Source organism: Anarhichas minor, unplaced genomic scaffold (assembly GCF_050575085.1).
Source record: "Anarhichas minor isolate MPS153535 unplaced genomic scaffold, ASM5057508v1 ptg000154l, whole genome shotgun sequence".
In the NCBI taxonomy this organism is placed as follows: domain Eukaryota; kingdom Metazoa; phylum Chordata; class Actinopteri; order Perciformes; family Anarhichadidae; genus Anarhichas; species Anarhichas minor.
In genome coordinates this window covers 408,799-552,977 of record NW_027466600.1, presented here as the reverse complement: position 1 = coordinate 552,977, position 144,179 = coordinate 408,799, and the positions used below count along the sequence as shown (strand labels likewise).

General features: G+C 43.3%; 6 protein-coding genes, 2 long non-coding RNA genes and 1 pseudogene across 9 annotated transcripts; 3 read left to right on the top strand and 6 right to left on the bottom strand.

Moving 5' to 3' along the window:
* Positions 1 to 49,807: 49,807 nt before the first annotated feature.
* On the top strand, positions 49,808 to 54,273 carry LOC142943712 (uncharacterized). Its single transcript, XM_076085380.1, has 4 exons — positions 49,808 to 52,661; positions 53,609 to 53,613; positions 53,721 to 53,814; positions 53,976 to 54,273. The coding sequence occupies exons 1-4, from the start codon at positions 52,616 to 52,618 to the stop codon at positions 54,113 to 54,115; spliced, it is 285 nt and encodes a 94-aa protein (XP_075941495.1). The 5' UTR covers positions 49,808 to 52,615; the 3' UTR covers positions 54,116 to 54,273.
* A 664-nt stretch (positions 54,274 to 54,937) lies between these two features.
* On the top strand, positions 54,938 to 56,660 carry LOC142943716 (uncharacterized). The gene is made up of 2 exons (XR_012952131.1): positions 54,938 to 55,155; positions 56,353 to 56,660. It is a non-coding gene; the product is annotated as an uncharacterized LOC142943716 (long non-coding RNA).
* Positions 56,453 to 88,744, bottom strand: eml4 (EMAP like 4). Its single transcript, XM_076085381.1, has 24 exons — positions 88,423 to 88,744; positions 83,249 to 83,428; positions 82,859 to 82,979; positions 80,510 to 80,707; positions 78,939 to 79,079; positions 76,716 to 76,741; positions 75,783 to 75,818; positions 74,050 to 74,173; positions 71,635 to 71,784; positions 71,280 to 71,349; positions 71,091 to 71,201; positions 69,014 to 69,109; positions 68,569 to 68,703; positions 67,434 to 67,569; positions 66,354 to 66,502; positions 65,852 to 65,977; positions 65,577 to 65,708; positions 64,930 to 64,997; positions 62,452 to 62,540; positions 62,238 to 62,335; positions 61,488 to 61,575; positions 61,089 to 61,187; positions 59,708 to 59,838; positions 56,453 to 59,426 (listed from the first exon to the last, which is right to left on the bottom strand). The coding sequence occupies exons 1-24, from the start codon at positions 88,445 to 88,447 to the stop codon at positions 58,968 to 58,970; spliced, it is 2,988 nt and encodes a 995-aa protein (XP_075941496.1). The 5' UTR covers positions 88,448 to 88,744; the 3' UTR covers positions 56,453 to 58,967.
* Positions 88,745 to 91,150: 2,406 nt separating this feature from the next.
* tspan14 (tetraspanin 14) lies at positions 91,151 to 104,912 on the bottom strand. 2 transcript variants are annotated; one of them, XM_076085383.1, is made up of 9 exons: positions 104,818 to 104,912; positions 104,139 to 104,219; positions 98,706 to 98,756; positions 98,406 to 98,552; positions 96,982 to 97,152; positions 95,327 to 95,452; positions 95,191 to 95,241; positions 94,436 to 94,549; positions 91,151 to 92,324 (listed from the first exon to the last, which is right to left on the bottom strand). In XM_076085383.1, the coding sequence occupies exons 2-9, from the start codon at positions 104,217 to 104,219 to the stop codon at positions 92,259 to 92,261; spliced, it is 807 nt and encodes a 268-aa protein (XP_075941498.1). In that variant the 5' UTR covers positions 104,818 to 104,912; the 3' UTR covers positions 91,151 to 92,258. The 2 variants fall into 2 exon arrangements, with proteins under 2 accessions (XP_075941498.1, XP_075941497.1); XM_076085382.1 differs by having other exon boundaries at positions 104,732 to 104,898.
* A 3,497-nt stretch (positions 104,913 to 108,409) lies between these two features.
* LOC142943715 (cytochrome c oxidase subunit 7A2-like, mitochondrial) lies at positions 108,410 to 110,784 on the bottom strand (annotated as a pseudogene).
* Positions 110,785 to 115,237: 4,453 nt separating this feature from the next.
* LOC142943705 (voltage-gated potassium channel regulatory subunit KCNG3-like) lies at positions 115,238 to 119,658 on the bottom strand. The gene is made up of 2 exons (XM_076085368.1): positions 118,778 to 119,658; positions 115,238 to 116,238 (listed from the first exon to the last, which is right to left on the bottom strand). The coding sequence occupies exons 1-2, from the start codon at positions 119,331 to 119,333 to the stop codon at positions 115,532 to 115,534; spliced, it is 1,263 nt and encodes a 420-aa protein (XP_075941483.1). The 5' UTR covers positions 119,334 to 119,658; the 3' UTR covers positions 115,238 to 115,531.
* Positions 119,659 to 124,458: 4,800 nt separating this feature from the next.
* LOC142943704 (uncharacterized) lies at positions 124,459 to 127,236 on the bottom strand. Its single transcript, XM_076085367.1, has 5 exons — positions 127,047 to 127,236; positions 126,164 to 126,320; positions 125,718 to 126,070; positions 125,402 to 125,630; positions 124,459 to 125,328 (listed from the first exon to the last, which is right to left on the bottom strand). Exons 1-5 carry the CDS (start codon positions 127,203 to 127,205, stop codon positions 125,207 to 125,209), a joined length of 1,020 nt encoding a protein of 339 aa, XP_075941482.1. The 5' UTR covers positions 127,206 to 127,236; the 3' UTR covers positions 124,459 to 125,206.
* Positions 127,237 to 127,238: 2 nt separating this feature from the next.
* prkn (parkin RBR E3 ubiquitin protein ligase) lies at positions 127,239 to 132,401 on the top strand. The gene is made up of 11 exons (XM_076085366.1): positions 127,239 to 127,383; positions 128,081 to 128,244; positions 128,364 to 128,637; positions 129,516 to 129,631; positions 130,138 to 130,221; positions 130,340 to 130,455; positions 130,697 to 130,833; positions 130,926 to 130,987; positions 131,106 to 131,336; positions 131,487 to 131,604; positions 132,034 to 132,401. Exons 1-11 carry the CDS (start codon positions 127,377 to 127,379, stop codon positions 132,135 to 132,137), a joined length of 1,413 nt encoding a protein of 470 aa, XP_075941481.1. The 5' UTR covers positions 127,239 to 127,376; the 3' UTR covers positions 132,138 to 132,401.
* A 5,217-nt stretch (positions 132,402 to 137,618) lies between these two features.
* Positions 137,619 to 140,113, bottom strand: LOC142943709 (uncharacterized). Its single transcript, XR_012952130.1, has 2 exons — positions 138,759 to 140,113; positions 137,619 to 138,661 (listed from the first exon to the last, which is right to left on the bottom strand). It is a non-coding gene; the product is annotated as an uncharacterized LOC142943709 (long non-coding RNA).
* Positions 140,114 to 144,179: the final 4,066 nt, after the last annotated feature.

Below are 144,179 nucleotides of genomic sequence, written 5' to 3'. Positions count from 1 at the left end.
CTTTGGCCTAAACAACCGTGTCCAAAAGACCAAAGAGACAGCTATCAAACAGCTGCAGAGAGCGCTTAAGTTGGCCCAAGAGAAGTTTCCGTGGGCGGAAATTTTCATTCCACAGATCAACTTCTCCCCCAATCTTCCAACGAGAGAGAAAATGCGTCTCACACACCTGAACGCGTACATCTCTGACCTGGGTGAGTATATTCCGTCTCTACCAAGCACTGACTTTAAAACAGGACCAGATAACCTGCACTGGACTTATGACACAGCTCAGCGCATGCTGGACCACTGGTGCACTTACTTAAACTAATTGTCCCCATAAACCTGCCTCCACAGGAGGGGGATAAGACTGTTATTAATTTAACAAAAAACTTTAAGTTAACTGCACCACAATTTGCTCTGCTTAACAAAGGCTTGAACTTTATCCCCACAAAGGGCACAAACAAAGACATTAAGGAACAAAGCCGTTATGATACTCAGCAATACCATAGGAAGCTGAAACTGGCAGCTTATTATGAACATGCAAAAGACTCTGAACCGCTGCCTTTCATTCAGAAATCAGTCTGGACTCCCCCCCAGGGACAAACACCCAGTGAAATCACGGCTCTCATCAAGGCGGATCTTCAATATTTGGATGCTGAGTTTAGGGTCCATCGTGTACCACCAAACCTGAGTACTGAAGAGGTTAGAGCACTGACAGAACTGAACAGTAACAAACACATCATCATCAAGCCAGCTGATAAAGGCAGTGCTATGGTCATTATGGACAGAGAACAGTATGTATGGGAGGGTTATCGACAACTCAACGACCCCAAATACTACACTAAATTGACCAAACCTATTTATCCAGAAACGATTCCAATCATGAACAAAATTATCCAAACTCTCTATGAGAAAAGGTTTATTAAGGCAAAACAAAAATATTATTTAATGGGCAACTCGGAACCCAGAGCCAGATTATTTTACATGCTGCCCAAAATCCACAAGGATCCAACTAAGTGGAGCAAACCACATGAAATCCCTCCAGGTAGACCCATTGTGTCTGACTGCAGCAGTGAAACATATTACACTGCAGAATACCTGGACTTCTTCCTCAATCCTCTCTCGACCACACACCCCAGTTACATTAAGGACACGTACCACTTTATCAACATAGTAAAAAAACTGCACATTCCTGACAACTCCATTCTTTTTACAATTGACATAGACAGTCTATATACAAATATTGACTTCAAAGAAGGCATGCAAGCCATAAAAAATGCATTTCGGAAACACCCAAACAAAAAAAGACCAGAAAAAGAATTATTACAGTTATTAGAGATTAATTTGACCAAAAATGACTTCACATTTAATGGAGAATTTTTCCTGCAAATTAAAGGTACAGCTATGGGGAAGAAATTTGCTCCCGCATATGCAAACATCTTTATGGCTGAATGGGAGGAGTCAGCCCTAAAAACATGTCCTAAAAAACCTCTGTACTACTACAGGTTTTTAGATGACATCTGGGGGGTGTGGCCTCATACGAGAGAGGACTTTGACACATTTTTGAACACGCTGAATAATCACAGTGAATCAATCAAGCTAAAATCAACCAGCAGTTTGACCTCTGTCGATTTCTTGGACACCACCACTTTTAAGAACGACAGGTTCAAGGAGACCCACACACTAGCGATCAAAGTGTTCTTTAAAGAGACAGACACCCACGCTCTGCTCTATAAAACTAGCTTCCACCCAAAGCACACCTATGCAGGCTTGATTAAGTCACAATTGTTGAGGTTTCACAGAATTTGCACTGAAGAGGAAGATTTTAATTCGGCAGTCAGAGTGCTGTTTCGAGCTTTGTCCACCAGAGGGTACTCTAGGACCTTCCTTAGAAAATGCAGAAGGTCATTTCAGCAAACTAGACCACCAGTAGTAACTTGTAACCTTCCATTTGTGACGACATTTTCCCCGTCAACTGTTGAACTAATTAGACAAAGTAAGAGGAACTTTCAAAAACACATTACAGGAACATCAACATTACAAAACTATAGCATTATTGCTGCATTCAGGAAAAACAAGAATTTACAGGATCTCCTGGTAAAAGCGAAAATTAAACCCCTCTTTGACCCTAAAACCAGAGTACAGGGCCAGTATTTTAAACACCAAAACTGGTTCACTAATCGGTACACAAAAGAGGTCTTTCAGACAATGACCCGTGGCAGTCTAAAGTCCAAAAATTGTATATATCTGATTTCTTGTAAAAAGTGTGGTTTACAGTATGTGGGTGAAACGGGGAACACCATTTCTACTCGATTCACTCAACACAAATACAACATACTGAAGAGGAAAAAGATGGAGACACCTTTTGTGAAACACTTCCTATTACATGGATGGAAATCTGTTTTAACGACTGTCATTGAGTGTAACCCCAGGTGGAACATTTCCCAGAGGAAAAGGGCTGAAAGGATCTGGATTGCCAGACTGGATACAAGACATCCTAAAGGCTTGAATGAGAGGTAGGTGCTTCAGGATGTGAGGTAGTGATGGACAGTGCACAGATCACCTTGCTGGCTTCCAGCATAGTGATCACAATCCCCTAACACCTAACCAGCCCGTGCCTCCTGCCTCATATCTCTGTTGCTCTGCTCCTCTCATGTAGCCTGCCCTGCTTTCTTGCCCTAATCTCAACCACTCCCTCTCCTCGCCTAAACCTAACTATTCGACCCCCTGCCTAAACCTAACCATTCGACCCCCCGCCTAAGCCTAACCATTCGGCCAACGCCTAAACCTAACCATTCGACCCCCCCGCCTAAACCTAACCATTCGGCCCTCCCGCCTAAGCCTAACCATTCGGCTCCCGCCTGGACCTGACCGTTCGTATATGTACACATGTGTGTATATATATATGTATATGTATGTGTATATATATGTGTGTAGGTATGTATGTGTATGCAGGTGGGTGTATGGGCATATTTACGTGTGTGTGTGTGTGTTTATGGCGGCTCATGTAGCATGTCTGACTGGGCCTGATCGGGCACTCAGTACTACATAGAGTGGAACACACTGGAACGTCCAGATGCATGTACATGCAGGTTTGGTTTTGGAGCAGTCCATGTGGCATCACTTCCCAGACCGCAGGAGGTGGGCGGTGACAAATGGATGGAGGACGGCACGGCTTCAGGTCGAAGATGTTTCTGCGGACAAATGGATGTGGGAGTACATTTGAAACAATTCGTAAAACATGACTCATCAGATCTCAATGGACAATCAGTTAGGCATCAAACATGCCACGGTTTAATGTCTAAAGTGTATGCGCATATGTGTATGATAATAGTTGTGTGCACTTGAAACAGGGCATATAACATGACTCATCAGATCTCACTGGACAATCAGTTAGGCATCAAACATGCCACGGGGTAATGTCTAAAGTGTATGCGCATATGTGTATGAGAATAATTGGGTGCACTTGAAACAATTCATATAACATGACTCATCAGATCTCACTGGACAATCAGTTAGGCATCAAACATGCCACGGTGTAATGTCTAAAGTGTATACATATGTGTATGATAATAGCTGTGTGCATTTGAAAAAGTGCATACAACATGACTCATCAGATCTCACTGGACAATCAGTTAGGCATCAAACATGCCACGGTTTAATGTCTAAAGTGTATGCATATGTGTATGATAATAGCTGTGTGCATTTGAAACAAGTGCATATAACATGACTCATCAGATCTCACTGGACAATCAGTTAGGCATCAAACATGCCACGGTGTAATGTCTAAAGTGTATACATATGTGTATGATAATAGCTGTGTGCATTTGAAACAAGTGCATATAACATGACTCATCAGATCTCACTGGACAATCAGTTAGGCATCAAACATGCCACGGTTCAATGCATAAAGTGTATACATATGTGTATGATAATAGTTGTGTACATTTGAAACAGTGCAGAGAACATGACTCATCAGATCTCACTGGACAATCAGTTAGGCATCAAACATGCCACGGTGTAATGTCTAAAGTGTATGCATATGTGTATGATAATAGCTGTGTGCATTTGAAAAAGTGCATATAACATGACTCATCAGATCTCACTGGACAATCAGTTAGGCATCAAACATGCCACGGTTCAATGTCTAAAGTGTATGCGCATATGTGTATGAGAATAATTGGGTGCACTTGAAACAATTCATATAACATGACTCATCAGATCTCACTGGACAATCAGTTAGGCATCAAACATGCCACGGTTTAATGCATAAAGTGTATACATATGTGTATGAGAATAGCTGTGTGCATTTGAAACAAGTGCATATAACATGACTCATCAGATCTCACGGGACAATCAGTTAGGCATCAAACATGCCACGGTTTAATGCATAAAGTGTATACATATGTGTATGATAATAGTTGTGTACATTTGAAACAGTGCAGAGAACATGACTCATCAGATCTCACTGGACAATCAGTTAGGCATCAAATATGTCATGGCTGCTTAGTCAGATGGCCTACTGATTGGTCCTTGGAACAAAATGGCTGAGCCCAGGGGCGCCAGACCATAGGAACTTCGCATCACAGCCCATCCTCCCTTTTCCACAACATGGCCGATGCTACAACAGCGTCCGACATCGTTCCGTAACTATACAGTTATTCTACAAAGAACAAGTAGCCTGAAGAAGGTTCTTCTTAGAACCGAAACGTCGCGATTAATTTACTTGTTCAAAATATGGTTCACCTGAACAGAAAATAAAAGGTAAAACAACTCTTGTAAACTTTTTTCTGAGCCACATGCTAACGAGGCTAAGCTAAGCTAACCTAGCCTCACCATGTTCCACCACGGCCGTGACCGCGGCGAGGAGTGGACGGTTGTCAACTACGGGAGAGGCCGCAGACAGCGGAGCCAGCGCCCGAGGTCACCCACCAGACCTGCGTCCCCTCGCCGACGTCGGGACCCTTCATACAACCACCACAGGTACCCAGCAGACGGCCGCAGCCGCGGGGATCCATCAGACGTCGGTCACCGCGAGGATCCATCAGATGTCCGCCGCCGCCGCGGGTATCCATCAGACGTTCGTCACCGCGAGGATCCATCAGACGTCGTCCGCCGCCGCGGGGATCCATCAGACGTCCGCCGCCGCGGATATACAGCGGATGTCCGCCGCAGGTATCCAGCGGACATCCGCCGGAGGGATCCATCAGACGTCCGCCGCAGACATCCATCGGACGTCCGCCATCACGGGCATCCATCGGACGTCCACCACCGCAGGGATCCATCAGATGTCCCCCGCAGGTGTCCACCAGACGTCCGCCGGAGGGATCCATCAGACGGCCGCCGCAGGACGTATGCCTCCGTCACGAGGACCGGACTCGGACCCGACGGGGACCGCCCTTCTCGGCGCCGTAACTATAATGGCAGAGAAGCAAACTATAAGACACAATTCGTGGACCGCAGGACCGTCCAGAGACCGGCGGAGTACCGGTCCAACATGCCACGTAATAAACGTAAGATCGACCACACACACAACACAGGTCAGCAACAGCTACAACACAATGAAAGCCATCAGAATAGACCCAGATCCGATGATCCAGACTTTGGGCTTAAATGCCGCATTCTACACAGAGTGATTAAAACAGCGCATCACCTCACAAATGTGAGTGCAGACCAGCCGCCCCGCACAATTAACAGAGTGATTAATCAGCTATCCACGCTAATTAAACCCGCGGTACCGAATGCCGACACCCAGAGGCTAATTGAAGGAAATGCTAAAAACTGGGCCCACACCACACTGATTATACTTCAGGACCATTATGAAAACGTCATAAAGAGTGAGATAGATAAACTTTATAAACTCTCACCTCACGATTGGAGCGGCCCCTTTGAAGTAGCCTCAGCCTGGGCGAAGAGAAACCTCGGTAGCAGATTAGCACCCGACACACTGGCCGAGGCTAGAGGCGTTGTTGGGGAGACACTTCTCATCCTGCATGCGGGGGACAGTCCTTCACCGACGACCAGAACTGCAGCGGTCCAAAATGGCACCGTGCTGCACCCAGAGCTACAGGCTCCACCTAACGGAGCTACAAATGCGTCGGTGGCTGACGTCACACGCTCAGTCACAGCGGAGGTACATGGGGCACCAACCAACACGGTTCCTCTGACGCCCGTTACACCACCACACAGAGTGGTCCCATCCGTCCAGGAAACACAGGCCCTTAGTAGACCTGCAGACAGCCTAACACTAGGGACTGACATGGTTCTGGACACTACTCCGATGCCCCTGTCAGACATTTGGCCCCTCTCACAACATAGTGAGAACACACAAAACATAGTTCCACCTACACCGACTCCTCAACAGCTCCATCCACAATCACAAAGACCACTAAGACTGTTTACCAGGAGGACAGCTAGTCCACGAGAGGCCCCCCCGGCCCCCCTGCTTCTTCTTCGGGCCCCCCCACACCACAATGGATGTGTGGCTTCCATAACGAGCTCCATCATGGAGCTCTCACAGCAGGAGCTGGATCCACTAGTGGATGAGGAAGACGGAGAGCCGCACCCTCCTGTTCCAGACAGCGTGCAGTCCACCAGACCGACGACCGGCAGTCTTCTAACAGCGGTGCAGACTCGACTGGATTCGACTCCAAGAGGGACGGTCATCACACCACAGTCACTGATGTTACACCGACCTACGAAACATCTCACCACTTCGAGAAAGTTGCAAGATTGGAGCCTCACGGTTGGCAAAAAATGGCTAATCATGGGTGACTCAAATACCAACAGATTCCCACCACACAACAATCCAGATCTACAAATTGACGCCTTCCCAGGTGCCACCTTCAGAAACGCAGAAGAGCTACTGGACAAAGCCAGATCCACAGCCACGGTGGAAAAAATCATCCTGGCCTTTGGCCTAAACAACCGTGTCCAAAAGACCAAAGAGACAGCTATCAAACAGCTGCAGAGAGCGCTTAAGTTGGCCCAAGAGAAGTTTCCGTGGGCGGAAATTTTCATTCCACAGATCAACTTCTCCCCCAATCTTCCAACGAGAGAGAAAATGCGTCTCACACACCTGAACGCGTACATCTCTGACCTGGGTGAGTATATTCCGTCTCTACCAAGCACTGACTTTAAAACAGGACCAGATAACCTGCACTGGACTTATGACACAGCTCAGCGCATGCTGGACCACTGGTGCACTTACTTAAACTAATTGTCCCCATAAACCTGCCTCCACAGGAGGGGGATAAGACTGTTATTAATTTAACAAAAAACTTTAAGTTAACTGCACCACAATTTGCTCTGCTTAACAAAGGCTTGAACTTTATCCCCACAAAGGGCACAAACAAAGACATTAAGGAACAAAGCCGTTATGATACTCAGCAATACCATAGGAAGCTGAAACTGGCAGCTTATTATGAACATGCAAAAGACTCTGAACCGCTGCCTTTCATTCAGAAATCAGTCTGGACTCCCCCCCAGGGACAAACACCCAGTGAAATCACGGCTCTCATCAAGGCGGATCTTCAATATTTGGATGCTGAGTTTAGGGTCCATCGTGTACCACCAAACCTGAGTACTGAAGAGGTTAGAGCACTGACAGAACTGAACAGTAACAAACACATCATCATCAAGCCAGCTGATAAAGGCAGTGCTATGGTCATTATGGACAGAGAACAGTATGTATGGGAGGGTTATCGACAACTCAACGACCCCAAATACTACACTAAATTGACCAAACCTATTTATCCAGAAACGATTCCAATCATGAACAAAATTATCCAAACTCTCTATGAGAAAAGGTTTATTAAGGCAAAACAAAAATATTATTTAATGGGCAACTCGGAACCCAGAGCCAGATTATTTTACATGCTGCCCAAAATCCACAAGGATCCAACTAAGTGGAGCAAACCACATGAAATCCCTCCAGGTAGACCCATTGTGTCTGACTGCAGCAGTGAAACATATTACACTGCAGAATACCTGGACTTCTTCCTCAATCCTCTCTCGACCACACACCCCAGTTACATTAAGGACACGTACCACTTTATCAACATAGTAAAAAAACTGCACATTCCTGACAACTCCATTCTTTTTACAATTGACATAGACAGTCTATATACAAATATTGACTTCAAAGAAGGCATGCAAGCCATAAAAAATGCATTTCGGAAACACCCAAACAAAAAAAGACCAGAAAAAGAATTATTACAGTTATTAGAGATTAATTTGACCAAAAATGACTTCACATTTAATGGAGAATTTTTCCTGCAAATTAAAGGTACAGCTATGGGGAAGAAATTTGCTCCCGCATATGCAAACATCTTTATGGCTGAATGGGAGGAGTCAGCCCTAAAAACATGTCCTAAAAAACCTCTGTACTACTACAGGTTTTTAGATGACATCTGGGGGGTGTGGCCTCATACGAGAGAGGACTTTGACACATTTTTGAACACGCTGAATAATCACAGTGAATCAATCAAGCTAAAATCAACCAGCAGTTTGACCTCTGTCGATTTCTTGGACACCACCACTTTTAAGAACGACAGGTTCAAGGAGACCCACACACTAGCGATCAAAGTGTTCTTTAAAGAGACAGACACCCACGCTCTGCTCTATAAAACTAGCTTCCACCCAAAGCACACCTATGCAGGCTTGATTAAGTCACAATTGTTGAGGTTTCACAGAATTTGCACTGAAGAGGAAGATTTTAATTCGGCAGTCAGAGTGCTGTTTCGAGCTTTGTCCACCAGAGGGTACTCTAGGACCTTCCTTAGAAAATGCAGAAGGTCATTTCAGCAAACTAGACCACCAGTAGTAACTTGTAACCTTCCATTTGTGACGACATTTTCCCCGTCAACTGTTGAACTAATTAGACAAAGTAAGAGGAACTTTCAAAAACACATTACAGGAACATCAACATTACAAAACTATAGCATTATTGCTGCATTCAGGAAAAACAAGAATTTACAGGATCTCCTGGTAAAAGCGAAAATTAAACCCCTCTTTGACCCTAAAACCAGAGTACAGGGCCAGTATTTTAAACACCAAAACTGGTTCACTAATCGGTACACAAAAGAGGTCTTTCAGACAATGACCCGTGGCAGTCTAAAGTCCAAAAATTGTATATATCTGATTTCTTGTAAAAAGTGTGGTTTACAGTATGTGGGTGAAACGGGGAACACCATTTCTACTCGATTCACTCAACACAAATACAACATACTGAAGAGGAAAAAGATGGAGACACCTTTTGTGAAACACTTCCTATTACATGGATGGAAATCTGTTTTAACGACTGTCATTGAGTGTAACCCCAGGTGGAACATTTCCCAGAGGAAAAGGGCTGAAAGGATCTGGATTGCCAGACTGGATACAAGACATCCTAAAGGCTTGAATGAGAGGTAGGTGCTTCAGGATGTGAGGTAGTGATGGACAGTGCACAGATCACCTTGCTGGCTTCCAGCATAGTGATCACAATCCCCTAACACCTAACCAGCCCGTGCCTCCTGCCTCATATCTCTGTTGCTCTGCTCCTCTCATGTAGCCTGCCCTGCTTTCTTGCCCTAATCTCAACCACTCCCTCTCCTCGCCTAAACCTAACTATTCGACCCCCTGCCTAAACCTAACCATTCGACCCCCCGCCTAAGCCTAACCATTCGGCCAACGCCTAAACCTAACCATTCGACCCCCCCGCCTAAACCTAACCATTCGGCCCTCCCGCCTAAGCCTAACCATTCGGCTCCCGCCTGGACCTGACCGTTCGTATATGTACACATGTGTGTATATATATATGTATATGTATGTGTATATATATGTGTGTAGGTATGTATGTGTATGCAGGTGGGTGTATGGGCATATTTACGTGTGTGTGTGTGTGTTTATGGCGGCTCATGTAGCATGTCTGACTGGGCCTGATCGGGCACTCAGTACTACATAGAGTGGAACACACTGGAACGTCCAGATGCATGTACATGCAGGTTTGGTTTTGGAGCAGTCCATGTGGCATCACTTCCCAGACCGCAGGAGGTGGGCGGTGACAAATGGATGGAGGACGGCACGGCTTCAGGTCGAAGATGTTTCTGCGGACAAATGGATGTGGGAGTACATTTGAAACAATTCGTAAAACATGACTCATCAGATCTCAATGGACAATCAGTTAGGCATCAAACATGCCACGGTTTAATGTCTAAAGTGTATGCGCATATGTGTATGATAATAGTTGTGTGCACTTGAAACAGGGCATATAACATGACTCATCAGATCTCACTGGACAATCAGTTAGGCATCAAACATGCCACGGGGTAATGTCTAAAGTGTATGCGCATATGTGTATGAGAATAATTGGGTGCACTTGAAACAATTCATATAACATGACTCATCAGATCTCACTGGACAATCAGTTAGGCATCAAACATGCCACGGTGTAATGTCTAAAGTGTATACATATGTGTATGATAATAGCTGTGTGCATTTGAAAAAGTGCATACAACATGACTCATCAGATCTCACTGGACAATCAGTTAGGCATCAAACATGCCACGGTTTAATGTCTAAAGTGTATGCATATGTGTATGATAATAGCTGTGTGCATTTGAAACAAGTGCATATAACATGACTCATCAGATCTCACTGGACAATCAGTTAGGCATCAAACATGCCACGGTGTAATGTCTAAAGTGTATACATATGTGTATGATAATAGCTGTGTGCATTTGAAACAAGTGCATATAACATGACTCATCAGATCTCACTGGACAATCAGTTAGGCATCAAACATGCCACGGTTCAATGCATAAAGTGTATACATATGTGTATGATAATAGTTGTGTACATTTGAAACAGTGCAGAGAACATGACTCATCAGATCTCACTGGACAATCAGTTAGGCATCAAACATGCCACGGTGTAATGTCTAAAGTGTATGCATATGTGTATGATAATAGCTGTGTGCATTTGAAAAAGTGCATATAACATGACTCATCAGATCTCACTGGACAATCAGTTAGGCATCAAACATGCCACGGTTCAATGTCTAAAGTGTATGCGCATATGTGTATGAGAATAATTGGGTGCACTTGAAACAATTCATATAACATGACTCATCAGATCTCACTGGACAATCAGTTAGGCATCAAACATGCCACGGTTTAATGCATAAAGTGTATACATATGTGTATGAGAATAGCTGTGTGCATTTGAAACAAGTGCATATAACATGACTCATCAGATCTCACGGGACAATCAGTTAGGCATCAAACATGCCACGGTTTAATGCATAAAGTGTATACATATGTGTATGATAATAGTTGTGTACATTTGAAACAGTGCAGAGAACATGACTCATCAGATCTCACTGGACAATCAGTTAGGCATCAAATATGTCATGGCTGCTTAGTCAGATGGCCTACTGATTGGTCCTTGGAACAAAATGGCTGAGCCCAGGGGCGCCAGACCATAGGAACTTCGCATCACAGCCCATCCTCCCTTTTCCACAACATGGCCGATGCTACAACAGCGTCCGACATCGTTCCGTAACTATACAGTTATTCTACAAAGAACAAGTAGCCTGAAGAAGGTTCTTCTTAGAACCGAAACGTCGCGATTAATTTACTTGTTCAAAATATGGTTCACCTGAACAGAAAATAAAAGGTAAAACAACTCTTGTAAACTTTTTTCTGAGCCACATGCTAACGAGGCTAAGCTAAGCTAACCTAGCCTCACCATGTTCCACCACGGCCGTGACCGCGGCGAGGAGTGGACGGTTGTCAACTACGGGAGAGGCCGCAGACAGCGGAGCCAGCGCCCGAGGTCACCCACCAGACCTGCGTCCCCTCGCCGACGTCGGGACCCTTCATACAACCACCACAGGTACCCAGCAGACGGCCGCAGCCGCGGGGATCCATCAGACGTCGGTCACCGCGAGGATCCATCAGATGTCCGCCGCCGCCGCGGGTATCCATCAGACGTTCGTCACCGCGAGGATCCATCAGACGTCGTCCGCCGCCGCGGGGATCCATCAGACGTCCGCCGCCGCGGATATACAGCGGATGTCCGCCGCAGGTATCCAGCGGACATCCGCCGGAGGGATCCATCAGACGTCCGCCGCAGACATCCATCGGACGTCCGCCATCACGGGCATCCATCGGACGTCCACCACCGCAGGGATCCATCAGATGTCCCCCGCAGGTGTCCACCAGACGTCCGCCGGAGGGATCCATCAGACGGCCGCCGCAGGACGTATGCCTCCGTCACGAGGACCGGACTCGGACCCGACGGGGACCGCCCTTCTCGGCGCCGTAACTATAATGGCAGAGAAGCAAACTATAAGACACAATTCGTGGACCGCAGGACCGTCCAGAGACCGGCGGAGTACCGGTCCAACATGCCACGTAATAAACGTAAGATCGACCACACACACAACACAGGTCAGCAACAGCTACAACACAATGAAAGCCATCAGAATAGACCCAGATCCGATGATCCAGACTTTGGGCTTAAATGCCGCATTCTACACAGAGTGATTAAAACAGCGCATCACCTCACAAATGTGAGTGCAGACCAGCCGCCCCGCACAATTAACAGAGTGATTAATCAGCTATCCACGCTAATTAAACCCGCGGTACCGAATGCCGACACCCAGAGGCTAATTGAAGGAAATGCTAAAAACTGGGCCCACACCACACTGATTATACTTCAGGACCATTATGAAAACGTCATAAAGAGTGAGATAGATAAACTTTATAAACTCTCACCTCACGATTGGAGCGGCCCCTTTGAAGTAGCCTCAGCCTGGGCGAAGAGAAACCTCGGTAGCAGATTAGCACCCGACACACTGGCCGAGGCTAGAGGCGTTGTTGGGGAGACACTTCTCATCCTGCATGCGGGGGACAGTCCTTCACCGACGACCAGAACTGCAGCGGTCCAAAATGGCACCGTGCTGCACCCAGAGCTACAGGCTCCACCTAACGGAGCTACAAATGCGTCGGTGGCTGACGTCACACGCTCAGTCACAGCGGAGGTACATGGGGCACCAACCAACACGGTTCCTCTGACGCCCGTTACACCACCACACAGAGTGGTCCCATCCGTCCAGGAAACACAGGCCCTTAGTAGACCTGCAGACAGCCTAACACTAGGGACTGACATGGTTCTGGACACTACTCCGATGCCCCTGTCAGACATTTGGCCCCTCTCACAACATAGTGAGAACACACAAAACATAGTTCCACCTACACCGACTCCTCAACAGCTCCATCCACAATCACAAAGACCACTAAGACTGTTTACCAGGAGGACAGCTAGTCCACGAGAGGCCCCCCCGGCCCCCCTGCTTCTTCTTCGGGCCCCCCCACACCACAATGGATGTGTGGCTTCCATAACGAGCTCCATCATGGAGCTCTCACAGCAGGAGCTGGATCCACTAGTGGATGAGGAAGACGGAGAGCCGCACCCTCCTGTTCCAGACAGCGTGCAGTCCACCAGACCGACGACCGGCAGTCTTCTAACAGCGGTGCAGACTCGACTGGATTCGACTCCAAGAGGGACGGTCATCACACCACAGTCACTGATGTTACACCGACCTACGAAACATCTCACCACTTCGAGAAAGTTGCAAGATTGGAGCCTCACGGTTGGCAAAAAATGGCTAATCATGGGTGACTCAAATACCAACAGATTCCCACCACACAACAATCCAGATCTACAAATTGACGCCTTCCCAGGTGCCACCTTCAGAAACGCAGAAGAGCTACTGGACAAAGCCAGATCCACAGCCACGGTGGAAAAAATCATCCTGGCCTTTGGCCTAAACAACCGTGTCCAAAAGACCAAAGAGACAGCTATCAAACAGCTGCAGAGAGCGCTTAAGTTGGCCCAAGAGAAGTTTCCGTGGGCGGAAATTTTCATTCCACAGATCAACTTCTCCCCCAATCTTCCAACGAGAGAGAAAATGCGTCTCACACACCTGAACGCGTACATCTCTGACCTGGGTGAGTATATTCCGTCTCTACCAAGCACTGACTTTAAAACAGGACCAGATAACCTGCACTGGACTTATGACACAGCTCAGCGCATGCTGGACCACTGGTGCACTTACTTAAACTAATTGTCCCCATAAACCTGCCTCCACAGGAGGGGGATAAGACTGTTATTAATTTAACAAAAAACTTTAAGTTAACTGCACCACAATTTGCTCTGCTTAACAAAGGCTTGAACTTTATCCCCACAAAGGGCACAAACAAAGACATTAAGGAACAAAGCCGTTATGATACTCAGCAATACCATAGGAAGCTGAAACTGGCAGCTTATTATGAACATGCAAAAGACTCTGAACCGCTGCCTTTCATTCAGAAATCAGTCTGGACTCCCCCCCAGGGACAAACACCCAGTGAAATCACGGCTCTCATCAAGGCGGATCTTCAATATTTGGATGCTGAGTTTAGGGTCCATCGTGTACCACCAAACCTGAGTACTGAAGAGGTTAGAGCACTGACAGAACTGAACAGTAACAAACACATCATCATCAAGCCAGCTGATAAAGGCAGTGCTATGGTCATTATGGACAGAGAACAGTATGTATGGGAGGGTTATCGACAACTCAACGACCCCAAATACTACACTAAATTGACCAAACCTATTTATCCAGAAACGATTCCAATCATGAACAAAATTATCCAAACTCTCTATGAGAAAAGGTTTATTAAGGCAAAACAAAAATATTATTTAATGGGCAACTCGGAACCCAGAGCCAGATTATTTTACATGCTGCCCAAAATCCACAAGGATCCAACTAAGTGGAGCAAACCACATGAAATCCCTCCAGGTAGACCCATTGTGTCTGACTGCAGCAGTGAAACATATTACACTGCAGAATACCTGGACTTCTTCCTCAATCCTCTCTCGACCACACACCCCAGTTACATTAAGGACACGTACCACTTTATCAACATAGTAAAAAAACTGCACATTCCTGACAACTCCATTCTTTTTACAATTGACATAGACAGTCTATATACAAATATTGACTTCAAAGAAGGCATGCAAGCCATAAAAAATGCATTTCGGAAACACCCAAACAAAAAAAGACCAGAAAAAGAATTATTACAGTTATTAGAGATTAATTTGACCAAAAATGACTTCACATTTAATGGAGAATTTTTCCTGCAAATTAAAGGTACAGCTATGGGGAAGAAATTTGCTCCCGCATATGCAAACATCTTTATGGCTGAATGGGAGGAGTCAGCCCTAAAAACATGTCCTAAAAAACCTCTGTACTACTACAGGTTTTTAGATGACATCTGGGGGGTGTGGCCTCATACGAGAGAGGACTTTGACACATTTTTGAACACGCTGAATAATCACAGTGAATCAATCAAGCTAAAATCAACCAGCAGTTTGACCTCTGTCGATTTCTTGGACACCACCACTTTTAAGAACGACAGGTTCAAGGAGACCCACACACTAGCGATCAAAGTGTTCTTTAAAGAGACAGACACCCACGCTCTGCTCTATAAAACTAGCTTCCACCCAAAGCACACCTATGCAGGCTTGATTAAGTCACAATTGTTGAGGTTTCACAGAATTTGCACTGAAGAGGAAGATTTTAATTCGGCAGTCAGAGTGCTGTTTCGAGCTTTGTCCACCAGAGGGTACTCTAGGACCTTCCTTAGAAAATGCAGAAGGTCATTTCAGCAAACTAGACCACCAGTAGTAACTTGTAACCTTCCATTTGTGACGACATTTTCCCCGTCAACTGTTGAACTAATTAGACAAAGTAAGAGGAACTTTCAAAAACACATTACAGGAACATCAACATTACAAAACTATAGCATTATTGCTGCATTCAGGAAAAACAAGAATTTACAGGATCTCCTGGTAAAAGCGAAAATTAAACCCCTCTTTGACCCTAAAACCAGAGTACAGGGCCAGTATTTTAAACACCAAAACTGGTTCACTAATCGGTACACAAAAGAGGTCTTTCAGACAATGACCCGTGGCAGTCTAAAGTCCAAAAATTGTATATATCTGATTTCTTGTAAAAAGTGTGGTTTACAGTATGTGGGTGAAACGGGGAACACCATTTCTACTCGATTCACTCAACACAAATACAACATACTGAAGAGGAAAAAGATGGAGACACCTTTTGTGAAACACTTCCTATTACATGGATGGAAATCTGTTTTAACGACTGTCATTGAGTGTAACCCCAGGTGGAACATTTCCCAGAGGAAAAGGGCTGAAAGGATCTGGATTGCCAGACTGGATACAAGACATCCTAAAGGCTTGAATGAGAGGTAGGTGCTTCAGGATGTGAGGTAGTGATGGACAGTGCACAGATCACCTTGCTGGCTTCCAGCATAGTGATCACAATCCCCTAACACCTAACCAGCCCGTGCCTCCTGCCTCATATCTCTGTTGCTCTGCTCCTCTCATGTAGCCTGCCCTGCTTTCTTGCCCTAATCTCAACCACTCCCTCTCCTCGCCTAAACCTAACTATTCGACCCCCTGCCTAAACCTAACCATTCGACCCCCCGCCTAAGCCTAACCATTCGGCCAACGCCTAAACCTAACCATTCGACCCCCCCGCCTAAACCTAACCATTCGGCCCTCCCGCCTAAGCCTAACCATTCGGCTCCCGCCTGGACCTGACCGTTCGTATATGTACACATGTGTGTATATATATATGTATATGTATGTGTATATATATGTGTGTAGGTATGTATGTGTATGCAGGTGGGTGTATGGGCATATTTACGTGTGTGTGTGTGTGTTTATGGCGGCTCATGTAGCATGTCTGACTGGGCCTGATCGGGCACTCAGTACTACATAGAGTGGAACACACTGGAACGTCCAGATGCATGTACATGCAGGTTTGGTTTTGGAGCAGTCCATGTGGCATCACTTCCCAGACCGCAGGAGGTGGGCGGTGACAAATGGATGGAGGACGGCACGGCTTCAGGTCGAAGATGTTTCTGCGGACAAATGGATGTGGGAGTACATTTGAAACAATTCGTAAAACATGACTCATCAGATCTCAATGGACAATCAGTTAGGCATCAAACATGCCACGGTTTAATGTCTAAAGTGTATGCGCATATGTGTATGATAATAGTTGTGTGCACTTGAAACAGGGCATATAACATGACTCATCAGATCTCACTGGACAATCAGTTAGGCATCAAACATGCCACGGGGTAATGTCTAAAGTGTATGCGCATATGTGTATGAGAATAATTGGGTGCACTTGAAACAATTCATATAACATGACTCATCAGATCTCACTGGACAATCAGTTAGGCATCAAACATGCCACGGTGTAATGTCTAAAGTGTATACATATGTGTATGATAATAGCTGTGTGCATTTGAAAAAGTGCATACAACATGACTCATCAGATCTCACTGGACAATCAGTTAGGCATCAAACATGCCACGGTTTAATGTCTAAAGTGTATGCATATGTGTATGATAATAGCTGTGTGCATTTGAAACAAGTGCATATAACATGACTCATCAGATCTCACTGGACAATCAGTTAGGCATCAAACATGCCACGGTGTAATGTCTAAAGTGTATACATATGTGTATGATAATAGCTGTGTGCATTTGAAACAAGTGCATATAACATGACTCATCAGATCTCACTGGACAATCAGTTAGGCATCAAACATGCCACGGTTCAATGCATAAAGTGTATACATATGTGTATGATAATAGTTGTGTACATTTGAAACAGTGCAGAGAACATGACTCATCAGATCTCACTGGACAATCAGTTAGGCATCAAACATGCCACGGTGTAATGTCTAAAGTGTATGCATATGTGTATGATAATAGCTGTGTGCATTTGAAAAAGTGCATATAACATGACTCATCAGATCTCACTGGACAATCAGTTAGGCATCAAACATGCCACGGTTCAATGTCTAAAGTGTATGCGCATATGTGTATGAGAATAATTGGGTGCACTTGAAACAATTCATATAACATGACTCATCAGATCTCACTGGACAATCAGTTAGGCATCAAACATGCCACGGTTTAATGCATAAAGTGTATACATATGTGTATGAGAATAGCTGTGTGCATTTGAAACAAGTGCATATAACATGACTCATCAGATCTCACGGGACAATCAGTTAGGCATCAAACATGCCACGGTTTAATGCATAAAGTGTATACATATGTGTATGATAATAGTTGTGTACATTTGAAACAGTGCAGAGAACATGACTCATCAGATCTCACTGGACAATCAGTTAGGCATCAAATATGTCATGGCTGCTTAGTCAGATGGCCTACTGATTGGTCCTTGGAACAAAATGGCTGAGCCCAGGGGCGCCAGACCATAGGAACTTCGCATCACAGCCCATCCTCCCTTTTCCACAACATGGCCGATGCTACAACAGCGTCCGACATCGTTCCGTAACTATACAGTTATTCTACAAAGAACAAGTAGCCTGAAGAAGGTTCTTCTTAGAACCGAAACGTCGCGATTAATTTACTTGTTCAAAATATGGTTCACCTGAACAGAAAATAAAAGGTAAAACAACTCTTGTAAACTTTTTTCTGAGCCACATGCTAACGAGGCTAAGCTAAGCTAACCTAGCCTCACCATGTTCCACCACGGCCGTGACCGCGGCGAGGAGTGGACGGTTGTCAACTACGGGAGAGGCCGCAGACAGCGGAGCCAGCGCCCGAGGTCACCCACCAGACCTGCGTCCCCTCGCCGACGTCGGGACCCTTCATACAACCACCACAGGTACCCAGCAGACGGCCGCAGCCGCGGGGATCCATCAGACGTCGGTCACCGCGAGGATCCATCAGATGTCCGCCGCCGCCGCGGGTATCCATCAGACGTTCGTCACCGCGAGGATCCATCAGACGTCGTCCGCCGCCGCGGGGATCCATCAGACGTCCGCCGCCGCGGATATACAGCGGATGTCCGCCGCAGGTATCCAGCGGACATCCGCCGGAGGGATCCATCAGACGTCCGCCGCAGACATCCATCGGACGTCCGCCATCACGGGCATCCATCGGACGTCCACCACCGCAGGGATCCATCAGATGTCCCCCGCAGGTGTCCACCAGACGTCCGCCGGAGGGATCCATCAGACGGCCGCCGCAGGACGTATGCCTCCGTCACGAGGACCGGACTCGGACCCGACGGGGACCGCCCTTCTCGGCGCCGTAACTATAATGGCAGAGAAGCAAACTATAAGACACAATTCGTGGACCGCAGGACCGTCCAGAGACCGGCGGAGTACCGGTCCAACATGCCACGTAATAAACGTAAGATCGACCACACACACAACACAGGTCAGCAACAGCTACAACACAATGAAAGCCATCAGAATAGACCCAGATCCGATGATCCAGACTTTGGGCTTAAATGCCGCATTCTACACAGAGTGATTAAAACAGCGCATCACCTCACAAATGTGAGTGCAGACCAGCCGCCCCGCACAATTAACAGAGTGATTAATCAGCTATCCACGCTAATTAAACCCGCGGTACCGAATGCCGACACCCAGAGGCTAATTGAAGGAAATGCTAAAAACTGGGCCCACACCACACTGATTATACTTCAGGACCATTATGAAAACGTCATAAAGAGTGAGATAGATAAACTTTATAAACTCTCACCTCACGATTGGAGCGGCCCCTTTGAAGTAGCCTCAGCCTGGGCGAAGAGAAACCTCGGTAGCAGATTAGCACCCGACACACTGGCCGAGGCTAGAGGCGTTGTTGGGGAGACACTTCTCATCCTGCATGCGGGGGACAGTCCTTCACCGACGACCAGAACTGCAGCGGTCCAAAATGGCACCGTGCTGCACCCAGAGCTACAGGCTCCACCTAACGGAGCTACAAATGCGTCGGTGGCTGACGTCACACGCTCAGTCACAGCGGAGGTACATGGGGCACCAACCAACACGGTTCCTCTGACGCCCGTTACACCACCACACAGAGTGGTCCCATCCGTCCAGGAAACACAGGCCCTTAGTAGACCTGCAGACAGCCTAACACTAGGGACTGACATGGTTCTGGACACTACTCCGATGCCCCTGTCAGACATTTGGCCCCTCTCACAACATAGTGAGAACACACAAAACATAGTTCCACCTACACCGACTCCTCAACAGCTCCATCCACAATCACAAAGACCACTAAGACTGTTTACCAGGAGGACAGCTAGTCCACGAGAGGCCCCCCCGGCCCCCCTGCTTCTTCTTCGGGCCCCCCCACACCACAATGGATGTGTGGCTTCCATAACGAGCTCCATCATGGAGCTCTCACAGCAGGAGCTGGATCCACTAGTGGATGAGGAAGACGGAGAGCCGCACCCTCCTGTTCCAGACAGCGTGCAGTCCACCAGACCGACGACCGGCAGTCTTCTAACAGCGGTGCAGACTCGACTGGATTCGACTCCAAGAGGGACGGTCATCACACCACAGTCACTGATGTTACACCGACCTACGAAACATCTCACCACTTCGAGAAAGTTGCAAGATTGGAGCCTCACGGTTGGCAAAAAATGGCTAATCATGGGTGACTCAAATACCAACAGATTCCCACCACACAACAATCCAGATCTACAAATTGACGCCTTCCCAGGTGCCACCTTCAGAAACGCAGAAGAGCTACTGGACAAAGCCAGATCCACAGCCACGGTGGAAAAAATCATCCTGGCCTTTGGCCTAAACAACCGTGTCCAAAAGACCAAAGAGACAGCTATCAAACAGCTGCAGAGAGCGCTTAAGTTGGCCCAAGAGAAGTTTCCGTGGGCGGAAATTTTCATTCCACAGATCAACTTCTCCCCCAATCTTCCAACGAGAGAGAAAATGCGTCTCACACACCTGAACGCGTACATCTCTGACCTGGGTGAGTATATTCCGTCTCTACCAAGCACTGACTTTAAAACAGGACCAGATAACCTGCACTGGACTTATGACACAGCTCAGCGCATGCTGGACCACTGGTGCACTTACTTAAACTAATTGTCCCCATAAACCTGCCTCCACAGGAGGGGGATAAGACTGTTATTAATTTAACAAAAAACTTTAAGTTAACTGCACCACAATTTGCTCTGCTTAACAAAGGCTTGAACTTTATCCCCACAAAGGGCACAAACAAAGACATTAAGGAACAAAGCCGTTATGATACTCAGCAATACCATAGGAAGCTGAAACTGGCAGCTTATTATGAACATGCAAAAGACTCTGAACCGCTGCCTTTCATTCAGAAATCAGTCTGGACTCCCCCCCAGGGACAAACACCCAGTGAAATGACGGCTCTCATCAAGGCGGATCTTCAATATTTGGATGCTGAGTTTAGGGTCCATCGTGTACCACCAAACCTGAGTACTGAAGAGGTTAGAGCACTGACAGAACTGAACAGTAACAAACACATCATCATCAAGCCAGCTGATAAAGGCAGTGCTATGGTCATTATGGACAGAGAACAGTATGTATGGGAGGGTTATCGACAACTCAACGACCCCAAATACTACACTAAATTGACCAAACCTATTTATCCAGAAACGATTCCAATCATGAACAAAATTATCCAAACTCTCTATGAGAAAAGGTTTATTAAGGCAAAACAAAAATATTATTTAATGGGCAACTCGGAACCCAGAGCCAGATTATTTTACATGCTGCCCAAAATCCACAAGGATCCAACTAAGTGGAGCAAACCACATGAAATCCCTCCAGGTAGACCCATTGTGTCTGACTGCAGCAGTGAAACATATTACACTGCAGAATACCTGGACTTCTTCCTCAATCCTCTCTCGACCACACACCCCAGTTACATTAAGGACACGTACCACTTTATCAACATAGTAAAAAAACTGCACATTCCTGACAACTCCATTCTTTTTACAATTGACATAGACAGTCTATATACAAATATTGACTTCAAAGAAGGCATGCAAGCCATAAAAAATGCATTTCGGAAACACCCAAACAAAAAAAGACCAGAAAAAGAATTATTACAGTTATTAGAGATTAATTTGACCAAAAATGACTTCACATTTAATGGAGAATTTTTCCTGCAAATTAAAGGTACAGCTATGGGGAAGAAATTTGCTCCCGCATATGCAAACATCTTTATGGCTGAATGGGAGGAGTCAGCCCTAAAAACATGTCCTAAAAAACCTCTGTACTACTACAGGTTTTTAGATGACATCTGGGGGGTGTGGCCTCATACGAGAGAGGACTTTGACACATTTTTGAACACGCTGAATAATCACAGTGAATCAATCAAGCTAAAATCAACCAGCAGTTTGACCTCTGTCGATTTCTTGGACACCACCACTTTTAAGAACGACAGGTTCAAGGAGACCCACACACTAGCGATCAAAGTGTTCTTTAAAGAGACAGACACCCACGCTCTGCTCTATAAAACTAGCTTCCACCCAAAGCACACCTATGCAGGCTTGATTAAGTCACAATTGTTGAGGTTTCACAGAATTTGCACTGAAGAGGAAGATTTTAATTCGGCAGTCAGAGTGCTGTTTCGAGCTTTGTCCACCAGAGGGTACTCTAGGACCTTCCTTAGAAAATGCAGAAGGTCATTTCAGCAAACTAGACCACCAGTAGTAACTTGTAACCTTCCATTTGTGACGACATTTTCCCCGTCAACTGTTGAACTAATTAGACAAAGTAAGAGGAACTTTCAAAAACACATTACAGGAACATCAACATTACAAAACTATAGCATTATTGCTGCATTCAGGAAAAACAAGAATTTACAGGATCTCCTGGTAAAAGCGAAAATTAAACCCCTCTTTGACCCTAAAACCAGAGTACAGGGCCAGTATTTTAAACACCAAAACTGGTTCACTAATCGGTACACAAAAGAGGTCTTTCAGACAATGACCCGTGGCAGTCTAAAGTCCAAAAATTGTATATATCTGATTTCTTGTAAAAAGTGTGGTTTACAGTATGTGGGTGAAACGGGGAACACCATTTCTACTCGATTCACTCAACACAAATACAACATACTGAAGAGGAAAAAGATGGAGACACCTTTTGTGAAACACTTCCTATTACATGGATGGAAATCTGTTTTAACGACTGTCATTGAGTGTAACCCCAGGTGGAACATTTCCCAGAGGAAAAGGGCTGAAAGGATCTGGATTGCCAGACTGGATACAAGACATCCTAAAGGCTTGAATGAGAGGTAGGTGCTTCAGGATGTGAGGTAGTGATGGACAGTGCACAGATCACCTTGCTGGCTTCCAGCATAGTGATCACAATCCCCTAACACCTAACCAGCCCGTGCCTCCTGCCTCATATCTCTGTTGCTCTGCTCCTCTCATGTAGCCTGCCCTGCTTTCTTGCCCTAATCTCAACCACTCCCTCTCCTCGCCTAAACCTAACTATTCGACCCCCTGCCTAAACCTAACCATTCGACCCCCCGCCTAAGCCTAACCATTCGGCCAACGCCTAAACCTAACCATTCGACCCCCCCGCCTAAACCTAACCATTCGGCCCTCCCGCCTAAGCCTAACCATTCGGCTCCCGCCTGGACCTGACCGTTCGTATATGTACACATGTGTGTATATATATATGTATATGTATGTGTATATATATGTGTGTAGGTATGTATGTGTATGCAGGTGGGTGTATGGGCATATTTACGTGTGTGTGTGTGTGTTTATGGCGGCTCATGTAGCATGTCTGACTGGGCCTGATCGGGCACTCAGTACTACATAGAGTGGAACACACTGGAACGTCCAGATGCATGTACATGCAGGTTTGGTTTTGGAGCAGTCCATGTGGCATCACTTCCCAGACCGCAGGAGGTGGGCGGTGACAAATGGATGGAGGACGGCACGGCTTCAGGTCGAAGATGTTTCTGCGGACAAATGGATGTGGGAGTACATTTGAAACAATTCGTAAAACATGACTCATCAGATCTCAATGGACAATCAGTTAGGCATCAAACATGCCACGGTTTAATGTCTAAAGTGTATGCGCATATGTGTATGATAATAGTTGTGTGCACTTGAAACAGGGCATATAACATGACTCATCAGATCTCACTGGACAATCAGTTAGGCATCAAACATGCCACGGGGTAATGTCTAAAGTGTATGCGCATATGTGTATGAGAATAATTGGGTGCACTTGAAACAATTCATATAACATGACTCATCAGATCTCACTGGACAATCAGTTAGGCATCAAACATGCCACGGTGTAATGTCTAAAGTGTATACATATGTGTATGATAATAGCTGTGTGCATTTGAAAAAGTGCATACAACATGACTCATCAGATCTCACTGGACAATCAGTTAGGCATCAAACATGCCACGGTTTAATGTCTAAAGTGTATGCATATGTGTATGATAATAGCTGTGTGCATTTGAAACAAGTGCATATAACATGACTCATCAGATCTCACTGGACAATCAGTTAGGCATCAAACATGCCACGGTGTAATGTCTAAAGTGTATACATATGTGTATGATAATAGCTGTGTGCATTTGAAACAAGTGCATATAACATGACTCATCAGATCTCACTGGACAATCAGTTAGGCATCAAACATGCCACGGTTCAATGCATAAAGTGTATACATATGTGTATGATAATAGTTGTGTACATTTGAAACAGTGCAGAGAACATGACTCATCAGATCTCACTGGACAATCAGTTAGGCATCAAACATGCCACGGTGTAATGTCTAAAGTGTATGCATATGTGTATGATAATAGCTGTGTGCATTTGAAAAAGTGCATATAACATGACTCATCAGATCTCACTGGACAATCAGTTAGGCATCAAACATGCCACGGTTCAATGTCTAAAGTGTATGCGCATATGTGTATGAGAATAATTGGGTGCACTTGAAACAATTCATATAACATGACTCATCAGATCTCACTGGACAATCAGTTAGGCATCAAACATGCCACGGTTTAATGCATAAAGTGTATACATATGTGTATGAGAATAGCTGTGTGCATTTGAAACAAGTGCATATAACATGACTCATCAGATCTCACGGGACAATCAGTTAGGCATCAAACATGCCACGGTTTAATGCATAAAGTGTATACATATGTGTATGATAATAGTTGTGTACATTTGAAACAGTGCAGAGAACATGACTCATCAGATCTCACTGGACAATCAGTTAGGCATCAAATATGTCATGGCTGCTTAGTCAGATGGCCTACTGATTGGTCCTTGGAACAAAATGGCTGAGCCCAGGGGCGCCAGACCATAGGAACTTCGCATCACAGCCCATCCTCCCTTTTCCACAACATGGCCGATGCTACAACAGCGTCCGACATCGTTCCGTAACTATACAGTTATTCTACAAAGAACAAGTAGCCTGAAGAAGGTTCTTCTTAGAACCGAAACGTCGCGATTAATTTACTTGTTCAAAATATGGTTCACCTGAACAGAAAATAAAAGGTAAAACAACTCTTGTAAACTTTTTTCTGAGCCACATGCTAACGAGGCTAAGCTAAGCTAACCTAGCCTCACCATGTTCCACCACGGCCGTGACCGCGGCGAGGAGTGGACGGTTGTCAACTACGGGAGAGGCCGCAGACAGCGGAGCCAGCGCCCGAGGTCACCCACCAGACCTGCGTCCCCTCGCCGACGTCGGGACCCTTCATACAACCACCACAGGTACCCAGCAGACGGCCGCAGCCGCGGGGATCCATCAGACGTCGGTCACCGCGAGGATCCATCAGATGTCCGCCGCCGCCGCGGGTATCCATCAGACGTTCGTCACCGCGAGGATCCATCAGACGTCGTCCGCCGCCGCGGGGATCCATCAGACGTCCGCCGCCGCGGATATACAGCGGATGTCCGCCGCAGGTATCCAGCGGACATCCGCCGGAGGGATCCATCAGACGTCCGCCGCAGACATCCATCGGACGTCCGCCATCACGGGCATCCATCGGACGTCCACCACCGCAGGGATCCATCAGATGTCCCCCGCAGGTGTCCACCAGACGTCCGCCGGAGGGATCCATCAGACGGCCGCCGCAGGACGTATGCCTCCGTCACGAGGACCGGACTCGGACCCGACGGGGACCGCCCTTCTCGGCGCCGTAACTATAATGGCAGAGAAGCAAACTATAAGACACAATTCGTGGACCGCAGGACCGTCCAGAGACCGGCGGAGTACCGGTCCAACATGCCACGTAATAAACGTAAGATCGACCACACACACAACACAGGTCAGCAACAGCTACAACACAATGAAAGCCATCAGAATAGACCCAGATCCGATGATCCAGACTTTGGGCTTAAATGCCGCATTCTACACAGAGTGATTAAAACAGCGCATCACCTCACAAATGTGAGTGCAGACCAGCCGCCCCGCACAATTAACAGAGTGATTAATCAGCTATCCACGCTAATTAAACCCGCGGTACCGAATGCCGACACCCAGAGGCTAATTGAAGGAAATGCTAAAAACTGGGCCCACACCACACTGATTATACTTCAGGACCATTATGAAAACGTCATAAAGAGTGAGATAGATAAACTTTATAAACTCTCACCTCACGATTGGAGCGGCCCCTTTGAAGTAGCCTCAGCCTGGGCGAAGAGAAACCTCGGTAGCAGATTAGCACCCGACACACTGGCCGAGGCTAGAGGCGTTGTTGGGGAGACACTTCTCATCCTGCATGCGGGGGACAGTCCTTCACCGACGACCAGAACTGCAGCGGTCCAAAATGGCACCGTGCTGCACCCAGAGCTACAGGCTCCACCTAACGGAGCTACAAATGCGTCGGTGGCTGACGTCACACGCTCAGTCACAGCGGAGGTACATGGGGCACCAACCAACACGGTTCCTCTGACGCCCGTTACACCACCACACAGAGTGGTCCCATCCGTCCAGGAAACACAGGCCCTTAGTAGACCTGCAGACAGCCTAACACTAGGGACTGACATGGTTCTGGACACTACTCCGATGCCCCTGTCAGACATTTGGCCCCTCTCACAACATAGTGAGAACACACAAAACATAGTTCCACCTACACCGACTCCTCAACAGCTCCATCCACAATCACAAAGACCACTAAGACTGTTTACCAGGAGGACAGCTAGTCCACGAGAGGCCCCCCCGGCCCCCCTGCTTCTTCTTCGGGCCCCCCCACACCACAATGGATGTGTGGCTTCCATAACGAGCTCCATCATGGAGCTCTCACAGCAGGAGCTGGATCCACTAGTGGATGAGGAAGACGGAGAGCCGCACCCTCCTGTTCCAGACAGCGTGCAGTCCACCAGACCGACGACCGGCAGTCTTCTAACAGCGGTGCAGACTCGACTGGATTCGACTCCAAGAGGGACGGTCATCACACCACAGTCACTGATGTTACACCGACCTACGAAACATCTCACCACTTCGAGAAAGTTGCAAGATTGGAGCCTCACGGTTGGCAAAAAATGGCTAATCATGGGTGACTCAAATACCAACAGATTCCCACCACACAACAATCCAGATCTACAAATTGACGCCTTCCCAGGTGCCACCTTCAGAAACGCAGAAGAGCTACTGGACAAAGCCAGATCCACAGCCACGGTGGAAAAAATCATCCTGGCCTTTGGCCTAAACAACCGTGTCCAAAAGACCAAAGAGACAGCTATCAAACAGCTGCAGAGAGCGCTTAAGTTGGCCCAAGAGAAGTTTCCGTGGGCGGAAATTTTCATTCCACAGATCAACTTCTCCCCCAATCTTCCAACGAGAGAGAAAATGCGTCTCACACACCTGAACGCGTACATCTCTGACCTGGGTGAGTATATTCCGTCTCTACCAAGCACTGACTTTAAAACAGGACCAGATAACCTGCACTGGACTTATGACACAGCTCAGCGCATGCTGGACCACTGGTGCACTTACTTAAACTAATTGTCCCCATAAACCTGCCTCCACAGGAGGGGGATAAGACTGTTATTAATTTAACAAAAAACTTTAAGTTAACTGCACCACAATTTGCTCTGCTTAACAAAGGCTTGAACTTTATCCCCACAAAGGGCACAAACAAAGACATTAAGGAACAAAGCCGTTATGATACTCAGCAATACCATAGGAAGCTGAAACTGGCAGCTTATTATGAACATGCAAAAGACTCTGAACCGCTGCCTTTCATTCAGAAATCAGTCTGGACTCCCCCCCAGGGACAAACACCCAGTGAAATCACGGCTCTCATCAAGGCGGATCTTCAATATTTGGATGCTGACTTTAGGGTCCATCGTGTACCACCAAACCTGAGTACTGAAGAGGTTAGAGCACTGACAGAACTGAACAGTAACAAACACATCATCATCAAGCCAGCTGATAAAGGCAGTGCTATGGTCATTATGGACAGAGAACAGTATGTATGGGAGGGTTATCGACAACTCAACGACCCCAAATACTACACTAAATTGACCAAACCTATTTATCCAGAAACGATTCCAATCATGAACAAAATTATCCAAACTCTCTATGAGAAAAGGTTTATTAAGGCAAAACAAAAATATTATTTAATGGGCAACTCGGAACCCAGAGCCAGATTATTTTACATGCTGCCCAAAATCCACAAGGATCCAACTAAGTGGAGCAAACCACATGAAATCCCTCCAGGTAGACCCATTGTGTCTGACTGCAGCAGTGAAACATATTACACTGCAGAATACCTGGACTTCTTCCTCAATCCTCTCTCGACCACACACCCCAGTTACATTAAGGACACGTACCACTTTATCAACATAGTAAAAAAACTGCACATTCCTGACAACTCCATTCTTTTTACAATTGACATAGACAGTCTATATACAAATATTGACTTCAAAGAAGGCATGCAAGCCATAAAAAATGCATTTCGGAAACACCCAAACAAAAAAAGACCAGAAAAAGAATTATTACAGTTATTAGAGATTAATTTGACCAAAAATGACTTCACATTTAATGGAGAATTTTTCCTGCAAATTAAAGGTACAGCTATGGGGAAGAAATTTGCTCCCGCATATGCAAACATCTTTATGGCTGAATGGGAGGAGTCAGCCCTAAAAACATGTCCTAAAAAACCTCTGTACTACTACAGGTTTTTAGATGACATCTGGGGGGTGTGGCCTCATACGAGAGAGGACTTTGACACATTTTTGAACACGCTGAATAATCACAGTGAATCAATCAAGCTAAAATCAACCAGCAGTTTGACCTCTGTCGATTTCTTGGACACCACCACTTTTAAGAACGACAGGTTCAAGGAGACCCACACACTAGCGATCAAAGTGTTCTTTAAAGAGACAGACACCCACGCTCTGCTCTATAAAACTAGCTTCCACCCAAAGCACACCTATGCAGGCTTGATTAAGTCACAATTGTTGAGGTTTCACAGAATTTGCACTGAAGAGGAAGATTTTAATTCGGCAGTCAGAGTGCTGTTTCGAGCTTTGTCCACCAGAGGGTACTCTAGGACCTTCCTTAGAAAATGCAGAAGGTCATTTCAGCAAACTAGACCACCAGTAGTAACTTGTAACCTTCCATTTGTGACGACATTTTCCCCGTCAACTGTTGAACTAATTAGACAAAGTAAGAGGAACTTTCAAAAACACATTACAGGAACATCAACATTACAAAACTATAGCATTATTGCTGCATTCAGGAAAAACAAGAATTTACAGGATCTCCTGGTAAAAGCGAAAATTAAACCCCTCTTTGACCCTAAAACCAGAGTACAGGGCCAGTATTTTAAACACCAAAACTGGTTCACTAATCGGTACACAAAAGAGGTCTTTCAGACAATGACCCGTGGCAGTCTAAAGTCCAAAAATTGTATATATCTGATTTCTTGTAAAAAGTGTGGTTTACAGTATGTGGGTGAAACGGGGAACACCATTTCTACTCGATTCACTCAACACAAATACAACATACTGAAGAGGAAAAAGATGGAGACACCTTTTGTGAAACACTTCCTATTACATGGATGGAAATCTGTTTTAACGACTGTCATTGAGTGTAACCCCAGGTGGAACATTTCCCAGAGGAAAAGGGCTGAAAGGATCTGGATTGCCAGACTGGATACAAGACATCCTAAAGGCTTGAATGAGAGGTAGGTGCTTCAGGATGTGAGGTAGTGATGGACAGTGCACAGATCACCTTGCTGGCTTCCAGCATAGTGATCACAATCCCCTAACACCTAACCCTAACCCTAACCCTAACCCTAACCAACCGCAATCAATCACTTAGTGGGGGTAGAGCCCACTTGCAAGGCTCTAGGACCTACCCAAGTAGGTTTAACTAACCACAACCAGTCATACATGTGTCGTAAAGCTCAGGCTGTGTGAATAGCTTAGGGTTAGGTCCTAGGAAGCAGCTAGAGACGCCAAACTTACTACAAAGGTGCTAGGGCATGCTAGCAATACACACACCAAGTTTCAGGAGGCTAGCACCAAGCAGCCAAGAGCTGTACACCATCTAAGCCTCTTCACCATATATGGTGAAGGGGATGTATTACCCCTTCCCAAGGTCCTAGAACCTCAAACTTGGTACCCATCGAACCGCAATCAACCACTTAGTGGGGGTAGAGCCCACTTACAAGGCTCTAGGACCTTCCTATCAAAATTTATCCCAGAAGAGCCAGGCTCCAGGACCTCTAAGGCCCCCAGCCCAAAGCAATGGGAGTCTATGACAGCTATACTAAAGGAACAAGCTAGAGCCACACAAACTTGACACACACGTGCTCTGGCTTAATACCAACACACACAGCAAGTTTCAGGAGGCTAGCACCAAGTAGCCAAGAGCTATATACGATCATCACCAAAATAATCCAATGGGGCTCTATGGCAGCCATACCAAAGGAGGCAGCTACAGATGCCACACTTAATACAAAGGTGCTCTGGTGTGCTAGGAATGCACACGCCACGTTTCAGGAGGCTAGCACCAAGTAGCCAACAGCTATATACGATCATCACGCCAAAAGTCTGGTATCCTTGCTATTACCTAACCCTAACCCTAACCCTAACCCTAACCCTAACCCTAACCCTAACCCTAACCCAAACCCTAACCCTAACCCTAACCCTAACCCTAACCCTAACCCTAACCCTAACCCTAACCCTAAACTTAACCTCCTTGTAAGAGCCCTAAACTCAACCTTACAGTTTAGGCCTCTTCACTATCAGTGTTAAATACTTACCTGTTAAATACTTACCTGTTAAATACTTACCTGCTATTATGGTCAAGGGTTTCCACCTCCTGTCTGTACAAATGTGACATATATTTGTGTATTTTACAAATGTTGAGTTCCAAAGGTATGCCAGAACATTATATTGGTTAAATGCACTGAAGCTTATTACCTGTTCCAAAGTTATGCCAGAACATTATATTGGTTAAATGCACTGAAGCTTATTACCTGTTCCAAAGTTATGCCAGAACATTATATTGGTTAAATGCACTGAAGCTTATTACCTGTTCCTAAGTTATGCCAGAACATTATATTGGTTAAATGCACTGAAGCTTATTACCTGTTCCAAAGTTATGCCAGAACATTATATTGGTTAAATGCACTGAAGCTTATTACCTTTTCCACACACACACACAAATTGCAAACATGGTTTATGTGTGCATATATATATATATTCATTTTTTACATGTTTAATGGTTGCATGTTATGTTACAAAGGAAAAAGGATGTAAATAACTGCTGACCGTAAAGTTAGGTCTAATTTTACGTCTTCACGTAAAGTGACGTTTGACCTCTGACCTGTTGTAAAGCCAACCTTGGCTTCCGGTCCCTCCTTTTTCAAGCGGGTTCGCTGAGTAAGTTGACTCGCGGCATCACGCTCTTCACAATCAATTAGTTTTATACAATTTATCAGCCTGAAGAAGATTTAATATAAATCGAAACGTTGCTGTATCATTTTTTATTTTTTCATTCATTTTATTTGCTTCACTGTTTGGCCAAAATAAATAGTCCAAAGTGCTTCTGTAACTTTTTCCTGGCCTACAAAACACACACGGGGCTAGCTTAGCATGAGCTACCACGGACGACTGAACAGAGAGGAATGGACCACGGTGACCTACAAGAGGGGCCGCCATGGAAGGTATCGCAGCCCGGAGCGAGACATCTATCCCACTGCCACGTACAGAGGGAGGGACAGATCCCAGCACTACCGCGGAGCTCCCGCTAATGATGGAGGTAGGAGAGCGGACATTAGCGCACGGAGGGGACGCGCTCCTGAACTTCGCCAGGACGCCCCCAGTTCGCCCCACCGCCGCAGGTCGCCTTCCCGTCACCGACGCAGAACCTACGCTTCCGTGACCAGGACGGGCCTGCCCGTCCACGACCGGGTCTCTCCCCGACGCAACCAGCCTCGTCAGGACCGACTAGAGCCATCGCTGCATCGGCGCGAAAGACGCTTGCCCGACACGGTGAACAGACACAGGGACAGCTACAGCGCATCGCGGAAACGCAGGGATGAGCCCTACTACAGACCGGACCCTCCACGCGGAGGTTACATGGTTCGCAGAGGGGATTCTCCGAGCCGCTTTCGTGAGGACTACGGAAGACGCAACTCGCCACTTCGCGTCAATTATGGAGAGGAGAGCCGACGACGCGCGGAGCCGCAACAGGTGCCCAGACGCAGAGACGCGCCCAGGCGCAGAGACGCGCACATACGACAGATCAACACTGAAGATAGGAGGAGGGAGAACCACCCACAAGTCAAGACTCGTAATCAACCTGAAGTGAGAGATCGAGATGAGAATAAACCAAGGTCAGATGATCCAGACTTTGCCCTCAAATGCCACATCTTACACAGAACAATCAAGGCATTTCACCACTTCTCTAATGTGAGTACTGAAAAAACTCCAGTGTCAATTGACAAAATGACGAAACAGTTAACCATTTTGATTAAACCTGCAGTACCTAACACACAGACATCACAACTGATTGAGGGCAACGCCAAAAACTGGGCACACACGACACTCGTCATTCTCCGTAACCACTATGAACAGGTTATTGAAAAAGAAATAGGTGAACTGCACATATTAGAGTCACCTGAGTGGCATGCCCCGTTCGAAATAGCGTCTAACTGGGCTAAGAGACATTTCGGCCGCAGATTGACGCCTGAAACACTGACCGAGACTGAAGAGATCATCACGGCGGAACTGACACGACTGCAGGAGCAGACTGACACACACATGCACACACCGGAGATTTCAGCCCCCCGAGTCGGCGCGAAGAGAGACCTCCCACCACAAGGTCGGGGCTCTGGCGCAGCTACAGCTTCGGGTCTGACCACAGCCTTGCTGCACGCTGCTGCCACGGACATGTCCCCCCGTGCACTTCAGACGCCAGCACACACTCCGGTCCCCACAACACTGGAGGATGGGTGGACTTCTCACAGTCGGCCTCTCTCCGCAGCGAGGTCAGAGCCATCTCTGCGCGTGGTTGAGGACACACCAGAGGAGGACCTCTTCACAGCCACTCCTCTACAGCACCTTCCACTACCTCAGAGGATCCGCAGGATGTTTCCCTTCACTTTGGGTGACGCATCACAGCCCACCCAGTCTCCATCTTCCAGCACACACACACCCACACAGGGGAATGGCTGCGTCTCACACGACACAAGCTCCATTGATGAACTCTCGCCGACTCACAGCACCATCCTCCCAGAGGAGGAGACCAGGGTGAGTGAGGCTGGTCCTCCCAGCGGGGGTCCCATCGCCCCGACACTCAGATCTACTGAAACGTTGCACACAGCAGTGCAGACCCTGCTTACCCCGGCAGCCGGCACGGGAGTACTCCTCACACCCCACACAGCGGGCCCCTTTCGCCCTTCAAGACACATGACGTCGTCCAGAAAGCTAAAAGAATGGCATCTTAACATCCACAAAAAACATGTCATCATGGGAGACTCAAATGTGTCTACTCTGCCACCACACACCATAACTGACCTTCAGATCGATTCGTTTCCAGGGGCCAACTTCAGGAACGCTGAGGGCATTCTGCAAAACACTACAACACACGTCACGGTGGAGAAGATCATCATGTCCTTCGGAATCTGCAATCGGGACCAAAAGACTAAAGAGACGTCCATCAAGCAACTGCAGAGCATGCTGAGAGTGGCTAAAACTACCTTTCCCCAGGCTCGGATCATCATCCCACAAATTAACTTTTCCAACAGCCTGACAGAGAAGGAGAAACATAACTTAACACAGCTCAACACATACATTGCACTACTGGGTGAGTACATTCCTATGTTACCCAGCACACAATTCAAAACTGAAGCAGACAATGTTCATTGGACAAATGAGACCGGAAAAATCATATTTGACCACTGGTGCGCACATTTAAATTAAGTATCCCCATAAGCCTGCCGCTACAGGAGGGGAACAAATCGGTTATCAATTTAACCAAGAATGTAAAATTGACCACTGAACAGATATCTCTGCTTTCCCGGGGACTCAATTTTATTCCCACTCAGGGCACTAATAGGGATCTGATCCCACAAACCAAGTATGATGTACAACAATATCACAGAACACTCAGATTAGCGGCCTACTACGAGCATAAGCCTCCTACTAAAAGACTTCCGTTTATTCACAAGTCAACATGGACTCCTCCAAAAACTGTAATTCCACCAGAAATTGATAATATCATCAGAGCGGACGACAGATATTTTGACACCAAATTTAAAGTTCACCAAATTCCTCCTAATCTTAGCAATTCTGAAATTCTGGCCCTCAAACAATTAAAAGACAATAAACAGATTGTCATCAAACCGGCAGATAAAGGGAGTGCCATAGTAATTTTGGATAGAGAACAATATTTGTGGGAAGGCTACAGACAACTGAAGGATGAGAAATATTATATTCAATTAGATAAACCTATCTATCTGGACACCATCCCCTTAGTTAATAAAATCATCCAATCTTTACACGACAAAAGATTTATTAACACTAAACAGAAGCACTACCTGATAGGGGACTCCACACCCAGAGCCAGAATCTTTTATATGCTCCCTAAGATCCACAAAGATCCCAGTAAATGGAGCTTACCTCATCAAATTCCACCAGGCCGTCCTATTGTCTCAGACTGCAGCAGCGAGACCTACCACACGGCGGAGTATTTGGACCACTTTTTAAATCCTCTTTCAATCACACATCCCAGCTATATTAAAGACACTTATCATTTCGTGAACATAGTAAAGAAACTGAAGATTCCTGAAGAAGCCATCCTCTTTACCTTAGATATTGAGAGCTTATACACCAACATAGACATTGAAGAGGGATTACAGGCTATAAAAAACGCCTTCCAAAAACAGCGTAACATAAAGAGGCCTGATAAAGAGCTACTGGAATTACTGAAGATTAATCTGACCAGAAATGATTTCCAATTCAACGAGGAATGGTTCTTACAAATTAAAGGAACAGCCATGGGCAAAAAATTCGCACCAGCTTATGCCAATATCTTCATGGCTGAATGGGAGACTACAGCACTGCAGGCATGTGAAAAAAAGCCGCTCCATTATTATAGATACCTCGATGATATCTGGGGGGTGTGGACCCATAACCAACTAGAATTTGAGAGCTTCCTAAATACCCTCAATACCCACAGGGACTCGATTAAAATTAAATCAACGAGCAGTCTGAAGTCGGTGGATTTTCTGGACACGACAATTTTTAAAGGAAACAATTTCCAAAAAAATCAATGTTTAGATATCAAAGTGTTCTTTAAAGAAACAGACACACATGCTCTCCTCCACAAGACCAGTTTCCATCCCAAACATACGTACGCGGGACTAATCAAATCACAATTACTTAGATTTCACAGAATCTGCACAGGACAGAATGATTTCAAGGAAGCGGTCACAATTCTATTTCGAGCATTGTCCACTAGGGGGTACTCTAGGACCTTCTGTAGAAAGGGCCTCAAATCATTTCTGGAGGTTAAACCTACAGCACTTACTTCAAGCCTTCCACTCATCACCACCTACTCTCCGTCCACCAAGAAATTATCCAACCAACTCAGAATCAACTTCAATACGTGCATCAAAGGGTCTCCCACCCTAAGTAATCACAGTATCATACCAGCGTTCAGAAGGAATAAAAACTTACAGGATCACTTAGTAAAGGCTAAAATACAACCACTTTTAAAACCAAGGCCCACAGTACAAAAAGATTACTTTAGACATAGACAGTGGCTCTGTAATAACAGCACAGGGGAAATATTTAAAATCCTAACCAGAGGAGACCCTTTCACCAAAAACTGTGTTTACAATATTTCATGCACAAAGTGTAAATTACAATATGTGGGTGAAACTGGCAATATGCTTTCCACACGCTTTGCACAACACAAGTACAACATTACCAAGAGAAAGAAGACTGATACACCACTAGTTAGACACTTTCTCTTACATGGACTGGAAGCACTCACAACAACAGTCGTCGAGACTAACGCCTGCTGGACCACGGCACAGAGGAAGAAGGCCGAGATGAGATGGATCGCTAAACTCGGGACCAAGGACCCACAGGGTTTGAACGAACATTGAGGGATTCGGAGCATGGCTCTGTGATGGACAGTGCACCGGGGGCTGGACTGTATTTACAGCACTCTCCCATAACCCGAACCCAAACCTGACCAGCCAGTGCCTCCTTTGCTTTGTTCCTTTTCCCTTTGATGTTTGTATATTTCCCTCATTCCTGATCCTGCGCCTAACTCTAACCTTATCTTCTCTCAACCCGGACCTCACCTTCAACCTGACCTAAACCTAATTTGGACCTACTTTAACCTTAACCCTGACCTCACCTTTAAACCTAATTTGGACCTACTTTAACCTTAACCCTGACCTCACCTTCAACCTGACCTAAACCTAATTTGGACCTACTTTAACCTTAACCCTGACCTCACCGTCAGCCTGACCTAAACCTAATTTGGACCCACTTTAACCTTAACTCTGACCTCACCTCAACCCGGACCCAGACCTAAACACAACCACTTACTTACCTGAAGCCCAACCCAAAGGTTTTTTCCTAAACTTAACCTCCTTGTAAGAGCCCTAAACTCAACCTTACAGTTTAGGCCTCTTCACTATCAGTGTTAAATACTTACCTGTTAAATACTTACCTGTTAAATACTTACCTGCTATTATGGTCAAGGGTTTCCACCTCCTGTCTGTACAAATGTGACATATATTTGTGTATTTTACAAATGTTGAGTTCCAAAGGTATGCCAGAACATTATATTGGTTAAATGCACTGAAGCTTATTACCTGTTCCAAAGTTATGCCAGAACATTATATTGGTTAAATGCACTGAAGCTTATTACCTGTTCCAAAGTTATGCCAGAACATTATATTGGTTAAATGCACTGAAGCTTATTACCTGTTCCTAAGTTATGCCAGAACATTATATTGGTTAAATGCACTGAAGCTTATTACCTGTTCCAAAGTTATGCCAGAACATTATATTGGTTAAATGCACTGAAGCTTATTACCTTTTCCACACACACACACAAATTGCAAACATGGTTTATGTGTGCATATATATATATATTCATTTTTTACATGTTTAATGGTTGCATGTTATGTTACAAAGGAAAAAGGATGTAAATAACTGCTGACCGTAAAGTTAGGTCTAATTTTACGTCTTCACGTAAAGTGACGTTTGACCTCTGACCTGTTGTAAAGCCAACCTTGGCTTCCGGTCCCTCCTTTTTCAAGCGGGTTCGCTGAGTAAGTTGACTCGCGGCATCACGCTCTTCACAATCAATTAGTTTTATACAATTTATCAGCCTGAAGAAGATTTAATATAAATCGAAACGTTGCTGTATCATTTTTTATTTTTTCATTCATTTTATTTGCTTCACTGTTTGGCCAAAATAAATAGTCCAAAGTGCTTCTGTAACTTTTTCCTGGCCTACAAAACACACACGGGGCTAGCTTAGCATGAGCTACCACGGACGACTGAACAGAGAGGAATGGACCACGGTGACCTACAAGAGGGGCCGCCATGGAAGGTATCGCAGCCCGGAGCGAGACATCTATCCCACTGCCACGTACAGAGGGAGGGACAGATCCCAGCACTACCGCGGAGCTCCCGCTAATGATGGAGGTAGGAGAGCGGACATTAGCGCACGGAGGGGACGCGCTCCTGAACTTCGCCAGGACGCCCCCAGTTCGCCCCACCGCCGCAGGTCGCCTTCCCGTCACCGACGCAGAACCTACGCTTCCGTGACCAGGACGGGCCTGCCCGTCCACGACCGGGTCTCTCCCCGACGCAACCAGCCTCGTCAGGACCGACTAGAGCCATCGCTGCATCGGCGCGAAAGACGCTTGCCCGACACGGTGAACAGACACAGGGACAGCTACAGCGCATCGCGGAAACGCAGGGATGAGCCCTACTACAGACCGGACCCTCCACGCGGAGGTTACATGGTTCGCAGAGGGGATTCTCCGAGCCGCTTTCGTGAGGACTACGGAAGACGCAACTCGCCACTTCGCGTCAATTATGGAGAGGAGAGCCGACGACGCGCGGAGCCGCAACAGGTGCCCAGACGCAGAGACGCGCCCAGGCGCAGAGACGCGCACATACGACAGATCAACACTGAAGATAGGAGGAGGGAGAACCACCCACAAGTCAAGACTCGTAATCAACCTGAAGTGAGAGATCGAGATGAGAATAAACCAAGGTCAGATGATCCAGACTTTGCCCTCAAATGCCACATCTTACACAGAACAATCAAGGCATTTCACCACTTCTCTAATGTGAGTACTGAAAAAACTCCAGTGTCAATTGACAAAATGACGAAACAGTTAACCATTTTGATTAAACCTGCAGTACCTAACACACAGACATCACAACTGATTGAGGGCAACGCCAAAAACTGGGCACACACGACACTCGTCATTCTCCGTAACCACTATGAACAGGTTATTGAAAAAGAAATAGGTGAACTGCACATATTAGAGTCACCTGAGTGGCATGCCCCGTTCGAAATAGCGTCTAACTGGGCTAAGAGACATTTCGGCCGCAGATTGACGCCTGAAACACTGACCGAGACTGAAGAGATCATCACGGCGGAACTGACACGACTGCAGGAGCAGACTGACACACACATGCACACACCGGAGATTTCAGCCCCCCGAGTCGGCGCGAAGAGAGACCTCCCACCACAAGGTCGGGGCTCTGGCGCAGCTACAGCTTCGGGTCTGACCACAGCCTTGCTGCACGCTGCTGCCACGGACATGTCCCCCCGTGCACTTCAGACGCCAGCACACACTCCGGTCCCCACAACACTGGAGGATGGGTGGACTTCTCACAGTCGGCCTCTCTCCGCAGCGAGGTCAGAGCCATCTCTGCGCGTGGTTGAGGACACACCAGAGGAGGACCTCTTCACAGCCACTCCTCTACAGCACCTTCCACTACCTCAGAGGATCCGCAGGATGTTTCCCTTCACTTTGGGTGACGCATCACAGCCCACCCAGTCTCCATCTTCCAGCACACACACACCCACACAGGGGAATGGCTGCGTCTCACACGACACAAGCTCCATTGATGAACTCTCGCCGACTCACAGCACCATCCTCCCAGAGGAGGAGACCAGGGTGAGTGAGGCTGGTCCTCCCAGCGGGGGTCCCATCGCCCCGACACTCAGATCTACTGAAACGTTGCACACAGCAGTGCAGACCCTGCTTACCCCGGCAGCCGGCACGGGAGTACTCCTCACACCCCACACAGCGGGCCCCTTTCGCCCTTCAAGACACATGACGTCGTCCAGAAAGCTAAAAGAATGGCATCTTAACATCCACAAAAAACATGTCATCATGGGAGACTCAAATGTGTCTACTCTGCCACCACACACCATAACTGACCTTCAGATCGATTCGTTTCCAGGGGCCAACTTCAGGAACGCTGAGGGCATTCTGCAAAACACTACAACACACGTCACGGTGGAGAAGATCATCATGTCCTTCGGAATCTGCAATCGGGACCAAAAGACTAAAGAGACGTCCATCAAGCAACTGCAGAGCATGCTGAGAGTGGCTAAAACTACCTTTCCCCAGGCTCGGATCATCATCCCACAAATTAACTTTTCCAACAGCCTGACAGAGAAGGAGAAACATAACTTAACACAGCTCAACACATACATTGCACTACTGGGTGAGTACATTCCTATGTTACCCAGCACACAATTCAAAACTGAAGCAGACAATGTTCATTGGACAAATGAGACCGGAAAAATCATATTTGACCACTGGTGCGCACATTTAAATTAAGTATCCCCATAAGCCTGCCGCTACAGGAGGGGAACAAATCGGTTATCAATTTAACCAAGAATGTAAAATTGACCACTGAACAGATATCTCTGCTTTCCCGGGGACTCAATTTTATTCCCACTCAGGGCACTAATAGGGATCTGATCCCACAAACCAAGTATGATGTACAACAATATCACAGAACACTCAGATTAGCGGCCTACTACGAGCATAAGCCTCCTACTAAAAGACTTCCGTTTATTCACAAGTCAACATGGACTCCTCCAAAAACTGTAATTCCACCAGAAATTGATAATATCATCAGAGCGGACGACAGATATTTTGACACCAAATTTAAAGTTCACCAAATTCCTCCTAATCTTAGCAATTCTGAAATTCTGGCCCTCAAACAATTAAAAGACAATAAACAGATTGTCATCAAACCGGCAGATAAAGGGAGTGCCATAGTAATTTTGGATAGAGAACAATATTTGTGGGAAGGCTACAGACAACTGAAGGATGAGAAATATTATATTCAATTAGATAAACCTATCTATCTGGACACCATCCCCTTAGTTAATAAAATCATCCAATCTTTACACGACAAAAGATTTATTAACACTAAACAGAAGCACTACCTGATAGGGGACTCCACACCCAGAGCCAGAATCTTTTATATGCTCCCTAAGATCCACAAAGATCCCAGTAAATGGAGCTTACCTCATCAAATTCCACCAGGCCGTCCTATTGTCTCAGACTGCAGCAGCGAGACCTACCACACGGCGGAGTATTTGGACCACTTTTTAAATCCTCTTTCAATCACACATCCCAGCTATATTAAAGACACTTATCATTTCGTGAACATAGTAAAGAAACTGAAGATTCCTGAAGAAGCCATCCTCTTTACCTTAGATATTGAGAGCTTATACACCAACATAGACATTGAAGAGGGATTACAGGCTATAAAAAACGCCTTCCAAAAACAGCGTAACATAAAGAGGCCTGATAAAGAGCTACTGGAATTACTGAAGATTAATCTGACCAGAAATGATTTCCAATTCAACGAGGAATGGTTCTTACAAATTAAAGGAACAGCCATGGGCAAAGAATTCGCACCAGCTTATGCCAATATCTTCATGGCTGAATGGGAGACTACAGCACTGCTGGCATGTGAAAAAAAGCCGCTCCATTATTATAGATACCTCGATGATATCTGGGGGGTGTGGACCCATAACCAACTAGAATTTGAGAGCTTCCTAAATACCCTCAATACCCACAGGGACTCGATTAAAATTAAATCAACGAGCAGTCTGAAGTCGGTGGATTTTCTGGACACGACAATTTTTAAAGGAAACAATTTCCAAAAAAATCAATGTTTAGATATCAAAGTGTTCTTTAAAGAAACAGACACACATGCTCTCCTCCACAAGACCAGTTTCCATCCCAAACATACGTACGCGGGACTAATCAAATCACAATTACTTAGATTTCACAGAATCTGCACAGGACAGAATGATTTCAAGGAAGCGGTCACAATTCTATTTCGAGCATTGTCCACTAGGGGGTACTCTAGGACCTTCTGTAGAAAGGGCCTCAAATCATTTCTGGAGGTTAAACCTACAGCACTTACTTCAAGCCTTCCACTCATCACCACCTACTCTCCGTCCACCAAGAAATTATCCAACCAACTCAGAATCAACTTCAATACGTGCATCAAAGGGTCTCCCACCCTAAGTAATCACAGTATCATACCAGCGTTCAGAAGGAATAAAAACTTACAGGATCACTTAGTAAAGGCTAAAATACAACCACTTTTAAAACCAAGGCCCACAGTACAAAAAGATTACTTTAGACATAGACAGTGGCTCTGTAATAACAGCACAGGGGAAATATTTAAAATCCTAACCAGAGGAGACCCTTTCACCAAAAACTGTGTTTACAATATTTCATGCACAAAGTGTAAATTACAATATGTGGGTGAAACTGGCAATATGCTTTCCACACGCTTTGCACAACACAAGTACAACATTACCAAGAGAAAGAAGACTGATACACCACTAGTTAGACACTTTCTCTTACATGGACTGGAAGCACTCACAACAACAGTCGTCGAGACTAACGCCTGCTGGACCACGGCACAGAGGAAGAAGGCCGAGATGAGATGGATCGCTAAACTCGGGACCAAGGACCCACAGGGTTTGAACGAACATTGAGGGATTCGGAGCATGGCTCTGTGATGGACAGTGCACCGGGGGCTGGACTGTATTTACAGCACTCTCCCATAACCCGAACCCAAACCTGACCAGCCAGTGCCTCCTTTGCTTTGTTCCTTTTCCCTTTGATGTTTGTATATTTCCCTCATTCCTGATCCTGCGCCTAACTCTAACCTTATCTTCTCTCAACCCGGACCTCACCTTCAACCTGACCTAAACCTAATTTGGACCTACTTTAACCTTAACCCTGACCTCACCTTTAAACCTAATTTGGACCTACTTTAACCTTAACCCTGACCTCACCTTCAACCTGACCTAAACCTAATTTGGACCTACTTTAACCTTAACCCTGACCTCACCGTCAGCCTGACCTAAACCTAATTTGGACCCACTTTAACCTTAACTCTGACCTCACCTCAACCCGGACCCAGACCTAAACACAACCACTTACTTACCTGAAGCCCAACCCAAAGGTTTTTTCCTAAACTTAACCTCCTTGTAAGAGCCCTAAACTCAACCTTACAGTTTAGGCCTCTTCACTATCAGTGTTAAATACTTACCTGTTAAATACTTACCTGTTAAATACTTACCTGCTATTATGGTCAAGGGTTTCCACCTCCTGTCTGTACAAATGTGACATATATTTGTGTATTTTACAAATGTTGAGTTCCAAAGGTATGCCAGAACATTATATTGGTTAAATGCACTGAAGCTTATTACCTGTTCCAAAGTTATGCCAGAACATTATATTGGTTAAATGCACTGAAGCTTATTACCTGTTCCAAAGTTATGCCAGAACATTATATTGGTTAAATGCACTGAAGCTTATTACCTGTTCCTAAGTTATGCCAGAACATTATATTGGTTAAATGCACTGAAGCTTATTACCTGTTCCAAAGTTATGCCAGAACATTATATTGGTTAAATGCACTGAAGCTTATTACCTTTTCCACACACACACACAAATTGCAAACATGGTTTATGTGTGCATATATATATATATTCATTTTTTACATGTTTAATGGTTGCATGTTATGTTACAAAGGAAAAAGGATGTAAATAACTGCTGACCGTAAAGTTAGGTCTAATTTTACGTCTTCACGTAAAGTGACGTTTGACCTCTGACCTGTTGTAAAGCCAACCTTGGCTTCCGGTCCCTCCTTTTTCAAGCGGGTTCGCTGAGTAAGTTGACTCGCGGCATCACGCTCTTCACAATCAATTAGTTTTATACAATTTATCAGCCTGAAGAAGATTTAATATAAATCGAAACGTTGCTGTATCATTTTTTATTTTTTCATTCATTTTATTTGCTTCACTGTTTGGCCAAAATAAATAGTCCAAAGTGCTTCTGTAACTTTTTCCTGGCCTACAAAACACACACGGGGCTAGCTTAGCATGAGCTACCACGGACGACTGAACAGAGAGGAATGGACCACGGTGACCTACAAGAGGGGCCGCCATGGAAGGTATCGCAGCCCGGAGCGAGACATCTATCCCACTGCCACGTACAGAGGGAGGGACAGATCCCAGCACTACCGCGGAGCTCCCGCTAATGATGGAGGTAGGAGAGCGGACATTAGCGCACGGAGGGGACGCGCTCCTGAACTTCGCCAGGACGCCCCCAGTTCGCCCCACCGCCGCAGGTCGCCTTCCCGTCACCGACGCAGAACCTACGCTTCCGTGACCAGGACGGGCCTGCCCGTCCACGACCGGGTCTCTCCCCGACGCAACCAGCCTCGTCAGGACCGACTAGAGCCATCGCTGCATCGGCGCGAAAGACGCTTGCCCGACACGGTGAACAGACACAGGGACAGCTACAGCGCATCGCGGAAACGCAGGGATGAGCCCTACTACAGACCGGACCCTCCACGCGGAGGTTACATGGTTCGCAGAGGGGATTCTCCGAGCCGCTTTCGTGAGGACTACGGAAGACGCAACTCGCCACTTCGCGTCAATTATGGAGAGGAGAGCCGACGACGCGCGGAGCCGCAACAGGTGCCCAGACGCAGAGACGCGCCCAGGCGCAGAGACGCGCACATACGACAGATCAACACTGAAGATAGGAGGAGGGAGAACCACCCACAAGTCAAGACTCGTAATCAACCTGAAGTGAGAGATCGAGATGAGAATAAACCAAGGTCAGATGATCCAGACTTTGCCCTCAAATGCCACATCTTACACAGAACAATCAAGGCATTTCACCACTTCTCTAATGTGAGTACTGAAAAAACTCCAGTGTCAATTGACAAAATGACGAAACAGTTAACCATTTTGATTAAACCTGCAGTACCTAACACACAGACATCACAACTGATTGAGGGCAACGCCAAAAACTGGGCACACACGACACTCGTCATTCTCCGTAACCACTATGAACAGGTTATTGAAAAAGAAATAGGTGAACTGCACATATTAGAGTCACCTGAGTGGCATGCCCCGTTCGAAATAGCGTCTAACTGGGCTAAGAGACATTTCGGCCGCAGATTGACGCCTGAAACACTGACCGAGACTGAAGAGATCATCACGGCGGAACTGACACGACTGCAGGAGCAGACTGACACACACATGCACACACCGGAGATTTCAGCCCCCCGAGTCGGCGCGAAGAGAGACCTCCCACCACAAGGTCGGGGCTCTGGCGCAGCTACAGCTTCGGGTCTGACCACAGCCTTGCTGCACGCTGCTGCCACGGACATGTCCCCCCGTGCACTTCAGACGCCAGCACACACTCCGGTCCCCACAACACTGGAGGATGGGTGGACTTCTCACAGTCGGCCTCTCTCCGCAGCGAGGTCAGAGCCATCTCTGCGCGTGGTTGAGGACACACCAGAGGAGGACCTCTTCACAGCCACTCCTCTACAGCACCTTCCACTACCTCAGAGGATCCGCAGGATGTTTCCCTTCACTTTGGGTGACGCATCACAGCCCACCCAGTCTCCATCTTCCAGCACACACACACCCACACAGGGGAATGGCTGCGTCTCACACGACACAAGCTCCATTGATGAACTCTCGCCGACTCACAGCACCATCCTCCCAGAGGAGGAGACCAGGGTGAGTGAGGCTGGTCCTCCCAGCGGGGGTCCCATCGCCCCGACACTCAGATCTACTGAAACGTTGCACACAGCAGTGCAGACCCTGCTTACCCCGGCAGCCGGCACGGGAGTACTCCTCACACCCCACACAGCGGGCCCCTTTCGCCCTTCAAGACACATGACGTCGTCCAGAAAGCTAAAAGAATGGCATCTTAACATCCACAAAAAACATGTCATCATGGGAGACTCAAATGTGTCTACTCTGCCACCACACACCATAACTGACCTTCAGATCGATTCGTTTCCAGGGGCCAACTTCAGGAACGCTGAGGGCATTCTGCAAAACACTACAACACACGTCACGGTGGAGAAGATCATCATGTCCTTCGGAATCTGCAATCGGGACCAAAAGACTAAAGAGACGTCCATCAAGCAACTGCAGAGCATGCTGAGAGTGGCTAAAACTACCTTTCCCCAGGCTCGGATCATCATCCCACAAATTAACTTTTCCAACAGCCTGACAGAGAAGGAGAAACATAACTTAACACAGCTCAACACATACATTGCACTACTGGGTGAGTACATTCCTATGTTACCCAGCACACAATTCAAAACTGAAGCAGACAATGTTCATTGGACAAATGAGACCGGAAAAATCATATTTGACCACTGGTGCGCACATTTAAATTAAGTATCCCCATAAGCCTGCCGCTACAGGAGGGGAACAAATCGGTTATCAATTTAACCAAGAATGTAAAATTGACCACTGAACAGATATCTCTGCTTTCCCGGGGACTCAATTTTATTCCCACTCAGGGCACTAATAGGGATCTGATCCCACAAACCAAGTATGATGTACAACAATATCACAGAACACTCAGATTAGCGGCCTACTACGAGCATAAGCCTCCTACTAAAAGACTTCCGTTTATTCACAAGTCAACATGGACTCCTCCAAAAACTGTAATTCCACCAGAAATTGATAATATCATCAGAGCGGACGACAGATATTTTGACACCAAATTTAAAGTTCACCAAATTCCTCCTAATCTTAGCAATTCTGAAATTCTGGCCCTCAAACAATTAAAAGACAATAAACAGATTGTCATCAAACCGGCAGATAAAGGGAGTGCCATAGTAATTTTGGATAGAGAACAATATTTGTGGGAAGGCTACAGACAACTGAAGGATGAGAAATATTATATTCAATTAGATAAACCTATCTATCTGGACACCATCCCCTTAGTTAATAAAATCATCCAATCTTTACACGACAAAAGATTTATTAACACTAAACAGAAGCACTACCTGATAGGGGACTCCACACCCAGAGCCAGAATCTTTTATATGCTCCCTAAGATCCACAAAGATCCCAGTAAATGGAGCTTACCTCATCAAATTCCACCAGGCCGTCCTATTGTCTCAGACTGCAGCAGCGAGACCTACCACACGGCGGAGTATTTGGACCACTTTTTAAATCCTCTTTCAATCACACATCCCAGCTATATTAAAGACACTTATCATTTCGTGAACATAGTAAAGAAACTGAAGATTCCTGAAGAAGCCATCCTCTTTACCTTAGATATTGAGAGCTTATACACCAACATAGACATTGAAGAGGGATTACAGGCTATAAAAAACGCCTTCCAAAAACAGCGTAACATAAAGAGGCCTGATAAAGAGCTACTGGAATTACTGAAGATTAATCTGACCAGAAATGATTTCCAATTCAACGAGGAATGGTTCTTACAAATTAAAGGAACAGCCATGGGCAAAAAATTCGCACCAGCTTATGCCAATATCTTCATGGCTGAATGGGAGACTACAGCACTGCAGGCATGTGAAAAAAAGCCGCTCCATTATTATAGATACCTCGATGATATCTGGGGGGTGTGGACCCATAACCAACTAGAATTTGAGAGCTTCCTAAATACCCTCAATACCCACAGGGACTCGATTAAAATTAAATCAACGAGCAGTCTGAAGTCGGTGGATTTTCTGGACACGACAATTTTTAAAGGAAACAATTTCCAAAAAAATCAATGTTTAGATATCAAAGTGTTCTTTAAAGAAACAGACACACATGCTCTCCTCCACAAGACCAGTTTCCATCCCAAACATACGTACGCGGGACTAATCAAATCACAATTACTTAGATTTCACAGAATCTGCACAGGACAGAATGATTTCAAGGAAGCGGTCACAATTCTATTTCGAGCATTGTCCACTAGGGGGTACTCTAGGACCTTCTGTAGAAAGGGCCTCAAATCATTTCTGGAGGTTAAACCTACAGCACTTACTTCAAGCCTTCCACTCATCACCACCTACTCTCCGTCCACCAAGAAATTATCCAACCAACTCAGAATCAACTTCAATACGTGCATCAAAGGGTCTCCCACCCTAAGTAATCACAGTATCATACCAGCGTTCAGAAGGAATAAAAACTTACAGGATCACTTAGTAAAGGCTAAAATACAACCACTTTTAAAACCAAGGCCCACAGTACAAAAAGATTACTTTAGACATAGACAGTGGCTCTGTAATAACAGCACAGGGGAAATATTTAAAATCCTAACCAGAGGAGACCCTTTCACCAAAAACTGTGTTTACAATATTTCATGCACAAAGTGTAAATTACAATATGTGGGTGAAACTGGCAATATGCTTTCCACACGCTTTGCACAACACAAGTACAACATTACCAAGAGAAAGAAGACTGATACACCACTAGTTAGACACTTTCTCTTACATGGACTGGAAGCACTCACAACAACAGTCGTCGAGACTAACGCCTGCTGGACCACGGCACAGAGGAAGAAGGCCGAGATGAGATGGATCGCTAAACTCGGGACCAAGGACCCACAGGGTTTGAACGAACATTGAGGGATTCGGAGCATGGCTCTGTGATGGACAGTGCACCGGGGGCTGGACTGTATTTACAGCACTCTCCCATAACCCGAACCCAAACCTAACCCTAAGTGCAGCCAGACTTCTTTGTTCCCCTTGCACCTAACCCTAACCCTAACCCTAACCCTAACCCCTAACCCTAACCCTAACCCTAAGTGCAGCCAGACTTCTTTGTTCCCCTTGCACCTAACCCTAACCCTAACCCTAACCCTAACCCTAACCCCTAACCCTAACCCTAACCCAACCCTAACCCTTTTCACAGCATTGTTCCCCAAAACCCCAACCCAACCCTAACCCTAACACCCTAACCCTAACCCTCCAGTTTTAATCTTTTCCCTGGCCCTATGCCCTAAGCTCAACCTCAATGGAGAAGCGGGTATTGGGGTCAGTTCTACAAGCATTCGGTCCCTTGTCCTTTGCCCTAAACATAACCTCACTGTAGGATGGGGCAATTAGGCACAGTGGGACAAAAAAACGGTCACGAAATTCACGTAGGAAAATTAAGCCAGTTGCCTGATGAAGGAGGAACATCTCCGAAACGTTGCGACAGAGGCTTAATCGTGAGCGCAGGGCTAAGACCAAACAGTCTGCTATGAGCGCAGGGTTACGACCAGATAGTCTGCTATGAGCGCAGGGTTACGACCACACAGTCTGCTATGAGCGCAGGGCCAAGACCATACAGTCTGCTATGAGCGCAGGGTAAAGACCATATAGTCTGCTTTTATAATAACAATTTTTAGTGCAATATCAAGACAAATTTGTCAGATATTTTAGCGCACTATGACCAATTTTTTCATATGTCGGGACAGAACGGTTGGATGTTTGGGCGTGTGTGGATGCTTGTGAACATTGATACTTACCTCGGTGGGAGAATGAACAAACCGAACTGTGTGAGGGGCCGGGGTGTGATGGTGACCTCGCCGGTGGCTCAGAGTCGGAGCTCAGCGATGGACCGTGCATCGTGGGACCTTGCTGTTTTCACAGCATTGTTCCCCAAAACCCCAACCCAACCCTAACCCTTTTTAATAAGCACCCAGACCCAGCCAGACCCGACAAAGAAATCATACAGTTATTACAAATCACCCTCACCAGAAATGACTTCAAATTCAACAATAAGCACTATCTCCAGTTGTGTGGCTGTGCAATGGGCCGGAAATACTCACCATCGTATGCCGACATCTACCTGGCCCATTGGGAGGAGGTGGCATTTACCAAACTCCAACATAAACCCCTCCTGTACTTCCGGTACCTGGACGACATCTTCGGCCTCTGGAATCACACAGAACAGGACTTTCATACATTTCTGGACACCCTCAACTCACACCATCCCAGGAGAGGAAATGGATACACAGACTCAAAACAATAGAACCTGATGGTCTTAATGAGAAATACTAATTGTGTCCAACTCTTTTAACCGGCTTTTTTTACCTCTTTTAAGTAATAAACCAGCTCCGGTTCTCCATGGTCCCACCCCTACCCTCCCCCTTTTTTCCCCCCCCTCCTTTTCATCCAGGAGCCTCGTCTGCCATACCTCAACTTCTTCCCTCTTCCCTTTCCCCCACCCCTCAGTATCCATGGCATTTTCCTTATATACATGTTTTCTTTGTATTTTTTTATTTTTTATTTATTTTATTTATTTATCTATTTTTATATATTTATCTTTTATATGTGGTTTTAATATATTATGCATGCCTTTATCCTAAATTATTTACATTTATCTTTTATGTGTGGTTTTAATATATTATGCATGCTTTTATCCTAAATTATTGATTGTGTTATTTATAAATATATTTATCTTGTCTTTTAATCTTATTGATACATTTATCTATTTTAACTCTACAGGCAGACGAGGCCCACTTTGGACTCCCGACTTTTTCCAAAAAAACTTTCTCTTTTCCCCCCATTTTTTTTCTCCCTTCGCCTTAACGGCTGATGGGGGAAGAGGTCATTGGGCAAAGTCGTACACCTTTTTATGGCACTTATCCTTTTAACCCAGTGTTTCCTTACCTTGCCTCACTTTTGAATGGTTTTACTTCTTAAAGCACTTATTTATTTATTTTTTAAAGTTTTAGATGTTGGGTGTGTGTGTGTGTATATTTATACTATATGTTTATTTATCCTTTTTTATATTTGTTATATATTCTAGTTATTTATATCTTTTTTATGCTTATTTACATATTTATTAAGGAAACACTGTGTGCGGCTTTGCTTTTATACCTTTATCCCCTTGTTTGGCCGTTTTATGAATTTTATAGGAACCCACACCGGGGGACGGACCTTGGAGACCCTGGAGTTTCTTTTAATGGTCGACTCCCGTTGCCTGCCTTGCCTCTGCTCTGATGTATTTTTAAACCTTTTACACATTTTTAACTGATTCTTTTAGAAGGTTGTTTGCTATGGGGGATTTTTAAGCATATTTATGCTGTTTTAAAAGAACACGTGACATCTTTTTAGATAAATATTCCCCTTGCGCCCGTGCCCCCCGTGACCTCCACCAGGTGGTCACGTTTTTACCTAAACCTAACCCTAACCCGTTTTTTTCTCCCTTCGTCTTAACGGCTGATGGGGGAAGAGGTCATTGGGCAAAGTCTTACACCTTTTTATGGCACTTATCCTTTTAACCCAGTGTTTCCTTACCTTGCCTCACTTTTGGATGGTTTTACTTTTTAAAGCACTTATTTATTTATTTTTTAAAGTTTTAGATGTGGGGTGTGTGTGTGTGTATACCTATACTGTATGTTTATTTATCCTCATTTTATATTTGTTATATATTCTAGTTATTTATATCTTTTTTATGTTTATTTATATATTTATTAAGGAAACACTGTGTGCGGGTTTGCTTTTATACCTTTATCCCCTTGTTTGGCCGTTTTATGAATTTTACAGGAATCCACACCGGGGGACGGACCTTGGAGACCCTGGGGCTTCTTTTAATGGTCAACTCCCGTTGCCTGTTTTGCCTCTGCTCTGATGTCTTTTTAAACCTTTTACTCATTTTTAACTGATTCTTTTAGAAGGTTGTTTGCTATGGGGGATTTTTTAGCATATCTATGCTGCTTTAAAAGAACACCTGAGATCTTTTTAGATAAATATTCCCCTTGTGCCCGTGCCCCCCGTGACCTCCACCAGGTGGTCACGTCCTTACCCAAACCTAACCCTAGCTGAGACTAAATCACACCTCCTCAGACAGGCAGAAACTCACAGTCCAATCACAACTGAGGCAAGCCTAAGTACAGCTATAAAGACAACTTAGTTAAAGCAAGAATACAATACTTATCAGATTCTGGGTGAGTCAGAAGTTCAGTTGTTGCTCCAGAAGATGAATACAGTCATACATTTATTATATTTTATTTTGGATGGTACCTTTAACTTACCCGACTTTTATAGGAACCTCTACCGAGGGACGGACCATGGAGATCCTGGGGTTTCTTTTAAGTGTCTACTCCCGTTGCCCGTCTTGCGTCTGCTCTGTTCTTTTTTTAACCCTTCTAATAATTTATTTTATGATATTTTAACCTTTTAACTTTTTTGTTTTTATCCCATTTTCGACTTTTATTCTTTTAAAAGGTTGTTTATTATAGGGGGCTTTTTAGCAAACCTATGCTCCCAAGAAAATAACACTCGAAGATCTCTTTTAGATAAATGTTCCCCTTGTGCAAGTGCTCCCTGTGACCTCCACCACGTCCCCACCGAAACCTAACCCCAATCCACACATCTCAAAGGCCTCAATGAGAGATAGGAGCTTTGTGGTGTGAGGCAGTGATGGACAGTGCACGGATTATCTCGCTGGGAGCCAGTCACATAATCACAATCCCCTAACCAACACTCCCTACATTTCGTTAGGCTAGCACTAACCCTAACTTATAGATGATTGCCAATCGGCAATTGTGGTCATTACCTCTTACCTAATAAACCAACAAATCTGTGAGGAGGTAATATCTGCTGATTTATTAACTCGCTTCCATCAATAGAAACTTTCGGAGTGAGACAAACAGATGTTTGTTCTACTTCAGTGTCCAAAGTGCGAGAAAATTCAACCATGACTCATCAGAAACATGACTGTTCATTTACTTTTTAAAACTTTGAACTGAACAAGTTTTGAACAAACAGACGTCGGTTCACTTAGTCTGTCAGTTCACCTTTGTTTGTTTTGTGTGTGTGTGTGTGTGTCAGCAAAGGATAAAAGTCCAGCTTCGTTCTTCTCCTTATTCAATTTGTACTGCTTGTTGAGTTGCATTGACAAAAGACCAGAATCATGAAGGTTTACCTACTGCTGCTGCTGCTGCTGCCACTTTGCTCAGGTACAATCAAACACTCACACATTTAACTATTTGAACTGGAGGTATCATCAAACACTCACATATTTAACTATTTAAACTGAAGGGACGATCACACACTGGGGTTGGGTTACACATTTAACCATTTGAACAAATGACTAACAACCTATATTGTTACATAAGTATTTTCTGAGGGAAATGTAGGGTCTTTTTTAGCAACAAAAACATACATATATGATTTACGGAGGTTATTACAGGTCAACCACAAGAATATAGCAGTCTGATAATGTGTGACCGATATTGTGTATTTTATGTTTTAGTGTATTCCTTTTATATATGATGATTTTAATGTAAAGTGTCTTTGAGTATTATGAAAAGCGCTATATAAATAAAATGTATTATTATTATTATTATTATTATAAGGCAGTTGGAGTTAGGGTTGGGGTTAGCAGCAATGGCCGCTTTTGTTAAATTCAAGTTGAGTCCCAGTGAGAAATATTAATTATACACTTTAAGCAATATGTGAAACTGTAAATAATGTAATATTTAAATGGAAAGTGACTAATGATAATTTAAATCGTGGAACGTGTTAATTTTTTGGTGAACAGTGAATTTAACATATCCATTAATGAACATGATCAAATGCACTCAATCAGCAGAGGGCAGAGACATCAGTCGTTAGTGAGGGTCAAGCTAGCACTCATCACATCCGAAGAAAAGCTACCTCAGCACTGTTCTGTGCCCTCATATCACGTGAACACGCCTGGTTGTTATGTGCTCGGGTTTAGAGACTATTTAAATGTCATAGCATCCGACCAGTTTAAAAAAAAAACAGGAGAACCAATGTGAGCGTGAACTACTTCATTTTTTGGGACTATGAACTTTGTGAAAAATGAACATGAACTAATTTGTTTTAATCAATAAGTGTGAATTTACACTGATGGCAGTCATGGAAAGTGTAATCATTAAAGCTGATGTGGGTCTACCTGTTCTGGGTCATCCACTCAGTTTTTTCCCTGACAGTCCTGCAACGTTTATTTCGACAAATATGTGAGGTCTCAGGTTTGTGTTGCAGCTCAGAAGTTTACAATCCAGTGTTACGGTGAGGATTTCCTGATGGTCAACAACATGCTCCTGGATTGCAGCGGCCCAGTTCAACAGGCCTGCTACACCAGAGGTGGGTGTAAATCGGGATTTTAAAGATCTTTGTGTGGAATTTAAAATAACACTTAAGGATTAAGACGTTGGTCCAGTAGATCTGGACAATAAATACCTATTTACATTTGCATCTCTGTAAAAACACAATATGAATTTGAAAATGAAAGTCTTTTTATTAATATTCTCTGGCATGTGTGGACGCTCTGTCGATGAGTTTGCTGTTTAATGTTGCAGATAACGGAGAAAAGGGTTGCACTCCTAAGGACAACTGCTCTAAACCTGGATGGACCTGTTGCCACACCAACCGCTGCAACGCTTGAGCCAATCACAGCGCAGGAAATAATGCCATCATGGAAAAACATGCAGTGAAATAAAGTGAGGGAGATCTCCTATCTGGACTTTGACTCACGTGTCAGTGTTGTTTCTGTGAACTTAATAAACCAGTAACCTCCTGAGTGTGTCAAATGTTCAGGAACAATTTTAAAGTTTTTTGGTTCAAGTGAAAGTACACAAGTACTTTCAGTTTCATGTAGTTAGAGTATCAACAGTAAAAGTACACAAGTAAAACACAGCAACCTTGACCGAGGAGTAACTCTGTGTTTCATGCACAGGAAGGAAACAATAAGCTCCCTGAACCTTATTGCCAGTTTACACACATTGCAGCAGCAGTGTTCCTCCTTCTGAATTCAAACTATTAATTAATAAAAACTATTACCAGCCTCATCAAAGACACAGGAGAAAATGCGTTGAAATGCTGAAAGCTGAAATTAATTGCAAAGCACTGTTGAAAATACTAAAACGTGAAACTGCCTGAAAAATGTTGAAGCCCAAAATCATTGAACTACACTGATGAAAAACCTTCTGGTTTATATTTATAACTGGCAGAGTTGGAAGCTAAACTGCATTATCTGAAGAAGCTAAAAGCAGTAGTAGTAGTAGTAGTAGCAGTAGCATAATTAGTAGTAATACTAGAAATATTAACAGGAGTAGAACTAGTTGTCATATTATTAGTAAGAGCATTACGTATTTAAACAAAAAAGCCTTATTCTGAGCTTCATGTTAAGATACAGTTAATCCATGGGGCTTTTATTTTGAAAGGGAGGGAGTCGGTGGGGGAGAGGAGACAGAATCATAATGTTTGACACACAGAGAGGTTTGCGCTTTGAGAAAGGCAATGGACACAAAACGGAGGACTTTCCTTTTCTTATTAATGCTTATTTTGTTCTGTACAATTATTGTGAAGTTCACGAACAAACTGTAAACGAACAAAAGCATAAATGCTCTCCAGTACGACAGGGACTTCCAGTCACCCAGAAGAGTGTAAGAACAGACAACGAAACCGAGAGGAAACGAGTGAGACGTAAGCCACATTTATTGACCCATAATCTAGTAAACTTCGATTTGTAAGTGTTCATTTTAAAGTTTATTTTATGAGTGTGTGTGAATGTGTGTGTAAGAGAGAAAGTAAGACCTGCAGCCTTGTAACTAACTTTGTCCATTTCAGTTTATAGAGGAACATTATAGAGGAAGATCTTAAGTGAACGGTGTGTACAGTGTGATGAGAGGGCATGTGAGCCCTTGTTGCTGTAGTTCATCTCATGGAGCAGAGGCTGCATTTAGCATACCCTGCCTTATCAATGTATTTAAAACACTGTGACAGCAGGAAGCTATACTCACGTCTGTTTAGACCTCCACCTTTATCCAGGCCCACCTCCACCTTTATCCAGGCCCACCTCCACTCACATCTCAGCCCTGCGTCAAGCATGCGCTACAGACATCCTCCTCTTCCTGAAGCTCTTTGACCTCATCATCTCATCAGTATCTGGGCCTCATGTTTCAAGTTATTATCACCACAAAATCGCCTCATTCTACTTTGAGTTAAAAAAACAACCTGCAACCAGAACACGGGGGGGCTGCATGTTTCATCACGTTACGTTTGTTTTCCTCCTAAATCGCGATACTGACGAACGTTAACAGTCCACAAAGTTCCGCATGCAGTGGACGTTAACTTAACCCAGCAAGTCTGAATGGTAACAGAACATAACGGAACTTAAACTTTAACAGAGGGAAATGAAGACACGTCAAAGATGTTTTATTGCGAAGATCATGACATCACCTTTTCTCCTCGACTCACTCCAATCTGAGAAACGCTGGCTGGCCAGTTGACCCCCCCCCGCAAAAAAAACCTCTACAGATCTACACGATTCACGTGGATGATATATTTTGATTCAAAACGGCAAATTTCGCCGAAAAGCGACAAATTTGCAGGTATGTAAGTATCAAGCCAGACCTTTTCTTATTAGAGTAGGCCTATGTCTGACTACTGTGTGGACGTAGATTGCTTTCATTTTAAAACCCGTTTTAAATGGAAGCATAGCAGTGTGGATGCAGCTTCAGTCTCTCCTGAAATGCAAATTTGCAACACGCATTATAAACATCTAATAGCTGTTTATTAAGTTGTAATTGATAAGTTCAATAGTATCAGATTATGCAACTAGTAGAAGCTCCTGCTGTACATGAATACAGGTTCCTCTATATACTGTGCTCTGGTCTACAGCAACACCTGAAGGCCAGAGAAGAAACTGCAGGCTGAGATGAACTCACCTGTACCACCAGATCGCCTAGGAAACAGCAACAGGAAGGAAACTTGAGGTGAGTTGTCAGTTTTTAAAACATTTATTTGCATTTTTTTGTTGAAATCTTCAGTACAGTCTGCCGTCTGACAGGAATGCATCACAGAAGAATACATTGGCTCAAAACAGTCACATGAATATTGTCGTCATCATCATCATCATCATGGGTATCAATGTCGTTACTGAACACTGTAAAATAAACAAACGCTTGAATCCAGAAATCCCCACATGACCCCCCCCCCCCCCCCCCGGCACCGTCCCTCCTTGGACATCCAGTGAGTCCCAAAACTCAAAACCATCCCTTCAGAGAGACGAGCATAAGAAAGATGAAGAGTATTAAAAAGGCAAAAACATTAATGACCCGCACCCCCCGTCTTCCACTGAAAGGCCCCACCCCCCGTCCGGAGTGACGTCATCATGACATTCAGATTACATTTTGAACAGAAATGGTCCAGAAGAGATAAAAACAAACATCAGCAGTGAGTCACTGAATCTAGCCAATCAGGGGAGAGGTTCTCAAGTGTTTCCTGTGACCAGATTGGCTGAGAGATGTGAGCGTTAAATGGGATTTTTACAGTGTAGCTGAGGAGTGAACAGAAATATACAGATATCTGCAGTATATACAAACAGATTGTCTGTCTCCATCTGATCCACTTCTGACTATTAAAAAACATTTGAGTCACAGTTTTTATTCTGGAGGTCGATGTCATGTGTTTGCATTCTGTTTACTTCCTGTTTATTTCATCCTTGATCTCCAGACATTCTGTACTGAAGCTCACCTGTCTGAGGTCCGAGGTTCTCAAAACAGATCCAACAAATGGGTTTTCCAGACCGGACCTGACTGGTGCTAAAAGATTTAATGATTAAACCAGATCTAAATCAACATTTAGAATGTGGAGCTGTGTGATTGGATGTCCCTTAGTGAAATGCACCTTGGGAGTGGTAGTTTAACTTTACTCTCTTCTCTTTGGTTTGTACTGTGTATATCTTGGATGATTTACATTAAACACCTTCCATAGTACTGTCTCCTCACTGGAGGGCTTTTATTGTGAATCAGTCAGAAGTTTTCAATTGAATTATTGTAATTAAGTATTGAGTTTGGCAGTTAAACAAAATAATAGAGCAACAAAGTCAAATGAATGAATGAAACTTGACTTTTCTGTTATAAATTGTGAGAATCTGTGTGCAGCTCATCGTACATGATTGCTTTGATCAATATTCATTAGAAACTCATAATCAATAATCGTTAAAGGTATTTTTCATTATAAGACACTGATAAAACATCGTTAGTTTTTTTTTTTTATAGCCAACGAATTATTAAACCAAATTTAAAAAACAACCAGTTTCTAAAAGACATTTAAGACTTGCAGGTTCACTTCCTGTTCAACTGCTCGACTCTTATTGGAGGAGAACAAGTTACCTGATAGCCACCTGTCACACCTGTGTTCCAGGCCTCTGCTCTCTGCAGTAGAAAGCACATCTGGACCAAGGAGAGATTTTCAAACTGTTTAAAGGATGAGAGTAAATGTCCAGGTATGACAGGTAACTGCTCCTCTTCCAGTCTTTCCTCAGGTGAATCAGACTCTCCAGGTGTTTCAAACTGTGACACCGCGTTTGATTAAACTGAAGGAAAGTGGATTTTAACAGCTGACTGATAAGAAAAAAACATGTGACACTGGTTCGAGTCCCAACGCACACACACACACTTTTGTACTTGTATACTTCTGGGGACCCTCATTGACAACGCATGGCCTCGCCTTAAAGCAACCATTAAACCTGGACCACTGAGAACTCTTGATTCTATTTTTTCACATTAAGTAAAACTTCAGCAGACGTTTAATGTAGACCTCAAACGTTTAATGGAGACATCAAACGTTTGACGGAGAAATCAAACGTTTAATCGTTTAATAGAGACATCAGACGTTTGACGGAAACATCAGACGTTTAATGGAGAAATTAAACGTTTGATGGAGACATCAGACGTTTAATGGAGAAATTAAACGTTTGATGGAGACAGACGTTTGACGGAGACATCAAACGTTTGACGGAGACATCAGACGTTTGATGGAGAAATTAAATGTTTAATGGAGACATCAGACGTTTGATGGAGAAATTAAACGTTTAATGTTGTTAAATGGAGACATTAAACAACATTAAATGTCTGCTGAATGATCTCTGATCAGCAGAAAATTAAGAACATGATGATTCTCAAGTTCTAAAGCGTTTATTCTGGATGGACATCACAGATGTCCTCCGGAAGTGTAAGTCACATTGAATGATATCAATACTTGTTTCATGTGTATCCTCTGTGATTTGACTGAGTTATGTATCATATTGTATTAACTCTTACTAAACCATCACTAGCTACATGCCTAACCCACATAAACTGAATGTAAACCTGATTCCAACCTTAAGACTAAGTCTGAACCCTGAAATTTAAAGGTCCAACACAACTTGAGGAACAAACAAAACGTCTTTGTAAAAATGTCCTCACAAGGTGTGAAACTCAGCCTGTTCCTCAAAAAGACAGCATGTCTGACTATGAGGGGGGGGTGAGGGGGGGCAGCCCTTCATCACTGGGCGTGTCATCACTGGGCGTGTCATCACTAGGCGTGTCATCACTCGGCTCCAGGCTGTCCTTCAGACTCACCGTGCTGTCTGAGGGGGGCGGGGTTAACTCAGAGGTAGGCGGGGCTAGCTTTGTAGGAGGCGGGGTGTCTGGGCAGGGTTCTTGGGTTCCATTGGCCGTCGGAGGAATGACGGGGTCCCGTGTGGGCGTGGCTGCTACGGGAGGAGGCAGGGCGAAGATGGGGTCCACCCGGTGGGGGGCAGAGTTAGATAAGAGGCCGTCGGTGAGAGAGAGCGAAGACTTCTCCACCAAACGCCACTGCATGATGCTGGTGTCCTTACCCCCAGTGGAGATCAGGTGACTGTCGTTATACAGGAAGCTGACGTTGGTCACATGACTGCTGTGTGCGCTGTACTTGTGGCTGGGAGCCTGTGGATAGACACATTATTGATCTATGGGATGAACTGAGGCTCCTTAAATGTTCTTTGGAACAGTTCACCACACTTCTATATTTTGGTTTAGAGTAATTAAATACTGAAACCAGTACAACTGGAGCCCAGTACAACTGAGAACCAGAATACTTAAATTATTCTCAGATAATCTTGTTTGTGTTTGAAGGAACGTCAAAGGCTTCCGTCTTATTGGACTCTGATCGTAAGAATTAATAAATTAAATGAAGTTTGATAGAAAAGTGTGTGTGTGTGTCTCACCTTAGGGGTGGAGCATGGGTAGGCAAACAGGTGAACTTTACAGAAGTCGTCGGCCAGAGCGATCACCTTCCTGTTGTGAGATCTGATCAGAGCGTTGATGTCGGTGCCATCTGAACCCTCGGGCCACACACCTAACAAACACACACACGTTAATACACACACATTAACGTGTTTATTACTACACACACAATAACGTGTGTACTACACATACGTTAATGTGCGTATTACTACACACACACATAAATACTGAAACAGGAAGAAAATAACTTCACAAAGTTTGAATAAGTATTTTTGATAAAAAGGGAAAGTCACATGTTTGGATTCATTGCTCTTGTTTCTAATTAATTATTTAGGGTTAGTAGGTGCACTAAGTGTAGTAGTTGTACTAAGTGTAGTAGGTGCACTAAGTGTAGTATGTGCACAGGTGTACTAAGTGTAGTAGGTGTATTAATTGTAGTAGTTGTACTAAGTGTAGTAGGTGCACTAAGTGTAGTAGGTGCACTAAGTGTAGTAGGTGCACTAAGTGTAGTAGGTGCACTAAGTGTAGTAGGTGCACTAAGTGTAGTATGTGCACAGGTGTACTAAGTGTAGTAGGTGTATTAATTGTAGTAGTTGTACTAAGTGTAGTAGGTGCACTAAGTGTAGTAGGTGCACTAAGTGTAGTATGTGCACAGGTGTACTAAGTGTAGTAGGTGTATTAATTGTAGTAGTTGTACTAAGTGTAGTAGGTGCACAAGTGTACTAAGTGTAGTAGGTGTATTAATTGTAGTAGTTGTACTAATTGTAGTAGTTGTACTACGTGTAGTAGTTGTACTAAGTGTAGTAGGTGCACAGGTGTACTAAGTGTAGTAGGTGTACTAAGTGTAGTAGGTGTACTAAGTGTAGTAGGTGCACTAAGTGTAGTAGGTGCACTAAGTGTAGTAGGTGCACTAAGTGTAGTAGTTGTACTCAGTGTAGTAGGTGCACCAAGTGTAGTATGTGCACAGGTGTACTAAGTGTAGTAGGTGCACTAAGTGTAGTAGTTGTACTAAGTGTAGTAGGTGCACTAAGTGTACTAAGTGTAGTAGGTGCACTAAGTGTAGTATGTGCACAGGTGTACTAAGTGTAGTAGGTGTACTAAGTGTAGTAGGTGTATTAATTGTAGTAGTTGTACTAAGTGTAGTAGGTGCACTAAGTGTAGTAGGTGCACTAAGTGTAGTAGGTGTACTAAGTGTAGTAGGTGCACAGGTGTACTAAGTGTAGTAGATGTACTAATTGTAGTAGGTGTACTAATTGTAGTAGGTGTACTAAGTGTAGTAGGTGTACTAAGTGTAGTAGGTGTAGTAGGTGCACAGGTGTACAGGTGTTCTAAGTGTACTGGGTGTGCTGCAGGTGTACTAACCGAACACGTGGTATCCCAGTACGCAGGTGTAGGTCGCCCAGTCGATGTCTTTACACTCAGAACGATTTCTGATCAGTTTGCAACCGTTTGGAACGTCCCCTGAAAACAAACAACTGTGACTACACAACATTTCTACAACTACACAGTACTACAGTAATAAGGTAAATGGACTGTACTTGTGTTTTCTCTTTTCTAGTCTTCTGACCACTCAAAGCTCTTTAACATGACATCATTCACCCATTCACACCCTGATGGGAGGAGCTACCTTGGATGTTTTGTCCAAGGACACATCGACATGGACCAGCAGAGCCGGGGATTGAACCGCCGATGCTCTGATTGAAGGATGACCCTGCTCTCCCACTGACCCACCGTCGCCTAATAAGGTATCACAGTACTCACAATAGAGGATCTCATAGTCTCCAGAGTTGGACATGATGAAGTTGTTGTCAGGTGACCAGTCCAGGTGTGTGATGTAGCTGGAATGTCCCTGTGGAAACATTCAGGTAACTCATGAACACACCTGAACACACACTGAATATCTGTCTCAGCACCAGTGAATTCTGGTATCTGTAGTTCTCTATTAGATAAGATAATCTCACCTGTGTGAACTTTATTCTCTAAATCACCTGTCTGAATGTTCAGAGCACTAGACCCAACCCTCCTGGTGAAGGTTGTGGGCCGTGTGAAGAGGAGTAAATCCTCCATCTTTACTCAGCTACCGCATCACGCTGACTGGACAAAACCTAAAGGCCCAAGGAGATCACTGGTACTACAATGGTGTCCATCAATCTTTGTTCACCAGATTTTCTTCTTCAGGCTCTGTGAAAGTTCTCAAAACCGGGATGTTTGGTGTCCTTTGACTCTTCGACCTAACTAAATGGACCAATCGCAGCCGTCTACTTCAGTCAAGAGGAACAGCTTGTTATAATGGAGTTATACAGTATGAACAGCGCAAGTAACGGCAACATCCTAACAGAACTAACAGAGCTAAAAGTGCTAACAGAGTTAACAGAGTTAACAGAGCTAACAGAGTTATCAGAGCTAACAGAACTAACAGCCACTGAGTCAAGCATGTCGCCTTCTGCTGCTGGATATAAAACATGAAATGAGCAAGAAATGAAAACAAAGAAAAACAACTAGCACTCTTACCGTGCACTTCCCGTAGCGGCTGTACTTGCGTCCTTTCTCTGAGACGGTGTAGAGGTAAATAAAGTTATCATGAGATCCAACAGCCAACAGACTGCCATCTACAGACACAGAGAGAGGAGCATTCTGGGTCATGTAGTTCAGTCCTCTTATAATGTTGTCATGGAAACAGTCTAGCTGGTTTGTAAACAGGATGATTTCGTAGGACTTCACCCACCGACAGAGAAACGCATCAATGACAGCTGCTCATTCCCGTCAGTGTGGATCGCAACTAGGTCGGTGGTCTGTGCATCCAGAACGTACCACCTGAGACAGAAAGACCAGTTAGACAATTGAGAGGCAGAGAGACCAGTTACACCAGTTAGACCAGGGGTGTCAAACATACGGCCCGGCCACGTCATTTTATGTGGCCCGCGAATCCGTCAGATTTAAAAAAATAAAATAAAATAAAAATTAATAATAATTTAAAGTTAGACTTGATAATAAAAATATCCCCATAGTCGAAATTATGAGATAGAAAGTCGAAGTTATGAGATAGAAAGTCATAACTATGAGATAGAAAGTCGAAGTTATGAGATAGAAAGTCGAAGTTATGAGATAGAAAGTCAAAATGATGAGATACTTAACACAGTCACAGAAGCAGCTCTTTGGCTGGTTACTGTACACTTGAAATGGAAATGTATTGTGAATCCATTGAAGACTACTTTAAACGTGGCTTTAAAACACATGAAATACTTCACGTGGGATTGTGCAAACGCACCCGTGAAAGGATTTTAAGCTTTGAACAAAGTTATTGTAATAACTTGTGTTTGATATTTGTCTTTGCTATTTTCTTTAATAGTTTGATCTTTGATAGAGTAATGTGGGTTTCTTAACCCTAAATTAAAAGGATTTAAGTTATAATAACAGAAATGTGCTGGAATATATTTTTACATTTATATAACTGCATGTACAATATTTTTACACTTGAATAAACAATAATCAAATGCAGAGACAGTTATTTACCAATATGTTAGGAGTAGTTACATTTACACAGTCTTACAGTTACAACCGGCCCTTTCAGGGAAACCGTGATGCTGATGTGGCCCAGAGTGAAGATGAGTTTGACACCCCTGAGTTAGACCATCATTAGGCAGAGAGACCAGTTAGACCATCATCAGACAGAGAGACCAGTTAGACCAGGGGTGGGCAATTCTTTTTTCCTGATTATTCCACCTCTTTATAAAAAGCAGTACATTGTATGGTTTTGATAAGCTGTGAGTGGTAAGAGTAAATATTATGATCAGTGGTGGAATGCAACTAAGTACATTTGCTTAAGTATTGTACTTATGTACAAATTCAACATACTTTCACATACTTTACTTGAGTATTTCTATTTTATTCAACTTTGTACTTCCACTCCACTACGTCTCAGAGGGAGGTGTACTTTTTACTCCACTACATTTGTCTGGCAGCTTTAGTTATATATAATTTTTCAAACCTTTCCTAACTACCCAAACTGAACAGACTATAAAGAAGTTAAAATGAGCTCGACCTGAAACATCTGCAGCAGAAATAATGATCCAAACAAATATACATTTGTAATATCCATATATAATAGTAAAACACTGAGAGGAATCATGTTTCTGATAAATTAGTACTTTTATTACTATTGTTTGTAGTCCAATGACCTCATTTTCTGTATTTCAGTTCAGTGAACGAGTGTTCTGAAGTCAGGTTGAATGTGTGAGGTGATATGTGAAGGACAGCTGACAGGTGATCGTCAGTGAGAGAGGATCTGGATCTGGATTTGTTCAACTTCATCACGGAGAATGTTTGTTCACATATGTAGGTAGATCCAAAGAGAACCAACATCTTCTGCTCATGTTGATTTAGCAGGTTAGCTAGCAAAGCCTCAGATGTCCGTGTCCGCTCTGCATCGCCAACACATCCCAGGTTGCCAAAATGACCTGGCCCAGCTCCGGCATAAGCTCGGCATGCCGGAAGAAACACGTCGGGCAGAGTCCGGTTGCCGACTCGGCTGAGATTTGGGATGAATTACGCGCCAGAATCAGGCCAAATACAACGGACTGATTCCGGCTGCCGACACTGCTATTATTGGGATTGCAGTGACGCTGCTGCTCGCACACATCCACGAACGTACGTAAATTGAGATAAAAAACAGCAGCAGTCGCCTTCAAAATAAAAGCAATGCAGCTGTATTCCGTGCATGATGTACAAATATTTACGTTTTATTCCTAATTTCCCATTGACGTCCCGCCGTACAATGCCCAGGTCTGAGTTAGACCATCATGAGACAGAGAGACCAGTTAGATGATGATGGTCCAACTGGTCTGATAATATACTGTATATATGTTATGATATATATATATATATTATGATAACATATACAGTACATTATGATAATATATATATATATATATATTATCATAATAATATTATTATCCTATATTATTATAACATTGAATCTAATATGAACAGATGCCGTCCTTTGTGTTTTACTGATGAACACAATTTCTTTTTGTCTCATTTATAAATTATTTAACATATTTTCACTAATGATAAAACGTATTTTTAACGGCAGTAAAGATGGTTCACACACAAATAAGCTCCTCATTTAGAAATGAGGCCTCGTGGTTTTTCATTTTTCAAAAGTGGGTCAATATAAAAAAAGATATAAATGATCTGTACTGACTTTCCAGAGTGTGTTCCTATGGCGACCACGGCTCCACTGGGATGGAAGTCTGCACAGTGTCCGTGTTCCTGAGGAGAGACAGAGCTGTCAATCATCCGTCCATCATTAATCCGTCCATCATTCATCCGTCCATCAATCAATCATCTGTCCATCAATCATCCATCCATCCATCATCCGTCCATCATTCATCCATCGTCCCGTATTCATCTGTCCATCATTCATCCGTCCATCGTCCCGTATTCATCCGTCCATCATTCATCGTCCCGTATTCATCCGTCCAGCATTCATCAATCATCCATCCATCGTGCCGTATTCATCCATCATCCATCATTCATCCATCGTCCCGTATTCATCCGTCCATCATTCATCCATCCATTGTCCCGTATTCATCCATCCAGCATTCATCCGTCCATCAATCATCCATCCATCATTCATCCGTCCATCATTCATCCATCCATCGTCCCATATTCATCCGTCCATCAATCATCCATCCATCATCCCGTATTCATCCGTCCATCATTCATCCGTCCATCATTCATCCATCCACCCATCCATCGTCCAGCATTCATCCGTCCATCAATCATCCGTCCATCGTCCCACATTCATCCGTTCATCATCCCACATTCATCCGTTCATCGTCCTCTTACCTCCAGAGTGCGGCTCCATTGGAGACTGTGGTCCACGGAGCTCCAGACCAACACCAGCCGGTCCTGAGCGCACGTCAGGAACAAACCTCTGGACGGGTGAGAGGCCAAACCCCACAGCTCATCTGTGTGACCCTGAACACATCACGACACACACTGAAGACCCTGAACACATTACGACACACACTGAAGACCCTGAACACATCAGACACACACTGAAGACCCTGAACACATCACGACACGCACTGAAGACCCTGAACACATCAGAGCGGTCTCACCTGAACCTCCACCTGGAAGCCGTCATTGAAGGTTCCTCTGAGGATGAAGTTACGGGACGTCCCGACCAGAAACTCGCCCCCCTTCCCCTCAGACACGGCTCTGATGGTTCCGTACTGATCCGGCACCTGGATACAAGCAGTCATGTGACCTCAGTCAGGCTACATACGTATTTTGTAACTCCTGTTTTTAATCTTAGTCTTCTAATCATCAAGTTTTAACTTGAAATTTAGGATTTTTTACACAAATTGCAGCAAATAAAGAGCTGACAGTGTTTGTGTGTTACCGGTTTACTAGTACAGCTATCCTTATGAGGACCAACTTAAGTTTTAGACCTTCAGAGTGAGGACATTTTGGCTGGTTCTCACTTTGGGACAGACCTGTTTGAATGTTCACGTTAGAGTCAGGCTTAAGTTGTGATGGTGAAGGTTATGGTAAGGGCATGCATTATGTCAATGAGTGTCCTCACAAAGATAGAAGTACAAGGTTTAGTGTGTGTGTGACCTCGATGTCTCGATCAGCTCTCAGTTCGTGGTCCCACAGGATGATTTTTCGGTCTTTTCCTCCTCCGGTCAGCAGAGTGCCGCTCCTCATCTCACACACACAGAACACGCTGCCCTCATGAGCTTTCACCTGACGACTGATCTGAAACGCTGCACGCGCACGCACGCACACGCACACACACACACACACACACACAGATGAACTGAAGTCTTTATAAAGAGTGTGTGATGATTCAGAAACTAAAAGCTCATCTAAATATTTAGTCCACATGTTTCAGGACTCTGCTGAATGATTCTCTGTTTGAGTTGCAGTTCCAGCTCCAACCAGCAGGAAGCAGCAGATACACACAAAACACTTCCTGTTTATTCAGGTTTCTTTCTCTTCCTGTTTGAACAAACCTGCTGCTGAAGACTTTAAGACATTTTTCTTTTGCTCCATTTGATACGGAGTCTGTTTCCTACTTTAACTCTTTAATGTCTAACTGTGTGTAACATGAACTTTAACATGTTTGGTCTGAATCTCTTCTGTTATTGAAGCTTTCAGCAGTCAACGTTTAATTCTTTGCATGGCTGCTCTTCAAACCAGTTTAACAACTCTAAAACCATTACTGAAACTGGGAGTGTTGAATTGAGTTTATATCTGAGACAAAGTCAACAGGAGTCTGTCTGATATCTTTAGTTAATGAAACACGTTCTAGTGTAAATATCAAATGTTTCTTACCTGAGATGGAACAATTTTAAAAAGTGTTAAAATCTTCCAGTAAAGTGTCTAAATGTACACTAAAGGTAAATAATAAAAGTTATATAACGTCCCATGTTCATGTGATTTCTGATAAATACTGTTTATATTGATTAATTCACTGTGATACTATTATCTATATGTGGTGTCTCTGACCAATCACAGCTCTTGTTTTCTAGACGTGGTTGTTTTGTTCTTTTGCTTTTTGTTCCCTGTTCTTACTTTGAATTGCATGTTTTTTACATTGTGTTGTAGTATTTTGCACAGACCCGAGGAAGACTAGTTTCTAACTTGGTAGTACTAATGAGGATTCCAGTTAAATAAAGTTAAATAAATACTCACCTCTGGGTCCCTTCCCAGTGGGGGTCTCAGCAGAGCTCCTGGTCCAGACCAGCAGGACCCCTCCAGAGTCTCCGGTCAGGATATCTCCAGTACTAAGGAACGCCAGACACTGAACGAACTTCGGCTTCTCGTATTTCTTAAAACAGGACAGGAAACAGGGTTAGAGTTAGACCTGGACTAAAGACTGGGAATAGAGAGTTAACCCAGGACTACAGAGTTAGACCAGGATTACAGACTGGGCCTACAGAGTTAAACCAGAACTACAGACCCAGACAAAAGAGTAAGACCAGGACTACAGCCCAGTACTAGAGGGAGACCAGGACTACAGACTTAGAATACAGAGTAAAACCAGGACTAGAGACATGAATGAACTCGCCAGTATGTATTTTTTCTGTAAGATGAAGTTTCTTAGTCATTCAGGTCAGAGTCAACAACAGCTTTACCGTCCTTCCAGATATCAATAAATCAAAGTGATCAATAAAGGGGCGGATCCATCACAATCAATATGATGAGGTCCTAACCCAATGAACATAATAAAGATAACGTCTGATCCAGCTGCTGAGCTTTCATTTTTGATCTTTAATTATATTGGGGCGATTGTGGCTGGGTCATCCTTCAATCAGAAGATCGGTGGTTCGATCCCCAGCTATTAGTCCTTGTTGATGTGTCCTTGGGCAAGACACTTAAGCCCAAATGCTCCCGAAGGCTTTTCAATCGGTGAATGAATGTGTGTGAATGAACATGTTAAAGTATACCATATATATATATATATATATATATATATATATATATATATATATATATATATATATATATATATATATATATATATATATATATATATATATATATATATATATATATATATATATATATATATATATATATATATATATATATATACACACACACACACACACACACAGGTGCTGGTCATATAATTAGAATATCATCAAAAAGTTGATTTATTTCACTAATTCCATTCAAAAAGTGAAACTTGTCTATTATATTCATTCATTACACAGACTGATATATTTCAAATGTTTATTTCTTTTAATTTTGATGATTACAACTGACAACTAAGGAAAATCCCAAATTCAGTATCTCAGAAAATTAGAATATTACATGTCCTCACCCCAAAGATTCCCTGTTTACGAGCCAGCAAGTTCCCAGACCACGTCCAGAAGAAAATGTGGGACTTGCCACAGGTGACGATGGTGTTCGGGTCTGTAGGGTGGAACTCCACGGCCAGGACCACCTCATTAGTGGTCTGAAACACACCAGTTAAAACAGAAACAGACCTGTCAGAGACCTGTCGGAGACCAGTCAGAGACCAGTCAGAGACCAGTCAGAGACCACTCAAGAGACCTGTCAAGAGACCTGTCAGAGACCTGTCAAGAGACCTGTCAGAGACCTGTCAGAGACCTGTCAGAACCAGCTCAGGGGAAGAAAAACGAATATGTTTTACAGCGAACTGTGTTACAATGCAGGAAAATATGTATATATATGTATACATAAAAAACACAAATAATATCATATAACATGACACAGTATGCAGTAATAAAAGAGTGAGGGTTCACCTTGATCTCAGCAATCTTGGACTTCTTCTGCCAATCCCAAACTGTCAACATGTGGTCGTTACAGTCATCAATAACACTCAGGTGCTGACCAGAGTCCTGACAGAGAGATGGAGGTGGACATTTAAATGTGAATGTTTGTGATGAACAGAACAATAAAGATATGATGGGTTAAATGTGAATGAATGTTTGTGATGAACAGAACAATAAAGATATGATGGGTTAAATGTGAATGAATGTTTGTGATGAACAGAACAATAAAGACCTGGGCCCCGTTCCTCGTACGTGGCTAACTGAGTTAGCCGGATACTTTTCAGGATAAGATTACATAGATCAGGCTTTTCGGTTCCACGAAGCAAGTTTGGCAAAATCACCATGCCAACACATCCATAAGCTTGAACCTGCTCCAGCGCAGGCTAACTGAAGGTAGCTGGATAAGCTGCCAGTCCCCCGGAAAACATGGCAGCTCCTGTCATATACGGTAGTCTAATGCGCTTGCGCATATACTGGGGGTTATACGGGAGTTCCGTAAATGCATGTAAAGTGAGACACACGGTGATCCATTAAAAGCAGCTGAGCAAACTAAGAAGCCTCTATTGTATTAATGTACAGCTCCCTTCCTCAGAGATCCACTGATGAAGGAGGATATTAGTTAGATTAGCGTTTTGGAGAGAGTTCTTCCACATCGCCAAGATCCGTTATCACATCATGATGACTTCCTATACGAGCGCTATCCATTCTGCCCACAAGGAATCATTTATTTACAGACCTTCTGGAGCATACATTGAACACCACACGCTGCAGCCGAGCATTGATGTCTCACACACTGGATGCAGCCTTGAGCTGTTCTGCGAGTGGTACATTGTTGTACAGTGTCGGCGATGCGGAGAACATCGGGAAAGCCGCTGCATGCCGTGCTGTTGGTAAAGTTTATTTGGCGCTTAATAAACTTATGGATGTGTTCATTACATCACCATGGCACATATTGTACTGACTCACCATTCTGAGTAATGTGTGTGTGCTTAGTGTTTACTTGCTCCCATGTCCTCTTGATGGCTGCGTTGCATACATGAGGGTTAAAGCACTCATAATGATATGACAGTGTTATTAGTACACCAGCATATCATTACTGTAGAACATGATGAAGGTGGACTCATGATAAGAACAGAGAGAATCACACACTATTTATCTTCACTGCTTCAGTTGATTGAATGTCTGATGATGAATAACACACACACACACACACTGATCCGCCCACACACAGATTCACACACACATATTCAAACTGCTAGTTCTATATGGTAATCTACACATACATGTATATACACATATATAGTACATGATACATGAGGGCATACAGTACATATATCCTCATATTAATGAGTATCAGTTAGATGCTCTTTGGGCTTGTTTTTATTACTTATTCTGAAAGAGTTGAGATCATTATTGTCGCTATAGATCTCATTGGATGATGCATTCATTAAGTCTACTGCCAGCAGGCACATTTAAAGACATATCATCTGATTGATTGGGGTGATGAGGCATTAAAATGAGCCGATACATTTACAACACTTACGCATTTAACTTGTCTGTGATATTTTGCCGTGCTTCTTGTCTAGCCCTCGCAGCGGTGGAGGTGTTAGATTTTGCCGTGATTATGGTCTTGAATTCCTCATATGCGTTCATGATCATCTCCTGCTCGTCAGCGGAGTAAAAAGAGGCTCTTTCTTTGACTTTATTTAACATTGTACTGTTAGAAAATCATGGTTTCGGTGATCGACGCTTCCCCCTTTTGAAGTAGGACGGGCACGCGCAATTATCCTGATCCTAATCGTCTGGTTCGAATTAACGAGACTGTTTGAGAGGATCAGCCTTGGAGAAACCCAGATAGCCTGACTTCAATCATCGGGTTAATTTCAGCTGCTAATAGGACATTTGATCGACTTAATTGAACCACGTACGAGGAACGGGGCCCTGATGGGTTAAATGTGAATGTTTGTGACGAACAGAACAAAGATCTTATGGGTTAAATGTGAATGAATGTTTGTGATGAACAGAACAACAAAGATCTGACACTCACAGCTTTGGAGAAAGCCAGAGAGCCGACGCCTCGTTCGAAGGTTCCCAACCCGACGACCTGCAGAGTGGAGAGACTGACGCTGTCCCAGATACGAACGTGAGGCTGCAGAGCCTGAACACACACGAGAGTCAACATCTCTTTAGTTTTAGTCGCATTTTTAATAAGATATAAAATTGTGTTTGTCCTCACCCGTCCATCTTTGTCCACTCCTGCAATCTGTCCGGTAGCAATCCGGATCTTATCAGGATGGATGGCGAGACTGAGGAAGAGAGACGTGATGTCACCAACCACAGACCAGCCAATACGATTCACACACACACACACACACGCACACGCACACGCGCACGCGCACACACACACACACACACACACACACACACACACACACACACACACACACACACACACACACACACACACACACACACACACACACACACACACACACACACACACACACACACACACACACACACACACACACACACACACACACACACACACACACACACACACACACACACACACACACACTTTTTCTCACCACTTCACACAGTCAGTGTGTCCGAGGTAATGTCTCTGAGTTCGTTCTTCGTAGTTAAACAGAACAACGACAGACGCAATGAAGTAAACGATTTCTCCGGTTGGAAGGAGGTAAATGTTTGCTCTGCAGTCTCTGCCGCGGTAACCATACCTGCAGGAAGTCAAGGAAGCACCTGGAAAGCACCTGGAGATCTAGAGAAGCTCTACAAAAGATCTAATGAAGCTCACTAAAAATCTATTGAGCTCTACAAAAGATCTACTGAAGCTTCACTAAAGATCGACTGAAGCTTTACTAAGAATATACTGAAGCTTTACTAAAGAGCTACTAAAGCTTTACTGAAGAGCTACTGAAGCTTAGTAAAGATCTACTGAAGCTTTACTCAAGACCTATTGAAGCTTTACTCAAGACCTAATGAAGCTTTACTTAAGATCTACTTAAGATCTACTGAAGCTTTACTAAAGCTTTACTTAAGATCTACTGAAGCTTAGTAAATATCTACTAAAGTTTTACTTAAGATCTACTGAAGCTTAGTAAATATTTCCTGAAGGTCACTAAAGATCTACTGATGATCTACTGAAGGTTTATTGAAAATCTAAAGAAGCTTTACTAAAGCTCTACTGATGATCTACTGAAGGTTTATTTAAAATTAAGTTATGATCAACTAAAGATCTGCTGGAGATTTACTATTTGATCGACTGAAGGTTTATAAATATCTACTAATGATCTACTGAAGGTTTACTCAAGATCAACTAAGGATTTTAAACTTCACATACAAACTTATAATAATATTAGTGCTGGGCAAGTTAACGCATTATTATCGCGTTAACGCATTCATTAATTAACACCGACAATTATTTTATAGCTCGTTAACGCATTTTTAAATTTTTTAAATTTTGAAAGTCCGTTGCTCACTGGCAGCGGTGGAGGAATGGAGACTACTGGACATCGCTGCGGTAAAGTCAGCAGACACTCAGATCTCCGTGGTCAAGCTGCAGCTCGCCTAGTGTTCAATCGCTCAAAGTTCTCCCACACAACTTCCCTTCTCCGTTCTTTACACTGGCTCCCTGTAAGAGCTCGCATCCAGTTTAAGACTCTGGTGCTAGCCTACAGGGCAGTGAAAGGAACAGCTCCTTCCCATCTCCAGGCCATGGTCAAGCCCTACCCCCCCGCCCGACCACTTCGCTCTGCTGCCTCGGGGCCATTGGTTGCCCCGTCGCTCAGAGGTCCCTGCGGCCGATTGACCCGGTCGCGGCTGTTTCCTGTCCTGGCCCCACAGTGGTGGAATGAACTCCCCACTGACGTCAGGACTGCAGAGTCGCTGCCCATCTTTCATCAGGCTGAAGACTCACCTCTTCAAAAAGGCCTACCCTGAGCCTTCCACTTAGCATTTACTTAGCATCTATTGTATTCATACTAGCTTATTGCACTTATTAGTTTGTGGCACTTATTGCATTCGTTTGTTTCTGCACTGTACGTTGGCTCTGGTTTATGATCTTAGATGCTTGTTTGAGGAGGGGAGATGCACTTCTGACTTCTGGTGACTAGTAGTTCTCTCGAAAACTGATGTTGAATACACTTATTGTAAGTCGCTTTGGATAAAAGCGTCTGCTAAATGACTGTAATGTAATGTAATGTAACTCAGCAGACACTTACACTTTAGTGCACCTATATGCTGAAATTCACGGTAAACGCATTCAAACGGCACGGATCGGGAGCGAGCGAAGGACTTTGACAGTTAGCGGAAAGTTTAACGTGAGACAACATCCGGTTTCTTCAGACGAACATCCGGTTTTCAGAATAAGATGCCAACAAAGTTTGAATTATATTCACATTAAGTATAAAACATGCTACCTGCATCTCGTGAGTAAAAGGGAAAATACACCTAAATTGTGCGTAAAGTGTCTTTGTTCTTTGATCGCTGGGTCACCATCATCACCTCTGAGTTACAGCATTATTATATTGATGAACAGTAGAGCTGCATTCACATGCTCTGACTGTCATGAAGACACAACACACACATGTAGATGAAACGTGCTGAAACATGTTATTCATGTTGCACAGCAGTGGAACGTTTCACACACAGTCACACACTGAGCACAGATAGTGAAGAGATAGAACTGCTACTGTGTAAAGACAATACTGCTGTTAACAACAACCTGATGTGTTTAAAGTGTTTACAAACCAAATGTTTTGCCCTTTTGTTCATATAGCAGTACTTTTAAAATAAAAGTGCGCAATACACTACTTTTGAATTCATTATTGAACTTTGCCATAACAATGAGATTAATCGCAAAAAATCCATGCGATTAAAAATTGTAATCGTTGCCCAGCACTAAATAATATACATTTTTATTATGTTTAGTTCTATTTATGCTACTGTGTGACAACGCCTTCTGTGTGCAGAGTGAAGGATACACCCATTCCAGCTTGAGTCTTTCTGAAGGAAGTTCTGTCCGAACATCTTCATAGTTCTCCACATCTGAAGGGATGAACATGGTGATCGGTCGACCACGCATGAACATCTTAATGTGATTTCCCTCTGAAACGGCAGACAGAAACACAAAGACACGCAAACATGTTGGAGAAGAAAGATTCAATGTGGAAATAAATGTATTATAAAAAAACATAAGAATAATACTCAGTATTGAGTGAATTTACAGGCTAATTGATACCCGACTTCTGTGGCTGATAGAGATATAAGACAAATCAGCTGATATCATGGAGAGATTGTGACACAACAAGCCCAAGACTTAAAGAGATACAAAATAACTAAAAAAAACAATACGGTCACGTTCCGTCTCTCTGTGGTTGTAGTACGTCTCTAAGTTGCCATTCTGTTTCTTTGCGGCGTATTATGTCCCTGTGGCCACTCATTGTGGTTGTTTTGAATCTTTGCGGTTGTTTTTTTTTCTCTTTGTGGTCGTCTTGATATCTTTGCGGTTGTTTTTTTCTCTCTTTGTGGTCGCCTTGATATCTTTGTGGTTGTTTTGTGTTTCTCTGTGGTCGTCTTGATATCTTTGTGGTTGTTTTGTGTCTCTTTGTGGTTGTTTTGTGTTTCTCTGTGGTCGTCTTGATATCTTTGTGGTTGTTTTTTGTTTCTCTGTGGTCGTCTTGATATCTTTGTGGTTGTTTTTTGTCTCTTTGTGGTTGTTTTGTGTTTCTCTGTGGTCGTCTTGATATCTTTGTGGTTGTTTTTTGTCTCTTTGTGGTTGTTTTGTGTTTCTCTGTGGTCGTCTTGATATCTTTGTGGTTGTTTTTTGTCTCTTTGTGGTTGTTTTGTGTTTCTCTGTGGTCGTCTTGATATCTTTGTGGTTGTTTTTTGTCTCTTTGTGGTCGTCTTGATATCTTTGTGGTTGTATTTTGTCTCTTTGTGGTTGTTTTGTGTGTCTCTGTGGTCGTCTTGATATCTTTGTGGTTGTTTTGTGTTTCTCTGTGGTCATCTTGATATCTTTGTGGTTGTTTTGTGTTTCTCTGTGGTCGTCTTGATATCTTTGTGGTTGTTTTTTTTCTCTGTGGTTGCTTTGTAAACAGTATTTAAAGGATTAATGTTATTGGTTAGCATAAGATCAATACTAACAATTCTGTGTCATTAAAAAAATGTTTGTGAACAGTCTTCTCAAACAGGGGCTCTGTACACAAGATCAATATTTTACTGATCAGACCACTGATGACAGATTTATATTTTTATATATCGAAAGAAATATGTTACAGCATTCAAACAAAACATGGAGCAAATCAAACATCAGTCAGACAGACAGGTGAGAGACAGGTGAAGCAGGTCAAGGACAGGTGAGAGACAGGTGAAGCAGGTCAAGGACAGGTGAGAGACAGGTGAAGCAGGTCAAGGACAGGTGAGAGACAGGTGAAGCAGGTCAAGGACAGGTGAGAGACAGGTGAAGCACGTCAAGGACAGGTGAGAGACAGGTGAAGCAGGTCAAGGACAGGTGAGGACAAAAGTCCTGTGTTTGTTTGAACCCTCCACACTCTAATGAGGACATGGTATGTTGGTTCACACAAGTATTTGATGCATTGAGAGTGAGAACGGGTCAGAAACCCTAACGGCAGAAACAGGAAGCACTTATTCAGCTGCTGTTAGTGTGTGAGCGTGTTAGCGTGTTAGCTTGCTCTGATGACTCCTCAGGACTTACCAGCTTGGCTGTTTTTCTCGCGTGTCGACATTTTGGCTGGTTTGAGACAAAGACATTGTCACTCAACAACAACACAAACAACAATATAAATAACACAAACAACACAACAAGAACACAAACAAGAGGAGGAGCCATGACGCTGATCAACCGTTTCATTTAACGCACGTTCATGTGTTCGTTTCAAACATTGTCACAACTAATGAACTGTAAAATCTCCAGTGTGGTCATTGTTCTGTACGTCTATAGAGGTAAATTTATTATTATTTATTATTGAGTATAAACAAGCTGTTCAAAATGTGATGCAGAGAGAAGAATAGTAGTAATTATTATTTTGTATTATTCTGAATAACAATTAGAGTGAAAAGAGTAAAAACATTAATGTATAAATGATATACAACCGTAGTATTGACAAGTTCTTTCATTGGTGCATCAAATTTATTATCAGGAGACAAACGGGTAAAGAGGCTAAGTAAGGTAAGTATTGATGCAGAACCAAACAGATACGAGTATCAATAAGAGTAAAAGTATTGATCCAGAACCAAACAGATACGAGTATCATTAAGAGTAGAAGTATTGATTAAACTCTTAAGATCCTGACAGGAAACTTTATGAAATTCAAAAGCAGCTTACATCATCTTCATGTGTGTCATCGTTTTAAAGGTGTGAACCATGTTTTCATGTTTTCAGTGATCTGACCAGTCAGTAGCAGCAGGTTACCATGGTGATTTACCCCGTTACCATGGTGAGCCATTTCCTCAATACCAAATAATCTAAACTGGTCTCACTTCGGTCACCATGACGACGTTGACAACATAGTGTCCTCTGAGAGTCTCGACAGGACAGACAGACTGAAATATTCTAAAGTGTCTCAGAGGCTGATCATTACACATAATGATGATGATGAATAATGTATTAACATTAATATGCATTTACCTTGACTGATCACCGGATCTTTGTGTCTGAAACGAGAAGAATCAAACATCTCACTTTGTGTTTGTGATTCAGGATTAAAGATTTACTTATAAACAGTAAAACTATTTCATACTGGTGCACCGAAACACACAAATAGATTCAAAAAGCAGATATAAGACGATAACAAAGAATAGTATTTTATTGACTTTATGTGATTTAGATAAACATAGTGTGGTGATGACGCCTTCTCATATCTGCAGGTATTAATTTAAATGAAGTATAAAACTAAAGATACTCATTATTTCATAGTGTTTCAGTAAATGTTTTATTTACACTATTTATTTCTTGTTAATAAAATATACAGTGTGTTCTTTTAGTGTTCATCACAGAACATTTATTATAATATATTATTATTATTTATGTATTTATTGATCTAGCGGGAGTCTATTTTATTGTCATCCAATCAATCAACACTTCTGCCGTCTACATGTTGTGAACTTATTGATCAAATAAATTAACAATCAATACAAAACAATTTCTGATCAATAACGTTCAGTCTGATGAACTGAATGATCGAGTAACAATTACACACTGATGATAATACAATAACACACAAAGCCTGTGTTAGCATTTTTATATCGCAGGTATACACAAAATACATAGATGTGTACACAGTAGTGCTGGGTGGTACGACCAAAAATGTGTTTGACGATATTTTTAAAGATTCTGCCGGTTTCACGGTATATCACGGTATTGTTTTTCTATATGTTTATAGAGGCTCACTCACTGTCAGGAGTACATAGAATATAAAACATGTTAATGTCTTCATGTATGAAGGCTTTGCTTACTATAGGGGGTGCTCGTTTGTTCCTCTAATGTTGGGATAGCAGTCTGGCTGAAGTATTGCGGCCCCGGTCAGACGTACCTTGAATCCAGTGCAAGGACCTGGTCCCACTGGTCCCAATCATTGCTCTGAGTCTTTCTCGACTGTCTGTAGTGGGACCAGGTCCTTGCAGAGCTGGATCCTTATTGTGTTCGTAATGTCGCTCCACCGCTTGCTTTTCTTGTCATATGCAGCCTCGAGCTAATGCCTCTTCAAGCGATGTCTGACCCTTTAGCTTCACTGTTTCACTCGCGCTAATCTTACTGGTTGACGGCCGTCATCACACTCTTGGTATTCCAACTCATGTTTTCTGCTGAGGTGATGGAGTAAGTTGCTCGTGTTACCACCTGCGGCAACAACAGTGGCTCGATAAACTTTGTAATATATAGTCTTTTGGTCTACGTCGGATTTTCAAACACTTCCAAACAGCAGAGCCAGCTCGTCTCTTGGGCACAGACTTTACATTACATTACAGTCATTTAGCAGACGCTTTTATCCAAAGCGACTTACAATTCAGATTCTATCACATTTCTACACCGTAGGCACAGCTACGGGAGCAATTTTGGGGTTAAGTGTCTTGCTCAAGGACACATCGACATGCGACTAGCAGAGCCGGAGCCGGGGATTGAACCGCCGACCCTCTGATTGAAAGACGGCCCTGCTATCCACTTAGCCACAGTCGCCACAGACTCTATCGGTGCATCTCCGGTCTGTCTTTGTTCCTCCTGCATCGCTCTGTTCTGTTCTTTAATGTAACGTTACCGTAGCGACGGAGCCTCTCCCAGCTGTTAGCAGACTGTTGTGCTAGCTAGCTTTACCCAGCATGCCTTTCTGCGGTGTAATTTTATAAATGTACAATTATTAGTGTTACAAATTGTTTGCGTGTCACAAACTGTTGTGTCGTGGTGTTTTGTTGTTACAGAGCGTTAGCTGTAGGTTATTAGTTGTTATAAAGTTATAACCATGACTAGGGTTCCCTCTCAACACACTTAAGACAACTAGCTCCCACCGTAGCGCTCATAGCGGCCAACAATATATTCTGCTGCCTGTTGAAGAGCGACAGCAGTTGTTTATGTGCACCGGTATGACGGTGTGTGAAAAATTAATATCATACGGGAAATTAAAACCGGTATACCGCCCAGCACTAGTACACAGTATGTATTTGTATACAGCATGTGTATACAGTATGTGTGTATAAAGTATGTATGCGTGTATACAGTATATATGCATATACAATATGTATATGTGTACAGTATATGCGTGTACAGTAGACATGTTTGTATAAAATATACATGTCTGTATACAGTAGATGTGTGTAAACAGTACATATAAATATATTTGTACACAGTATTCAGAGGTACCTGTCAGAGTTCTTGACCACCTTGGCGAGCAGTCTGGAGGTGGAAGCAGCTTTCACCAGTTTGTTCCTGTTTTCCTCTGAACTGTCCCAGGTGCTGCTCTGAGAACGCTCCATACCTGAGGACCGCTTTACACTGGGGCCTCTGATCTCTCACACACACACACACACGCACACACACGCACACACACACACACCAGGAGGAGGAAGTCATTGAGTTTCATCTTAATTTATCTTCATGTATTTCATCTCTGATTAATTGGTTTGTATTTGAAGCATGTTGTGATAATAATAATAATGAAATAATCAAACAGTCATTCAGCACCAAGCTGCTTGGTGCTGAATGACCAGTAGAGCTGATGGTCAGAGACAGAAACAGTAGTTCTGATGACTTGAACCATCTTATCTGGGTCCAGTTTATGTGTGGTCTTTATAAATCTGGTACTTTTACAAATACTGTTACTTATTCAAGGTAAGATTCTAGTTGAATTATTATTGTTATATTCCAACAGAACAAATCCTGCTTTCAATCATGAAGGTCATTTTATAATTGCATATTTATTTTGCTGAAAATTAATTCATTTTTAGAGTTTTGCATGAACTAAATATAAAAGAGCCATCTTTGGTTTTCTAAATAACATTGAATTTAATTCATGACCAGTAGCTGGTCATCAGAGGCCACATGAACCAGAGCCAGGTGAGAAGGTGGTCATCCCATGATGTCACATCTACTGTTTTATATCTATGTTTATGTTGTTCTTCATCTTTAACCACCACTCAAATCTAAATGATCTTCAAAATCTTCCTCCAGAGACACAAAGTACACAACCCAGGAGGAGGTTAGTGAGCTGGGATACATCAGTAACTCAAGCCCCAGGCTGCAGGAGGCCTGCTGGAGGAGGAGCAAGAGGAAGAAGAGAAGGAGGAAGAAGAGAAGGAGGTCCTCAGGTGAAGCTGGGAGCAGAACAGGTTAGTGCTTTTGATAAAAGGCAGCCCAGCCAAAGAGTTATGAGCAGCCAGGGAGAACAAGGAGTCAGGAGGACCCAGGACCTCCAGCAGAAGATTCAGGAGGAGAAGCTAGAAGAAGGAAATGTTAGTAATTTAAACACACAGCCCAGCCTGAGCTTTCTACCAGAAACATATACAAAGAGTATAGAGGGTCTCCAGGAGGGTCCAGGATCTCCAGGAGGCCTCAGAAGATTCCAAGAGACCTCAGAAGACTTCAGGAGGCATCAGAAGACTCCAGGAGGCCTCAGAAGACTTCAGGATCTCCAGGAGGCCTCAGAAGACTCTAGGAGGCCTCTGGAAACTTCAGGATCTCCAGGAGGCCTCAGAAGACTTCAGGAAGCTTGTGGAGACTTCCGGAAGCCTCTGGAGACTTCCGGAGACTTCTGGAGACTCCAGGAGGATAACGGAGGCTAAGTATTCAGCCAATCAGGTACACCTGAACATGAGCTGGTCAGGTGGGACTGTGGGTCCTCAGGGGCGGGGTTAAGAGGGGCGGGGTTATGAGATCTCAGAGCAGCATCAGCAGGAAGTGAGGTCAGTTACAGCCGACAGATAACAAAGTGGAACCTTTTGGGAGGAACGTGGCCTTTATTGCTGTCAGCAGACTGGGCTGGTCTCTGCTGCTGAAGGGTCGGGGGCGTCTGGGGAGGGTGGGGGGAGGAGGGAGAGGGGGACAGGTCCTTTGGGTGAGGAGGCTCCTCACGTTCCTGGATCTCCTCCATCTGAGACCGCTGGCTGCTGACCTCCTTTTTCCTGTCCGCTCCACTGTGGACAAGACCAGGACCATGAGAGTCCACAAACTACTGGTTATACTGGTTTCTATTGTGTTTCAATTCAATTTATTTTGTATAGAGAGAGAAGAGAGAGGAGCTCAATGTATCCTAGGAAGTCCCCCGGGAGTCTAGGCCTATAGCAGCTTATCTAGGGGCTGGTCCAAGGCAAACCTGAGCCAGCCCTAACTATAAACCTGAGCCAGCCCTAACTATGAACCTGAACCAGCCCCAATTATAAACCTGAACCAGCCCTCACTATAAACCTGAACCAGCTCTAACTATAAACCTGAGCCAGCCCTAACTATAAACCTGAGCCAGCCCTAACTATAAACCTGAGCCAGCCCTAACTATAAACCTGAGCCAGCCCTAACTATAAACCTGAGCCAGCCCTAACTATAAACCTGAGCCAGCCCTAACTATAAACCTGAACCAGCCCTAACTATAAACCTGAACCAGCCCCAACTATAAACCTGAACCAGCCCCAACTATAAACCTGAACCAGCCCTAACTATAAACCTGAGCCAGCCCTAACTATAAACCTGAGCCAGCCCTAACTATAAACCTGAACCAGCCCTCACTATAAACCTGAGCCAGCCCTAACTATAAACCTGAGCCAGCCCTAACTATAAACCTGAGCCAGCCCTAACTATAAACCTGAGCCAGCCCTAACTATAAACCTGAACCAGCCCTAACTATAAACCTGAGCCAGCCCTAACTATAAACCTGAACCAGCCCTAACTATAAACCTGAACCAGCCCTAACTATAAACCTGAACCAGCCCCAACTATAAACCTGAACCAGCCCCAACTATAAACCTGAACCAGCCCTAACTATAAACCTGAACCAGCCCTAACTATAAACCTGAACCAGTCCCAACTACAAACCTGAACCAGTCCCAACTATAAACCTGAACCAGCCCTAACTATAAGAGTTATCAAAGAGGAAAGTCTTAAGCCTACTCTTAAATGTGGTGAGTGTGTCTGCCCCCCATACTGAAATGGGAAGCTAGTTCCACAGAAGAGGAGCTTGATAACTGAAGGCTCTGGTTCCTGTTCTACTTTTTAAGACTCTAGGAACCACAAGTAACCCTGAATTTAGGGAGCACAGCTCTCTAGTAGGGTAGTATGGTTCTATAAGCTCTTTAAGATATGATGGTGTCTGACCAATTATGGCTTTGTAGGTGAGGAGAAGGACAGGGAGCCAGTGCAGAGAAGCTAATACAGGAGTAATATGATCTCTTTCTTTTCTACTTCTTCCACTTTCTACTTTGTTCCTACTGCGTTCCACTGGTTCTACTTTGTTCCTAATGCGTTACACTGGTAATATCTAGAATCACTGGACCGTGAGAGTCCACAGCTTCTCCTAAAGCTACACTGATTCTACTGCGTTCTACTGACCTCTACTGGTTCTACTGTGTTAGGGTTTATCCCAGTAAAGACGGTTTAGTGCTGGGCGGTTTACAGTCTCATACGGTAGACCGGTTATAATTTCCCGTACGATATTAATCCTCATATACTGTGGAATTATTAACATCATTAACAACAATTCATAACCCAAAACTTTAAATCAACAATCCTAAAATAAAGTCCACTGTGGTTTAGACCTGAGCACTGGACACATGTACTCAAATAAACAGTAGACTCATTGATTATATCAATCACATCACAGATCTGGTCTGCAGACACTCTGGAGGTTGAAATGAAAGAGCTGAAAAGAAAAATCAGTGAAAGTTAACTAAACAGTTTGAACCCTGAACGCATCTAAACATTAACAGGAGGAGCAGGATGTAAATGTCCAGATCAGTTAGACCAGACTTAAACAGACTGATTGATGTGTGAATACAGCCGGTTATCATCCAGAGAACTACCAGCCAGTGTTGATGACGTTTCCATGCTACTGGTGAAGAAGGTATTTTACACGAAGACACCAACAAAAGCATCTAACTGGAGACACAACGTGATTCGACAGAGACTCGGTTGTGTTGCCTCCTGCCCACTCTACCCCCTCGCCCACCAAAGACAGCATCTACAGAAGGTGAGATCTCCTGTTGTGTACGACAGGTGCGAAGGGAAACTCCCTTCATAGTTCATAAGAGAAAACAGCTTCAGTGTGTGTGTGTGTATATGTTAGTCTGTATTTTTACCTCTTGGCGGCGGACGACATCGTCTCCTTCCTGGTGACCGAGGTGGAGTCTCTTTTTCGCCCAGATGTTCCTCCGTTAGAGATGCAGGACATTGAATAAGCTTCACGAAGAGTGGCACCGCCTGATGGGGAAGCATACTAATGTTAACACGGGTTATAATGTTATATATATATATATATGTTAAAATAAGGTGACCAGTTAGTTAGATACAACTAGAACAGAACATAAAAGAGGCTTTCCAGTTAAAAACCAGTATGTGGGTGTGTGTTAATATTTACCACGAGCTATTTACTTTTCATTTAATGTTGCATGTGTATGTTGTAGCAACTTCTGGAATCAGCAATATGAAATAAGGTTTCATCAGACTGATCAAGACAAAAACAACATTACCTTTGCCTCCATGTTTCTTGGTTGAGGAAGAAGAGATTTCAGAGGCAGCGAGGCGGCGAAGAACATCAGCGAGAGCTGCTTTCATTACCGTCAACTCATCTTCCTGCCGCTGAACACGAAGCTCCAGAGCAGAAAGACGGTCGTTGACATCTGAGACACTCGCTCCAGACATGCTGTCATCTACCGAGAGACAAAGACACTGGGTCTGAATATACAGAATAAAGTATTATTAACATGACAACAACAGGATTAACATGACAACAGGATTAAGACAGAACAGCAGGACAACAACAGGATTAAGACAGAACAGCAGGACAAAGACAGAACAACAGCAGGATTAACAGGATTAACAGGATGAACACTGAACAACAACAGGATTAAGACAGAACAACAGCAGGACAACAACAGGATTAACAGGATGAACACGGAACAACAACAGGATTAAGACAGAACAGCAGGACTAAAACAGAACAACAGCAGGATTAACAGGATGAACACTGAACAACAACAGGATTAAGACAGAACAGCAGGACAACAGCAGGATTAACACTGAACAACAACAGGATTAAGACAGAACAACAGCAGGACAACAGCAGGATTAACACTGAACAACAACAGGATTAAGACAGAACAGCAGGACAACAGGATTAACAGGATGAACACTGAACAACAACAGGATTAAGACAGAACAACAGCAGGACAACAACAGGATTAACAGGATTAAGACAGAACAACATAAGACAGAACAACAGCAGGATTAAGACAGAACAACAGCAGGACAACAACAAGACAACAGCAGGATTAACAGAATTAACACAGAACAGGATTAACAGGAGAACAGCAGGATTAACACAGGACAACAGGATTAATCAGAATCAGAATCAGAACCGTTTATTGCCAAGGAAGTTTGCACCTACAAGGAATTTGTCGTGGCAGGTGGTGCGTAACATTTAACAATAAACAATAACATTAAACTATCACAATCAGCACAGTGCAAGAAATAGAAACATATTAAAATTTACAATAAAATATAAAATATAGAATAAAGTGCACAACAGAACAGATAACAGGACTGTAAAACAAGTGAAGTGTCAGTGAAAAGTTAAAAGTGATGAGTGTGTTTAAATAAAGAAACAGGGATGTGCAGGGGAGAGACCAGAAGGAAATGTCCTGGGGATGACAAAGTCAGTGGGGGACCCGGGCTTTGTTAATGAGCCCGACTGCGGACGGGAAGAAACTGTTTGTGTGGCGTGAGGTCTTGGTTCTGATGGACCGCAGCCTCCTGCCAGATGGAAGGGGCACCAACAGTTCATGTCCAGGGTGAGAGGGGTCGGCTACAATCTTTCGTGCTCGCTTCAGGGTCCTTGAAGCGAACAAGTCCTGGAGGGACGGCAGATTGCAGCCAATCACCCTCTCAGCAGAGCGAATGATGCGCTGCAGTCTGCCCTTGTCCTTGGCAGTGGCTGCAGCGTACCAGACCGTGATGGAGGAGCAGAGGATGGACTCAATGATGGCTGTGTAGAAATGCACCATCATTGTCTTTGGCAATTTCTTCAGCTGCCTCAGGAAGTACATCCTCACAGGACAACAACAGGATTAACACAGAACAACAGCAGGAATAACACATGACAACAGGATTAACAGCATGAACACAGAACAACAGCGGGATTAACACAGAACAACAGCAGGATTAACAGGATGAACACAGAACAACAGCAGGATTAACACAGAACAACAGCAGGACAACAGCAGGATTAACAGGATGAACACAGAACAACAGCAGGATTAACACAGAACAACAGCAGGATTAACAGCAGGACAACAGCAGGATTAACAGGATGAACACAGAACAACAGCAGGAATAACACAGGACAACAGCAGGATTAACAGCAGGACAACAACAGGATTAACAGCAGGACAACAACAGGATTAACAACCGGATTAACAGCAGGACAACAGCAGGACAACAGTAGGATTAACGCAGAACAACAGCAGGACAAAAACAGGATTAAAAGCAGGACAACAGGATTAACAACCGGATTAACAGCAGGACAACAACAGAACAGGATTAGCAGCAGGACAACAACAAGACAACAGCAGGATTAACACAGAACAACAGAAAGACAACAGGATTAACACAGAACAACAGCAGTACAACAGTAGGATTAACGCAGAACAGCAGGACAAAAACAGGATTAAAAGCAGGACAACAACAGACGTCTCGAACAGATCCAGATCTATCTCTGGAGGTCTCTAACAGATCCAGATCTATATCTCTGCAGGTCTCTAACATATCCAGATCTATCTCTGCAGGTCTCTAACAGATCCAGGTCTATATCTCTGCAGGTCTCTAACATATCCAGATCTATCTCTGCAGGTCTCTAACAGATCCAGATCTATATCTCTGCAGGTCTCTAACATATCCAGATGTATCTCTGCAGGTCTCTAACAGATCCAGATCTATATCTCTGCAGGGCCCCGTTCCTCGTACGTGGTTCAACTAAGTCGATCAAATGTCCTATTAGCAGCTGAAATTAACCCGATGATTGAAGTCAGGCTATCTCGGTTTCTCCAAGGCTGATCCGCTCTCAAACAGTCTCGTTAATTTGAACCAGACGATCAGGATCAGGATAATTGCGCGTGCCCGTCCTACTTCAAAAGGGGGAAGCGTCGATCACCAAACCATGATTGATTTTCTAACAGTACAATGTTAAATAAAGTCAAAGAAAGAGCCTCTTTTTACTCCGCTGACGAGCAGGAGATGATCATGAACGCATATGAGGAATTCAAGACCATAATCACGGCAAAATCTAACACCGTCACCGCTGCGAGGGCTAGACAAGAAGCACGCAGAATATCACAGACAAGTTAAATGCGTAAGTGTTGTAAATGTATCGGCTCATTTTAATGCCTCATCACCCCAATCAATCAGATGATATGTCTTTAAATGTGCTGCTGGCAGTAGGCTTAATGAATGCATCATCCAATGAGATCTATAGCGACAATAATGATCTCAACTCTTTCACAATAAGATAAAAACAAGCACAAAGAGCTACTGTATGCCCTCATGTATCATGTACTATATATGTGTATATACATGTATGTGTAGATTACCATATAGAACTAGCAGTTTGAATATGTGTGTGTGAATCTGTGTATGGGCGGATCAGTGTGTGTGTGTTATTCATCATCAGACATTCAATCAACTGAAGCAGTGAAGATAAATAGTGTGTGATTCTCTCTATTCTTATCATGAGTCCACCTTCATCATGTTCTACAGTAATGATATGCTGTGTACTAATAACACTGTCATATCATTATGAGTGCTTTAACCCTCATGTATGCAACGCAGCCATCAAGAGGACATGGGAGCAAGTAAACACTAACACACACACATTACTCAGAATGGTGAGTCAGTACAATATGTGCCATGGTGATGTAATGAACACATCCATAAGTTTATTAAGCGCCAAATAAACTTTACCAAGAGCACGGCATGCAGCGGCTTTCCCCATGTTCTCCGCATCGCCGACACTGTACAACAATGTACCACTCGCAGAACAGCTCAAGGCTGCATCCAGTGTGTGAGACATCAATGCTCGGCTGCAGCGTGTGGTGTTCAATGTATGCTCCAGAAGCTCTGTAAATAAATGATTCCTTGTGGGCAGAATGGATAGCGCTCGTATAGGAAGTCATCATGATGTGATAACGGATCTTGGCGATGTGGAAGAACTCTCTCCAAAACGCTAATCTAACTAATATCGCTCCTTCATCAGTGGATCTCTGAAGAAGGGAGCTGTACATTAATGCAATAGAGGCTTCTTAGTTTGCTCAGCTGCTTTTAATGGATCACCGTGTGTCTCACTTTACATGCATTTACGGAACTCCCGTATAACCCCCGGTATATGCGCAAGCGCATTAGACTACCGTATATGACAGGAGCTGCCATGTTTTCCGGGGGAGTGGCAGCTTATCCAGCTACCTTCAGTTAGCCTGCGCTGGAGCAGCTTCAAGCTTATGGATGTGTTGCCATGGTGATTTTGCCAAACTTGCTTCGTGGAACCGACAAGCCTGATCTACGTCATCTTATCCTGAAAAGTATCCGGCTAACTCAGTTAGCCACGTACGAGGAACGGGGCCCAGGTCTCTAACAGATACAGATCTATATCTCTGCAGGTCTCTAACAGATCCAGGTCTATATCTCTGCAGGTCTCTAACAGATCCAGGTCTATATCTCTGCAGGTCTCTAACAGATCCAGATCTATATCTCTGCAGGTCTCTAACAGATCCAGGTCTATATCTCTGCAGGTCTCTAACAGATCCATGTCTATATCTCTGCAGGTCTCTAACAGATCCAGGTCTATATCTCTGCAGGTATCTAACAGATCCAGGTCTATATCTCTGCAGGTATCTAACAGATCCAGGTCTATATCTCTGCAGGTCTCTAACAAATCCAGGTCTATATCTCTGCAGGTCTCTAACGGATCCAGGTCTATATCTCTGCAGGTCTCTAACGGATCCAGGTCTATATCTCTGCAGGTCTCTAACAGATCCAGGTCTATATCTCTGCAGGTCTCTAACGGATCCAGGTATATATCTCTGCAGGTCTCTAACAGATCCAGGTCTATATCTCTGCAGGTCTCTAACAGATCCATGTCTATATCTCTGCAGGTCTCTAACAGATCCAGGTCTATATCTCTGCAGGTCTCTAACATATCCATGTCTATATCTCTGCAGGTCTCTAACAGATCCAGGTCTATATCTCTGCAGGTCTCTAACGGATCCAGGTCTATATCTCTGCAGGTCTCTAACGGATCCAGGTCTATATCTCTGCAGGTATCTAACAGATCCAGGTCTATATCTCTGCAGGTCTCTAACAGATCCAGGTCTATATCTCTGCAGGTATCTAACATATCCAGGTCTATATCTCTGCAGGTCTCTAACGGATCCAGGTCTATATCTCTGCAGGTCTCTAACGGATCCAGGACTTTATCTTCAGGAGGAGCTGCTGGTTTTGTGGCCCTGTAGCAGCCGGAGGGGCGGTACAGTCTTTTTCATAAATACAGCAGTGACACGTGTAAAGCCGCCAGAGGCGTACGCAGCTCTCCTCGTGCCATAGCAGCACGGACAGGTAACCAGGTGGTCTTTGTGTCGCGAGCGGCGCTGGGACTCACCTAGACTTCCGGTGAATCCGTCCATTTTCCGGGAGAAAAGCAGGAGTCCGGGCCGGAGGCCTGCGGGAGGCTGAACGCACGCTGCGGGCCTCCGTCCGGGTTTTTCCACCGCAGCGGAGATAGAAGGAGGCGAGCCGAGCCGAGTCGGGTTTAGACCCGACGGGTCCGTCCGTCCGTGAGGCCGAAGATCCGCCGCTTTCCAGCGGGCTGGAAGAAGAAGAAGACGCTCTTTGGATGATCCGACAGCCGAGAGAGAGACGAGAGGAGCCGCAGACACGACGGACCGATGCTGCTGCTGCGCGTTTCCGACTCCGCCTGCTCGGGGGGGGGGGGGGGAGGAAACGGGGGAGGACTGCAGGGAGGAAGGTCAAGTTACAGTCTTCATTGGAGATGTTGAGCTGCAGCACCACCGGGAGGTCAAATACCAGAATCACAAACACAATAAGAAGAATATAGACCGTTTCTAAGAATAATGAAACCATAGACTGTTTATAGGAAGAATGAAACTATAGACTGTTTATAAGAAGAATGAAACCATAGACTGTTTATAGGAAGAATGAAACTATAGACTGTTTATAGGAAGAATGAAACTATAGACTGTTTATAAGAAGAATGAAACTATAGACTGTTTATAAGAAGAATGAAACCATAGACTGTTTATAAGAAGAATGAAACCATAGACTGTTTATAGGAAGAATGAAACCATAGACTGTTTATAAGAAGAATGAAACCATAGACTGTTTATAAGAAGAATGAAACTATAGACTGTTTATAAGAAGAATGAAACTATAGACTGTTTATAGGAAGAATGAAACTATAGACTGTTTATAAGAAGAATGAAACTATAGACTGTTTATAAGAAGAATGAAACTATAGACTGTTTATAAGAAGAATGAAACTATAGACTGTTTATAGGAAGAATGAAACTATAGACTGTTTATAAGAAGAATGAAACTATACTGTTTATAGGAAGAATGAAACTATAGACTGTTTATAAGAAGAATGAAACTATAGACTGTTTATAGGAAGAATGAAACCATAGACTGTTTATAAGAAGAATGAAACTATAGACTGTTTATAAGAAGAATGAAACCATAGACTGTTTATAGGAAGAATGAAACTATAGACTGTTTATAAGAAGAATGAAACCATAGACTGTTTATAGGAAGAATGAAACTATAGACTGTTTATAAGAAGAATGAAACTATACTGTTTATAGGAAGAATGAAACTATAGACTGTTTATAAGAAGAATGAAACTATAGACTGTTTATAAGAAGAATGAAACCATAGACTGTTTATAGGAAGAATGAAACTATAGACTGTTTATAAGAAGAATGAAACCATAGACTGTTTATAGGAAGAATGAAACTATAGACTGTTTATAAGAAGAATGAAACTATACTGTTTATAGGAAGAATGAAACTATAGACTGTTTATAAGAAGAATGAAACTATAGACTGTTTATAAGAAGAATGAAACTATACTGTTTATAGGAAGAATGAAACTATAGACTGTTTATAAGAAGAATGAAACTATAGACTGTTTATAAGAAGAATGAAACTATAGACTGTTTATAAGAAGAATGAAACTATAGACTGTTTATAAGAAGAATGAAACTATACTGTTTATAGGAAGAATGAAACTATAGACTGTTTATAAGAAGAATGAAACCATAGACTGTTTATAAGAAGAATGAAACCATAGACTGTTTATAGGAAGAATGAAACTATAGACTGTTTATAAGAAGAATGAAACTATACTGTTTATAGGAAGAATGAAACTATAGACTGTTTATAAGAAGAATGAAACTATAGACTGTTTATAAGAAGAATGAAACTATACTGTTTATAAGAAGAATGAAACTATAGACTGTTTATAAGAAGAATGAAACCATAGACTGTTTATATTTTAGGTAATATTAATGAGGGTAAAACTTTGAAGGGTAAAGAAGTAATTACACAGCAATAATTAACATTGTACATGTACTATAAATTAGCAGGAGAGATTATTTAATATAATACTGCACAAAAAATAAGAATTAATCAAAATCAATATTGATTGTTATATTCCCAGACTGTGAAAAAATAAAACGACATTTTTCCGTCTATTATTCTGTGCCCAGAACAAATTTAATTTCTGTGATTTTCAGTTAAACACGTAGTGGTACAATTTAAAGGGTTTAAATTCTGAAGATGTAGATTTGATAGTTATGATCAGTGACGATGGATAATATGATTCATAGCATTTTTAGAAGGGCACATTTTTTTTGGCTACATTAAATTATAATGCATCACAATCAATGTTGGTGCTGATGAAAAAAACTCCCATTAGAATTTAGTGTATAGAAAACAATTCATTTTTTCACATAAAACAGTGTCATTATGTAAGAAAGATATAATTTAAAAGGTTTACTTTATGATCATGATCAAGACTGATGTTGGTTAAAAAATTAAAAGTCAGAGAGTGACACTTTTAATAACTCAGTTAATCAATGACTGCAAATATTGATGCATTTATTTTTGGTTGATTTAATATTTGAATGTGTAAGAATTTAGAAAGTGTTAATGAAGTGAAATACAAATTAAACATTGTCTGGTTTTATAACTTTTAACTAGTCTGTAATCAACACAAAGGTTAGGGTTACTTATTGTTATAATAAATTAAAATACTGTTTAACCTTCATCAGTTCAAAAACTTTCCTAAATTAACAATAGGAAGTGAATCAATCAGAACAAACTTCACTTTTATTATGATGAATATAAAAAGACATAAAAAATTCACTTTTATATATAAAATAAATCCCATCAGAATAAAACTCAAACACAAAAAATCCAATTAAATCATTAATTCACTAACAGAAAATAAGAAATCAATGAAAGCAGAAAATTCAAACAATAACTCAGAATCTTCTCTGGATTGTTCTCATCGGTTCAAACATCTCAAAAGTCTTTATTCATACAAAACATTTAAACCAAAACTTTATTCAGTTGAACTCGGATTTTTCTTCCGTGGTATCTAAATGTCTAATCCTAACCGTAGAAATAGAACAGGAGTAGAACCTAGAACCCTTTTCACTGGTCATCGCTGTACGTTGTCACGGTGACGGAAAGTGTGAGCGGGGCGGGGGGGGGGGGGGGGGGGTTCTGTCCCCATGACAATGTTAGCATAAATTAGCAAGCTAGCTAACTAGCCATCTCTCTGCTAGCTTGTAGCTCGTATGGAAGCTAACGACTAAGAACTCCCCTTCTGCTCCTTTTCTTCTTCTTTGGTCTGAACCTTCAGTTGTCCAATGAGAGAGCTCGAGCCATCGATGGCCCCGCCTCTAAAAGACGTGTTTCAATTAGTTTTCACATTTTGATAATCAATTAATCATCATTTATCAATCATACATTCGTCTTATTCTGCAGTAAACTAAATCATTTCAGGACTCAAAAGAAGACCTGAATTCAACCTGAAGATGAAGAAGATGATGATGATGATGAGGGAGTCAACCTGAAGATGAAGATGATGATGAAGTAGGTACTGAAGTGTGTTCATTCTAAAACGGCAGGATAAGTGAAGGCAGTCTGGTGCAGAGCTTCATCGTCTGTGTGATGAAAACTGATGATGAAGGAGGCACTGAACAGACGATGAAGCTCTCAGAGACAAAACAACATAAAAAAGATTCAACAGAAGGCCATGTTTTCAGTAACCACAGCAACGAGGTCATCAGAAGATGACGACAGGAAGTGAAGGCAGGTACAGCAGAGTTACTGAAGAAGAAGAAGAAGAAGAAGGCACATCTGAAGAAACCAGGTCCACCTGGCGGAGGCCCCGCCCCTTGTGGGTGTGGCATCAGTAGCTGAAGTTGACCTTTTCGATGTCCGAGATCAGAGTCCTGGCCAGGTAGATCCCCACCATCTGATCACAGGTAAACAGACACTTCAGGTACAGAAACCACTAGGAAGCAGTAGAGTCTATGGCCATGGCCATGGTCAAGCCCTACACCCCCGCCCGACCCCTTCGCTCTGCTGCCTCGGGGCCATTGGTTGCCCCGTCGCTCAGAGGTCCCTGCGGCCGATCGACCCGGTCACGGCTGTTTCCTGTCCTGGCCCCACAGTGGTGGAATGAACTCCCCACTGACGTCAGGACAGCAGAGTCGCTGCCCATCTTTCATCAGGCTGAAAACTCACCTCTTCAAAAAGGCCTACCCTGAGCCTTCCACTTAGCATCTATTGTATTCATACTAGCTTATTGCACTTATTGTTTTCTTATTAGTTTGTGGCACTTATTGCATTCGTTTGTTTCTGCACTGTACGTTGGCTCTGGTTTATGCTCTTAGATGCTTGTTTGAGGAGGGGAGATGCACTTCTGACTTCTGGTGACTAGTAGTTCTCTTGAAAACCGATGTTGAATACACTTATTGTAAGTCGCTTTGGATAAAAGCGTCTGCTAAATGACTGTAATGTAATGTAATGTCTAAGTCCCCATTGGAACCATTAAAACCACAATGTTTGATCATCTGTGTCTCAATGTTCTAAAGTGAACGTCATACTTTCTTCTCTGACCTCACTTGAAAGATCAGAGTAAGATTTTATATTTAAACTAAGACAATCCGTGTAAACATGAGTTTAAATACTGCAACAGTATTGTGTTCTGTACAATAACAGTACTGCGTTCTGTGCAGTAACAGAGTAACAGTACTGTCTTCTGTGCAATAAGAGTACTGTGTTCTGTACAGTAACAGAGTAACAGTGCTGCGTTGTGTGCAGTAACAGTACTGCGTTGTGTGCAGTAACAGTACTGCGTTTTGTGCAGTAACAGTACTGCGTTTTGTGCAGTAACAGTACTGTCTTCTGTACAGTAACAGTAATTTCTTCTGTGCAGTAACAGTACTTTCTTCTGTGCAGTAACAGTACTGCGTTGTGTGCAGTAACAGTACTGCGTTGTGTGCAGTAACAGTACTGCGTTTTGTGTAGTAACAGTACTGTCTTCTGTACAGTAACAGTAATTTCTTCTGTGCAGTAACAGTACTTTCTTCTGTGCAGTAACAGTACTGCGTTGTGTGCAGTAACAGTACTGCGTTTTGTGCAGTAACAGTACTGCGTTTTGTGTAGTAACAGTACTGTCTTCTGTACAGTAACAGTAATTTCTTCTGTGCAGTAACAGTACTTTCTTCTGTGCAGTAACAGTACTGAGTTTTGTGCAGTAACAGCACTGCGTTTTGTGCAGTAACAGTACTTTCTGCTGTGCAGTAACAGTACTGCATTGTGTGCAGTAACAGTACTGCGTTTTGTGCAGTAACAGTACTTTCTTCTGTGCAGTAACAGTACTACATTGTGTGCAGTAACAGTACTTTCTTCTGTGCAGTAACAGTACTGCATTGTGTGCAGTAACAGTACTGCGTTTTGTGCAGTAACAGTACTTTCTTCTGTGCAGTAACAGTACTGCATTGTGTACACTGCATTGTGTACAGTGTGTGCAGTAACAGTACTGCGTTTTGTGCAGTAACAGCACTTTCTTCTGTGCAGTAACAGTACTTTCTTCTGTGCAGTAACAGTACTGCATTGTGTGCAGTAACAGTACTGCGTTTTGTGCAGTAACAGTACTTTCTTCTGTGCAGTAACAGTACTGCATTGTGTACACTGCATTGTGTACAGAGTGTGTGCAGTAACATTACTGCATTGTGTGCAGTAACAGTACTGCGTTTTGTGCAGTAACAGCACTTTCTTCTGTGCAGTAACAGTACTTTCTTCTGTGCAGTAACAGTACTGCATTGTGTGCAGTAACAGTACTGCGTTTTGTGCAGTAACAGTACTTTCTTCTGTGCAGTAACAGTACTGCATTGTGTGCAGTAACAGTACTGCGTTGTGTGCAGTAACAGTACTGCGTTTTGTGCAGTAACAGTACTTTCTTCTGTGCAGTAACAGTACTGCATTGTGTGCAGTAACAGTACTGCATTCTGTGCAGTAACAGTACTGTGTTTTGTGCAGTATCAGTACTTTGTAAATACTAAATAAATGTATAGTAACCTGCAGCAGAGAGATGACGATGAAGACGATGGCCACCGTGTAAAGGTTCCCAGGTAACCAGTCCTCCAACGCAGCAATGCAGCCTTTAGTGTAGATGTGATCCGTCCACTCCCTCTGTGTAGAACCAGAGAACGTTATAGAACAGGTTCTATCGGGAACCATGAAAGGTTTCCAGGACCAGAGAACATTATAGAACATGTTCTATCAGGAACCATGAAAGGTTTCCAGGACCAGAGAACATTATAGAACAGTTTCTATCAGGAACCACCAAAGGTTTCCAGGACCAGAGAACAGTATAGAACAGGTTCTTTTAGGAACCACCAAAGGTTTCCAGGACCAGCAGAATGTTACAGAACAGGTTCTATCAGGAACCACCAAAGGTTTCCAGGACCAGCAGAACAGGTTCTATCAGGAACCATCAAAGGTTTCCAGGACCAGAGAATGTTACAGAACAGGTTCTATCAGGAACCATCAAAGGTTTTCAGGCGCAACATGTTTTGGTAGCTAGCTAGTCGGACAGTAAATAATGTGAGCTAGGGTTCCTCTCATGAATACAGAACCCAGTAGAACCCAGATGGAATAGTTCTAGTTCTGTTCCAAAAGACATGAGAGGTTTGACACAGTGTTCTTTAAGTGTTTATTGTTCACGTAAAATAGATTCAGATTAATTTATCTCTTCTATACTGTGATGTCACTGTGAGTCGCAGTGATGTCCAAACAGGAAGCTACATTTAAAGAACAGGAAGTGACCTCACCTTCGGTCTGTTTCTCACGTCGTATCCACACTGAGTGTTCAGCACCGAGTCCTGAAACAAACACAATCGGTTCCCTTCAATGAGACTGAATCACAGTTAAATTCATTCTTATTAAATTGATCAGTGATTAACTCACAGCAGGATCAGTGATGCAGCACGAAAAAGGAACTCCACACTTCTCTCTGCTGCGATGGGTTCCGTTACAGCTAAAATAAACATTTAGATCCCAGTCGTTAGGTTCCTGAGCTCCACAGCAGTGGTTCTGTTAAATGAACAAGATAATAAAGGTTAAACTAAAGGTTCCTGAGCTCCACAGCAGTGGTTTTGTTAAAAGACCAAGATAATAAAGGTTAAACTAAAGGTTCCTGAGCTACACAGCAGTGGTTCTGTTAAAAGAACAAGATAATAAAGGTTAAACTGAAGGTTTTTGAGCTCCACAGCAGTGGTTCTGTTAAAAGAACAAGATAATAAAGGTTAAACTAAAGGTTCCTGAGCTCCACAGCAGTGGTTCTGTTAAAAGAACAAGATAATAAAGGTTAAACTAAAGGTTCCTGAGCTCCACAGCAGTGATTCTGTTAAAAGAACAAGATAATAAAGGTTAAACTAAAGGTTTTTGAGCTCCACAGCAGTGGTTTTGTTAAAAGACCAAGATAATAAAGGTTAAACTGAAGGTTCCTGAGTTACACAGCAGGGCTTCTGTTAAAAGAACAAGATAATAAAGGTTAAACTGAAGGTTCCTGAGTTACACAGCAGGGGTTCTGTTAAAAGAACAAGATAATAAAGGTTAAACTAAAGGTTCCTGAGCTCCACAGCAGTGGTTCTGTTAAAAGAACAAGATAATAAAGGCTAAACTAAAGGTTCCTGAGCTCCACAGCAGTGGTCCTGTTAAAAGAACAAGATAATAAAGGTTAAACTAAAGGTTCCTGAGCTACACAGCAGTGGTTCTGTTAAAAGAACAAGATAATAAAGGTTAAACTGAAGGTTTTTGAGCTCCACAGCAGTGGTTCTGTTAAAAGACCAAGATAATAAAGGTTAAACTGAAGGTTCCTGAGCTCCACAGCAGTGGTTCTGTTAAAAGAACAAGATAATAAAGGTTAAACTGAAGGTTCCTGAGCTCCACAGCAGTGGTTCTGTTAAAAGAACAAGATAATAAAGGTTAAACTAAAGGTTCCTGAGCTCCACAGCAGTGGTTCTGTTAAAAGACCAAGATAATAAAGGTTAAACTGAAGGTTCCTGAGTTACACAGCAGGGGTTCTGTTAAAAGAACAAGATAATAAAGGTTAAACTAAAGGTTTTTGAGCTCCACAGCAGTGGTTTTGTTAAAAGACCAACATAATAAAGGTTAAACTGAAGGTTCCTGAGTTACACAGCAGGGGTTCTGTTAAAAGAACGAGATAATAAAGGTTAAACTGAAGGTTCCTGAGTTACACAGCAGGGGTTCTGTTAAAAGAACAAGATAATAAAGGTTAAACTAAAGGTTCCTGAGCTCCACAGCAGTGGTTCTGTTAAAAGAACAAGATAATAAAGGCTAAACTAAAGGTTCCTGAGCTCCACAGCAGTGGTTCTGTTAAAAGAACAAGATAATAAAGGTTAGACTAAAGGTTCCTGAGCTCCACAGCAGTGGTTTTGTTAAAAGACCAAGATAATAAAGGTTAAACTGAAGGTTCCTGAGTTACACAGCAGGGGTTCTGTTAAAAGAACAAGATAATAAAGGTTAAACTAAAGGTTCCTGAGCTCCACAGCAGTGGTTCTGTTAAAAGAACAAGATAATAAAGGTTCCTGATTCGTTACCATCCTCTGCAGAGAGTCGATGAGGTTCTGCAGGTCGATGTCGTCTCTGTATCCTTTCACGTTTGCCAAGAAGAAGTCATTGATCCATTCTCTGACCTGACTCTGAAACACCACGGCCAGAACGGCAGCCGTGAGCTCCAGGATGAAGATGAAGCCGATTACACCGGAAAACTGACCAAAAAACACACAAATATACAAACTTCAGCAGATGGATATTTTTAACGTACAAACTTTATCAGACGGATGTTTTTAACGTACAAACCGAGCAGACGGATGTTTTTAACGTACAAACTGAGCAGACGGATATTTTTAACGTACAAACTTCAGCAGACGGATGTTTTTAAGGTACAAACTTCAGGAGACGGATGTTTTTAACATACAAACTTTGTCAGACGGATGTTGTTAACGTACAAACTGAGCAGACGGATGCTTTTAACGTACAAACTGAGCAGACGGATATTTTTAACGTACAAACTTCAGCAGACGGATGTTTTTAAGGTACAAACTTCAGGAGACGGATGTTTTTAAGGTACAAACTTCAGCAGACGGATGTTTTTAAGGTACAAACTTCAGGAGACGGATGTTTTTAAGGTACAAACTTCAGCAGACGGATGTTTTTAAGGTACAAACTTCAGGAGACGGATGTTTTTAAGGTACAAACTTCAGCAGACGGATATTTTTAACGTACAAACTTCAGCAGACGGATGTTTTTAAGGTACAAACTTCAGCAGACGGATGTTTTTAAGGTACAAACTGAGCAGACGGATGTTTTTAAACGTACAAACTTCAGCAGACGGATGTTTTTAACGTACAAACTGAGCAGACGGATGTTTTTAACGTACAAACTAAGCAGACGGATGTTTTTAACGTACAAACTTTGTCAGACGGATGTTTTTAAGGTACAAACTGAGCAGACGGATGTTTTTAAGGTACAAACTGAGCAGACGGATGTTTTTAACGTACAAACTTCAGCAGACGGATGTTTTTAATGTACAAACTGAGCAGACGGATGTTTTTAACGTACAAACTAAGCAGACGGATGTTTTTAACGTACAAACTTTGTCAGACGGATGTTTTTAAGGTACAAACTGAGCAGACGGATGTTTTTAAGGTACAAACTGAGCAGACGGATGTTTTTAACGTACAAACTTCAGCAGACGGATGTTTTTAACGTACAAACTTCAGAAGACGGACGTTTTTAACGTACGAACTTTATCAGACAGATGTTTTTAAGGTACAAACTTCAGCAGACGGATGTTTTTAACGTACAAACTTTATCAGACAGATGTTTTTAACGTACAAACTTCAGCAGACGGATGTTTTTAACGTACAAACTTCAGCAGACGGATGTTTTTAACGTACAAACTTCAGCACACGGATGTTTTTAACGTACAAACTGAGCAGACGGACGTTTTTAAACGTACAAACTTTAGGAGACAGATGTTTTCTCTTAGAGCTCCCACACAGCCGGCAAAGCCCAGGATGAAGGTGACTCCGCCGACCACCAGGACCAACCAGACTGGGTCGAAACCATGTAGCCGTGTCACCTGGGTCAGATCCAACAGGACCCCCTGTAGTCCACAACACACAAGTTTAAGAAGGGCAAACCGGTTTAGAACCAGACCAGTAAAAGAGGTCTAACTAGATAGATATTAATTAAATTATTTAGCCTCTTGTAAATGAATGATAGGTGTTTTATTCACTCTCTGGTTATGACAACTCACCTTTTCACTCCATGCCCAGAAACCAACTGCAATAAAGGCAACTCCAGCCAGCTGCAACACAAAGACACACACCAGCGTTTAGACAGATCCGATAACAAACAAACCAACGTTTAGACAGGTTCAAAAACACAGAGTTTAGACCAGTGGTTCTTAACATTTTTGACCCTGAGCCCCCCCTATTCATTATCCAGATCCCTTACTGCCCCCCCACCATTTAAAAAGTAGGCATATCGTCTCCCCTGAACATTTATGTGGATTATTATAACACACAAACGTTTGATAACAGATCCAATAACAGGTTGACAAAGACACTTCTGGCTCCATCAGCCACACAGGAAACCAGCACATCCTGTCAGCTGACTAGCAGACAGGAAACAGCTCTGAGTCTCAGTCAGTTTAACAGGTTTAGGTCTATAACTATGAACTATAAACTACAATACAAGACAAATACAAACAAGTGGCTGAAAGTAACAGCTGCCAAATTTAGAAAGGCCAGCTGGGAAATAAAACACTGACTGTGTGAATGCAAAACCTAAAGTCTGATTACATCACTGCCTCACCTCGAGCACCATAGATCTGACTACATGTGTGTATTCTATTACATGAATGTATTGTTACATTCATGTAATAGAATACGCTGATAAGGATAATTGTACATGCGATATCAATTATATATACAGTATATATAGATATACACTGCCGTTCAAAAGTTTGGGGTCACTTAGAAATTTTGTTGTTTTTGCTGAAAACATACATGAAATGAGTTTAAATAGGAAGAAATGTCATTGTAAAAGTTAGAAATAATGATTGTTAATTGAAATAATACGTTCAAACTTTGCTTTCATCAAAGAATCCTCCATTTGCAGCAATTACAGCCTTGCAGACCTGTGGCATTCTAGCTGTCAATTTGTTAAGGTAATCTGAAGAGATTTCTCCCTGATGTTTTCTGATGATCGGTTAGTTCAGGGGTCGGCAACCTTTTCTATCCAAAGAGCCATTTTGCCCTATTTTACACCAAATAAAATTTGTCTGGAACCGCAAAAGCTATTTGATATCACAGCTTATAACGTTTTGTATATAGTTATATTGTATATAGAAAAACTATAGTTTGTTGTATTTATAAAAGTATAGAACAAGAATAAAGACAATTCTTGACATTTTATTGCTATTTTACATGTTAGAACAATATCAAACTCTTATGAAGAGGAGAGTTTGCTACAGCAGTTGAGAAATCGCTCTTTTTCGCTGCTGTCCAGTTAAAGTCTGCATTTTTGTGGAGGAAGCAGCTGTTATTGGAGCGATTAGTGAGCGGTATATCCAGCGGCGTCATCAGACCTACGGAGCGGCCGTCTGAAGTCACGTTAGCTTCTTTGAGCAACTAATCTACTTCCTGTTTACACCGTCACCCACCCGCATGCCCAGTGTACGTGAATAGTCACGTGATATTCGATTTCAGGCGTTTTAGTCTGGACGGAGACAGCTGCCGCTCAATGGGAAATCCACCACTAAACAACCAAGACCAAGGGTAGACCGGGTAAAGCGCTCCCAAACCATGGGACTGATCAAGCCGTTCTCCCCTGAAGAGCTCAATATCAGCATCAACACCCTTAAAACCGGCAAAGCCATAAGACTGGATAACATTTTCACTGAAGAGATCAAGCATTTTGGACCTCTGATGAGGAAATGGATCCTCGAACTGATGAATAAGTGCATGCTGACAAAAAACATCCCAAAGATCTGGCAGAAAACCAGGATTATTGCCCTTCTCAAACCAGGCAAAGACCCAGCGCATGCAAAGAGCTTCCGCCCAATCTCTCTGCTATGCCACCTCTACAAACTGTTTGAGCGCTTGATTCTCAACAGGCTTGCCCCTGTTGCTGAACCAGCCATCATACCTCAACAAGCCGGATTCCGACCTGGTAAATCTACAACAAGCCAACTTCTGAACCTCACTCAACACATTGAGGACGGATTCCAGAAAGGACTGGTAACAGGAGCCGTCTTTATTGATCTGTCTGCCGCATGTGACACTGTGAAGCATCGCCTCCTCCTAAAAAAGATCTTGGAGTTGACAAAAGACCTGGCACTCACAGACCTCATTGGAGCCCTTCTGAAAGACAGGCGCTTCTTTGTTGTCCTGAATAACAAGCAGAGTTGCTGGCGACAACAACGGAATGGCCTACCTCAAGGTAGTGTGCTGGCCCTACTACTGTATAACATCTACACCAACGACCAGCCAATGGACCAGAACACTGAGCATTTCATCTATGCAGACGATCTCTGTGTAACATCTCAAGAGAACTTGTTCGAAGCAGTAGAATCAAACCTCACCACAGCCCTAGAGGAGCTACTCCTCTATTACGAGTGCAACCACCTACATGCCAACCCTGCAAAGACCCAAGTCTGGTCCATCTCAGGAACCGTGAAGCCAACAGACCACTTAACATCAAATGGTCTGGAACACCACTTGAGCACTGTACCCACCCTGTCTACCTTAGAGTAACCCTGGATCGTACTCTCTCCTTTAAGGAGCACATCAACAACACAAAATCCAAAGTCGGTTCCCGAAACAACATTCTACAGAAACTGATCAACTCCAAATGGGGAGCCACAGCACACACATTAATATCTACTGCTCTGGCCCTGTGCTATTCCTCTGCGGAATATGCATGCCCTGTTTGGGAGAGGTCAACCCATGCCAAGAAACTTGACCCAGCACTGAACAACACCTGCCGCCTGATCACTGGCTGCTTGAAACCCACCAACACAAGCAACCTTCACCTCCTCGCTGGCATTGCCCCTGCTGATATTAGACGGGGAGTTGGCAGCCGAGTCGAGAAAACAAAATCTACTAGTGATGAACGGCATCTCCTCCATGGATGTCACCCTCCGGCCCAACGGCTAAAATCAAGAAGAAGCTTTCTCAGCCATGTCCAGCCCCTAACAAAGTCTCGGAAAGAAACTAGAATCCAACTCTGGAGGGAAAAGCTTGAGAATGACCCTCCTCCAACTGTCATGGGAATACCCCCCACTGAAAACCTTCCCCCTGGCCCAGAAGCAACATGGGCTAACTAAAACACTAAAACACTAAACCGCCTCAGAAGGACAACGGGATGATCAAAAGCTGCTCTGGTCAGATAAGATTACAAGACTGGACCAACCACCTGTTAATGTGGAGAAGCAGACCATACTATGGAGCACTGCCTTGTCTGCCCTCTACTACCCAACCCTGAGACTCAAAAGACCTTGCAGTGTTGAATAAAAATGCAAAGGACTGTGTAAAGAAATGGGAAACTGTCATATAACCATCATGCTTCAGTGAAATGAAAAGAAGAATAATCTATATCTATATATAAATAGATAAATATAGTGTATCTATACCACAAGGCTTGATTTCGGGGCCTACACTTTTTATTTGTATATCGATGACATATGTGAATCATCAAATATTTTTTAAAGTTTCTGTTGTTTGCAGATGGCACTTTTTTAGTTCAGGAGATGATTTAAAAGTTTTTGCAGAAAACTTTGTCAATGAAATAGTCAAACTTAAAGGACGGTTTGATGAAAATAAGTTATCTTTAAAAGTGAACATAACTAAGGTTATGGTTTTCGTTAATCAAGAGAAGGATTCAAAACGTTCACTAACTATAGATTAGTTTTTTATATATATATATTATATATATATATATATAAAATATATATATAGTATATATATATACTATATATATATATAAAATATAATAATCGTGATTAATCGCATGATTTTCTGCGATTAATCTCATTGTTATGGCAAAGTTCAATAATGAATTCAAAAGTAGTGTATTGCACACTTTTATTTTAAAGTACTGCTATATGAACTAAAGGTCAATAACATTTGGTTTGTAAACACATCAGGTTCTTGTTAGCAGCAGTATTCCCTTTACACAGTAGCAGTTATAACACAGTTATAATGATTCTGATCATAGATATTCAGCCGGTGTTCATAACTTTATCTTCATGTGTGGAAGAGATGATATTTAAATATACTTCTTGAAACCTGCAAACCTATCTACGTCATGTTTTTATGTTTGTTAAATTCTCAGTAGTGATACTAAATGATGCTTATTATACATATTACAAACAAAACACTTTAAAAACTCTAAAACAATAATTTAAATGAATCATTTATTTTTTTGGTATTTTGGTCAGACACATATGTAACGCTGATTACCGTAATATGTGTGGTATTTGTTATAAATGTACGTTGGTACATAGAGGGTGATAAGAAGCTGTACATGGAGGGACTTAGGACCCAGGGGAATGTAGGTGAAGCATGGAACCTGTAGTCTGTACCGTGGCAGTAACCTGCATGAGGAAGTTATGCTAATAAATAGTTGAGTTAAGAGCAGTTTGTTCTCTCGTGCTTATATGTTCATTTAAAAACACCACAATATGTGTTTTGATATTGTCACGTTTGATCCTGTAACGAGACGTGTCACCCGGGGGGGGGAACGGAAGCAGCAGGAAGTGACGCCACACAAACAGCTGTTCACTGCTCGCTGCCCGGTTCTTGTGTTAAAAATGTCCGCTTAATAATTTTAAAAAAACTGCGTTAATGCGCGATAAAATAATTGTCGGCATTAATTAATTAATGCGTTAACGTGATAATAACGCGTTAACTTGCGCGGCCCTAATATATATCTATATATACTGTATATATAGATATATATAGATAGTTTGTACTAAACACAAAAATAAATGATGTTTTGTGTTGTACTTATGTCGTTATCATACTCTACATACATAATGTCATTTCTTATGATCGAACAAGGTGAAACTAAAGAGATGATTGGTTGACGCTTCACCATCTCATTGGAGACCTGCTCGTCTTCGATTGGTAGTATCGGCCGTCAGCTTGACATTGACTGTAGAAGTGTTAACGTGCTGTACTCTGCTAATGTTAGCCTAATGTTGGCCAAATGTTGGCCTAACATTAGTCTAATTTTAGCCTAATTTTAGTCTAACGTTGGCCTAATTTTCAGGACCAAGCACCGGACATGGGGTGACAGAGCCTTATCCATATCTGCCCCCTCCCTCTGGAACTCTCTCCCCAAACACATCCGAGACTGCACTGACCTTTCCACATTCAAATCTCAAATCAAAACCCACCTGTTCAAAACTGCTTTTAATGTGTGACCGATATTGTGTATTTTATGTTTTTAGTGTATTGCTTTTATATATAAATGATTTTAATGTAAAGTGTCTTTGAATACTCTGAAAAGCGCTATATAAATAAAATGTATTATTATTATTATTAATTTTAGTCTAACGTTGGCCTAATGCTAGCCTAATGTTGGCCTAATTTTAGTCTAATGTTGGCCTAACGTTGGCCTAATGCAAGGAGTTAATAAAAACATCACCTGTACAGATCTCAGGTGTGCTCGTGTGACTCACCCAGAAGATGATGTTGTAGCTGAACATCAGGTATTTGTAGCAGCAGCTCACCTCAGCGCTCTCATATCGATAGTAGTACATCTGCCAATCATAAATAATGGTTATATACTGTATACTGTTATATACTGTACACACTGTACTACACTGTTATACACTGTATTTAACCTGTTATATACTCTACACACATACTGTTGTATACTCTACACACATACTGTTGTATCTGGACTATTGTACATATATACTGTATATAGTCTACATATACACTGTACAGAGGATCATGTCAGAAGTTTAACCTTATCTAATAACCATAACTCTTTATTTTAGCTGAAGTTAATCTGAAGCTAATCTGTCTGCAACTCTTCTCTTTTCTGTTATAAACGGACATTATTCTGCGTTCTTTGAGAAATCAACGAGAAGGTCGTCCTCCGGTCAGTTTGTAACGTTACCGAATAACGACCGTTAACGTTTGTTTAGAGCTAACTGACGCTAACAGGAAGCGGCTAAAGCTAACGCTAACTAACTAAATATATATGAAATATATATATATATATATATATATATATATATATACATATAACCAGAGTCAGTCTTACCTTCAGACCTCAGGAACACACATATAACAGATATATGTGTCTGTGTTTATTAATAACTTGAAGGATTAAAGTTGAACTAAACACACCCTGATACTCTTCTTCTTCTGCTTCTTCTTCTTCCGCCACAAACTAAACACAGCTACAGCTTCTTCTTCTTCTTCTTCTTCTTCTTCTTCTTCTTCTGTGGATTCAGCAGAACAGACACTGAGATGGCGTTTTACTGCCCTCTACTGTTTGTTTAATAATCTGGTATTTATATATATATTATATATACGTATATATACAATTATATAAATATGAATATATAAATACATAATATATATAAATACATAATATATATATATTTATATTTACATAATAATACAGTATATATATATTATTATGTGTATATATATATATATATACACATAATAATATATATAAATAAATATATATATACAAAATAATATATAAATATATATACACGTAATAATACAGTATATATATATTATATATATATATATATTCCTTTCAAAAAGGAACCTATTTTTTAGGCCTCCGCTCGAAAATTGCATACCCATACTAAAAAGAGTATATCTCTGCAACTACAAGGTCTATTTTAATAATTTGGTGTTATAATAAAGGGGACACTTGTGAGATTTGTTCAGATGTGTAACTATCAGTGTATATGTTACTGGTTAAGAGTAAATGAAGATGGCACACAGCACAAATGAAAAATGTTCAGGTTCGTCTAAAAAAAAGCCCTTACAGGATGATTATCTCTTTGGAATGATGCAGCTGCAGGTCTAAACATCTCCCAAATCCATCCATCCATCCATTTTCCACCGCTTATCCAGGGTCGGGTCGCGGTGGCAGCAGGTCAAGCAGGCCGACCCAGACCTCCCTCTCACCGGCAACATGTTCCAGCTCATTCTGGGGGATCCCGAGGCGTTCCCAGGCCAGCTGGGAGATGTAATCTCTCCAGCGTGTTCTGGGTCTTCCCCGGGGTCTCTTCCCAGTTGGACGTGCCTGGAAAACCTCCAGTGGGAGGCGTCCAGGAGGCATCCTAATTAGATGCCCGAACCACCTCAGCTGACTCCTTTCGACGCGAAGGAGTAGCGGCTCGACTCCAAGCTCCCTCCTGATGACCGAGCTCCTTACCCTATCTCTAAGGCTGAGCCCGGCCACCCTACGGAGGAAACTCCGTAATCTCCCAAATCATAGCACAATATGTGAACAGTCTCTCTGCAAAGTTTGACTTTGATAAAGTGAAGCAGAACAAAATTAGAGAGGTTTTAGTACAGAGAGGTCAGGCGAGGTCACCAAAATGGTCATTTTGGAACCATCTGTTCCATTTAAATTTTCTCATGTACCAAACTATATATTTCACTTGTATATCACTAATGGTGTTCATTACATCCAAATACAGCAGTTGTGGCTTTGTTTTGAAGGCCAGAATCCTCTCCGAGTCTCTCTCCATACTGGATTTCTGTTCGATTTCAGCTCCGTGTGTACGCAGGGCTATATCTCAGCAACCCATTGGTCGATTTCAGTGAATGACGTCTTTCGACGCGTTAGAGCCAATATAATTGAGCTATACCCACGTGGAAAAGACTGACAGCACTGTTAGCCAGTCAGAATCAACAAGGCGCCGTCTATCGTGAAGCGTAAAATCCGATACGCTGAAAGTCAAATCCTCCCCCCTGCTTAGATTAGACCCCCTGAAGCCACGGAATGAGTTCTGTGACACACAGGACATCCGGTCAACAGATATCTGTGTGAAAATACTGGGAATAATGCATTGTCTTCGTGAAAACGTCAAAGGTAAGAAGCATTTGCTGATCGTAAAGCCATTTGTGTTGCTGGTGTTCGTTGGGCTCATATAAGGTCATTCTTTTAGTTGGTTGTTTGAGTTGTGTTTGGAGCATGTAAAAACGGCGTACATATTCTTGTAGCCCAGGTTCTGCTGTTTAATCTGATGAATAACATTATATTCGTTCGTGATAAGTGCATTGTTATACACAATGTACGCTAAACCTTCACGAGGGTCCCCCAATTGTACAGGTTTAACGATGTGAGGAGCTCGTTAAGGTTAACGATGTGAGGAGCTCGTTAAGGTAACAATGTGAGGAGCTCGTTAAGGTTAACAATGTGAGGAGCGTGTTAATCTTAACGATCTGAGTTCGTTAAGGTTAACGATGTGAGGAGCTTGTTAAGGTAACAATGTGAGGAGCTCGTTAAGGTTAACAATGTGAGGAGCGTGTTAATCTTAACGATCTGAGGAGCTCGTTAAGGTTAACAATGTGAGGAGCTCGTTAAGGTTAACAATGTGAGGAGCTCGTTAAGGTTAACAATGTGAGGAGCGTGTTAATCTTAACGATCTGAGGAGCTCGTTAAGGTTAACAATGTGAGGAGCTCGTTAAGGTTAACAATGTGAGGAGCTCGTTAAGGTTAACGATGTGAGGAGCGTGTTAATCTTAACAATCTGAGTTCGTTAAGGTTAACGATGTGAGGAGCTTGTTAAGGTAACAATGTGAGGAGCTCGTTAAGGTTAACAATGTGAGGAGCGTGTTAATCTTAACGATCTGAGCTCGTTAAGGTTAACAATGTGAGGAGCTCGTTAAGGTTAACGATGTGAGGAGCTCGTTAAGGTTAACGATGTGAGGAGCTCGTTAAGGTTAACGATGTGAGGAGCTCGTTAAGGTTAAGTTATCAACTGAGAAACTGGATAATAACGATATATAAATACTATACCTCAAAATCTCATTTAGTGAAGCCGAAACCTGCTGTTACCATGGTGACTGTGACCTAATGGTCTCTGTCGCCATGGTGATGGATTCTAGGTCACATTCCAAACCGAGTGTGTGTTTGTGAGTGTCTGTGCCTCGCGTCACGATGACAGACAGCAGACATGGAGACAGACAGCTGACATGGAGACAGACAGGTGTGGTTCATCAGCTGACGATCAACATCCTGAAAGACAAACAAAGAGACAGGACACAGCCCCCTAGTGGATGGGAGGGGTCGTAACATCATGTCATGATATTTGTGATACTCTACGTTGTTTTTTTTACTGAAAATGTAAAAGTATAAAAGATACAACTTGCTCTCTACCACCTGACCAGTCTAATGTGTACTTCACAGTATTGATAACTTTGGGTTCTTCCCAATTATGTCCCATTCCTCCAGTGCTGTAACTGCCTGTCCGAGTCTGTCAAACACGTTCCCTCCTGAAGTACGTCGTGTGACGTAATAACATCTGACTCGGAGGGTCTAGACGTCCACACATCCTGCTCCATCCGTCAGGATCACATAACGCGGCTCTGTAGTGTCATATTATATATTCATATGCTTGAAGAGCAGGTTTTCAACCACAGATCTCTGTAAATGAACCACCGACTCGTTATCTCGTTGAGCGGAAGTAGATCTGAGCTCGTTGAGGTTCTGCGTGGTGTCTCCTCTTGTTTGTTCTGCCATGTTGTGATGTCGTCCGGATCATGTGACGTAGAAACGAGGCAGTGACATCGACAGGTCGGATTTGAGGTCATTTAAAAGGACATTTTAAATAGTTTTTTTCTTTGATTATTTATTAAATGTATCAATACTAGACGCAGGAATATTGATCGGCTATCATGGATAAAATATTGCGATAGATATTTTTGCCACAGAAGGGACAGAATTCATGTAAAATCAGACAGATTATTTTACAACAAAATAGACTTTATTATTATTAATTCTCCACACTAAAGGATTTCTGTCTCGTCCAATCAGAGCGGAGCATCACTTGGGCTGGGCGGCGATGTAGAGCGTCATGAGGCAGTAGAGCGCCCCCCCCCACAGTCAGACTCATGGTGGTCCGATACAGCAGCTTATCCATCAGACCCTTCTTCAGGTGGATCGGCACGCCGTCTGACCTCTGACATCACAGAGACAGGTAGTACGTTGTCACACAGGTCACTTGACTCTGAACACCTGAGACATCACAGACTCACGTGGAACAGTCTCTGCAGGTCGGGGACCTTATTGGCTCCCAAATACTCCACCTGACTTCTTGTTTCAGAGGCCAGTTTGGTCGGAGACGCAAAGATGACGGGAGGACCAACAGGTGGGACACCTGGACGCAGACCCTGAGAGAAAGACAGGTAGAGAGAGAGAGAGAGAGACAGTCAAGTAGAGAGACAAACAGAGAGAGAGACAGGTAGAGATAGAGAGACAGACAAACAGATAAACAAACAGACAGACTGGTAGAGAGAGAGAGCGAGAGACAGTCAAGTAGAGAGACAAACAGAGACAGACAGTCAAGAAGAAGAAGATCTTATTTATTTATATGCATTATTATTACTTTATTTATGAACAGTTTGTCTTTGTGTTTTGGGATCAATTAAAAGTTGTATTATTATGTTGTATTATTATTGAATCTGTAAAGATTCAATAAAGACATAAAACTAAGTATATACTGTAGTATAAATACTGCGTGCTGTAGTTTAAATACTATGTACTTCGTATAAATAGTAAATATAACTAAATATATAAAATTATGTTTACAGCTGCAAAAACAACTTGTCTGTTAAAAAGAAAGAAAGAAGTTAAAACTAAACAACACTGTTCCTGCCTAGTAGTGATGTGACCTTTCGTGTCGAGGCTTCGAAGCCTGTGTCGAGTAATCCAGGGTACTTCTCAAGTCTCTTAATTGCATCCCCGTTTCTCTCACTTGGGTCCTTTCCTTGCATCTTAGTCCCTCCCACCAGGAATGCATGGAGGAAACCATGCGAGGAGAGAGGAAACAACAATTAAGAGACTTGAGAAGTACCCCAGGACGATTTTTGTGAAGCGCGTGCGTATCCAGGCTTGTGTTGATGACGTATGTGGTGACGTTCGAAGCCTCGCGAGCCGGCCGTACCACGTGACTGATTCAGGAAATGGTTCACGGGTCTGGTGTGCGTTTTCGAAATATAAGGGGCAGCGAAACGCAATGGATCCCCTGTCACATTTTGTGTACTTCGGACTTTATTGCACGTTTGTTTGCAAACTATTTGAGCTTCAGTGGAGGTCCAAAGGTACCTGGGTGAACCAAACATTGGAAGATTGGAGAACCCCCTGGAGTATTGGGAAGGACATAAAAATGTGTATCCCAACTTGTATAAACTTGCTGTTGCTATTCTCTGTACCCCAGCTTCATCTGTGCCTGTGAAAGGGTGTTTTCTAAAGCAGGCAAAATAATCTCAAAAAAAAGAAACCGTCTGAAGCTCAGCACTGTGGAAAAGTTATTTAAAATAAATATATATATATTTTACATGTTACATGTTGTCCCTAGTAAGATAAGAACAGTCACAAACCAAGTAACTCAAGCACATTCGGCTGTGGCTCAATGGGTAGAGAGGGTTGTCCGGTAACCACAACTTCAGCTGTTCGATCCTTGACTGCTACATGTTAAGTGCAGAAGTTAAATTTCGAGTATGTTTATATGACAATAAAATTCTAACCCTAACTTTTTTTTTTTTTTTTTACTTTTCACATCACAACCCTGTCCCCAATTTGTTTCCACTTTCCCTTTTGACCCCGCCATTGTATCATAAAGACAGACACCACATTAATAAGTTCATAAGTTATGTATTGGCATCAAACATCATTCAATTCAATGCTTCACACACCAAAGCCATGGTGTCATTATAATCACTCTACCTGTTTTACATTTATTGTCCACTTGATGGCACAGTAGAGCAAATGAAGCACCATGAAGCTTGACACATGAGTGAACCAATTGGATGGAAAGCTTCAATGCTTCATAAAGCTTCATCTCGCCATCACTACTGCTTAGCATTAGCATGAGGAGTTTACAAGGTCACGCGGTGCTCCGGTCTCACCTGTGGCCGGTAAACAGCTGCTGGAGCTCCGGTGAGTCGCTGCGTCACTCCGTTCACTTTGTAGTACATGTCTGACTCAGGTAGCGCACGTGAACGCGACTGAATTACCTGCAACTGGAGACGCACAGCCGGCACTGCTGCTAAATGACGACACTGCGTCGCTGTGTGATGACGTCAGAGCGGCATAGAAGGACCTTGGGCTGAAGGAGGCTGCCCGCGAGCTGCCTGACCGGAATAAAACCAACAATAGGCCGACCATGTACTATGTACTGTAGTACAAATATTGCAGTATAAATAATACGTACTGTAGTATAACTGCTATGTACTGTAGTACAAATACTGTGGCATAAATAGTATTGTAGCGACCCTGTACAGTAACAGCTGGTAGTAGAGGGGTCAGGCTGTCACTTCCCTTTCTCTGGCCAATCACGGGACGCACTGTACACGTTAGTCAAGGTGCGTGCCTGTGATTGGTAGAGCAGAGGGGAGGAGGGGGTTACCTGTTCTGTGTCGGGAGCTAGTAAAGGTTGTGAGACCGGAACCAACGAAGAAGAGTTGTTGTTGAAAAACACTAAAAAAGACCGATAATGTTCGCTGGAGTTGCTCGGCACTATTGTTGACGGTTTGTGTTAATAAACATCTTGCAAGGACTTCACTCTGTCTCCGGCTCGTAAGTGGAACATTACAGTATGTACTGTACAACTACGATGTACTGTAGTACAAATACTGCAGTATAAATAGTACGTATTGTAGTATAACTACTTTGTACTGTAGTACAACTACTGTAGTAGTACGTGGTGTTGTATAACTAAAATAAATACTGCAGTACAATCACTATGTACTGTAGTCTAAATACTGCAGTTTAAACATTCTGTACTGTAGTATAATACTGCTGTATACACACTCTGTATTGTAGTACAAATACTGTAGTATAAATAGTGCATACTGTAGTACAACTACTTTGTACTGTAGTTCAAATACTGCAGTATAAATAGTACGTACTGTAGTACACATCATTTTTCCTAAATTAGGTGAATGGTGAATAAAGTCATGTTAAGCTCAAATGGGTTGGTTGGCACAATGCTTGTAGTCTGCTGGGCCAAAAATGAGGACCTCAGTTTTATTCTGAATTAATTACATTTAATGAAAAGGGAGTAAACACTGCATGGATCACCAGGTTTCAGCGGGTAGCACAGCTGGGTGTCGCCTACAATGGTAGGAGATATTATATTAAGCATACTATAGAAGGGAAAATATAATAGGGCCTAAAATGGAGCCCAGTGGTACTCCACAGGAGCAGGACACACTTTGGATTGTGACAGCTGATCGGTCTTGAAGGGAGGAGGCAAACTACGGTCGGCCAGTCCCTGAAAGTCAACAATATGGTGAAGACGATCCTAGAGGACAAAGTCATCGACTGTGTCGAAGAAGGCAGCCGAGTGATCTACAAGAATTAAAGGTGCATTCAACTAACTCCAATGTAAACACTCAACTAACTCCAATGTAAACACTCAACTAACTCCAATGTAAACATTCAACTAACTCCAATGTAAACACTCAACTAACTCTAATGTAAACATTCAACTAACTCCAATGTAAACACTCAACTAACTAATGTAAACATTCAACTAACTCCAATGTAACTACTCAACTAACTTCAATGTAAACACTCAACTAACTTCAATGTAAACATTCAACTAACTCCAATGTAACTACTCAACTAACTCCAATGTAAACATTCAACTAACTCCAATGTAAACACTCAACTAACTCCAATGTAAACATTCAACTAACTCTAATGTAAACACTCAACTAACTCCAATGGAAACATTCAACTAACTCCAATGTAAACACTCAACTAACTCCAATGTAAACATTCAACTAACTCCAATGTAAACATTCAACTAACTCCAACATAAACACTCAACTAACTCCAATGTAAACACTCAACTAACTCCAATGTAAACATTCAACTAACTCTAATGTAAACATTCAACTAACTTCAATGTAAACACTCAACTAATTCCAATATAAACACTCAACTAACTCCAATGTAAACACTCAACTAACTTGAATGTAAACACTCAACTAACTCGAATGTAACTACTCAACTAACTCCAATGTAAATACTCAACTAACTTCAATGTAAGCAGTATTGATGGATGGTGAGAAACCATGACGTAAAGTGTCCCGTGTGAAACTAAAAGTAAAGTAGAGTCGTTCATCTCGTGAGTCACTTGAGACTTGAGTCACAGTTCTGTGGCTGATTCAGAGTTTATTCACTGTGGAGACAGAAGGAAACATGAAAACAGACATTCTGACTATCAGCACCAGAGATGTGAGTCAGTCTTCAGGGGTCTGAGAAGCAGAACTAACAAGTCTGTTTCACAGAAATCAGTTCATCAATGTAGAATAGTTACTGTTACACAGGAATACACAAGAGCAATATGAAATAACACAGTCAATAAAATTAAGAGATGTTAGATTTTCTTCTACACATGTAACAAATTAATTGACTCATTAGAATTAACCCTCAAAACTACAAGTCGTTAGACAGAAAGTCATATTTTTTGTGGAATGAACCTTTAAAACCACAAGTTGATAGACACAAAGTCGTATTTGGGTGGAAAACAAGCCCAAAAATATCAGGTTAACAAATAACTTTCAATCAATATTCGATACATTCCAGTTTAAATGGATCCCAGTTAGAATGTATTTGTGTTATATTGAAGAGCTCTGGAGTCTCATTGAATGATGGTTCATGAAAAACAGCCTCGCTATGAGGAGCACCTTGACCATTACCACGGTTACCACTGAGCCAGCAGTGTTACTTAATTAATAATTAATTAATAATTAATTCAGACTCCTGAAACACAGAGAACAAGTTCACATGTTGTTGAGTGATTGGCTTAAAATACTACTTAGAAACAGGAATATTTCAAAAATACAACTAATACAGTGGCAATAAGTAGCAGAAATGTTGAAGCAGTAGTAGTAGAAGCAGCAGTATTAGAAGCAGCAGTAGTAGAAGCAGAAGTAGTAGTAGAAGCAGCAGTATTAGAAGCAGCAGTAGTAGAAGCAGCAGCAGTAGTAGAAGCAGCAGTAGTAGAAGCAGAAGTAGTAGAAGCAGCAGCAGTAGTAGAAGCAGCAGTAGTAGAAGCAGAAGTAGTAGTAGTAGAAGTAGTTGAAGTAGAAGTAGTAGAAGTAGTGTAGACGGGAATCCAGGCTGTGACCAAAGACTGCCATTACAGATTTAAAGAATTTAAAAAACAATGACATCATTATATAAAATCACTGAAACATGACAGGTAGATAAGTACATCTCAGGAAGAACACTTTAATGTTTGAAGAACCTTCTACCACATCGGTACAGAAGTAAGTAGAACTCATCATTATCTCCTACTAATAAGGATAAGGAATTAGTTCTGAGTCAGTGTTCACACAACTATTTACAACAATGAGAAATACTGTACAAAAGGAAGCTAAAGGGAAATATTACACAGATGTGATTGGACACCACTAAGATCTCTAATCATTGCAACACTACCAAACTAATGAATACAATAACTTATGAATAAACAGGATGAAAGGCACCAGTTCAGGATCCTTTTTATCACTCTGACTGATGAAGAATGTTTCCTCATCGTGTTCCTTTTCTTTGTGATGTTACTGAAGTATTATATGTACAATAATATTATGTTATAAGTATTATAAGTATAATATATAGCAATATATGTATTATAAGTATAATAATATAAGTATTATAAGAAACAAGAACTGTTTCACCATTTGAAACAATGTTCAGTCAAAGATGAATTTAAAAGAAGAAAAGAATGTTAAAGTTTAACAGATCGTCTGTGTATCTGCTGTATTTCACACCAAAGAAGAAGAAGCGTCTTCACTGAGATAATTCACAGCTACACATCCTCTCTCTGCTGTTGCCGTGGAAACAGTGGTTGTGTCCACCGGCTGCTGGTTGAGTAAGAATTCATGAAAAAATCCGAGTTTATATTATTATATTATTATGCTATGTTATTATATTATTATGTTATTATATTATTATGTTATTATGTTATTATAATATTATTATTATGTTATTATATTATTATGTTATTATGTTATTATATTATTATGTTATTATATTATTATATTATTATTACGTTATTATATTATTATATTATATTATTATGTTATTATATTATTATGTTATTATATTACTATATTATGTTATTATGTTATGTTATTATATTATTATGTTATGTTATTATATTATTATATTATTATGTTATTATGTTATTATATTATTATGTTATTATATTATTATATTATTATTATGTTATTATATTATTACATTATTACGTTATTATGTTATTATGTTATTATATTATTATATATCATGGGGTTCATTTTCTTATTTATACTAATAACTTCTTTAAAAGAAACCAGTGCAATGATGTAATAATTCACGATAATTTTATTAAAACAAATAACCATAAAGATCTTCATCGTATAATCTGATGAATACTTAATGTTATACTTTGAAAATCATCACAAAAACAAGGATCTAAGTTATAATAACTGAATAAATCACATCTATTATTATCTATTAAGCTCCATTGATGATGTTCTGTATAAATATATATATTCAGTTCTGACTTTTACTAAAACAATTTTTTAACAAGTTTTTAACTTTTCTGATCAAGCTTTTCAAATTTGAACAATTCTTTAATAAAAGTCTAAATTGAGAGTTTTCAAAGTAAAGTATTTCACAACCACAGATTGAGCTTCTTTAATAAGTTAAATCTTTTAAAACATTTTTAACTCACTGATCAAAAACTGAAATACGTCTGAACACTTGAAGAGAAAACTTATGTTCACAGTAGTTGATAAACTTAGTTGATGAACTCAGTTGATGAACTCAGTTGATGAACTCAGTTGATGAACTTAGTTGATAAACTTAGTTGATAAACTCTGCTGACAGACTGTTGCAGCAGCGGGTGGAGCGTACCTTGAGCTCGTGGTAACACTGGATGAAGCTGTGGTAAATGAAGGTGATCGGCAGTGCTAGCAGCACAATGCCGCTCACTACGCAGACTCCGCCCAGAACTCGTCCCGCCACCGTCACCGGGTACATGTCTCCGTACCCCACCGTGGTCATGGAGATGATGACCCACCAGCAGGCGGCGGGGATGCTGGCGTAGTCCTCGTTTCCGGCCTCCGGGTCCAGACCGTGCTCCAGCAGCTGAGCCAGCGCGCTGAAGATGGCCATGGCAACGCAGACGAAGACCAGCAGCATCATCATCTCTCGGTAGCAGCGCCGCAGCGTCAGGCCGAGTGTCTGCAGACCGAGGAAGTGACGAGCCAGCTTGATCACCCAGAAGATCCGCATGATGCGGAGGACGCGAAGTGAGACGCCGGCTCGCTGCAGCTGGGAGTTCTCTCCGGTCAGTATCGTCATGGTAACGGAGACGTAGTACGGAGTGATGGCCAGAAGGTCGATGATGTTCAGAGGACGACGGACAAACTCCCATTTATCCACTGACACGAGGAAACGGACAATACACTCCACCGTGAACCAACCGATACACACCGCCTCAATGATCCTACAGAGAGGGGACCAATCAGAGAGAGAGGACCAATCAGAGAGAGAGGACCAATCAGAAAGAGGGGACCAATCAGAGAGACGGGACAAATCAGAGAGAGAGAGGACCAATCAGAGAGAGAGGACCAATCAGAGAGAGGGGACCAATCAGAGAGAGAGGACCAATCAGAGAGAGGACCAATCAGAGAGAGGAACATTCAGAGAGAGGAACATTCAGAGAGTAGAGAGAGGACCAATCAGAGAGAGGAGAGACAACATGGTACAATGGTGTTCTGGATGATCCAATCAGCCCAGTATAGTCTTTGTATTGCTCTTTATTTAAATTAAAATGGAAAAATCCTGTTTTTGCTTTTACTACTCATAATATTAGGAAAGAAGTGTTCTTCAATAAACTATTAAAATCATGTATTTATTAAATAACACTTGAAATGCGTTGCAGATGTGGACTGATGTTTAACGTCTACGTTACAGATCACCTTGGTTGGATGTCCACTGAATCCTTCTCCACTAACATGTGCTGAGTTACAGAAAGTCAGACAAGCTCCACTGCGTCTTCTAAATTGAACTAGTCTGTTATAAATAGCAGTGTGTTTATCCAGTATGATATCTGCATGTGACACACTGAGCAGTGAAGCTGCAAAGAGTTATCTTTGATCAGGATTTGTCCTTGACCTCTCAGATAAAACAAACTTCAAGGACTGCCTTTTTTCACCTACGTAACATTTAATAAATCAGGCACATCCTGTCTCAAAGAGATGCAGAAACATTTGTTCATGCATTTGTTACTTCTAGACTAGATTACTGTGATTCCTTATTATCAGGCTGCTCTAATAAATCTCTTAAATCTCTCCAGTTGATCCAGAATGCTGCAGCTCGTGTACTAACAAGAACTAAGAGAAGAGATCATATTACTGCTGTATTAGCTTCTCTGCACTGGCTCCCTGTAAAATATAGAATAGAATTTAAAATCCTTCTCCTCACCTACAAAGCCCTAATTGGTCGAAAACCATCATATCTTAAGGAGCTTATAGTACCATATTACCCTACTAGAGAGCACCATCATATCTTAAGGAGCTTATAGTACCATATTACCCTACTAGAGAGCACCATCATATCTTAAGGAGCTTATAGTACCATATTACCCTACTAGAGAGCACCATCATATCTTAATGAGCTTATAGTACCATATTATCCTACTAGAGAGCACCATCATATCGTAAGGAGCTTATAGTACCATATTATCTTACTAGAGAGCACCATCATATCTTAAGGAGCCTATAGTACCATATTAACCTACTAGAGAGCACCATCATATCTTAATGAGCTTATAGTACCATATTATCCTACTAGAGAGCACCATCATATCTTAAGGAGCTTATAGTACCATATTAACCTACTAGAGAGCACCATCATATCGTAAGGGGCCTATAGTACCATATTATCTTACTAGAGAGCACCATCATATCTTAAGGAGCCTATAGTACCATATTAACCTACTAGAGAGCACCATCATATCTTAATGAGCTTATAGTACCATATTATCCTACTAGAGAGCACCATCATATCGTAAGGAGCTTATAGTACCATATTATCCTACTAGAGAGCACCATCATATCGTAAGGAGCTTATAGTACCATATTATCCTACTAGAGAGCACCATCATATCTTAAGGAGCCTATAGTACCATATTACCCTACTAGAGAGTTGGTTCAGGTTCATAGTTAGGGCTGGTTCAGGTTCATAGTTGGGGCTGGTTCAGGTTCATAGTTGGGGCTGGTTCAGGTTCATAGTTAGGGCTGGTTCAGGTTCATAGTTAGGGCTGGTTCAGGTTCATAGTTAGGGCTGGTTCCTGGTTCAGGTTTATAGTTAGGGCTAGTTCTGTCACGGGACATAATGAGGACTCAGGAGCAGACAGTCAGGTGAAGTGGAAAAAGGTTTAATGCACAAACCAAAAAACAAACAGGGAATCCAAGGACAAGACGGAACAGGCAGACTGGGAAACCGGTGAACAGGACGAGCAACACGGGCGGGTAGATAGGGAAAAAACAATGACCTGGCAGTGAGTGAGTGAAAGACAGGGGTTTAAATAGTGACTAGAACAGGTGAGGAGAGTTGTGCTGATGAGGGAGTGCTTGATTACAGATAAGGGACAGGTGAAGGGAGTTTGGACTGGTGCTGAGGGAGTGACTGAGTTGAAGAGTGAGGAGCTACCGAAAAACACACGCAGAACACATAAGGCAAAAGCCTGATTGTGACAAGTTCAGGTTTATAGTTAGGGCTGGTTCAGGTTTATAGTTTGGGCTGGTTCAGGTTTATAGTTAGTGCTGGTTCAGGTTTATAGTTAGTGCTGGTTCAGGTTTATAGTTAGTGCTGGTTCAGGTTTATAGTTAGTGCTGGTTCAGGTTTATAGTTAGTGCTGGTTCAGGTTTATAGGTAGGGCTGGTATCATATCGTTTCGTATCGTATAATTTGTTTTCGTATCATATCGTAGGATTGAGTCGTCTTGAGAATAGAGAGATGCACCCCCCTAATATATACTGGTATAAGGTCTATGTCCTCAGGTGGTCTCTGACATGTCCTACCTATGCTGGTCCAGGGTCTCAGCGGTTTTCCAGTCCGGTAAGGTGCTTGCACACAGCATCACCATGGAGATGACCACAAACAGCATTGAAACAGAGGCGAGGATTTGAGCCACTAGTGAGGACGTGGGCTCCTCGAACGTCCTCCTTATCCTCTCCAGCCAGCAGCTCCGGGGCTCCTCGGGGCTCCGTGGTCTCTCCTCCGGGAAAAAGTGGACGAAGCAGTCGGACATGCGGTCATCGAGGCGTCGCTGGCAGCACGGCTGCAGGTCGGAGCTCTCCAGACCCCAGTATAACATCTCGTTATAGAAGGACAGCTCGCACATGTGCGGCACAAAGCGCAGCTTCCCATGCTGCACATACAGCATAATGAAGCTGAACGCCTCCGAGTGCCGGTCGAAGAAAAACTCGTTCCTATCGCGGTCATAGTCGTCACAGAGCTCTAGCAGCTCGCTCTCTGACATGCAGCGATGCAGCTGGCTGAGTCTCCTGAGAGGGAGGCGCTTCATCAGATCCACCGGGAAGGAAAACGTGCGACCTCCGACGTTCAGGGTGCAGAGTCGGCTTCCAAACTTCATCTTCTGTTGGTTTAGAATCACAGACTGTTTATAAACTTCATCTTCTGTTGGTTTAGAATCACAGACTGTTTATAAACGTCATCTTCTGTTGGTTTAGAATCACAGACTGTTTATAAACTTCATCTTCTGTTGGTTTAGAATCACAGACTGTTTATAAACTTCATCTTCTGTTGGTTTAGAATCACAGACTGTTTATAAACTTCGTCTTCTGTTGGTTTAGAATCAGACTGTTTATAAACTTCATCTTCTGTTGGTTTAGAATCACAGACAGTTTAGAAGCAGCTTTTTAACAGAAGTTTATAAACAAACCTTTTAAAGAAACTAAATTTCCAATTAAAAATGTCGCTGTTTCCAGACTTGTCATTTTTCTTCAAATCTGCTTCCAGACTCCATCTTCTGTCTCCAACAGAAGCCGTTCCATTAAATCAGTTTCCCGCTTTCATCTTCTTAAAAATGAATTGTTCTCATCTGTGCTTGAATGAAATAAACATTTTGTCAGTAACCGACAACATGTGTTACATCTGTTTTAATCACCTAATGATATCATTCCATCTCCATTATTATATATTTTCTAGGTAACCATTAGAAATATTGTCCTGTGCTAAAACAAACAAATGTGTTTAGAAAATGTACTGTCGATTTAAAATCTCATTTTTAAAACTCACCAGTGTCCGTGTTGAACATGAAGCTCTTCTTCTCTCCTTTAAATGAAACGATATCTGTATTAAAGTCAGAATAAATCACATCAGTGGATCCTGCTTGACTTCTGGTTTGTTTCCTCTCGTCGTTGAGACTGAAGCAGCCGCCTCCTCCTCCTCCTCCTCGTAGAGGAGGATCAGTCGATGATTCAAGCAGCAGTAAGTCTGAGTGTATCTGAACCTCCACAAACTCCTCAGTATCTGACAGACTGAAGAGAGCTGCTCCATTTCACCAAGTCCTCTTTATTGTTTCTCTTCCTCCTCCGATCTGATGACCTCCATTACAGATTTGAACGTATATTTCATGTTTCATTGAACATCAAAAGCAGACATGAATAACGTGTTATTATTTTATTAATAACATGTCGTGGTTGAAGTGAGGAGGTGGCTCCCCCTGCTCGATGATTCCGTCAACTGGAGCTCATTTAATGTTGATGGAATATTTCCTGCTGGAGGATATTTCTAACTGTTCAGAGACATTGATGAGGAGTCTGTAGACATTGGCAGGCATTGTGTGTGGGAACATCTACTATCAAACACAATACATCAAAGGTGAGTATAATACAGCTGAACAAACACAAAGTGCGGGGCTGCAACGCAAACAGGATGGAGCAGTTCGTCAGGAATGTGTTGCAACCCTCAGGATCCCCGGCGTAACGTTCGGGCTCCCCCACCCGGGGCTCCGAGACCGCCGTAGATGCTGCTGGACCCATTCCCGACTAAACCGGAGCAAGTTGCGGCGAAGCAGCCACGTTGGCCGGAGCTGTGGCTGCCGTGAGTTGTCGTACCTGGTCTATCAACGTGGTGAGAACCTGGTTCTGATTCGCCAGGTCTTAGCGAACCTCGGCAGTGTTGGTGGCCTGTTACGGGTGTAGTTAGGACCCAGGAGCAGTACGACAAGACCAGGACTGGTATGATTTGAGTTCTTTATTTGCAATGCACGACAGGCAGAATATTCTCTGGAAGAATCAACGACAGGTTTCTCGGGGTCAAGGACAGAAGGGCTGAGTAAGTTACCAGGGCAGAGGCAAGGCGAGGTAGTCCGGGACAGGCAGGGTCGGCAACAGGGAATCAGTCCATGGGTGAGTGCGGGAAAGTTGAGCATGAAAGCAAAGAACAATCTGGCAGTAAGTGTGTCTGAGGCAGGGGTTTAAATAGTGAAGAGGCAGAGTGAGCAGGTGAGAGTGATGAGCTGATGAGGTGAGTGTGACTGGCAGGTGCACTGAATGAACTAATTAGGTGAGTGAAAGGTGGAAAAAGCTAGATAGAAGTGACAGAGCTGTGACAATCTGAGGTTTTTATTTATTTTTTAAAATTCATTATACTATATTGATCCCTTTAATTTAGCCTCTTAATCTCGGAGCCGATTTTTGGGTCTCTGAGCGAAAAAGCATAGCCCTACAAAACTGACCATAGTTCTGTAACTACAAGGTCGATTTTAATAATTTTTGTTGATATAATCAGATCACAACACCTGTGACATAGTTTAGATAGGTAATATTGTGTATATGTTGCTGGTTAATATCGTAAAATAAGACATTACACAGCTGAAATTGAAAATATTCAGATTCGCCTGGAAAAAATGCACTTTCATTGATAAAAGGTTATTGAAATAATGCAGCTAGCTCCCTAAAACTTTCCCAAGTCATAGTATAACTGATCAGTAGTTATTAAATAAAGGTTAAAGTGGAATAAAGTGGAATAAAGTGAAGAATAAGAGGCTTTAGTATAAAGCGGTCAAGCGAGGTCATCATTTTCGAACCAGCTGTTGCAGCTCTTACATTGTACTTTTATACACTATATAACTATATATTTCACTTTCTTTATCACTCATATGATTCAATACATCCAAATACAGATAATAGGAATCATATTCATATTCATAACATCATCAGAGCCAGTTTTGGCTGTCATCTGTAGGATTTTCTCAGTTCATGTGTGTGTATGTGGCTGGATCTCAGCCTATCCTCGGTCGATTTCAAAAAAATAACCCCTCCTTCGACGCGTCAGAGTCTCAGGAAGACCTGTGTCGAGTTTGGTGGTGATCGGCAAAAGTTTCAAGCAAGAAAGTTGCCAGAAGTGACGCGTGTACCCCGGCGGAAATTTCCGGTCGCAGGCAGTCTGACCACTCGCCCAAGCCTGCTTGACCGCTCTTATTCTGGAAACAAGTCGGAAGTCAACAGTATGCAGTTGGCAACAATGACTACAGCTTTGAAACGGGAATTCTGCGACGTTATTATCCATATTTTTCATAAAACTTGGGCACATACCTACGATTTTTTTCGGCGGAGGGCAGCACGAAGGTACGTTTGACCACTCACAACTGTCCAGTGTTCACACGGATCGGAAAACAGAAGTTAGTTACGTGTTTGGCCACGTGTGCTAATGCTAATAAATGCATTGCATGACTTGGTAGCCGCTAGCATGAGGGTACAAACATTGATTTGCGGTACTCATAACGCCGATTTCTGGCCAGGATTTGGTGCTTTTATGCCACGATTTTTTATGCTTATGTGAGTAGCCTAAAAACTGGGGTTCAGTGTATTGCTCAGTCGAGGATCGAACCGTTGACCTTGCGGTTACCAGACAACCCTCTTAACCCAGTGAGCCACGGTCGCCCCAAAAGTTTTCCCAGATTAGCTGCATTGTGCAGGAACTAGCTCGGACAGTCAAGTCTCCACCGGTTCCAGCACCTGCACTATCCTCTCCAGTCCTCATCCCGCCGGTCCGGGAATCCCCCGTGCCGTCTACGGATCCCTATGACGGAACGCTGGGGAAGTGCCGGGACTTTCTGTTTCTATGCCGACAGATATTTGACCCCAGCCTCAGACTTTTGCCTCGGACAGGTCCAACGTTTCCTACATGGTCGTCACGAGTACATTGAGTATTGATCTGCCTAATACCGTGTTTTATGTGTTTTATGGGCCAGCATCCTGTTCCCCGGAGCCCCGAGTCCGGTCCGCCTGAGCACCTGTGTCAGGAGCAAGTCCGGCCGTCCACCTGAGCACCTGTATCCGGAGCCCTTCTGCCCGTCCTCCAGAGCACCTGTGTCCGGAGCCTTCTGCGGCCCCGTGGCTGGTCAGATCCAGTCTTTTGGAGTGCAGGGAGCACTCCTGAGGACTTCTTCAACTCTGTGGTGGCATCAGCCATCTTTTGTAGAGTGGTCTGCTGGGGCAGCAGCATCTCGACAGCCGATAAGAAAGAGACTAAACAAACTCATCAAGAAGGCCAGCAGTGTGCTGGGTGTCCACTGGATATGGTGGAGGTGGTGGGAGACAGGAGGATGATGGCTAAGCTATCATCCCTGATGAACAACACCTCCAACCCCATGCAGGACACCCTGGCAGTTCTGTGCAGCTCCTTCAGCCACCGGCTGATTCACCCCCGGTGTGTGAAGGAGAGGTACCGCAGGTCCTTCCTTCATATACATATATATATATATATATACAGTATATATGTGTATGTATGTGTATATGTATATATATATATATATGTGTATATATATGTATATATGTGGTGTGTGAAGGAGAGGTACTGCAGGTCCTTCCTTCCCACTGCTGTCAGGCTGCACAACCAGCTGTGCTCCCAGTAGACCACACAACACTAGCACTAAACATCTGTGCAATATAAATACACCATACAATACGATTATTCTGTCTGTATATATAATATTTTTATATATATAATATTGTGGATTTTTACTTAGTTAATATTCTTTACTGTTTACTACTTATTTATAATACTTGTTTTGATACATTGTTTTTTACTATGTACCTTGTGTGCACTGTCCACTTTGCTGCTGTAACCCTGAAATGTCCCCACTGCGGGACTAATAAAGGATTATCTTATCTTGAAGACGAACTCTGGAGCCTTTCCAGGGAGAAGGTCTATGGTCATGGGGGGGTGTGGTGGAACATCAGGTTCTCCCTGTGGGTTCCACCACTGATGAGCTGAATGTGTGGCCTTACATATCAGCAGCAGTCCGTCCAGTGAGTTGGCCTCCTGCGTCCAGACGGAGTCTCTTGGCTAAATGCCCCAATAATCCATGAAGCTCTCATCTGCCCCGGAGTCCAGAGCTGGATGAGAGAGAGTCCTGAAGGATTAATGAGTTGGACGGGAGTGAGAGCGAGAGGAGTAATCTGAGGAAATAGTACAGAGGTCCGAGGGAAGCTCCAGTGGGGCCAAGAGGTCCTTGAGATAAGAAGGAACGATAACGTTCATCCAGAAAGCCTCCGCCAAGGACGGGAAACTACTACTGATACTTTAACTACATGAAGCTTATATTACTTGTGTACTTTTACTACTGATACATTACGCACAACATTCACACACACGCACACACCTTGTTTACAAAGAGGAAGAAGCTGATAGAGTGATGCCATTTCTGGAGGAGGTGTGAAGCTGTGAGAAGGAGCAAACAAAGAGGATTCACATCCAAACTTTATTAGCTGACTGATATTTACAGAATCAACATGAAAACTCAAACCAGGTGATAAACTTAGTAAAACTCTGTAGAGTCACGGATGAGGTATGAGAAAACAGACCAGTAAAAGAACTCCATGTGGTCCGACATGAGACACAATATATGTCTCATATATATGACATATATGACATAGGTATGAGACACAAAACATGAAGCGTCTCTTTTAGGTCATTTAGAGTCTTTGTGGTCATTTTAAGTTTCTGTGGCTGATTTGTATCTCTTTGTGGTTGTTTAGAGTCTCTTTGAGGTCGTTTTTAGTCTCTTTGTGGTTGTTTAGAGTCTCTTTGAGGTTGTTTAGAGTCTCTTTGTGGTTGTTTTTAGTCTCTTTGTGGTTGTTTAGAGTCTCTTTGTGGTTGTTTTTAGTCTCTTTGTGGTTGTTTAGAGTCTCTTTGAGGTCGTTTTTAGTCTCTTTGTGGTTGTGTAGAGTCTCTTTGAGATTGTTTAGAGTCTCTTTGTGGTTGTTTAGAGTCTCTTTGAGGTCGTTTTTAGTCTCTTTGTGGTCATGGTATAGTAAGTTACCAGGTTGTCATGGCAACACAGCTCTCAAAAAGGTCACTGTGGCGAGAGAGCCGCTGACTCAGTGAAACTAAACCATCAGTCAGTCACAGACGCTCATTGGTCCAGCAGCTTCGGACTGCTGTGTTGTAACTGTACATTTTTGGGTGAGGTAGGCGGAGCCGTCTAGCTATCCGTCAGAGGAACCGCAGATCTCGATTGGCTCTCCGGGAGCGGAATCGAATCTCAGACAGTTTGGAGTTGATGCCGGAGCCGATGACTCCTCTCTTGGCGAGAGGAAACCGAGCCAAGATGGCGTCTGAGAAACAGAGAGGAAGATGGTGAGAGAGGGAGGACAGACTCAAACATTGTGGGCCACATTGAGGACCTACTGAAGATGGCGTTGATCTTGTGTGGGTCCAGAGCGCTGCGCTGTGAGTGGGAGGCCGGCCGGCAGCTCCGCCCCCCTCGCAGGTTACTGTTCATCAGGGTGTTCATATCAAACACACCCAGCAGCAACGTCCGCGCCATCGCCGTCGGAGAATGCGCCTGATTGGCTGCTTGCCAAGAGCGAATGTCACAGAGAACACCGGAGCCCGGATACACCTCCACCTGGCTCACCTGGAACAGGTCGATGAGGCAACCACGAGTGGTTAATGAGGCGTTAGCAGACAAATGTAAAACCAGGTCAGTTCAAGGTGGTCTCACCTGCACGTTAGCGGTACACTGGCTCTCAGAGCAGCTCCTCCTCAGCTCCTCCATGTCGGTCTGGCTGCAGAGCGGCGCCTCCTCTCCCATGCGGGTTCCCAGGACCAGGTCCGGCACCTCCTCGTCCTCCGAGCCCAGCGGGCCCCAGGACTCCGACATGTCCCCACTTAGCTCCTCCTGGAGCTGCTGGACGGAGACCCGGGGGCTGAAGTCTCCGTCCTGATTGGTCGCCATGTGGTGCTGATGGGAGTATCCGGTGTAACTCTCACTCCTGCCTGTTGCCGTGGAGATGGAGTGATGACCGTTGACCTGGCCCAACGTCTGCCACATGGTGGACAGGAGTCCAGGGATTTCTATCAAATATCATCAAACCAGATGTTCAGTAACTCAGTCTGAACCTGAGTGGGCTCTGATTGGTCCCCAGTAAACAGGTGGACCAGACTCACCGTTGACCAGTGTGTTCTTCAGTCTCTGGTTCTCAGCCGTAAGCTCCGCCTTTTCTCTCTCCAACTCTCCAACCCGGGAACGCAGGAAGTAAAGCTCAGCGATCTGAGACAGCGTCAGGACCGACTCACCTGTCTCACCTGTCTCCACCTTCACCACCTGCAGGAGGAAGGGGGAGGGGTCTCAGGTTGGTGTTCGGTAATGAGGTACCAGCCTTAGATCAGGATAAAAAGAGCAGAGCAGGAGAGATTCCCAGTAAAGAGTGGGATTCTCCAGGTTAGAGACTGGATCATACTCATTTAACAAGAAAGAAAAGGCGATTCCCCAGTAGTAGACCCTTAGGGGTCTTATCCCCTCAGAGGTGGGGAAGAGAAGACCCTTCTGCTATATACACATATATACATATATACATATATGTTTATACACACACACACACCTATATATATATATATATATATATATATATATATATATATAGTGTGTGTATATAGGTGTGTGTATATATATATATATATATATATATATATATATATATATATATATATATAATAAGCTGTTTGGCATTGGCAGAGAAGATTTGGCAAATTTTTCATGGGCGCAACCCACATACTCATCCAATGCATGTTCCTTACAAATGGGGCACCGTTTGAAAGGTAAATAAACAGGCTTTCCAACGGTATAACATTTATTGCCAAGAAGCATCGTTACAACAGAGAAATAATCTACCAAACACTAATTTCCGAACTTTTTGTTCGATGTTTATATAGATATATACACATATATGTGTGAGTGTGATGCGTGTGAGTGTGTGATGTGTGTGAGTGTGCAACGTGTCCGTCATGTCTCCGGTGCTATCCCCGGTTCTCTGACCGTGCTGAGTCTCACCGTCGGACCTGTACCGTGAGTCCGCTGCGGGACGCTGCTGTCCGGACTACGCTCTATCCGGGTCCTTCGATCCGGGGCACAATGTTCCGATGTTTGTGGCTCCAGCCGCCGCAGAGAGAAACGCAAAGAAAAACGAAAAACAAGTTTATTAAAATTCATAAATATAATCCACTTCCGATGTCGATCTCTGACGTCATTTCCGCGCAACCGCGCTGTAGTTTATTTACTGGTTTGTAACGTTAATGTGCACGCAGTAGGACTACAATACCCAGAGTGTACCGTGGCTCGCAGAATCACAACACCAATGGCGACTGAAGGACGAAGTGACTGATGATAGGTGAGCTCTGTTCGGTTCTACTGAGTTCTACTGTGGTCTAGTGTGGTCTACTGAGTTCTAGTGAGGTCTAGTGAGTTCTACTGAGGTCTAGTGTGATCTAGTGAGTTCTACTGAGGTCCACTGACTTCTACTGTGGTCTAGTGAGTTCTACTGAGGTCTAGTGTGGTCGACTGAATTCTAGTGTGGTCTACTGAGGTCTAGTGTGGTCTACTGAATTCTAGTGAGTTCTACTGTGGGGCGACTGCGGCTAAGTGGATAGCAGGGCCGTCTTTCTATCAGAGGGTCGGTGGTTCAATCCCTGGCTCCGGCTCTGCTAGTCGCATGTCGATGTGTCCTTGAGCAAGACACTTAACCCAAAAATTGCTCCCGTAGTTGTGCCTACGGTGTAGAAATGTGATAGAATCTGAATTGTAAGTCGCTTTGGATAAAAGCGTCTGCTGAATGACTGTAATGTAATGTACTGAGGTCTACTGAGGTATACTGTAGTCTAGTGAGTTCTACTAAGTTCTACTGTTGTAGTAATATTACCTGTATGTCTCCAGTGTAATAAAAGTACCACTGTTATGTCTCCAGTGCAGTAAAAGTACCACTGTTATGTCTCCAGTGTAGTAAAGGTACCACTGTTATGTCTCCAGTGCAGTAAAAGTACCACTGTTATGTCTCCAGTGCAGTAAAAGTACCACTGTTATGTCTCCAGTGTATATCCGGTATAACCTGGGCCCCGGTGTGCCCGTGGAGCTCCAGGAGGAGGCGAGTGTGGCCGAGCTGAAGGAGCTCGTGGGGACTCAGCAGGGAGTCCGTCCGGAGCTCCTCAGGGTGCTGTTTGCTGGGAGGGAGCTGAGGAGCAGCTTCACACTACAGGTGAGGAGGAGCCACTGAGAGAGGAGACAAAGGAAGAGGAGTCCTCACCTCCTCTTTGTTACATTGTCATATTATCTTGTTCAATCTCTCCTCCTCTCCTCCTCTCCTTCTCCTCTCAGGGTTGTGACGTCCCGGAGCAGAGTACCGTCCATGTCGTCCTCCCTCTATCCGGTTCCTCCTCCACCCAGCTTCTCCTCCTGCAGGAGCGCCTGGTTCGAGGAGGGGAGGACGAGCCAGAGAGTCTGGCCAGGCTGGACCTCATATCCTCACGCCTCCCTTCCACCTCCTCCGGGCTGGCGGTGATCCTGGAGGGGAGTGATGGGGGAGGAGGGGAAGGAGCAGGAGGAAGAGCAGAGGAGGCAAGAGAGGAGGTGCAGGCTGCAAGTTTGAAAGGTCAGTTAAGGTGGCCACAGTGTCTGTACTCCTGCAGTATGTCAGTACTCCAGTAGTATTTTAGTACCTCGACAGTATGTCAGTACTCCAGTAGTATTTTAGTACCTCTACAGTATGTCAGTATTGCAGTAGTATTTCAGGAGTCCTGCAGTATGTAAATTCTCTAGTATTTCAGTACTCCTGCAGTATGTCAGTACTCCAGTAGTATGACAGTACTCCTGCAGTATGTCAGTACTCCAGTAGTATGTCAGTACTCCAGTAGTATGACATTACTCTATTATTATGTCAGTACTCTATTCGTATGTCAGTACTCCAGTAGTATGACAGTACTCCAGTAGTATGTCAGTACTCCAGTAGTATGACAGTACTCCAGTAGTATTTTAGTACTCCAGTAGTATGTCAGTACTCCAGTAGTATTTTAGTACTCCAGTAGTATGTCAGCACTCCAGTAGTATTTTAGTACTCTAGTAGTATGTCAGTACTCCAGTAGTAGTTTAGTACTCCAGTAGTATGTCAGTACTCCAGTAGTATGTCAGTACTCCAGTAATATGACAGTACTCCAGTAGTATGTCAGTACTCCAGTAGTAGTTTAGTACTCCAGTAGTATGTCAGTACTCCAGTAGTATGTCAGTACTCCAGTAGTATGACAGTACTCCAGTAGTATGTCAGTACTCCAGTAGTATGTCAGTACTCCAGTAGTATTTTAGTACTCCAGTAGTATGTCAGTACTCCAGTAGTATTTTAGTACTCCAGCGGTGTCAGTACTCCAGTAGTATGTCAGTACTCCAGTAGTATGTCAGTTTTCCAGTAAGTACTCCTGTCCGAGTCCCTTTATAAATCAGTAGTAGTACTCTGACTGTGTGTACTTGTGTGTACAGGTGTGCGTACCTGCAGTACTTTCTTTGTGTACTGTAAGAGCTGCAGGTCGATCCAACCAGGAAAGCTGAGAGTCTGTTGCAGCAGCTGTCGACAAACAACACTGACACTCAGCAGGGTGAGTCACTTTATATATAAATATATTAGTGCTGGGCAACGATTTGCAGTTTTCAAGGTGTATATTTAAATTGCATCTCTTACACACATGAAGATAAAGTTGTGAACACCGGCTGAATATCTATGATCAGAATCATTATAACTGTGTTATAACTGCTGCTGTGTAAAGGGAATACTGCTGCTAACAAGAACCTGATGTGTTTAAAGTGTTTAAACCAAATGTTATTGACCTTTTGTTCATATAGCAGTACTTTAAAATAAAAGTGCGCAATACACTACTTTAGAATTCATTATTGAACTTTGCCATAACAATGAGATTAATCGTGATTAAACATTGTAATCGTTGTCCAGCACTAGTATATATATATATATATATATATATAAGTTCCATTCAATAAATACATATACAGTATTATGTGTTTTTGTTTATATAAACACACTCCGGAGTACAGGTGTGTCAATGTGTGGTGATGATGGTGATGATGATGAAGGTGTCCTCTCTCTCAGGGTCCCTCCTGTTGGGACGACGTCCTCCTTCAAGGTCGTGTCCATGGCTTGTGTCAATCAGACGGTTGTCACGGCAACGAAGCGGTAAGGGGCCGTCAGAGTTCAGTTTCATCCAGCAGCATTCTGGGAGATGTAGTGTCTTCACTCTGTGTCTGTCTGTGTGTGTGTGTGTGTGTGTGTGTGTGCGTGTGTGTGTGTGTAGGAGTTCTACATGAAGTGTGCCTCCCATCCAACCTCAGAGGACGAAGTCTCTGTGGCCCTCGACCTCATTTTGACCAACAGAAGAGACGTCCCCTGTATCGCCTGCTGTGACATCACGTAACACACCGTAACACACCGTAACACACCGTAACACACATAATGTGAAAGAGAGAAAATAACCTTCTCTCTCCCTGTCTGTCTCTCTCTCTGTCTGTCTCTCTCTCTCTCTCTCTCTCTGTCTGTCTGTCTGTCTCTCTCTCTCTCTCACACCCTGTCTCTCTCCCTGTCTGTCTCTCTCTCTCTCACACCCTGTCTCTCTCCCTGTGTCTCTCTGCCTCCCTGCCTGTCTGTCTCTCAGGGACGTGGTCCTGGTCTTCCAGTGTTCAGAGCATCATGTGATCTGTCTGGACTGTTTCCATGTCTACTGTCAGACTCGTCTCAATGAGAGACAGTTTGTTTCTCACCCTGTGATTGGCTACTCGCTGCCGTGTGCTGGTGTGACATCATTTAATGTGTCATTGATACAATGAATCAATGTGTGTGAATATGATTCCATAATAAATAATAAAGTGATATTTTGTGTCCAGCCGGCTGCACCGACTCTCTCATTAAAGAGTTGCATCACTTCAGGATTCTAGGAGACGATCAGGTGAGTGTTTGCTGCTCGTCTCCTCCTCTCTTCCTCATGAGCATTAGAGTTATTCCCTTAATGATGACATCATTAGTTACCTTTGAGTCTAAACACATGATGTCACCGTGTCTCTCAGTATGGGCGGTACCAGCAGTACGGGGCGGAGGAGTGCCTGCTGATGATTGGAGGACTGATGTGTCCGTCACCCGGCTGTGGGGCGGGGCTTATCCCACCTGACAGCAGCAGGAAGGTGCTTTGTGACGGACAGCTCGGCTGTGGCTTCGTCTTCTGCAGAGACTGCAGGGAGGGGTTCCATGAGGGGGCGTGTCTCACTGAACAGGCCCCGCCCACAGCTGAAGCCTCTCAGGTGAGCTGACCAATCAGATGAGACTAAATATACTTTCAATATCTACGAAGGAAAAAAACCATCCGCTCAAAGCAAACCTATAAATACATGAACCAATAAAGACAGTTCTCCTCTTCCTCTTCCCCGCCTCTCCTCTTCTCTCCTCCTCAGGGTTTCCTGGTGGAAGAGGAGGCATCTCTCAGAGGGAGGTGGGATCAAGCCTCCCTGCTCCTCCTTCAGGAGTCGACTAAACGTTGTCCTCAGTGTCGTGTTGCTGTGGAGAGAGACGGTAACATCTCATACTATCAGTACTGTGTTGTAGTATTGTCTCATACTATCAGTACTGTATTGTAGTATTGTCTCACACTGTCAGTACTGTGTTGTAGTATTGTCTCACACTATCAGTACTGTGTTGTAGTATTGTCTCACACTATCAGTACTGTGTTGTAGTATTGTCTCACACTATCAGTACTGTGTTGTAGCATTGTCTCATACTATCAGTACTGTGTTGTAGTATTGTCTCACACTATCAGTACTGTATAGAAGTACTGTATTGTAGTATTGTCTCATCCTTTAAATACTGTATAGAAGTACTGTATTGTTACATCCTTTAACAACTGTATGGAAGTAGTGTATAGTAGTACTATCAGTACTGTATAGAAGTACCCCTCAGTACTGTACTGTAGTATCATCTCTCACTGATTGTCGCCCCCTACAGGCGGCTGTATGCACATGCAATGTCCTCTGTGCAGAGCCGAGTGGTGCTGGATCTGTGGAGTCTCCTGGAACCTGGACTGTATGGGGAACCACTGGTTCGGATGAAACCACGTAGGACATATATATATATATGTGTATATATATATACCACGTAGGACACAGCTGGGAATCAAACCGACTCTTCTTTTCGTTGTGTAACGTCTTATAGAACAGTGTTAATACCAGAAATATAAAGGTTTAACATTCTCTGTCTGTTTAATTAAAAATATGTATTTACTCAAATATTCATATCGGAGCGTTTTTTGGGGCCACAGCATAAAGTTTTGGATCTAAATATGAAATAAAACTATTTATATGTAAAAAATCAAACATCATGATGGGATCATTTCTTATCCACTTATATTAGAGATTATTTTATGTAATAATTCAGAATACAATGGAAGAATCTGATTGGCTCTTTGTGGCGGAACCAGTGATGATGACTTCCTGTTGGACTAAGAACAGCCCCACTCTTCCTCTGATTGCCCAGTTCTTGTGGCCTTGGTTACTTGAGTTGGTTTAGGTTAGAGGAGTGAGATTAGGGTTAAGTAAGAATGTCAAGGTAAAACCAATCAGGTCTGAGGAGGTCTCAGGAGGATCAAAAACCGAACTAGACCAGCGTGAGTCATGATGCATCTCAGTCATTCCAAAGGAGGTTGGTTTTATAAATTTAAAAGTTTATAATTTCGTTTGATGTCATTCAGTTTCTTTCTGTTTTATGAAAGAACTCTGTTTTGTTCAACCTGAGACCTGGACTTGGATCCTCCACCCACTGATAAGAAGAGCCATAAACCTGATAAACGTCACCGTCAGCTGACTTTATGGTTTTGTTTCGTGTCGCTGAAGCTCACAATTCAGACGGATCCAGATCAGCTCAGTCCTTCAGGATCACTCGGTGAAGACCAGGACCAGAGACAATTCCTAGCTTATTTTAGTTCTTCATCCAGGATCGAGACCAGTCTGGCAGGTTTCAGGAAGTCTATCTGGGTACAGGAAGTCCATCAAGTCCTCACAGTTCTGGCAGGTTTAAGAAAGTCCTGCAGGTCCATCAGTGTGGAAGTCTGGATTTCTGACCTGGTGGACGGAAGCTCAACAGAACCAGGATGAAGAGGGGGCCCCAGGCCGGTCTGACAGGTCTGACAGGTCTGCTGAATCCTGGACTGGAGGTGGAGATGACGGAAAGCATCAACACAATCCAGGTGAGTCTTCAGGTTTCTTTCTGTCTTCAGGTTCAGGTCTCTTTATGTCGTCAGATCTCTGTTCGTCTTCAGATCTCTGTGTGTCTTTGGGTCTCTGTTTGTATTCAGTTCTCTGTATGTCTTCAAGTTTCTGTGTGCCTTCAGGTTGAAGTCTGTTTGTTGGCAGTTGTCTTTAGGTGTCTGTCTTCAGGTCTTCATATGTCTTCAGGTCTCTGTTTGTCTTCAGGTCTCGGGGTGTCCTCAGGTGTCTATATGTCCTCAGGTCTCGGGGTGTCCTCAGGGGTCCAGGTCCTCAGTGTCAGCAGCAGTGAAGGCTGCAGCTCGCTGGGTGTCGTACTCCTGCCAACGCAGGAAGAAGAAAACTGAAAGGTGACACAGAGCCCATGTGCTTTTTTAGATGTAGATTAATTCAAATTTTAACATCAAGAATTAATGTTCAGGTGTTCAGCTGGAGATGAAGTACATAGGTCTGGCTGAGGATGATGAAGGTGATGAAGAGCAGAGAGATGAAACCGACACAACGAATAAAAGCCAACAGCTCAATAAACAACTACTGAATCACTTTAGACTACTGTCTGCTACCAACCATATGCCGAAGTACTATGGCTACATTGCAGACAGTGAAGGAAAGCCCACTGACATACAGAGACCCGTCTAAACGTGTTTCAAAGCCACACAGACCAAGGGAGGCAACACGTCAAACATGGCAAAGCACCTTTCAGTCAGACACCCCGAACTTTTCAAAGCAAATGTGATTATAAACATGAACACCCCCAAGCTCACCCATATACAGCTAACACGAGTAGCCTTAGCCTAGTTTGATGACAGGCCTATATGATCATGAGGTCACAATGCACACAGAAGTGTACGAAATGAAACACAATTGATGCAAAATGGCTACATGCTGGTGGAGCCTGAGGGTGGATCTTGAGCTAATTCTTTTTATTTTTAGTTAAGGAAAAATAATTATTCCATGAATTAAGATAAAATATGAAGTGAAAATATCAAACTCACTATGCAAGTAAATGAAGCATTGTTTATCCACCCACTCCCACAGACAGTCAGACAGATGCCAGCAGAGTCAGCAGCAACACAGAGACAGAGTTCCCTTCGGCTGTGTTTGAAAGCCAGCGGAAATATGAGAGAGGCTCAAATAAACATTAATATTAATGCCATTTGTTAAGTGTTCAAATAGCTGGGCAGGAACAAGCTGGTAACGGGAACCATACAGATGTTTTATATATTACTATTATAGATAAATATACCAGTATCGTATCGTATTTGTGGTATTGTATCGAATTCTGGTATCGTATCGTAAGTATCGAGTATCATGATACTTATGGCAAGTATCGTATCGAAGTCATAATTTTGGTATCGTCACAACCCTAGGTACAACTGACCAGGTAACACTGACCAGGTAACACTGACCAGGTAAAACTGACTAGGTAACACTGACTAGGTACAACTGACTAGGTAACACTGACCATGAAACACTGACCAGGTAACACTGACCAGGTAAAACTGACTAGGTAGAACTGACTAGGTAACACTGACTAGGTACAACTGACTAGGTAACACTGACCAGGTAAACTGACTAGGTAACACTGACCAGGTAACACTGACCAGGTAACACTGGCCAGGTAAAACTGACTAGGTAGAACTGACTAGGTAACACTGACCAGGTAAAACTGACTAGGTAACACTGACCAGGTAACACTGACCAGGTAAAACTGACCAGGTAACACTGACCATGAAACACTGAATAGGTAACACTGACTAGGTAACACTGACCAGGTAAAACTGACTAGGTAACACTGACCAGGTAACACTGACCAGGTAAAACTGACTAGGTAACATTGACTAGGTAACACTGACTAGGTACCAGCGACCCAGTTCACAGTTTGAATCTGTCAGTTTAAAACTCTCTTGTGAAGGAAAATCTGTATTCATCATGTGTTTTGCCTTTGTGTCTGTGTGTATTGTTGTGTCTTTGTTGTGTTTTTTCTTTGTGTCTCTGCATCTTTGTGTCTTTGTGTGTTTTATTGTGTCTTTGTGTGGTGTCTTTGAGTATTGTGTCTCTGTGTCTTTTGTCTTTGTGTGTCTTTGTGTGTTGTCTGTGTTGTGTGCATCTTGTGTGTTGTGTACAGGTGGACCTTGACTTTCTGGATGAAGTGATCTCAGAAGGAGCCGATCCAAACAGCTCAGACAGATATGGGCAGACCATCCTGCATGAGGTCTGTAGTTCTGAAGCAGCTACACAACAGAACAAACACTTAATGCATCTTAACACACAACAACAGTGATGCTTTTAAAACCATCTCTACAACATACTCACTGACATGTGGTTCATATGTTCACTATCACACACACTCACACTGGTGTGTTTAGATCTCTAGGGCCTGGAGCGTAGATGTGATGCGGTTCTTTCTGGACTGGGGATCAGACCTCCTCCGACCGGATCAGTTTGGAGTCACGGCCCTTCACGTGGCCTCGGCGCTGGACTACCAGGACATGGTTCAGTTCCTGCTGGACCGAAAAGGTCTGTGTGGACTAGTCCTGGTACCTGTACAAGGAAGAGAGTTCAACATACCCAGGATATCTTCTGGTTAAAGGGTCCTACTGGTCATCTGGTTTAACTAAACCAAACAACCAGATCCTCTAAACCAGGGGTCACCAACCTTTTTGAAACTACTGAGTAGTACGAAGGGCTACTTGTTTGATACAAACTTCCTGAATAACAAAGTTGCACAGATCACCTTTTAATAATAATAATAATATGTGTGAAGAGACTGTCTGATCACATGTCAATGTTAATTGACAATAATTATTAACAATGATTTCCACAACAGTGATGGTAGGAAACACAGATATTTAAACATGTATTTCTGTTAATCTGTTTCAACATTTGAAAGTCAGAGGTATCACATCTCTGATATTTTTGTATCATCACATGATCAGAGCCGGTTCATTTTGCACATAGCGCCTGCTGGTGAATGATGCAGTGGTAATGTAGACATTTTGGGAAGTCTGGGTCACCTTTACATTGTGCAATGAAGCCTGCATACCGGCCCGTCATCAGAATCAGAATCAGAATCAGATTTATTGGCCACTGCGCATACATGGAATTTGACTCCAGTTACACATTTGTGTCATGGCGGGAGCCCCGTCTGTTGTCACCGACACCAGCTTTTCTAATGGTACCTTTTTCTCCACGAAGAAACTAGTAAAAAGTCTCATCTATAGCCGAGGGGGGATCCAACCCTCCGAGGCGCACGAGCGTCTTCAGGCGCCCGCGTTCAAACCTCTAGTCTGGGTCTTTTCGGTCGGATTGCGTTGCCCCGCCTCCCACGAGTTGTTGCTCCGCGGCCTGTTCTGAGGACTGACGGACCTGACGACGGGGTGCGCTCGCGGCGCGCATCCAGCGCCAACGGGAAGCGCCCGCCATTCGGAACCTGAAAACCAAGTGCGGTGCGGCGGCCTCGTCCTGCCTCCGGGTACCCAACTCTCTTATGATAAGAGACATATTGTCATTTTTAAATCCTCATTAAAGCGTTTTTGATTAAAAAAGAACAGCATCTAACATTTTTTGATGGAGCTCCATGGGGACTAGTGCTATTTTTAGAACATGCCTTGCGGGCGACTCACGTGGTCCCTGCGGGCGATCAGATGATGATGATCAGTGTTGGCTACCTTTGCGAGTCTAACGGTTCTACTGGTTATCTGGTTTAACTAACCCTAACAGTCAGATCCTGATCAATAGGTGTGTGTCCTCAGCTGATCCAGAGAGCCGGACGTTCCTGGACCAGCAGACTCCTCTTCACTACGCTGCCAAGAACGATGCTGTAGGTTCCATCAGACTGCTGCTGCAGACTGGAGCCTCCATCAGCTCCACCGACTACAAAGACAGAACACCACTGCAGCTCGCCGCCAACCTGGGTACTACTGACATCACCGCTGACATCACCGCTGACATATTTATGGATATAACCACTGACATCACCACTGACATATTTACGGACATCACCACTGACATCACCGCTGTAATCTTAGTACAACAGGGTTATGAATAACACTATTACTAACATATTAACATGAATAACACTATTACTAACATATTAACATGAATAACACTATTACTAACATATTAACATGAATAACACTATTACTAACATATTAACATGAATAACACTATTACTAACATATTAACATGAATAACACTATTACTAACATATTAACATGAATAACACTATTAACATGAATAACACTATTAACATGAATAACACTATTACAGCATATTAACATGAATAACACTATTACAAGCATATTAACATGAATAACACTATTACAGTAGAAGAAAACCAGAAACCATTTTTATTGTCATATACATATACACGAAATTTGTCTTTGCATTTGACCCATCCCTGTATATAGGGAGCAGTGGGCTGCCAATGACAGGCACCTATTATCTTGGCGGATAGACAGGGAAATTAGGGAGTCTAAGCTGTCTGTCTCCTCTCTCGTCGCTAGCTCATCCCTGATATTCTCAGCTAACCCGTAGATAAAAACACTGCAAGGAAATCTCCTCCCACCCACTCTCTGTAGCTAGGATTCTAAAATCCACCGCATATTCTGCGACTGTTCCGGCGCCCTGACGAAGGGAGAGGAGTCTGCTGGCTGCTGCTCTACCCTGAACGGGATGGTCAAAAACCTCTCATTTCTGCTACAAATACAGTGTATAAATTACAGATTGGGGACTCCCTCTCCCATAACGCGGTGGCCCACTGGGCAGCTTTACCCGTAAGTAAACTGGTGATAAAGGCAATACGTGACATATCAGGGGCGTAGGTGGCTGGCTGCTGCTGGAATACCAGGGAACATTGCAGGAGGAACCGCCCACAGGCTCCCAGATCTCCGGCGTAGCGCTCCGGCGTCGGAATGAACGGCTCACAGGCACGCGGAGCTGGAAAGGGGGGAGCCAAGGGGGCTGGGGGTGGCACAGGTGGATCTGCCGTGGGAGCAGCGGAAACGCCGGGGGCAGAGAGGTGAGTCGTGACCCGATCCATGTGGCCGCTGAGTTGAGACACGCTGGTGGAAAGGGCTCGTAGAGTCTCCCTTACTTCCCGGAGAGTTGTCTCATGCTGGCCGATCAGGGTGCCCTGGGAGGCCAGTGCTTGGTGGAGGAAGTTCGGGTCCGCTGGGTCCATGGTGGCCAGATTGTTCTGTTATGGTCGGTTTATCCTGGACCCAAACACCGGGACAGCAGAGTAGGTGAAAAAAGGGTTTTATTTGGCTTGTCTGTGGAGCCGGTGGAACATGCAGGTGAAGCATGCAGGTGGAGCAGCGAGGCGGTGTGTGCGGCGGCGTCTGGGCGACGAAGTGGCACGGGACTCGCTGAGGCAGAGGGAAAACACAAGTTAGTTAAAAACATCAAAAAGGCTAACTTTCCCAAAGAGAAGATTTAAACTCAAAGAGGCCGAGGTGTAGCTACCACTGAGTTGAAGGAACAATCTGGCGATGAGACTGCAGGAAGCCGGGGTATTTAAGCTGAAGGTGATGATGGTGTAATTGTTGTCAGGTGAGGAGATGAGCCCAGGTGCCGGATGATTGCAGCCGCACTCAAACCACACACACACACACAGACAGACAGACAACAGAGGGGAGACAAGCTGAGGTCACAGCTGAGCCGTGACAGCTTTTTTTTCAGGCGAACCTGAATATTTTCAATTTGAGCTGTGTAATATCTTCATGCACTATATTAACCAGCAACATATACACAATATTTACCCATCTGAAGAATCTCACAAGTGTTATCTGATTATAGCATCAAAAATTATTAAAATAGACCTTGTAGTTACAGAATTGTGGTCTCTTTAGTATGGGTATGCCATTTTCGAGCAGAGGCCTACAAATAGGGCTAGAGTTTAAAAGGTTGGGGTGTTTTTTATAGCAGATCTAAACTCAAATAGAGAATACTCAAAGATCTTTTTAGATGAATCTTCCCTGTGTGCCCGTAACCCCTGTGACTTCCGCAAGGAAGCCACGTCCCCACCAACACCTCACCCTTAATGTTAGTACTTGATTAATGGACTCATTGATTAATGGACTCTCTGGATTAATGAACTCCTGGTTGATGGACGAATCATCTCTCTCCAGGTTCTTCCTCAGTTCCCAGCATGCAGTCTGTCTCCGGCCTGCTGTACAGTCTGTACCGCATCACTCTGGTGGACGAGTACGAGTACGCTGCCATGTCAACGGTGGACGGTGTCATGGCTCCTCTGCTCTGTGGGACGTTTCTGGCTGCGTCCTCCATCCTGTGTGTCAACCTGCTGATAGCCCTGCTCACTGACACCTTCCAGAGGTCAGTGGTATCACCTGTCTGTCTTCAGATGGTCTGTTTTCACCTGTCTGTCCTCACCTGGTCTGTGTGTGTTTGTGTGTGTGTGTGTGTGTGTGTGTGTGTGTGTAGAGTACATGATAACTCTCAGGCTAACGCTGTGATGCAACAGGCCGCCGTCATCCTGCAGGTTGAAGAATCCATGCCCCTCCTCCGCCGTTTCTATGACAACCAGTACATCTCCAACCACTGCGCACCGCTGGCCGACGCCCACAACGATGACATCACGACAAACTCCCGTTACCATGGCGAGATGGGCCGCATCACTGCGCAGATCAAAGTTTGTGTCTGAAGAACAAATGTTATTATTGAGATTAAAGTTCAGGAAGTAAAGTGTGTGTGTCTGTGTATGTGTGTGTGTGTGTGTGTGTGTGTGTGTGTGTGTGTGTGGGATGTGTGTGTCTGTGTGTGTGTCTGTGTGTGTGTGTGTGTGTGTGTGTCCTCTAGGAGACCCTGGATCAGTTTGTGGTCCTGCAGAGAGACAAGGAGACAGTTGGAGGTTCTGGGTGAGTTTCTTCATGTTCAGACTCCTAACTTAACTTTATATAGAGAAAACTTTTCAAATCAACATTTTTTCTTTTCCCCTACCAGAGTCCACACGAACCAGGACCAGGACCAGGACCAGGACCAGAACAAGAACCAGAACCAGGACAGGAACCAAGAGCTTCAGGACCAGAACCTGCAGAACCAGGAGCTCCAGGTTATCCGAGCAGAGCTGAAGCAGCTCCGGACTCTGGTCCAGCAGCTGGTTGAGAACAAGACTGAAGAAACTACATCTCAGAGGTACATATTGTACTTTATACTGTACTACATCTCAGAGGTACATATAGTACTTTATACTGTACTACATCTCAGAGGTACATATAGTACTTTATACTGTACTACATCTCAGAGGTAAATGTACTTTATACTGTACTACATCTCAGAGGTACATATAGTACTTTATACTGTACTACATCTCAGAGGTACATATAGTACTTTATACTGTACTACATCTCAGAGGTACATATTGTACTTTATATTCATTTACATTTATTTTACAGCTTTAGTTATTTTAAAGATTTTGAATCAACGAATAAATTGTTTTATTTTAGATTTTATGAATTCACTAAAATAAGATACACCTTTGTGATGAACACGTTGATGAATCAATAATATAATAATATAATATATTGTATATCCAGTTATGGGTTAGGGTTAGCTATGTTTGCTTCTTGCTGTGGATGAAGATCAATTCTGCATTAATGAGTTCTTTACTTTTAGTGCTTTAAGTACATTTTGTTGCTAATACTGTTGTACTTTTACTTCAGTGACATTTTGAATGCAGGACTTTTAATTGTCACAGAGTACTTCTACACTGTGGTATTACTACTTAGTACTTGAAGTCAGTGTCAGAGAGTTCAGGCTGAGCTAACTCAGAGTTCAGGGTTAGTTAACTCCAGTGATGGGCCGTGCATTTTATACCTGGGCCTTCTGTCCTTCTACACTTGAGCCAGCTCCTAATAACCTCATTATGACGTGCAAGCTACGGTTATTATTTGTTTCTATGGTGTAACATCACGTATTCGTATTAAACCGTTCAGTACGAGGCTTACGAACCGAACAATACGTTTGAATAATACTAGTGCATTTGGAAAATGCAGAAGCTTAAATTGTGGGAAATATTTCGGTGGACTGCGCTCACGTAACGGATAACAGACTGTGTGACGTGACCTTTTGAACCTGGAACAATAACAAAAAACAGCTGAGGCCCCGTACTTCAGGGAGGCTAAGCTAATCTAGTTTAGCGGGGAAACAACTGCGGCACACAATCTACGAACTCTCCCCACAGCGTTTAGTTGTTCCTACTGATTCAAACAGGGCTAAAGCAATCGCCACATAATCCCCATTTCTACAGACCATCATGCTTGCTTTGTAAAAAGAAAACAACAGCCCGAACGGATTCAATTGTCCGGACAATAACCCCGCGCATGACGGGATGCTTCGTAATTAATGGATAATGCATATAGTCCAAATCTAGATAATTAACACAATGACAAGAACAAACTCACAAGAACCAGTCACATATATTCATATGACAACAGAGCAACACATCAATCCAGCAACACTGCAGCACTAGAGCACGAGCCATTCATATTCTTCATAAAAACAACACGACAGACAAATGAACGCAGTAGTAACACTACTGCAGATGTAAAACAACTAAAGCAGTTCACTTACCAAAGCTGCCTTCACTTAAAGACAAAGTCCATCCTCCTTTCTTTGTTAACAAAGTCAGTAACTCACAAATCCGTTGAACATCTGCTAGCTAGCCTTCTGTTTGACAAAAGTCACGCTGGCCCACTGACCAATCACGGCGCAGTTAATGCTGACGTACTCAGCAGGCTACCTGGGTACCACTGACACGTCAAAGAATACGGCCAACATGTCAAACTAAAGATCTGATTGGTTGAACACTATGACAATCAACAATATCGTCCTCATTCACTTAAACTGCACATGGATTCACTTGTGAGTCTGCAGGCCTCGGGCCTCTCTTCTTACCTAGAGACACAGAGGTGAGATCTGATTGGATAAAAGCTCTACTTAAAACAAGCTGCACTGGAAGCAGAGTGTAACAGGTTCTCTGCTACCCGGTGGGTCTGGTGAGCACAAGGATGCCAGCACACGGTTGAATGACGGTTTCAAATGTTCTTTATTGTCATATAATCTGACTGGCTTGGCCGTGTGCTCTCCTGCCTTGCCTCCGAGCACACGCCGCGGGAGTTTGCAGTGATCTCCCGTCCTGTCCGTCCCGGTGTATCACTGTCCCTCGTCCCGAGCTGTTTCTCTCGCCTCCGTCGCTACTGTTGATTAAATACAGCCGAGAGTGAGACAATCAGGATCAGTTTCAGCTGCGCCTAATTAAGTCTCTTCCCGGCACCGTTCCCTGAACCACTCCCACACTCCGTCCCCTCCACAGCTGAGCCACCCACGCCCGCCACCACACAGAGCAACTGAGGAAGACAGTAGCTGTGCAATGAGAAAATAAGATAATGGGAGAAAAAAATGCTAATACACGTAGTGTATTTGTGAAAAATTATAAAATTATAAAATAGCTCTAACTTTGTGATTCTGTTTAGGCCAGCAGAGAAGGGTTAGCTGGCCCTGACGGCCCACCACTGGTTAACTCAGAGTTCAGGGTTAGTTGACTCAGAGTTCATTACATTACAGTCATTTAGCAGACGCTTTTATCCAAAGCGACTTACAATAAGTGTATTCAACATAGGTATTCAAGAGAACTACTAGTCACCAGAAGTCATAAGTGCATCTCCTTTTTTAAACAAGCATCTAAGAGCATAAACCAGAGCAGAAGTACAGTGCAGAAACAAACTAGTATGAATACAGTAAGTGGTGAGTGGAAGGCTCGGGGTAGTACTTCTTGAAGAGGTGAGTCTTCAGCCAGATGAAAGATGGGCAGCGACTCTGCTGTCCTGACGTCAGTGGGGAGTTCATTCCACCACTATGGGGCCAGGACAGAAAACAGCCGTGACCGGGTCTCAGGGACGGGGCAACCAATGGCCCCGAGGCAGCAGAGCGAAGTGGTCGGGCAGGGGTGTAGGGCTTGACCGTGGCCTGGAGATAGGAAGGAGCTGTTCCTTTCACTGCCCTGTAGGCTAGCACCAGAGTCTTAAACTGGATGCGAGCTCTTACAGGGAGCCAGTGTAGAGAACGGAGAAGGGAAGTTGTGTGGGAGAACTTGGGGCGATTGAACACCAGACGAGCTGCAGCTTTCTGGACAAGCTCCAGAGGTCTGATGGCCGACGCCGGGGCTCCGGCAAGTAAGTTGCAGTAGTCCAGGCGGGAGATGCCTGGATGAGCACCTGCACCGTCTCATCAGTGAGGAAGGGACGAATCCTCCTGATGTTGTAGAGCAGGAATCTGTAGGAGCGTGTAACCGATGCAATGTTTGCTGAGAACGACAGTTGGTCGTCCAGGGTCACACCCAGGTTCCTTGCAGTCCGAGTTGGCGTCACCACGGTATCATCAATGGTGATGGTCAGGTCTCGGTGCGGGCAACCCTTCCCCGGGAGGAACAGTAGCTCGGTTTTGTTCAGGTTGAGCTTGAGGTGGTGTGTCGCCATCCACTTCGAGATGTCAGCCAAGCACGCAGCGATGCGTGCCTCCACTTGAGTGTCACCGGGGGGAAATGACAAGACCAGATGTGCGTCATCGGCATAACAATGGCAAGAGAAGTCATGTGAGCGAATAACAGAACCCAGAAATGTTGTGTAGAGCGAGAAGAGAAGGGGGCCCAGGACTGAACCTTGTGGAACCCCCATAGTCAGCATGCGTGGTTCCGACACGGCCTCCCTCCATGGGTAGGATCGACCTGTCAGGTAGTGTCACGAATTCCCCTTCATATTAGTTTGTTTTCATCCTGTCTGCTTGTTTAATTAACTCTCCTGTCATTTCAGATCCTACAACTCACACCCGATCATCTCTCATTCCCCTCACCTGGTCCTCCACACCCAT

Bases quoted from the DNA above. Each gene is read 5' to 3' on its own strand.
- LOC142943712 (XM_076085380.1), top strand. From the start codon at position 52,616: ATGAAGGTTTACCTACTGCTGCTGCTGCTGCTGCCACTTTGCTCAG. The intron at 53,815-53,975 runs GTGGGTGTAAAT...CTTTTTATTAAT, and splicing joins ACAGGCCTGCTACACCAGAG to ATTCTCTGGCATGTGTGGAC.
- eml4 (XM_076085381.1), bottom strand. From the start codon at position 88,447: ATGGACGGATTCACCGGAAGTCTAG. The intron at 71,785-74,049 runs GTATCCTTCACT...GACTTCCTGCAG, and splicing joins AGACTCAAGCTGGAATGGGT to GTATGGTTACCGCGGCAGAG. The intron at 61,576-62,237 runs GTAAGAGTGCTA...ATGTTTCCACAG, and splicing joins GCCGCTACGGGAAGTGCACG to GGACATTCCAGCTACATCAC.
- tspan14 (XM_076085383.1), bottom strand. From the start codon at position 104,219: ATGTACTACTATCGATATGAGAGCGCTGAGGTGAGCTGCTGCTACAAA. The intron at 98,553-98,705 runs GTGAGTTGTCAT...TGTGGACTACAG, and splicing joins TCTGGGCATGGAGTGAAAAG to GGGGTCCTGTTGGATCTGAC. The intron at 94,550-95,190 runs GTGAGGTCACTT...GGTTCTACACAG, and splicing joins ACGTGAGAAACAGACCGAAG to AGGGAGTGGACGGATCACAT.
- LOC142943705 (XM_076085368.1), bottom strand. From the start codon at position 119,333: ATGAAGTTTGGAAGCCGACTCTGCACCCTGAACGTCGGAGGTCGCACG. The intron at 116,239-118,777 runs AGACCCTGGACC...ATTGGTCCCCTC, and splicing joins ACCGGACTGGAAAACCGCTG to TTTCTGATTGGTCCTCTCTC.
- LOC142943704 (XM_076085367.1), bottom strand. From the start codon at position 127,205: ATGAATTTTAATAAACTTGTTTTTCGTTTTTCTTTGCGTTTCTCTCTG. The intron at 125,631-125,717 runs GTGAGACCACCT...GACCTGTTCCAG, and splicing joins AGTGTACCGCTAACGTGCAG to GTGAGCCAGGTGGAGGTGTA. The intron at 125,329-125,401 runs GTAGGTCCTCAA...TCTGTTTCTCAG, and splicing joins CAAGATCAACGCCATCTTCA to ACGCCATCTTGGCTCGGTTT.
- prkn (XM_076085366.1), top strand. The intron at 130,988-131,105 runs GTGAGTGTTTGC...CGTGTCTCTCAG, and splicing joins GGATTCTAGGAGACGATCAG to TATGGGCGGTACCAGCAGTA. The intron at 131,337-131,486 runs GTGAGCTGACCA...TCTCCTCCTCAG, and splicing joins CCACAGCTGAAGCCTCTCAG to GGTTTCCTGGTGGAAGAGGA.